This window comes from Cydia fagiglandana, chromosome 10 (assembly GCF_963556715.1).
Source record: "Cydia fagiglandana chromosome 10, ilCydFagi1.1, whole genome shotgun sequence".
Taxonomy (NCBI): Eukaryota; Metazoa; Arthropoda; class Insecta; order Lepidoptera; family Tortricidae; genus Cydia; species Cydia fagiglandana.
This window is the reverse complement of record NC_085941.1, coordinates 19,700,510-19,818,151: the sequence shown is the minus strand read 5'-3', so window position 1 is coordinate 19,818,151 and position 117,642 is coordinate 19,700,510. Positions and strand designations below refer to the sequence as shown.

Sequence of the window (117,642 nt, the reverse complement as noted above, 5' to 3'; positions counted from 1 at the left end):
CTTACTGTGGGACTTAGTCAATCTGTGTAAGAATGTCCTATAATATTTATTTATTTATTTTATGTTACATTTTCAAGATAGTAGCAATACGACTTAATGGCACTATGACAATGTTCAAATTTCATTTCAATAAAAGTGAAACATAGAACCCTGTAATATTGGGCCAGCGAAATGTTCTCCCATATAAGAGTTTTCTCGTTACCTCTACCCTCCACAGACATTTCATTTGTCACATTCCAGACGGGAACTATTTTTCGCCAATCTGATTAAATGGTCCGATTAAATCACGCCGTGCGGACGCATACGCCAATTTGGCTCGCCGATTATGACTGATATATATGCCAATTTCTTCAGCTACCAAACTCGGGGCATGATTTTTTCGTAGATAATTTTCTCTTTAATCAAGAACTTTTTGCAGGTAGTTAATTTAGAAAACTTTCTGGGCGAAAATAATTATTTTTTTTAATCAAACGGCGGTGTGTGAAAGCCTATACATTCAACATATACAATCCTTAGTATTACTTCATAGTGAATTTGTTATCTATCTATCTACATCTATATTAAATACAGGCATAATCCAAACCTATGTTATTGATATTTGGAGGTAAGATAACTGTTGAATATGAAAAAAAAAAATGGGGTTACAAAAATATAAATTGTAGAATAGCCAAGCGGACACCATATTAAGTAGTTTTAATATCTAAAATACTAAAAATGTCAGATGGATCTGGCAAATTTGAGCAGTCGAACTGTCATTTAAGTATCTTGGATATAAAACAGTCTATTTATAAAATAGTAGACGAATAGCATTCTTGCGTCGTTTACATAGAGTTCAAATTGATGTTAAAAATGTACATCAATGGAATCTTAGCATTTGCTCACATCTTATTTCAAATGAGTACCGAATGAAATAAACATAAGGTTTATGTATGAAAAACCACATGTTTAAAAGGAGTGGTTATAAAACTCAAATTTATAATGATAGTATAATTAGACGACCGGTCTGGCCTAGTGGGTAGTGACCCTGCCTGCGAAGCCGATGGTCCTGGGTTCGAATCCCAGTAAGGGCATTTATTTGTATGATGATACAGATATTTGTTCCTGAGTCATGGGTGTTTTCTATGTATTTAAGTATTTGTATATTATATATACCGTTGTCTGAGTACCCACAACACAAGCCTTCTTGAGCTTACTGTGGGACTTAGTCAATCTGTGTAAGAATGTACAATAATATTTATTTATTAATTTATAATTAAAGGATTTGAGGCGGAACGCTTGGCTATATTCATTTAGCACCATGCAATATTCTCTATAATCAATCATAGACAAATAAATACTAACCCCTTTATTCATAAACGTTTATTAAAGTTGACAAGCCGATAATAATCGTTTGTCCCTTTCCATCATACCGATATGTCGGAAAGGGACAAACGATTATTATCGGCTTGTCGGCTTTAGTAATCGTTTATGAATAAGGGGGTAGGAAGCCTAATATATGCTTAAAGCAGCAAATATTAATTAGATGGTCTTATTCAACACCATACGTACTTACTTGTTGTGATAACTTGATTGTCAAACGCATAACAAAATATAAGGGCGTACAGCGCCATCTACTTTAGCTGTTAAACTTGCTGCTACAATATTATTTTACTCGCCTTAGTATGCATTTGTCCATGATATGACAATAAGACCATGAAGCTATGTCGAATCTGTCCAGATTTATTATTGCATATCTAAACTATGAGTTTAAGGTACGGATTTAAAGTAAAGTACATATGTAAAGTCAACGTTAACATACGTATATACATAGAAACTGCATAAGCAGTTTGGCGAGTAACTTTAAATTGATTATGTTATGTGCCGTTGAAATAAAAGAAAAAAAATACATATGTGAATGAGTTACTGGTAACGAAACATGGCGGAATTCAACAATATTAAATGCCACTATTCACTGTCACTAATAAAAAAGGTGTATTGGGGTAACTTCAGAAAAGTCATAACCCAATCCCAATATAGATTAAATTAACAATTTAGTCAACAGCATTTCTGAATCCATATCAATACTTTAATTGAGTAGCATATGCAGGTTTTGAAAAATATAACCCAAAAAAATGCTATACTTATTGGCCCCTCCATAGGAAATTGGCCACTCCAAAGTAAGGCAGTAGAAAAAACCGGGCAAGTGCGAGTCGGACTCGCGCACGAAGGGTTCCGTACCATAATGCAAAAAAAAAAAACAAAAAAAAGCAAAAAAAAAAACGGTCACCCATCCAAGTACTGACCCCGCCCGACGTTGCTTAACTTCGGTCAAAAATCACGTTTGTTGTATGGGAGCCCCATTTAAATCTTTATTTTATTCTGTTTTTAGTATTTGTTGTTATAGCGGCAACAGAAATGCATCATCTGTGAAAATTTCAACTGTCTAGCTATCACGGTTCGTGAGATACAGCCTGGTGACAGACGGACGGACGGACGGACGGACGGACGGACAGCGAAGTCTTAGTAATAGGGTCCCGTTTTACCCTTTGGGTACGGAACCCTAAAAATGCTATACTTATTGGCCCCTCCATAGGAAATTGGCCACTCCAAAGTAAGGCAGTAGAAAAAAGAGTGGCTATTTACTATGAAGGGGCAAATAACTTTGCCAGTCACTTAAACCTACATGAAAGCAATAAAATTATTAAAATTGAATGGGTATTACTGCAAAGTTTATTCAATGGTTTTTCAAGACAGTAAATAATATATTACTCCGATATTTATATCATAAAATGCCCAATGTATTTTGTTCGCATGTCAATGAATAGTGACATAATTATAATCTTATCATAAAATCTTATATATTGTTATTCTGTATTAAGCCTCTTCCCTTTCTCTGTTATCATATAGTCGTATGAATACAAATTTAATCTAACATTTTACAGCTACATAATTAAATTTCACTTACTATAATTTTACATAACCTAGACCGTCAACTTAAAATTTACAATATTGTTTAATAATATAATAATTAATATTATGTAATTTTAGCATGTTAAGTTTACCGAAAATCATCTCTACTCATATCAGGGATAAGTAGTTCTTAGAAAGGTCAACTATAAAATAATGTCATGCTCACGATTTTCGGTGACAATAAATTAAATATGAAACAGGGGTCCATATTTTTAAAAGAAAATATCAGTAGGGTACATCGCCAATTATTAGCCAGTTTTCAATTACTGGCCACCTATACTAAAATGAATTCTGTGTATAGGTGAATAGAACTCATTTTTGTAAGAGGCGGCCAGTTATTCAACGAGTGGGTTGTGGATAAATTTCAGTTACTGGCCATTTTCCTTATACTGAAAATGAGTTTTATTTATCTGTAAATAGAATTCATTTTTGGAATAGGTGGCCAGTAATTGAAAACTGGCTAATAATTGGATTTTCGTACCTTATATACTAAAATGAACTTTGTTCACCTATAAATAGAAATCAAATTAAGTGGCCAGTAATTGGGGGGTGGCTAGTAATTGGCGATGTACCCTATATAAACGTTATTCTGGACACCAATATTTGAAAGAAAAAAAATTGATGTGCAGTCTAGCATTACGCCATAGCACCTTAGAAGTGGAGAGTCATATTCGGTAAAGTTATCATACTAATTTTAATTAAAATTTGGACGTGTATAATATGGCTACGGAGCATGCAATGCAACATGAATTGAAAAACGAAATGTCTCTAAAATATTGACTATCATTGTTAATGGCCAGGTTCTGGTATAATGTAGTAGAGTAACATATGAAATGAGTAAAGTAAGGGTGTTGTCACACCAAACGATTTGTCGGTCAATCATCGATCACTTGACAATCTTGACATCTAGAAGTCATCGATATCAAGAATCGACGATCTATAGATCTTAGATAAGATTGCGGTAAACTAAGTAAACTAACATATAAAACCATATTTTGCACCAGTATTTTATTGTTAGTTAGGTATGTTATCTATACTCCGTTCTTAGATGTCAAAAACTGAAATATGATTTGTACTAATATTGAATATTTATAATATGTGAGGCATAGAGTTAAATATCTAAATACGACACTATACTACTAAGTATAGCCTCGTGCCGCCCAATGTACATTAGGATATACACTCAGTTTCGATGGAATGTCAACCTTAATTAAAAAGAAAGTAGGTAGCATTTCATTTGTCTCGTAAAATTTTCGAACAAATGAAAATGAACCCAATTGGAAATACAACAAGATTCTAATTTCCTTGGCTATAATTTTGTATGGTGGGCGGCACGAGGATAGAGTCCTTTAGTTATATCATGTTTTTATAATTTCTATGTCCCGACTTAATCAAAAATAAACCCTATTGTGGCAAAATTTAGAAATTTAAATAAATACTTAGTTGAATTTCTATTGTCACTGGCCAGTTAAAAAGGAAACAAAAAATAATATCATTGGGTGATTTAAAAGCTTTAAAATGTCCATTTGTACAGGATAACACTTGAGTCCGCTAACGCACACTAGAAATATAAATAAATATACAAATATTTGTAATTTTGTACGAATCACAACAGTACCTACACAAACGGATCTATTATAGATGACCTATTGTTATTGGTCATTTAGGCGCTATTTTTCTTAAGTTACCAGTAAAAGCGCCTTACGCGGTTATCACACTGATGCAGCGCTCCGCTCCGGTGTGCAAACGAGACAGGGCTATAGACGTCCCACTTGCACTGCACACCAGAGCGGCGTGCGTGTCGGATCCAATGTGAAGACTGCCTTAAGTTAGAGATCGTTGCTCATTGCCGGTAAATTAAAATAATTTAATGAAAAAATATAAGTTTTCTAAATAAGTAAAAGTTACAATTTAAATAATTAGGAAATTTCCGAAAGCTATAACTTGCATTGGGGGTAACTTCAAAAGCTGGATAATATTGAAAATGCCAAATATCTATAAAACCAGAAGCACTACACATTTACTTTAGCAATTCTTACGCTACTGCAACACTTACCTAGGCATCTTGCTTACTGTTGCCACACTACAGTAGAAAGTGCTTCTAATAGTTAAGTAGATATTCGCCATTTTCGAACGTACCCCGATTTTGAACTCACCCCAACGCACCTCTCTTATTTTCTAGTCCCATTGCAACGACCTTTATCATATATTTATTTTCCATATTTACAACCACTAAGTTAATAAATTAATATAGATAATATACAATATGATTATTTCACAGTATTAAAATTTATTAAGTCTATTATATTTAGAATTGCTGCAATTTATAGTGGCAGTACATATAATTTACAATTCATTATTAAACTTTGTTACATCTCAAATACTAAAATTCATATTGACATTGCGATCCCGATCATCGAACTGAACCTGAACTGTCTTTAGCCCCCCCCCCCCCCCCCCACACACATCTAGCGTCTTTCGAGCGTCGGCGTCTACAACTCTATGGCCGCTGCTCGCAACGTCGACGCAACTGCGCAGCGACGTCATTTTCCATAGCGCTGACCAAACGCCGACGCTCAAAAGACGCTAGATGTGGGCCCCCCCCCCCCCACATTGTTAACACCCATGAATATAGGATCACTGGATAGGACCCCACGTGGGGGGGGGGAAATGCCAAAAATGTGGGAGGTCGTGCCGCTCACGCATCGGCCACCACAGTCACCAAACCCATTGTCTAAACAGCAATGCATAAATCGTCTGCAATAGACGGAAAGGCCTGTGATGGGGGGGAAATTACCGAACGTGAAAGTCTTAAGGTGGCCACTGACGAGCCTTCCAACAGTCCAAATTGCGTGGCTGCAATCCAAAATCGGTCCGTGAATGTCAAAAACGCACAATGTTTAATATTAGGATGCCGTCCATTTGGATGAATCCATTGTAACTGCATCCATTTGGAAGGCTCGTCAGTGGCCTGCTTTATTGAGCTTTCAATAGGAGTCTAGGAATTAGGAGTAGCAGAGAAATCGCTGTTATTCTTCGAGTAGCACCGGCTTCCGACACGTCGGAAAGGAGAGGAGCCCAAGCGATATCTTACCGTACAAATAGTTCTACCATTTCTTGCGGGGGGAAACGTACACACAGTCGCAGTTTCACTCACTACATACAAAATCCAATCTGTAATGATGACACATATACATAGAAAATGACACACGTCAAAGACAAATCTTGCACACCTCGGTCTCTTTATTGTGTACGGATTAGTCACAACACGCGCTAGTTGTGTGCATGCCCGGTCGGGCATGTGCTTCGGCAGAGGGGAAATAGTGCGAATGTACACTCTCTTCCGTGTTGCTCAAATCTGGTATTGTGTATCCTCGCCTTGTCATAGTCTCCTAGGTACTTCTAAGTGCCACGTCAACGGTAGACATATTGTTGTTGCCCACCGGTTCCTGGTGGGTAACAAATACCGGGTGTGGCCTGTAATACGAACAAAAAATTAAACTGTAGGCTGTACTCTTCATACTGACTGACCAACATTGGTCCAGCAATTTTTACAAATAACTTGGAGTTTGATTTTTAATACACTTTAAAGTTTATTCTAAGACGCAATGTATAGCGAATTTTGTTATGTTAAAGGCTTGACAAGGAACGTCAATCACAAATGATATGGCATGACGATGGCGTCCATTGAAAATAATATTTATTTTGTATGAAAAATAGGAATTCTAAATACTTTATAATTTTTAAAAGTTGTTGAACAGAAGTGTCACCGTTTGAGGAGTACAATCTATGTTTTAATTATTTGCTCGTGTTACAGGCCGCACCCGGTATAACAATAACCCGACTAAATACCGTAGGTTGTTTTTGGTATGTTAATTGTCAGGAAAGTTAAAACGTGTTTTTAACTTCTTCGCTTTGCGTATGCGTATATTCTGTCCCTCACGGGCGCACCATGCCATATCAATGCCAAAGCCAGACAGATTGGTGGGTAACAGATCGTGCAATGAAATTAACATTTTAACATTTGAGATATAAAAACATTGTTTTACAATATTGGGGCTTTAGCGTTACTAATATGCGACAGAGAAAAAACAGAATGGTACCTCAACAGAGTCCTAATAATATGTACACAATATGTATATTCAAGATTGAATTAAATTGTGTGAAATATACGTTTGTTGAATTGAAATATAAGTTTGCTGTTATGTAAATTAGTTTTAATGTAACTAGCTCATTTAGATTTTTTTTAAATAAACCTTTATTAAATTCTATTTGCGTCGAAATCTCTCACAATAACCACTCATCTTCTCAAGTTTGCTATCGTAATAATTTGAAAAAAAAAAAGAAACAAACGAAACGCAACATCGAAAATAATCGTTAATTTTAAAGACTTGAGGGTGGTACTAGGGCGGTTTGATAAGCAACTTGGTTCGACCTGAAAACAAATGTGATGAGGAATGTGTTGTATACTTTATGAAACCATGCATTATGAAAAAAGTCGAACTCACTCAGTAGAGATGCAGGCTTAATCTAATTCGCGTACTTTTATTCTTTTGTCAGCTAAAACCATATCCTGAATTTCTATCGAACCAAGTTACTTCTCAAACCGTTCGTATTCCATCTGTCCAATATATCGGTCCACTGTGTATTTACGTCTCACATTTTGGTTAGTGAGACAGTGAGCCGCAGTGCATATTGGACAAATAAATTGGACAGATGGAATACCACCCTATAGTTCGTTTTTTTTAGCATTAGAAAGAACTTGAGAGAAGGTAAGCGATCTTGACATGTCTTTTAATTGAAAAACGCTTTTTAAAAATCAGGAACTATCACTTTTGAAAGCAGAAGAATATAAATGATCGTATTAGATTCATAATTGTTACATATGTGCCGTAACTTATTTTTAAAATGTGTTTTTCAATTAAAAGACACATCAAGATTGTTTACCTTATTTCTAATGCTAAAAAAAACGAACTATAGTAAATAATCGTACTAAACTCTAAACACAATTCATTCAGGCTTCTGGTGACATTCATCCAAAAGACATACATTATTATCAACATACTTCTAACGTTCCAATGCAAAAGAATCCAAGGGGACCTTTTGCTTTGGACAGCCACATTTTGTATTTACATACATACGTAATAATCCCTTTTCGTCAAAGGTATTTACAGAATTATGAAATACTAGCCATTTTGATGAAAAAAACCAAATCAGTCAAATGTAGAATGCTTTCAAATGCTAAAAATTATACAGGTTGATTTAAATATCTAGCCATACTTTGTGTGGTAACAATGTAGGTCATACTAAACAACTTTTGCTATGGGGCTAATCCAGAAAACACGAAAAAATCAGCTGTTTCCTACATTTCGGCGAAAATCGATATTTTGTACGAGATTGCAGTTTTTTGTATCACGGTTTCGGAGTTGGTCGCATAGTAAAAGTAAATAGGTACCTACATATATACCTCTTAGAGAATGGTTATACATATCGATAATAACGAAATACCCTGTAAGCATAATAGTCTTTGTACAAGCCTTCAAATAGTACTTAAAATTGTTGGTTATCACAATAGTCTAGTATCCCAACTGTATTGCCAAGAAAATTTACCCCATACCATTCCAAAGTTTGTCGATCGACAATAGCTCATAACACTTTGAAATAGAGTGAAAAATAACCATCTGGGACCGTAGCCAAGATGACAATCGTTCGACAAACACCAATGAAGAAAAATGTATCAATATGACAGAACGAAGAGTCACGTGATCATTTCCACGCATTTAAGTTTCAATTAGCGTTTTCTATAATTGATTGTCACATGGTTAGGCCCATAAATAAATATATTTTGAGCTCCAAAATATTTTTTTCATAAAGTCTAATAATCACAATATTTGCCTTAACAATTGCCACGATAAATTACAAATATATACTGTCAACATACTATTTATTTACAATGATTATGACAAATTGTATAGGCAAAGTGTTGTGACATATACAGTACCGTGAATATCGTGATTTTTCGTATTCCATACAAAACTTTGTTCACGGAACACTCGTTTATATAAGCTTTTTAGTCTAGCCTAATTTATTAGCTCAGAAAATAGGCAGAAATCATGCCTGTACGAATCAGTACATCTATCCATACAATATTTTGTGCAAAAATTAAAAGTGTATTGCACTTCGGTTTTACACACTGCCAAATTTAAGACGTCTTCGTGATGATGAAAAAATTGATCAGAAAAAAAAATGGTAACATTAGTAAGATGGCTCAAAATAGGACAGTGAAACCGTTTCAATAGCGCCCTAGAGTTGAAAGTTAACGCAGGGCTTACAAACAGTGAAGTCACAGTCAACCATTGAACATTTAGGGCCAGCCAATTTTAAATTATTCGTTTCACTAATATTACATATTTAAAATAAAAAAATTACACGGTTGGCGCATACGTTTAAAAACCACTATTTTCTAAAGCATCTATGTCCATCTCCATGACTTATGCTTTCTTTTTTAAATGCTAAATTTCACGATAATCCGGTAAACGATACATAACAATAACCATGAAAAAGGTAGTAAAAGACACAACTTCCGCATTTGTAATATCAGTGTCGGTTTTCAAATCGAATTCAAAACTTCATCATAATTATTGGTTAATAAATACGCATTCATTTGCAATGATTTTTAAACGCATATCTACCTAAATTAGCTTGTAATATCAACATTATAAAGTTATAAATCCTGGGCACGGGCACCAAATTGTAACAACCATTGTGCATTGTACTTTCGAAAAGCCATCAACAATGAACTCTAGGATTTGTATTGTTCGCAGTTCGATTATGTAAGCTCTTTTGATAATCTTATACATATAACATACGATTTGAGATATTTTATTTTAACATCTTATTCTGTAGATGGCGGTACGTGTTATGAAAATATTAAGCATATTAAGCTTTCTTAGTTGCTTAAAATCATGCTAGATATTTTCGTAAACTATACAATAACTTCGATAACATTTACCAATTTCAACACTCCAAACCGACCATTCGTAACATAAGGTCTATAATATATTGATATCCTAGTTCACAATCGTACGGAGAAAAATGTTATAATTAGTACCATAGTGCACAAACATAAAGTTGTTATTACAACCAAATTTTCCGCGTAATTACATAGTTCTTAAGTTAAGAGTTACTAACCATATTATGGAACCTGTTTTCTGAAATAAATGATTTTTATTTATTTATTTAATTAAAGATCGTTAACTAGGGTATCGATGTATACTACCGTTGGTAAAAAGTTATTGCGGCCAGCTATGGATAGGTGGAAGGCTTGGCTGCATGAAGCTGTAATTTGTACTAAGATGTAATTTGACACTAAAACTGGTTTTAGGTTCAAAATTCAGCTATTTCTACTAAACAAGTCAATCAAATTTTAGCAAACGCCTGAGGTAAATGTATCCATAGTTTAGTGTGTTTCTGTTATACTTGGGTGATTTTGAAATCGATAAATATAATTTCAGTCTCCCTACATTTACCGGAACTGTTCGAGCCCTACCTTAACTTGAGAACTTGACCCAGGAGACCTAGGGCATCTGTCTAGACCTAGCTCGGCGGCTGCGGCTCGGTGCTGACGATGACCTGGACGACGTAGCCGGGCGTGATCTTGGCTTCCTCGATGAGGAGTCGGTCTCCGAGTAGCTTCCCGCCGTAGAACCAGCGCTGGCGCCAAGGCTCTATGTCTTCTTGAGCCTGGGAACAAAATAAATTGATGTTAAATCAGGCGTGGCTCACTCCGCGATTTCGTCGCTTTGCTACAGGTAGCTAAAATTACATCCGTTCCACACTAATTTTGGTGGCTAGCCATAAGCCGCGCGTGGCGCTGTCGCCACCTAGCGGCCATCTGTCCTGATCGTAACAAACACGCTTTGTTAGAAAGCGAGTCTTCTGTACCTATTACTATTATTTATTCTGTGGTAAAACTACATATTTGTCATAAACATAATTTTTGATATTTTTGATTTTTTTTATTTCGGATTATTTATATTTTTTGTGCTCTAATCTATACTAAGCTATCGACACGCGCTGATTATATTTTGCTGACCGCCATACAAGCTTTTATCGCTGACTGTGCTTTCCTTTCAATAGGCAACTAATACTTATCGAGACAATTCTAACAAACCCTATACACAGATCGCTTTTTAACGATAAGACCGCCTGTTGTTACCGGGTTCTATTGTTCCACTAAAATTTCTTTGTAATTTTACATGTATGTAAGATGTATGATTATTGGTGCAATAAAGAATATTTACTTACTTACTTACTTACACAATAATGTTGCGTTGTTTTATAACAGAGTTCCTGTGGCCACCTCCTGTATCCATCATCAGATCAGCTCGATATTGCATTGTCACCCAACTTACATGTTTTTTTTTTAAAACCCTTCTCACGCTTGACTTTCTTGTGTGCGAGGATCGAGAATCGACGAGATTAGTGAACGTTATTGTATTTCATATTGTCTGCCAGAGAAGTCGATATCCAGCAGGTACAGTCAGCAGCAGAAGTTGCTAAGCGGGCGAGGTGCTCTAAATTACCTTGACACGCTCTTATTCTCTTAACAATAAAGTCGCGTCAAGATCATATTGAACACCTGGCCCGCTTAGCAACTTCTGCTGCTGACTGTACTGCTTTACTCACCTGATTAAAAAAATATGGTTGATTAAACCATGTGAACGAAGTGTCAGTTCTGTGGTAGATCTAAAATCAAGAAATAGTGTCGTCAGTGTACTTACGTGTAGTTTGTTCTTGCATTGCGCTATGCTGTGCCTGGCGGTGGCTGCAAGCGTCACGTCGCGACATGTGTGAGAGAGACGCAAGCGCAGAGCCACCTCCGCGCCGCCCTGCAAATACAAAATGGTTTCACGTTATTTTATCATTATTGGACTTGGGAATTAGGACCTGCAGGTGCAGACTCAGGTTTTTTGAGAAGTGAAAGTTATTGATTGTAAAAAATCTAAGAAAAAGCCGTACCTCCTAGTTTGGCAGCCGAACCTAAATACTAAATTGTCAAACGTCATTTTGACAACCAGAGTTAGTATAGCGGCATCTCTTGTCAATTTCCAGACACGAATGCGTCTAAGACTAAACTCCTTTCATAATTTATAGATCTTTATAGATTTCGCGTACCGGTTAGCCGGGAGGACAGTAGGTAGGGATCGTGTTCCGCCAAATATGTTTACGTAAATAGTAGATGTTACTTCAAAGGCCAGAAAGTGATTTCCAGCCGAGTATGATTAAACAAGCGAGTAATGCGAGTCCGTTAGCAACACGAGGCTGGCACTAATGTTTTTCTCCCAAAAAAAAACAAAATTTTAACAGTAATATCCAGAAATTTTATATTCAGTCTAGTATAATTTAGGGTAAATGCTGTAAATACTGACCTCCACTGGCTCCGACCATTCTGCGGGTGAGTCACGTCCACTCGCCTCCTTCACCATGTTTATGGGGGGCGACAGACAGTAGATAGGGACCTGGAACATACACAGAATTTGTTTTCAAAAGGTGCATGAAGTCTCCAACCTGCTTTGGGTCAACGTGGGTGCGCTCTCGGTATTGTATTTCAACTACTTATCTCAAGCGGTCGAAACAGTACCGTCTTTACCATAAGGGCACACGGGGCCCGTGCCCAGGGCCCCCGAAATACAGTAACAGTATATTTGATAAATAGAAGATCATAGTAGAGAAATGTTAGTTTAATTAGCTTTCTTTACTTTCCAAAAGGGCCCCAAATTCTTATGCGCCCCAGGGCCCCAGCATAGTTTAAGACGGCCCTGGGTCGAAAAAAGTAGAAATGGTATATATGTATTATAAGTAACTTCTTACCAACCGCCTTAGTTAAACTGTAGACAATAATGTAAAAACCCCCTACCTATAGAAGTATGTATGTGCCTATGTGGGCGTAAAAACATTGGAGATTAATTAAACGTTAAAACTCTTTCGTAAACATTTGTCAAATCTAACAAGCTGTTGATAATTGTCCGTCCTTTAGTCTTTTGTGTCAGTTAGACAACATTTAACAAACGCTTGCTAAGTTTTATGAATAAGGGAGTATAAGTCATCCATTTCAATTTACCAGAATAGAATCAATAACACCTACGACTAAATTATTTGTACGATTGACCTGGAAATGGAAATAATGGAATATACTATAAAAGAGATTGAATTATAAATAATAAGAATGGGGGTCACCCACACACTGTTGTAATGGCGAGTTGGCGACATACACTGTAGGTACCCAACGAGGTTGGTCGATTTTTAAAAATAGAAGAGAAAGTATCTTCTGTGTAAATAGTTTCCCCTAAATATCAACACATCTATATATTTTATAAGCTATTTCATTGACAAATTAAATCCAAAGGTTTCCTGTAATTATTACGAGCACGTACGAGTGTGAACTAGGGTATCGAAACTATTTCACTGCGGTTCGGCTCGTTAGATTAGAATAATCGTGGTCATGTCCAAGCTAGCAGTGGCTAGGCTAGGAAAGCCGGGGCTAATTCGGCTTACATATTTCCTTTACAACTCTGCTCAAATGTCCAAACACAGGCAAGCCGGTGGGAATCGGCTTTTATGGACGCGCCGCCACTGCAAGCTAGACAATCTATTTACATAGTGGGCTGGTAAAAACCGACAGATTTTAAAGGTATATTCTTGACCGCATTTATAGACTAACATGGAATACAAAGTTTTCTGAAATCGGTCTTGTATTAGGTTGGTATTCCATCTGTCTAATGTGTACGCGTCACATTTTTGCTCAATGAGAGAGTAGAGATAATGACAACGTTTGTGAAAATTTGTTCCTGTAATAACTTAGTACGCCTCTTTGACTGCGACGCTGCCACCATGTGACTTAGTTTAGACATAGGTACCTACTTATCATCTTCCTCGCCTTATCATGGGAGCCCGGAGTCAGCTTGGCAACTAATCCCGAAAATTGGCGTAGGCACTAGTTTTTACGGAAGCGACTGCCATCGGACTTTCCAACCCAGAGGGTAAACTAGACCTTATTGGGATTAGTCCGGTTTCCTCACGATATTTTCCTTCAGCGAAAAGCGACTTGTAAATATCAAATGATATTTCGTTACAGCATGAGTTCCGAAAACTCATTGGTACCGGGATTACGTAAGGTACCAAGTACCAACAAACATTAAGGGGCCCACTGATTAACAGTCCGCCGGGCGGTATCGGCCTGTCAGAACAAAATTTTGACAGTTCCGAACAACTGACAGGCCGATACCGTCCGTCGGGCTGTTAATCAGTGGGCCTCTTTAGTTTTAAAGGAAACTCGCAATGTTTATCTGTGAATGTTAGCTGACGACCGGTGTAGCCTAGTGGGTGTAATATTATTAAAGTCAGGATGGCAATAGTAAGCGATCTACGCGACATTCACAACAATGAGTCACCGCCGTCACACAAATTATCTCAAATAGATACCCGATCACATTCATTCAGTCTGCTCATTTATATCACTCGGTTATTATACGTAATCGAGTAAAATACTTAGCTCTACAATAACGTCGGTTATAGCAAAGAGAATAGTGTATAGAGGCGGATTGTCAAAGTAAATTATGTATCCTCTGTAAATTTACTGCCATCTGTCGACAGAAAATTATAACTTTTAGAACGCCATTTGACTTTGATCCTTATTCTTTTACTGATATGTGTCAATTTGTTAAATATGAATATTAACGCCATCTACTCGACTGTAGGGAGACTGTAGGCTAAAGGTATGGTGTAATTTTTTTGAAACGATGCAGCCATAACCTTCACCCTACTCTCGAGTTTTATTAGGTACATGCCTATTATATACAGGAGGTAGTAATTAATTATTACAAAGAATTACAAAAAAACATTGAAATAATGAACTATTTTCGCTTCTGCCATTTTTCAAATTTGTGTCAAAAAGGAAAATATAGTATACAAAATCTGAGTTCAACCAAAATCCAGTGGTTCCAATTTAGCCTAGGCTGCCTTCCCACTGATGCGGAGAGGAGAGCATGCGGGAATCAAATTAGTTCTCTTCTCCAATTTCAGGAATACAAATTTACAACCAATGCTATTGGTTGATTCACACAGGTCTCCATCTCCACTGATCCGCTCATCTCTTCCTCAGTGGAAAAGCAGCCTTAGATTCTTAGTAAGTAGATTAGATACACGCGTCTTAAATAAGATAAGAAACGCGATATGTACATTCATATCGATAAATACAGATATTGATGGGTAGTATGGGTACAAAGATTAAGATATTTAATATATTATAGATGTTATTCAATTTTATTTAGCATTTTGAGCGTATTGTCGCGCATAAGGTAAAATACCCAAGCATGTTCATTTTCGTATTACAAACCTTTACAGCTGTGAGTCAAGGTTTTTTTAACACTACATTGGTGGCAAACAAGCATACAGCCCGCCTGATAGTACGCGTTTAACATGGTCTACGGACACTTGCAATGCAAACTATGGATGTCACATGCGAGTTGCTAGTTGCTGCCATTTAAAAATCAGTTAAACCTCACTAACTCTCAAACCCTTGAGAAAACCTAAGCATTAATATCCATCTCAAAATGACTAGTGACGAAATGTTTATAGTACATTATTGTCGAGGCTCGGAAGTAGCTACTTGCAGGCTGAGGATTCGTTTTAAACGGACGACCTTGGGAGTCCGTTTAATTGAATCCGAAGCCAGCAAGTAGCCTTCCAGCCGAGTCATATATAGTGCTTTTCTCAAAAATGGTGCAAGAAATATAAATATCATATACATATTTTACAAAACCAACGTTCTTACGTATATATTTTCAGAGAAAAAAGCCCTGGCCGCCTTTTTATTTTTTTAATAAAAAAAATAGAAGTGTATTTTTCTGCCGAAAATACGCCAACCTATAGATGGTCAAGCAAATCTTGTCAGTAGAAAAAGGCGCGAAATTCAAATTTTCTATGGGACGATATCCTTTCGCGCCTACATTTTTCAAATTTGCCGCCTTTTTCTACTGACAAGATCTGCTTGACCCAGTATATTTGAGACAGCTAAATAGTCGCGGTACTAATCATCTGTTTGGCTGTTTAATGGGCCTGTGCCTTCATTTGATATGGTCATTTCAACTTTTAAAAAGTTTGGAACTCGACAAATAATGGAATTTGTATGCAACATTGCAGTCCCAAAATCGAGACTGCAATGTTTTTAACTTTTTAATGTTTGTCTGACCATAAACTACGCGCTTCGCGACCAATTTTTTAGACGGCAAAGTCGACTTTGCCGTCCATTTTTGAGAAAAATATTTATTTGATTGTATCATGAGTCAAGTGTCAATGACTTTATAAAGCTCGATTCCACTTTCCCTTTGAGCCCTCTATGTCACAACAATGGCGACATACCGCTCTAAAAGGACACAGGATGTGATACTCATGGAACACCAATGATGGATTAAAATACCTACCAAACGCAATAAGCGGTGTTCACTTTTTTTACCCGACTACGGCAACGCAAAAGGAGGGTTATGATTTTGACCGGTATGTATGTGGGTATGTATGTATGTATGTATGTTCATCTGTTCCCTCATAACTTCTAAAGTACTTATTATATTTTAACAAACGATGTGTCATTCGAATCGTCTTAATCGTCCGCTGGTTATAGGCTATATGGCGTCACAAAAAAATGAACAATGCGCCCTCTAGAGGTCATAAAGTCACGAACCAAAAAACTAAAATTAAGTAATGATGATGTGTTATACATCGTTGGAAAGAGCTCAATTAGCACATTTCAAATATATAAATATTGTTAGCTTTTGCACCCGGCTTTGCTTGCATGCGCCAGATAAAACATTAATTTATCGGTTAGGTGATTCGAACTATGAATCTAACAAGCGCTCTGGATTCTATCCGCGTGTTACGCGACTACGGCGATACAAGAAGGTTTTTGTAAAAGAAATTTGTTTGGCCGCTATTATACATGGTGTTTTTTTAATGTCCTGCAACATTTTATAACGTGAATAGGTATAGAAGTCCTGATCAGCCAAAATGTACGAGTATGAAACGGTCAATTTTTTTACAAGATACGTACGCGTTCCGAAGCCGGGCGCCTTCGGCGCCCTCATACTAAAAGAGTCGGGCGGAGCCCGACGTACGCGTTGCAAAGCCGGGCGCCTTGGGCGCCCTCATACTAAAAGTGTCGGGCGTAGCCTGACGTACGCGTACGAAAGCCGGGCGCCTTCGGCGCCCTCATACTAAAAGTGTCGGGCGTAGCCCGACGTACGCGTTCGAAAGCCGGGCGCCTTCGGTGCCCTCATACTAAAAGTGTCGAGCGTAACCCGACGTAGGCGTTCCAAAGCCGGGCGCCGAAGGCGCCCTCATACTAAAAGAGTCGGGCGTAGCCCGACGTACGCGTTCCAAATCCGGGCACCTTCGGCGCCGTCATACTAAAAGAGTCGGGCGTAGCCCGACGTACGCGTTCCAAAACCGGGCGCCTTCGGCGCCCTCATAGGCACTAAAGGGCGTAGCCCGATATAGGCGGCGCTCTGCGTGCATTTCTGTACTGAGGACGCCCTCGCAAAAGTAATATAAAGTGACTTCAAAAAGTTAGTAACGAAATCATGACTTCAAAATTAATTAAATAAAAAATAAGTTCAAAAACTAAAACCCGACTACTGCAAATCGCGCTCTAAAAAGTATGAAACAAGATAGAATTCTTATCTAAAATTATCAAGCAGGAAATATTATAAATGTTACCATTTTTTTTATAAATAAATACAACGTAATATAATTTACTGATTTTTTTATATATTTACAGAGATTCAGAGGATAGCCGTGGTCGTATGCCACATTACTTTTAAGTTTATAATCGTGGCATACGACCACGGCGATCCTCTGAATCTCTGTAAATATATAAAAAAATCAGTAAATTATATTACGTTGTATTTATTTATAAAAAAAATGGTAACATTTATAATATTTCCTGCTTGATAATTTTAGATAAGAATTCTATCTTGTTTCATACTTTTTAGAGCGCGATTTGCAGTAGTCGGGTTTTAGTTTTTGAACTTATTAATTATATAAGAGGCAAACAAGCAGACGAAAAGTGATGGTAAGCATTCACCGTCGCTTGGACACTTGCAACTGCAATTAACCTCTTGTCTGCGTATGATAAGATTCCTGACCGAGTTTTTGAGTAAATTTTGCATTTTTTAGAAAGATTTTTGCTCTATCCTACGATTTCTGATCTACGATTAACCATTACACGCATATGAAAATTTAAAGGTTTAATATACATATTTATTTTGTTTGTAGGAGTCCCCCTTAAATATAAATAAAAAACCGGACAAGTGCGACTCGGACTCGCCCACCGAGGGTTCCGTACTTTTTAGTATTTGTTGTTATAGCGGCAAAATTATATAATATAGCGGCATCTGTGAAAATTTCTAACTGTCTGTTTTAACTGTCTAGCTATCACGGTTCATGAGATACAGCTTGGTGACAGACAGACGGACAGTGGAGTCTTAGTAATAGGGTCCCGTTTTTACCCTTTGGGTATGGAACCCTAAAAAGCGACTTAAAAACTCCACCCGAAAATGCCCTTTAGCTTGGTATTTTTCAGTATAATTTTCCTTTAATTATCAAAGCAACTGAGAGATAACACAGGGTAAATTGCAACTAATTGCTAATTAAATATGTTATTTAAGTATTATTTTCTAACATTGTTAGTAAACATGCATATCTACATCTCCATTTGTTATTTTAAGATGGATATAATGCTTAGTCTTTTCAAAAGATTACAGTTAGGGAATGCAATCCCGATCCCGCGGGATCCCGATCTCGCGAGATCCCGTGTAATTTTTCGGGATCAATCCCGACGCATTATATGACGGGATCCCGTTCGGGATTGACGGGATTGGGCGGCAGTCGTCAGCGAGCGTCAGATTTGAATTTACGTGCTACTGCTGTGTACAAACTAATATATCACTTAAAGAGGAATTAGAACAAACTCTGCGAGCATCTAAAAGTCCCTTTACACGTGTATCCACGAGCTTAGACAGATTAGAGTCTGTCATAAAAAAGGAAATGGATTTATTTGAGTGTGGAGGAACAAGGGGGAGATTTTTGCAGTTTGCATATAATTGCTTCGCCACGCTGTTGCCAACCAGTGTTGAGTCGGAGAGGGCATTCTCAGCAGCTGGGTTAGCATATTGCAACGGATGTAAGATGCCGTTTAGCAGATAACACTCTTAATACCCTTTGTTTTTTTAAGAAGTCACTTTCAAAATCACCTCTCTAATTCCTTATTGTTTTGATTCTTATTAGTTATACTTATTGTTTTCATTACCTTTGTTAATTTCCAAGGAAAACTGATGATGATTTAGTTATTACATAATATTAAAGAATAAAGGTTTTTGTTTTCTGTCTTTTAATATATTATTTAAATTAACGTCACCATCACAAACATGCCGTTATTATCGATTTAATTCAATCGAATTTTACTTTTTTTTTAATCTAGTCGGGATCCCGAAAATTCCGGGATCCCGCGGGATTGATATTTCTAATCCCGCGGGATCTCGAATTTGCAATCCCGAGTCGGGATTGCATTCACTAATTAAAGTTCTCTTCAGGTCACAGGTTTTTTGTGCTGGGGTCTCAACAGGATGGCCAAAAAATAAGTGCATTCCCGTTGCCAGGGAGGTTTTGGGATTATACTGAGCAACTTTGACTACGGGACCAACCCCGAAATTGCCACCGTGTATATAACCCATTCCTGAGAGAAGACCTCAGCAGTGAGGTGCTAGGCTGGTAATGATGATGATTGTTTTCAATTACCAATTAATCTGCACTATGTGAAAGGGGGAGGGAGGGCAATGTGATTTGTGAATATTCTGCCAAACATTGTTCTTAGGGTTCCGTACCCAAAGGGTAAAACGGGACCCTATTACTAAGACTTCGCTTTCCGTCCGTCCGTCCGTCCGTCCGTCTGTCACCAGGCTGTATCTCACGAACCGTGATAGCTAGACAGTTGAAATTTTCACAGATGATGTATTTCTGTTGCCGCTATAACAACAAAAGCTTTATATAATATAGATACTAAAAACAGAATAAAATAAAGATTTAAATGGGGCTCCCATACAACAAACTTTTTTTTTTGCTTTTTTTTGTTTTTTGGTACGGAACCCTTTTTTATGGTACGGAACCCTTCGTGCGCGAGTCCGACTCGCACTTGCCCGGTTTTTTATTAGACAGTCAGAGTTCTGCATGTAGTATAGTTTACAAATATCATTTGCACCAAAGTCGACGTACAGTCACCTGCAATAACATGTTACTCTTCGAAGGCCGCAAAAATATCTGACACGATCTTATTTGTAGAGCCACAAGAGCGTGTCACATATTTTTGCGGCCTTCGAAGAGTAACATATTATTGCAGGTGACTGTACAGGTTGTTCAAGAGATCAGTGCAAACTATTTAATCTTTGGTTTAGAATTCAATCTTGCCTTTAGACCTTGATAATGTGTATCGGTTATGCAACACCTACATGATATTAAAGGTGGGTTGCACTATCGATCCTCTTAAGGCCCCGCCATACAAATGAAAAATGTAAAATTTGAACCTTTAGTGTTGGAAATAGAGTTGATATTGCGTTGTTTAAAAACTAAAAGAAACAAAGCAAAAGCAACTCTGTTCCGATCGAATATGATTCTGTTTCTAATTTCTGTTTGGCCCAGTGGTTGACTGGTAGAGAATGCCTCAACCTCAAGGCATTAAGTCCGCCATTTGTACTTATACTTGTTTTTAGGGTTCCATACCCAAAGGGTAAAACGGGACCCTATTACTAAGACTCCGCTGTCCGTCCGTCAGTTTGCCGTCCGTCCATCTGTCACCAGGCTGTATCTCACGAACTGTGATAGCTGGACAGTTGAAATTTTCACAGATGATGTATTTCTGTTGCCGCTATAACAACAAATACTAAAAAGTACGGAACCCTCGGTGAGCGAGTCCGACTCGCACTTGTCCGATTTTTTGGGCAATAAAGTGTAAAATAAATAAATATGATTTAAATTTCACTGATCTGAATAAGTACTATAGGTAGGACATTGGGCCTTAAGATTTACGTTACATGCCCGTCTTGGGGTCACAGACTTACATATGTGTGCCAAATTTAAACTTAACACATTCAACACCAAGAACCCGACTGTCGGGTACACTGTTCGTAGCGACTACGCGCTACATACGGCGAACCCGTGGCTACGCGCTACGAGCGTAACCCGTAGCACTTAGTGGTAATGAATGTGTTAATTGGTTCAGTTGTTTCAGAGAAAATAGGCTGTGACAGACGGACAGCCAGACACACAAGTGATCCTATAAGGGTTCTGTTTTTTCCTTTTGAGGTATGGAAGCCTAGAAAGAGTTTTCTATCAAGCCTAGAAAGAGTTTTCTATCAAGCCTAGAAAGGTATCATTTTTGCTAATGAATAAAGATCACTACTTGCCGAAAACAGTAAAAATATTGCCATATTATAAGTTGGGCAAGTTTTTGACCTTAAAAAGAGAATGTCAATATTAATTGCATATTACTTGAAATTATATGTTTTCAAGGTTATCATCACCATTATCATCATTTAACATTAATTAAGATGTTATCCTTGAGTAGTTTTCATAGCAAGTTCAACCTGTATTATTTACATGATCAATTTCATTCAATACATTAGATAATATCTCTGGATTAAGCATAGTAAAAGAAACAAAGAGAGAAATTGATTTGCACTCCCAAAATAGTAATAATTTGTGGCTTTCCATCACAAAAGGGTCCTTAACAATCAAGTGCAATAAGGACTTTTTTATCTGAAATCCGAATAGGAGTATGGTCCTCATTGAACATGAAGTATAAGGACCCATCTCTAATGGAAAGCCACATATGATGCACAACAGATATACTGGCAAGGTTATAAGTTTATCATAAATTTCTAATCATAACTGACCTAAGTCATAGTCATACACAATTCAGTTCCCATCTGTCCTGTAGAGAGAGCAAAACTTAAGGGGTACTCATTTTCTATTAACTTTATAATAAAATCTTTACTTATATGTACACAAGTTGTTTATTGTCCATATAAGTGACAACTGTTTTAAAGTCCGCCAGATACACTATCACTGGTCGAAATGGGATAAAAATATTAGACTCACCTGATATCTAGTACCCCACTCATCATAGCACTCTGTGAGATACCCATTAGGCACGGACACACTAGCGCCGTCCAGGATCGCCTGCGCCAGCTGGAAGTCCATCGCCTCAGCCGCCACGGCCGCAGCTCGCAGCGCATCCCAGATTTCTTTCCGACCCTCGAACGCGGGCGCCGTGTCCCAAAACTCGTCCCGCTTACTCCGCAATTGGCCCTCCGTTAGCGGCACGTCCGATTTCCACCTGATCGTCTCATGGCACAGCGACTGGTTCTTCCTTAAACCACCTAAAAGAAGGCATCCGTTTAGTCACAGTTCAGACCACGCATTAGCCGTCACCACGGCGACAGAGCTACTACCGACCGGAATTAGGCCGAGACACAGTCCCCGAAGACTCCTCGCCCACGGGCCCGCTTCTGCTCCTAGTTATTCCGATGCAGCCGCCCATTTTGATCACATTCTACAATTGCCCATTTAACAAATATTTACAAAAAAATATTAACAAATAACATTTTATCTTCTAATGTCAAAGGATTATAGCTGTATTGGTTTTGTTATTGCATCGGATATTGGTCTTACAAATTAAGGAATATGAACAATATCATTATTCAACAATATTTTTAAAATTACACTTTATCTCCTTTTTATTAAATTTTGTCATGTAGAATGTCATTCTGCACTTTATTTTATTGATTTTTTTCTCAATTTTTGATAAATCGAAACGCATCGTCCACGAAATATCAAGCAAAGGTTTTTACCGTTGTGCTAAGTTTATTTATTTTCGATAGCAGCGTTTTTACCCATATCTCAAATAAAAAGAAACCAAAATTGCTGCCAGTTACTAGAATAAACCTCTAATTTAAATATTATAAAAAAATAAATAAGTAATTTTAAAAAGGATAAAAAACTTAATTCTATTTCGTAAGATTGTAAATATTAATACGAATCCAATTCGTTAATAACGATAAAAGTTAAAGATGAATCCTACTGGGGAAACATCCATTGCTGTAGATATTAGCATCACATAGTCACATTTTTATTTTATTCCAATTTCAAGCAGAATTGACACGTATCTAATGGCAACTCAAAATTTGACATGAATGTGTATGACATTGACATTTTAAACTTGTCGATTGTGGCTTGTGGATTGTTTTCAAACTTAATATATTTTTGGGATGGTTTTAGTAGTATAAAATAAAATATACACCTCAATTTAATTGCGAAATATGCATGTTATGGAACAGCACAGGATTAAATCGGTAATTCATCCTAGTTTTACATATCCATGCGATAACACGATGTAGAGAAAACAAAAAAGTTATAAAAACTTATCTTATTCCAGGCTCCTCCTAACGCTTACTATATATCCGAATTCATATCAGAGGATGAAGAAAAGTCTATACTGTCAAACATCTACGCGTCTCCGAAACCGAAATGGACGCAGCTTAGTAACAGAAGACTTCAAAACTGGGGCGGGATCCCGCACAGTAAAGGCATGATCGCGGAGACAATTCCAACGTGGCTGGATTCCTGCTTACAGACCATTCATAATTTGAACGTCATGGGAGGACACAGACCTAACCACGTTTTAGTAAATGAATATTTAGCTGGGCAAGGAATAATGCCGCATTTAGATGGTTCTTTATTCTATCCAACTATAACAACTATTTCTGTAGGTTCTCACACTGTTTTGAAGTTCTTGGAACCCAGTGAAGCTGAAACGGTTCCTAAACCCGTGTTCTCATTCCTATTGGAACCTAGAAGCTTATTGGTTCTCCAAGACAAGCTTTTCAGCCATTATTTACACTGTATTGAGGAGGTGTATGAGGATAGTTTGGATGATTCAGTCGTAAATTTAGGGCTTTGCTCCGATAAATATGTGAAAGGATCTGCTGTCAAAAGGGAGACAAGGATATCGCTGACAATTAGACATGTGCCTAAAACTAGTGCTTTTAAAATTAATATTGGAAATAAAAGATAACATTTTGATATCTCATTTTATTAAGTATGCACACATTTGTAATCTTACTTGTTGAACTTGGTTAAGCTATTTTAACTCAGCACACTTTAACCCTAAAAACTTATTTAGGTAAGTTCATTTTCAAAACATGCATAATTTTATTTTTAATAGTTATTTAAATACAGATAAATTACTTATTTTAACTATTTAATTGTAATGAAAAAGACTTAAGCTGTTAAAACAAATGTTAGTATTTTCTAAATGTTTGAATAATTAATACCACAAATTGCACTATATTATCACTCAAATATGAAAAAGATTGTAATCCTTAATATTATTTATTTAATATTCAATCATCCTCCATGATCCCCTTCCAGATTCAAAATAACAAAAACATAAATCACCATTTCCCAAAATCTAGTTGGCTTAATTTTCTTACCATACACAATGTGTATTTAACTTATATTTTACATTATTTTTGTATATTTTTTTGTCATGGGTTTGTCAAAATTATTGTTTAGTTCTAGATATCTGCAGAATGGGGCGGGGTACTTGAGCCGAAGGCTGTTGGCCTCCGAAGCTGGTCACTCACCGTGTGAGAGTGGTGGTCAAAAGGAATCAGCAAAAAGTGCCATAAATGCGGTAAGGAATCTTGGCATATTAACAATACCTATATTATGGGCAGTATGCATATTATACCAGGCGTACGCGCAATTACGTCGCGACGCTACAAGTACATGCGGCCCACGCAAATCTTGGTGTCTAGCAGTAGTAGTTGCCGCACACCTCTACAGAACGGACGTCTGCTCGTGCTTGGGTTTATACCTATCTCTCGTAATACACGCGTTTTATTAGATAGTGAACCTTCTATACCTAATCTGTGATATGGGCACTATGAAGGCACAACACAGCGGATGTCATTCCGATGTAGAGCAGAGCCACAATTGTCGACATCACTGCTACTGACGTCACAGGCCTCCATCGGCTACGGTAACCGCTTACCATCGGACGGGCGGTGTGCTTGTTTGCCACCAAAATTTTAATTAAAAAAAATTATATGGCCAATAAATAAGTATTTATTTTGCGAAGCTAATGACAATTGACATTGTCACGAAATTCCGAAACAGAACTCATCTCCTGTCAAGAATTACCGACAGTTCTTTTAAATCTTGTGACAATTGTCATCATCATCATCATAAACTTCGCAAGTCAAATACCTGTTTATTGCCAATATAATAAAGTTTTTTAAAATAATACAATGATGGTGGCAAACAGGAATATGGCCCGCCCGATGGTAAGCGGTAACTGTGGTCCAGGGATGCCTGTGACGTCAGCAATAGCGACATTTGTCGAATTGTCGCACCTGTCACCGTGGTGAATTAGGGGCCAGTTGGCTGTCAAAGCTATAAGAACATTTATAAATGCATATATTTGAAATAATCGTAGAATATTGTCACATGTGGTGAAACAGCGGCCCAAGATATGTGTGTAATCAATGTCAATCATCATCATCTGATGAGATATCCATGTTTAGCCGTATTGACATTGCTTTGTTTTTCATTTTTTTTATTTGACATTGTTAAAAATTTAGTTAATGGATCGATTGCTTATAATGGTTATAAATTGTGTATTGATTGACATTTGTATAACTATAATTGTATTTTTCTACCCTACTTGACGATCATAATATAAATTCGTATAGATTAGTGCAAAATAATGTACATTGTAATTTCATATTATAAAATGCGCTGCCCTCTGTATTCATATTCTGGACCACCGGAAGACCTCCTTCATCCATTAACGTATATATCTATGGACTGGCCTTACGGGCACTAAAAATGGTACTAGTTTAGCGGTGTGCCTCACGAATTCCCTCCAATCGTGCAGTCTAACGCAACTAGTTGCGACCAATAGCGCGCGTGATGCGAACTCATCAACCAATCGCGTTGTACCGGTGTCACACCGCTGTACTGGCCCCTGAAGGCCTACCGCGAACCACGTTCGACGTGTTGCCTCTCTGTCGCACTTGTTCATTTGTACGTAAGTGTGACAGGGAGGCAACACATCGGACGTGGTTCGCGGTAGGCCCTCTGTTATGCCTCATTATTATTGTCTGTTAAGCCAGTCCCTAGATATCTATGTCAATGCCTTCATCTCACAACGCATGCAGCCGCATGGCTGAACACACTGAATGTTGACAACTGACTTAATACATGTTTTGTTGTAATTTTAATTGTCAATTTATTGCCTATATTATGTACTTGTGCCATACGACTAAATAAAATAAATATTATAAAATAAATAAATCTAATCGTATCTTCTGTTTTGGTTTCAGAAAGCGGCAGTATGCGGCGTGTATGTTGCAGACGGCCGGTTTGAGCTGACTTCGTTCGGTCAGGAAGTTGAGGCGGGCAGTAATAAGCTCACCCAGCATCTCAACGTGTAAGGACTGACATGCTTATTTTAACTCGTACAGCTTGTTCTATTACAGTAATAGGTACTTAGGGCCACCGCACATTAGCTTCTGCCTCGCGTCGTCCCCTACGCAGAGTTTCGCGTAATATGCCCTATTTTCTAGGACACATAGACAATTTACATATGACCGAATTTTGACAATACCAAAATTGCATTCTTGTAAAAAGATAAGTTTCTAAGATAGTTTCCCTGTAGCGCGTTTACCTATTGTTTATGAATAACGCCATAAATAAAACTTACTTACTTCTCTGGGTTTTGACAACCTTTCTGAAAATGGTCGGACAGACAGACAGACGCACGAGTGATCCTATAACGGTTCCGTTTTTTCCTTTTGAGGTACGGAACCCTAAAAAACATATATGTACAGTCGACGTCAAAGAGATCTTTACGACTAACGTTACAAAAAATTATTTACACGACTTTATTGTCATAGCATTTAGGTCGTGTAAACATTTTTTTGTTACTTTGGCTGTAAATTTCTCTTTGACGTCGACTGTACATGAAATCATACAAATACGTAGCTCTTTCAGAAAACATATCAATTCTTACAAAAGTAAAAGAAAATAAAGTCAATAAAAGAAATGAGAATACATATTATATGTATCTGACTGATCGTCATGAGATGCCTTCATAAAATTTGATGTGTTTTCTTATCTGAGCTGAGTCACCTATAACTCTACACATAATACAATGCTTTTAATTGCTACTTGTTTTTATTACAGTTTTATCCTTTCTTTCTCGGGTATCAGTTTCCTCATTCTCCTAAGATCTTCTTCCACCCAGGCTAGCTACCTTTTCTTAGGCTTACCACTAGGCCTTTTCTGTATACGCCATATAAAAACGCGGCAGCGTGACAAGCCAAGTTCAAAAGAAAAAAGAACTGGCGACGCAGCAGCCGTGTGTTATATAATATATTACACGAACCATTTGGAGCCACTTTTAACCCCTGCGTAACTCAAAATCCATTAAACATAAACATATGAAACTTGGTTTATTCATTAAGAGTATTAAGAGGCTAACTAGAGTATCAAATTTCATGAATATAGGTCAACCGGTTATTAATATACAAACATCTAAAAATCGGGATTTTTCTGACTGACTCATCACGTACGTACTGACTGACTGACCTATCATCAAAAACCTAATTTAACCCATTTTCACGTGTAGTTAAAGTTCAGGATTTGTCTTGGCTAGTTTTTATACCAAAAAACTTACTTACTTACTTGGTTGGCGCGGTGACCCAAAATTAGTCTTGGCCTCCAACACAAGAGCACGCCACTTTAATCGGTCCAGAGCGGTATCCCGCCAGTTTTCGCCGACGCCGAGCTCACGGAGATCTGCCTCCACTCTCTCTGCCCAACGGTATTTAGGACGACCAACAGGACGGCGCCTAGTTGGTCGACCCAAGTAGGCCCTTTTGGCTGCCCGATCTTCACCCATCCTTTTGAGATGGCCAAGCCAGCGGAGACGAAGCGCTTTGGTCTCACCTATTATATTCGGCTCGGCTATCAGATGTTCTATTCCGGCATTCTTTCGGATCCTCCAACTGCCATCGTCATTTTTGACGGGTCCCAGAATCTTCCTTAACACCTTACGTTCTGTGACTAAAAGGCTGTTCTCCTCCTTGAGTATTAGTGTCCAAGCCTCACACCCATACATCAGAATGGGGCGGATCACGGTCTTGTAGATCCGTACCTTAGTACGTCAACTAAGAAGCTTGGACACCGAAACCTTATGGAGCGCAGCACTGTAGCGTAAGGCGTTTTGAGTCCGGATGTTGATTTCGTCCTCCCTTGTATGTGGATCCGAGACAGTGCACCCAAGGTATTTTAACTTGGACACTCCTTTGTAAGTGCCAAAAAACTAAATTTTAAAAATAAAAGTTAACATGGGAGAAATAATAAAGCGTGTAGGTATGTAAAAACTGAACAAGCCAAATCCTGAACTTTATTACACCCCAAGCAAACTAGAACTTGGCACCCATATACCTAGATCTCAATTCTTTTTCCGGCGAAGTCAACAACGACGAATATTCTTTTCATCACACTCGCTCAGTAAATGTGGAATTGCACGCAGGTTTAGCGGGAGTTATAGAAAAAACGTTCTCCCTAGGGAGTTATGAAGTTTCTAGTGCCATAATTAACAGTTTGTTTGTCTTTATACTTAATTTTTGTATCGCAAGTGTAATGAAAAACATTGTGTGTAACTGGGGGCGTAATAATATTGCAAACTCGAGTCTATAAATCGCTCCGGCAAGCCTTCGCGATTTAACTTACTCTCGTTTGCAATATTCAACTTACGCCCCATGTTGCACAGTGTACTATAATATTGTACTTGGCTCTCATTTCACATTTATGATGGGATATTATATTGTCTTGTTTCGTCATATAGGCTGGGCCCTGAATTTAAAGTGGGCCAAGCGGTCGTGGTGACTGACGTGGGCGAGTACGAGGCGGTGGCTCTCGCCAGCTTCGGTCCCAAGGACGCCGGCGAGGATGAACTGGAAGGCCTCCATGAGGGGAGGGTAAGGATTTGTCTGTTGGTTCATTTGCCTAACTTAAAGCTTTGTCACACAGGCGCCTTTTCCGGGCGGGACGTGAGCGGGGCGCGCCGCTTTTACATATCACGCTTACACTCACGGCCCGCCCGGAAAGCGCGCCTGTGTGACGGAACCTTAAAATTTTACCGAAATGGTTTTTACGCGTAGGTTTTTATTACGATGAAGTAATCATCTTTTAAAAATAAGCTTTTATTACATATAAATATTATAGACATCTCTGCCTTATGGTTGACTAGTAGAGAATGCCATTTGGCATTAAGTCCGCCATTTGTACATTGTTGTACAGTGGAATCCGCTTATAATGACATCGAAGGGAACTGACTAACACGTCATACTAAGCGGATGTCATATAAAGCATAGTTGTACAACTTCTTATTTTTGTTATGTTTTCCAAATTAATCTCAAATTCCTTTGTGAGAGATGAGCTTTCTTAAATTTGTAACAAATATCAACTTGTCACTGAGAATCAAAACTAAAATACCTTACACGTCACGAACGCACCAAACGTCCTCGCAGGGAAAGACGTGGTGACGGCCACGAAAACCAGCGAATGTGTCAGTATAACCGGACATAATTTCATGGAAATAGGATTTTTAGGTTATAGTAAGCGGTTTGTCACTATATGCGAAGTCATCTTATCCGAATTTGTCACAAAGAGTTTTATATGAAAACCAAACTTCGCACAGTAATTACGTCATAGTAAGCGGTTGGTAAGTATTATAAGCGGAGTCATAATAAACGGATTCTACTGTATATATGAAATGAAAATGAAAAATGAAAAATTATTTATTTAGGTATCAAAAATGCAGCTTATTACATTGTAGAAGGGTATTACATTTTTAAAAGTATTCTATTGTTAGACAGCCTAGGAATAGTATCCTGAGCCCTAAACTAGGTAAACCTGTCTTATAGGGATCAGGGATTAAACCACTGCTAGTTCTAGCAATGCAGCAAACGTTGGTTGGGAAGTATACACAAGTTAAAAATTTATACCGAAGGTCTGATCACTTACATATAGAACTAAACATATACAATGCAACATTTATGGCAACATTTTTTTATAATTTAACACGGATGATAGAAATATGACATTGCCCTTAGACTAGTATCAACTGTATATATACTCATCTGTTTATACATTTATATTTACCGTTAGACTATTACTATTGTTTATTATACCTACTGCTAAGATAATTACGCAAGTGTGTGTGTGTGTGTGTGTGTGTGTGTGTGTGTGTGTGTGTGTGTGTGTGTGTGTGTGTGTGTGTGTGTGTGTGTTGTGTGTGTGTATTGGAGTGTGAGTGTGAGTGTGTGTGTGTGTGTGTGTGTGCGTGTGTGTGTGTGTGTGTGTGTGTGTGTGTGTGCGTGTGTGTGTGAGTGAGTGTGTGCGTGTGAGTGAGTGTGTGCGTGTGAGTGTGTGTGTGTGTGTGTGTGTGTGTGATATATTGCGCAATAATTTCATATGATGTCATGTAGATTTATTTAAACAACAAACTTACAATATAAAGTAACCTAAAATTAAAACTAGGTACCTACAAAACTAAAAATTTCATTTTTGGTACAAGCTTTTATCGCTGACCGTACTTTTCTTCCCACAGGCAACTAATACTCATCGAGACAATTCTAAAAACCCCAAACCCAATTAGGTTTTGTTGTTTTATCACAGAGTTCCTATGGCCACCTCCGATCTCCATCATGAGATCAGCTCGATGACACCATAATATTGCATTGTCATTGTCACCCGACTTACGTATGTATACCAAATTTCAGCTCAATCGGAAACCGGGAACTGGATCAAATTTAACTTGCAAGATTTGATTACAGACAGACAGACAACGGTCAGGTGAAAGTAAATAAAAGTTTGTAAAAACTATATCTAATACGGCCCCGACACTATCATGGATACTGACATTACTTTGACGGAATGACGGTTTTAGTGATAGTGTAGGGAGTGTCATGAAGGAATGACGGCAAGTAATGAAGTTTATTTTATACGGCCCCGACACTATCATAAATACTGACATTACTTTGACGGAATGACGTTTTTAGTGATAGTGTAGGGAGTGTCATGAAGGAATGACGGCAAGTAATGAAGTTTATTTTAATAATTTCCGTCAGTATTGGAGTTATGTCAAAGTAATGATACTAGAAATGACATTATACTGACAGTGAATTGATTAGAATGATGGAATCAGAAATGACAGAAAGAATGATGGACGATAATGAAGTTATTAAACATTTATAATATTTTTGAAGAAATGTCAAAATAATGACATTATACTGATAGTGAGTGGAGCGCATCACTCTAATCCCTCATTCCGTCATTTAAAGTACTTTGAAGAAGGTTTTATACTAACAAGAGTCATTACTGGCATTTAAATCAATAAGTGAAGTATACCTACTCTATTATCATTACTCTAAAGTTTATTTTCACTTGACTCTTAAGAAAAAAGGAAAACATGCAGAATACAACGCACAAAGAAAATCTCTGTCCCTTTCTAAAAGTTTCCATACATGAAATAAAAACCTTTTATTTTATGTTGTTTACAACAATTTAATTATATTTTTACCGGGAAACGCAAAATTCGAAATTTAGTTATCTGCCTCTTTATCGTTCGAATATGCAAAAGTGAGGATTATGATGATGAAAAGTGATAGAGAGGTTAGATAACGAAATTTCGTGTTTCGCGGTAGACCCCCAGATTGTGATGGATTGTGGTAGTGGCGCCCCCGGCGCAGAGTTTCGAGTAATATTCCCTATTCAGGGAAATATAATAATATTACGCAATACTCTGCGTAGGGGGCGCCTCTAGCACATATTGAGGGCTTAACGCGAAATTTCGTTTTCTGCCTCTTTATCACTCTTGCGTATTCGAGCGTTAGAGACTGCTAACGAAATTTCGATTTTATTCATAATTCTCTTCGACGTGATGAGGAAAGTGATCGAAACACCAAGAGGCATTAACTGGGGTACTAAGGAACTGGATGATCTTGATTACGCCGATGACATCGTGCTGATTTCGCCATCGTTAGCCCATCTTAAAGCGAAACTTGAGAGCCTTCAAGAGGAAGCTGAAGCCATGGGCCTGCGAATCAACCGAGGGAAGACTGTCAACATGCGAGTAAAATCAGATTGTACGGATCCTTTATTGTTCAAAAACGATCGCCTTGAATCAGTCTCCAAGTTTGTATATCTCGGCAGTACACTAACATGTCGGGGAGGTGCAGACGAAGACGTCGAGAGCAGAATCAAGAAGGCAAAAGCTGAATTTGCTCGACTCAAGCCTGTCTGGGACTCAAACGTTCGCACTCGCCGCGTAAAAATTTCCCTCTTCGAATCCATCGTCAAGTCCGTGCTGCTCTTCGGCTGTGAGACGTGGAGAGTGACAAAAGGGCTGACACACAAGTGTTTGTCAATAAGTCCCTCCGGTCGATCCTCCGCATATTCTGGCCGAAGACTATAAGAAATGAGGATTTGTGGAGTATGTGCCGACAACCTCCGATCGCCCAAGAAGTAGCGCTGCGGAAGTGGAGATGGATCGGTCATACTCTGCGAAGAGGAGATACGAACAACGCCAGTATCGCGTTCGAGTGGCGGCCTCAGGGCGGGAAGCGAGCCCGCAAACGCCCTGTACACACCTGGAGGCGCAGCGTAGAGAACGAGCTGACAGCCGTAGGACTGAGCTGGAACGAGGCCAAGACGGTTGCTGAAGACAGGAAGGCGTGGAAGGATCTTGTGGAGGCCCTATGCACCTCCGGGGTGCCCTAGGACAGACAACAACAACAAACCGCAGAAACCCCGATTAGTTTTAATCAGCAAAATCCTAACCACTTTTTTAATAATTATGTACAAGTATTAGTATTTCGGATACCCCAAAAACCTGTGTCTTAAAGGTCCTTCCCTCAGCATAATATATAGAATGCGACAGAAAAATGCGGTACTAAAGACTTTTTCATAAGGAGCTGAAACGAAAAGAGATACTTGCCACAGCCGTATTTATTTTACTAACCAAATAAAAACAAAGTATTTTTATTACAGGTAGGTTAACTAGGTTGCATATCAGGTTCCGTTTTTCTTAACCAAATACATATAAATTCTTACATAAAAGAAGAATCCAGTAGGTACAGTCAGCGTCATATAGTAGGTAGCATCCAAAGTATTCAAATAGTTCGGTACACCATATAATAGGTATGTATGGCGTACCGAACTATTTAAATAGGTACTTTGGATGCTATATGATGCTGATTGAACTTTAAGAATAGTTTGATTCCCGGTTCGTGGTAAGAATTAAAAAAAAATATTTGTATACATTTTTTAACTACGAGTACCAATCTTTCACACAGTCATGACGCATGCACGCACGATAAGGTTGATACTAAATTAATATTCTTTTTAATTACCTATTTCTTTTTCTGCATTTTTCTGGCTCGTCGGGCATAGAGTTGCCACAGTACATAGTATAGTTACGACAGGTTAGAAAAATTTGCATCGATGATTGAATAATGTTTTGGTTTTGTGTTCTTCAAAACGTACACTACAATTTAACTAAGAACGGTTAGGAAAATAATAACTTAAAATTCCCCGTGAAAAGAAATGATGAAAATACTGATAGAAATACTGATAAGTGTGTGGGGTGATTTAAGAATGTCATGACCTGACTGGACCAAACGCTGGAGCGTCATGAAATTTCATGTGATGACTTGATAGTGTCGGGGCCGTATAAAGAGCCCCTCCGCCAACAGTTTGGCAGAAGAAAAAACTGTACAAATAGGGCTTCTTTCGCCTGAATAAATGTTTTATTTATTTATTTATTTTAGTGCCAAGGATGCTGGCAGCATTTCCTCGCTGAACCGCAACGCTTATTCGAGGAAGCTGCCAGCTCTTTGGTCCCCAGTGACTTCAACCAGCCGTTTGGCCAAATCGTTTAAAAGTAATGTGTATTTTTGCAGGAGAACATACGCTGGGGCATAGGCGCTGGATATAAAGTCCTGAATCCATACGGTTTTGCAGAAAAGCAGATGTATTACGACGTTGGCCAGTACAGAGACGCCACGGGTGAGGCCTTCACGCTCGCCGAGTGGAAGTGAGTGCATATACAACTTGCCTCATAAAAAAAACTATATTATTATATTTTTAACTAGCTGTGCCCGGCGCCGAGCCCGCGTGGATTTCGGTCTGTGTCAGTAAGCGGCTAATTTCTAATCCTAATTTCTCTCCCTCTCCCCTGGAGGCGGAACTTGAAGTAACGTTGACAGATGGATGATGGATATGCTAGAGGACTGTAGTCCAAGTATATATATTTTACAATTAGGTACCACTAAATAAAACTACACTCCAAAGGTAGGTAATAGCTTTTTTGCCCTTATTCAAATTTTACACGTGATTTAAACGACAGAGTAGTAGGATTATATCGGACGATACAGTAAGGTATACGCGCGCGAGCGAAATCGAAGCGGCCTGCCTGGCTAGAGCGCCACTCATCGTGGTCTTCTTCAGACTCCTGGTGGAAGACCACGTGCTCCTTGTAATCTCAATGCGGTGCGAGACTTTCGCGAATGATTCGATTTTTTTCTGGAAGGCATGGTAATGCGTATAAAATGCGAATCCCAAATCGTTTGACTCCGCAAACGACCATTACCGGATTAAGATATTTTGATGCCCTAAGCATTTTTAGACCATGGTGCTCCTTCTCCCTAGGGTCATGAAGATTACATTGAATTTTTTTGGTAAATTTAGTGACGTTCATTGCCGCATTACAGCTGAGAATTAAAATAGAGTAATGCTGCTGCAGTCGCCACCCGAATTTCACCTTTATCACATCTTAGAATGTTAATGAAAACGCGAGCGAAGCGAGCGCGAAAATTTTCCATATAAAAACGCAATTTGATAGACAGTTGTACATTTTTACTTTTAGTATGGAAATCAGTCACGTCATTTTATCACGAAGATTGACAGTGCTGTAGCAGTAGTCATTTTAGTCATTTATTCAATATTGCAATGTCATGTACAGTCACCTGCAATAACATGTTACTCTTCCAAGGCCGCAAAAATATGTGACACGCTCTTATGGCTCTACAAATAAGATCGTGTCAAATATTTTTGCGGCCTTCAAGGAGTAACATGTTTTTGCAGGTGACTGTACATAATAAGGTGTTTCAATTTAAAAGGCCAGTTCATGACACCCTGTAAGGGCACACAATAGTAAGATACATGCATATTTGCAGTTTTATACCATTAAACAGGTCTCTAAGGCGATATAATAATAATTTAAACTTATCGATTAATCAATAAAATGTCAGCTATTAACATAAATTAATTCAGGATTGTAACGTCAATAAATACATTGAAATAGTTAGTTAAATTATTTTATTTTGTCAGCATATTTATAGTATATTTTAGGAATGTCTTTTATAATCTTATAGGTAATAGTTTTATTTGTGGTACTAATAGGTCAAGTTATGATAAAAAAAAATCCTAAATTAACAGTAACTTTGCAACAGAGTAATACTGCTGCAGTTGCCACCCGAATGTGATCTTTATCATATCTTAGAAAATTATTGAAAACGCGAGCGAAGCGAGCGCGTAAATTTTTCGATATAAAAAACGCAATGTGATAGACAGTTGTACATTTAGTATGGAAATCAGTCACATCATTTTATCACGAAAATTGACAGCGCTGTAACAGTAATGTTGCAACAGAGTAATGCTGCTGCAGTTGCCACCCGAATGTCACCTATACCATATCTTAGAAAATTATTGAAAACGCGAGCGAAGCGAGCGCGAAAATTTTTCGATATAAAAAACGCAATTTGATAGACAGTTGTACATTTAGTATGGAAATCAGTCACATCATTTTATCACGAAAATTGACAATGCCGCAGTAGTAACTTGCCACAGAGTAATGCTGCTGCTGTTGCCACCCGAATGTCACATTATCATGAAGTATCTTAGAAAGTTATTGAAAACGCGAGCGAAACGAGCGCGAAAATTTTTCGATATAAAAACGCAATTTGATAGACAGCTGTACATTTTTACTTTTAGTCCCAACCAGGCGCGAACCCAAGATTTCATACAGAGAAGGGATGGTAAAGTTTTCTATCAGCCTAGCTTCGCATAGGGCTCGATATTTAAGGGTCTCAGCGAGGTTGTTTTCATATAGAAAAGATGCCAGAAAGCAGAGCTTGGAATTGACCAAGTGAATTGAATTGGCGAAGGGTGAGCAAGGCAGCTGCTGTGAAAGAGGAAAGCTTGGATTTGGATCCACGCCCAAGTGTAATTAAGGCAGAAGGCCTCGCATAAGACCTAACGCCGAACTGCAAAAGAGTGGCTTGAAATTGAATCTATGCATGTAATCACGACTCTTCTAATTTTCGCTCTTTGGCTTCACTCGAAAGCGCTACTTGATAGGATGCTTTTAGTTTTCGGCTTTCACAAATTCATAAGGGGCCCCCCCTTATACTTTGACAGTTAGGTCTCAGAAGTGCGGCTAAGGAGCAACTCGACTTGGCCGACAAATCTGGCGTGCAAGAGAGCAAAGCATTAGCTATAAAATCGGTAACCTATGTCGAAAACATCGGCTGGCTTAGGTCGAATGAAAATAATTCAAAAAAATACACGTGAGGTTGTGTGGGGGGAGGGCGGTAGCGAAAAACCTCACCAAATATCACCAGGGGGGAAGAGGGGGTAAAAAAGTAGCCAAAAACACCTCGCGTGATTTGTGCCCAACCCCATAGCAAATTTCATCGACATCGTTAGAGCCGTTTCCGAGATCCCGATATATATATATAAATAAATAATTATACAAGAATTGCTCGTTTAAAGGTATATTTAAATTTATACACACAGACAGGCGTGGCTCACTCCGCGATTTCGTCGCTTTGCTACAGGTAGCTAAAATTACATCCGTTCGGCCCCAATTTTGGGGTTTGCCATAAGCCGCGCGTGGCGCTGTCGCCACCTAGCGGCCATATTTGTGCTGATCGTAACAGACGCGTTTTGTTATGGAGTGAGTCTTCTGTACCTAGTACTATTATTTATTCTGTGACACAGACAGATGCCTATATATGTGGCGCGCTGTTGCCCTACTTGTCGTGCGAAGTTTGGAAACGTCGCACCACTTCACCCAACGTCGCTGCCGACACGTGTCGCCATCATTAACGTATCTATGGACTGGCCTTACGGTCACTAAAAATGGTACTATAGTGTATACAACATTATTTGCGGTATTTGACGTCTGTCACTCACAACAGCAATACTACGTAAAATGTCTTGCACATCGAAATCACAAAGGAAAACAACTGCACTGCAAACGTTTACGTTCTACGTCTTTTTTTTTTTTAATTTTAGGGTTGGCCGGTCACCATCGTTATGAATCGATAGTAGTCTAAGTAAATCGATATGAATTTTTCATTTTTCTTTTAATAAAAGTAAGGAAAAGGTGGATAATTAACTGTAAATATGGATATATTTATCGTCACCTAACAGACAACAAATTTGACACAGAAATAACATAAATAAATTTTAAAATAGATCCCCAGTTAGTTTAGATTTTGACGATGGGTGCGACCTACTCGGTCGGTGTATTAAATGCATTTACCTTGCGGGAAAACCATATAATTCTAGCTTTATTTAAATCTCAAATAAAAATTCATTATACGTCACAATTCGATACCTCAGTCTACGTGCCATCCAATCGTAATCGCTTGCTGTGATAATCGATTTGGGTTAGTTACATCTCTATATACGTCAGTCACAATGTGTCAAATAACGCAAATAATATTGCATACAGTATAGTTTAGTGGTGTGACTCACGAATTCCAGCCAATCGTGCAGTCTAACGCAACTAGTTGCGACCAATAGCGCGCGTGATGCGAACTCGTCAACCAATCGCGTTGTAGCGGTGTCACACCGCTGTACTGGCCCCTGTCATGCCTCATTATTATTGCCCGTAAGGCCAGTCCTGAGATATCTATGTCAATGGTCGCCATAGATTTGTCCCCTAGTGTATTCCTGACTTTATTAGTTTTGTTGCCTTATTAGAGTTCTGTACCCAAAGGGTAAAAACGGGACCCTATTACTAAGACTCCGCTGTCCGTCCGTCTGTCTGTCACCAGGCTGTATCTCATGAACCGTGATAGACAGTTAAAATTTTCACAGATGTATGTATTTCTGTTGCCGCTATAATAACAAATACTAGTACGGAACCCTCGGTGGGCGAGTCCGACTCGCACTTGTCCGGTTTTCTTATGATTTTGAGAACCCTTGCGGAAACCCCCATAAGAATAATCCGTCAACCTACACTACTACTACTAGCTTTTTCGACCATCTCCATGTGCCGGATGATGGAGCTCAGGTTACAAATCATCATCATCATCATCATCCTGTGATGGGTATAGCGTTTTGAATTCCTTTGGTTCCAGATAGCCTGCTCCAAAGGCTCCAAAGCACGGATGTTGTGAATATTCGTATCCGCATCCGCGGAACTTCCGCATTATTTTTAAAATAAGGCGACTTAAGTGCTAGGTTCGTTATTACCTACCCATAACGAAATCTTCTAGATCCAGAAAAGTCGGCCAAGTTACTGTTTATTAAATGTAACGCCCTTATATTCTTGCTCAAATACTAAACGATTCGTTTTTATAAAATAAAAATTATAAAATGTAATATTTGACGTTTTTTAAGTACCTAATCTTGACATCCGCATCCGCGGATGTGAGCCTTTAAATATCCGCAACCGCATCCGCGGATGTCTAAAAATCTGCATCCGCAACATTCCTGCTCCAAAGTCCTTCTCATTATGTAATTTGGAGTTGGCTTTTGCTATGTTTCCATAGCTTTTTACTCTATGCATAAACAGCTTTGAGTGCTTTCATGACTGATATATATTATCTTATCTTCAGATTCGACAAGTTCCGACACCATCCGCCTCTTCCGCCGGCGGGTCACCTCTCGATCGACAGCGATGAAGGGCAGAAGGGAATTATTCGGGGCCAGGCTCAAAACTGGGCGCGATACCTGTCAGACATGCCTGCCAATAAAATGACTCCTACCGACGTAGCACAGGTAATGTACATACAGTCACTACACAGGATTGTGATGCCATTTAGGGTTCTTGCTAAAGTTAACAAGATACTTGTTTGAATTATTTATTTATTTAAACTTTATTGCACAGTAACAATTGTACAAATGGCGAACTTAATGCCAGAAGGCATTCTCTACCAGTTAACCCTCGGGCCAAACAAAGAACTGAACCCAAATAAACTTAAAATTATCACAGTCATTAAAAAAACATAATTATGTAAAAAAATAACTGGTATAGGTGCAAGAAAAAAATTTAAAGTACGAAAAATTTAATATTAAGCATGGGAGGAGGAGTCACAAACTTTGTGACGTCACTTTAACTTCATCAGTAACCGAAAATGTATTTAAATTATTTTATACGCTAATATAAATTTAAATAACAAGTTTTTTAAAACGATAACAGTTTTTATTCGATTAATTTTATTTCTTAATCAGTTTTGGATTATAAAATAACTAATATTTCTTTTGTCAAAAATATGTTGATAAAATATTAAATAAACATTTGCCGATTTCGTTGAAGAAATGTGACGTCACTCCAGGGGGGAGGGGTTTGCCAAATGTGACCAAGTGTGACAAGGAGGGAAGGGAAGGGTAGAAAAACCTAGAAATTCGTGTGACGTAATTAATGGATGACCCCTAAGTATTGAACAACCAATTTAGGTAGGACCCTAAATGGCGCAGCAATCGCGGAGCGTGATGGTATTAGCGAAACGAAATATGTGTCGCTTAACATCGAACTCAGGTAAATCCATTCGACCCTCTCAGCAAATATCTACCCTATTACCTTTTCATAATACCAAAAAGCGCTGGTGGCCTAGCGGTAAGAGCGTGCGACTTGCAATCCGGAGGTCGCGGGTTCAAACCCCGGCTCGTACCAATGAGTTTTTCGGAACTTATGTACGAAATATCATTTGATATTTACTAGTCGCTTTTCGGTGAAGGAAAACATCGTGAGGAAACCGGACTAATCCCAATAAGGCCTAGTTTCCCCTCTGGGTTGGAAGGTCAGATGGCAGTCGCTTTCGTAAAAACTAGTGCCTACGTCAAATCATGGGATTAGTTGTCAAGCGGACCCCAGGCTCCTATGTGAGCCGTGGCAAAATGCCAGGATAACGCGAGGAAGAAGACCTTTTCATAATACCAAAATCGAATGATCTGACATATGGATTTACCCGAGTTTGAAGTTAAGCGACTCATATGTACTTCAAAGAATTATAATTATTTTTTTAAATAGATAAACACCCGATATACTTAAAAATATTGCACATGCACAATACACACTGTCATTGCGTTGCTCATCATACTGATTCGGTCAGTATGCACTATGCAGTCAGGCTGGAATGTGGCCATTATAATTCAAATTCAAAATGTATTTATTTCAAGAAATACGGAAATTTCAATAAAACAGTACAGTGATCCCCACACTAGGCTCAGCCTGTATCGTAGGACTCTTAGAGAAAAATACCGAATACTGATGTTGCGGCTATTACTTTAACAGAATATAATTAATATCAAAGCTACTACTACATTGACGACCAGTCTGGCCTAGTGGGTAGTGACCCTGCCTGTGAAGCTGATGGTCCTGGGTTCGAATCCCAGTAAGGGCATTTATTTGTGCGATGACACAGATATTTGTTCCTGAGTCATGGTTGTTTTTTATGAATTTAAGTATTTATATATTATATATATCGTTGTCTGAGTACCCACACCACAAGCCTTCTTGAGCTTACTGTGGGACTTAGTCAATCTGTGTAAGAATGTCCTATAATATATTTTTTTATTATAATTATAAATAAGAATTTTTTATTACTAACGTAAGTTAAAAAGGTAAAGTAAATTTTTACTACTTAATACTACTTAATACTTGTTTATTTTTAATACTTAATACCCATTCAATGTATAATTTGTAATATTGTTTTCAGGAAGCGATAGACGTACTTTGCCCACTGGGCGTCAAAGTAACCGCCCACGACAAGCACTGGATCGAGGCCAACAACATGCAGGCGTTCCTCACCGTAGCCAGGGGTTCCTGCGAACCCCCCATCTTTCTCGAGTGCGAGTATAAAGGCCTGGATAGCGGCAATGTTATACTAATGGCGGCTAAAGGTGTTACCTTCGATAGGTAAGCTAACATTGTATGCTAATTTTACAAAAAAAAGCTCTTCGTATCGTAGCGGGTGTTCCCAGAAATACGTCTTGCCGAGATTTGTTTAAATCAAAAAGAATATTAACTGTATGCTCGATGTATATACACGATACAGTGATGAATGTGAAGCGAAACTTGAAAACATTCAAACGAGTCGATGAAGTCCACAATTATAACACACGAAACGCTCATCGCCTCACGAATATTCGTAAAAGGCTGGCGCTATGTACAAAAGATCCAAGGGTGATGGGACCATCTCTTTATGAAAAGTTACCTAAACGTGTGAAAGACATAGCCAGTGTGTCGGAATTTCAGTCCCAACTAAAGCAAATACTGCTAGGAAATACAATATATTATATGGATGAATTCATGAGACCTTAAACTATGTATTGTTTGTTAGAATATCCCGTATTTAATAATGTACTTTTGACGATCATAATATTAATTCTTATATATTAACATATTAATTTATAATGCAATGTAATATTATGAAATAAATAAATATCATATCATAATATCATATGCTTTGCTCACCGTAGCCAGGGGTTCCTGCGAACCCCCATTTATTTATTTATTATTTTATTAATATCACAAGAACGGTTACAGTAATACTTATACCAATTACACTTGCTACTACAAATACAAGTTATACAATTATAACAATAAATTCTCACATTACAAGTTTTCCATTCATCATCTATCATTCACTCTCACAATAAGCGAGGCACCTGGACATTACTTTAGGCCACTTATCCATGAAAATAAGTATACAGTATATAGTATACAGGCCCATATAGTATACAGGCTTGGACAGTGACAATGTTATTCTCATGGCGGCTAAAGGAGTAACATTTGATAGGTAAGCTAACGTTAGGGGTTTCCTGCGAACCCCCACATGTCTAGTACAAGGATTGTATAGCGGCAATGTTATTCTTATGGCAGCTGAAGGCTAAAATAACATGTACTTTCATTTTAGTAAAGGGTTCCTGAGAACCCCTCATGTTTCTGGAGTGCGAGAAGATGATAAAAAAAAGCCAAGGCGGCAATAATATGTTATTTTCATGGCGGCCAGGTGTGTGATTTTCGAAGCATGTACCTACCTATTTATTTATGTTAGATAATATCTAATAGATATTGGTTTGCCAGACTTTTGATTTGTAAATAAAGCAGCCTCTACGTGTTTGTTGCAGCGGCGGCCTGTGCCTCAAGAAGCCCTCGGATATGATCGAGAACAGAGGAAGTATGGCGGGCGCCGCTTGTGCGCTCGGTGCGATACGGGCTTTAGCTGAGCTCAAGGTACAGTACAAAACAGCAACACTCTTAACTGCCCGTCGGTGGACCTGTGGCGTCTCCTCTAGCTGTCACTGCCAACGTCGTGCCATAATAATCTAACAGATGGCGTTAGGAAGCTAGAACGCACAAACTGCTAAGAAGATACTACGTCTAGAACGCAATTAGTATGTGAGACCTACATCGCGCTTACGGAGTTATAATGTCAGTTTCTATATATATAACTTCCGACCAACTCTCAACGGACTTCGGTCCCCAGGCATATAAACACCCGCCTGGAGAGAGTACTTGCCTTTCTACCTTCTACAGACCTTATGCCTTGTGTAATAAGGTTTATGAACTGTCAGTTACCAGTGTGGGGGATGGTAAAGGACACCATTAATAAAAATTTACTACTTATAGATGGTCAAGCAAATTTTGTCAGTAGAATAAGTTTTTGGCAAAAATTTCATTTTTGGTACAAGCTTTTATCGCCTACTGTACTTTTCTTAAAACAGACAACTAATATAACTAATACTGCCCTGCTAAGCCGAAAAGCGCTATCTCAAAAACAAATTATTTTGAAAATGGAATTCTCAGTTATAGAAACTAAAGTATAAATTAGCAATGGATTTTCTTTTGAGATAGCGCCACTTGGCTTAGCAGGGCAGAATACTCGTCGAGACAATTCTAAAAACCCCTAACACAATTAGGTTGCGTTGTTTAATCACAGAGTTCCTATGACCACATCCTGTCTCCATCGTCAGATCAGCTCGATGGTACCATAATATTGCATTGTCATCCGATTTATACATGCATGCAAAATTTTAGCTCAATCGGAAACCGGGAACTGGAATTTAACTTGCAAGATTTGATTACAGACATACAACGGTCAGGTGAAAGTAAATAAAAGCTTGTAATAAGTTTTTGGCAAAAATTTCATTTTTGGTACAAGCTTTTATCGCCGACTGTACTTTTTTTTCCACAGGCAACTAATACTCATCGAGACATTTTCTAAAAACCCCATACACAATTAGGTTTCGTTGTTTTATCACAGAGTTCCTATGGCCACCTCCGATCTCCATCATCAGATCAGCTCGATGACATCATAATATTGCATTGTCACCCGACTTACGTATGTATGCAAAATTTCAGCTCAATCGGAAATCGGGAAGTGGATCAAATTTAACTTGCAAGATTTGATTACACACAGACAGACAGACAGACAGACAGACAGACAACGGTCAGGTGAAACTAAATAAAAGCTTGTAAAAAGGCGCGAAATTCAAATTTTCTATGAGACGATCCCTTCGCGCCTACATTTTTCAAATTTGCCGCCTTTCTCTACTGACAAGATCTGCTTGACCAAGTATACTAACAAAATTGATTGTGACCTTTGTTTGAAGTTTGTATGAAGCTTTGATCCTCGATAGACATTGAATCGTTTGTCATAGGAGATTATGTCACAAGGGAGCAAAATTAAATATTTACGGCGAGGGCGTTCATTGAATCCTGAACGAAGCGAAGGATTCTAAAATAGAATCCCGAGCGTAGTGAGGGATTCAAGTGTTAACGCCCAAGGTGGAAATAATTAATTTTGCTACCATGTGACACAATACTGCTCTTCACATCACCTGTAAGGAAATCATGTTCATGTTTATTCTCATTTTCATCGTGCAAATAAATAGTGTCCTAGAACAGAAAAATTGAACTTTGATCCCTCCTAGCAGGGAAGAAAAGTGCCACTGTGGTCCCTCCTAGTAAGGAAGAAAAAGCCCTTTTCATCACACTCGCTCTGTAAATGTGGAATTGCACGCAGGTTTAGCGGGAGTTATAGAAAAAGCGTTCTCACTAGGGAGTTACGAAGTTTCTAGTGCTATAATTAACAGTTTTTTGTCTTTATACTTAATTTTTGTAGCGCAAGTGTGATGGAAAACATTGTATGTAACTCGGGGCGTAATAATATTGCAAACTCGAGTGTATAAATCGCTCCGGCAAGCCGTCGCGATTTAACTTACTCTCGTTTGCAATATTCAACTTACGCCCCATGTTGCACAATGTACTATTTACGAATAGGTGATGTGTAAAAAAATATTTCACCACACCAACGCAAGGAAAATACTAACTATCAAACAAAATCAAACCAAATCCATTAGAAATAAATGTTATTAAATCGGGGGGCACGGCAGTGCCCCTGCCAAGTCGAGCGCGAAGCAAACACTGCCGTACCATCCTTTACTGGAACCATTGCGCCGCATTTTCAGGCCCCTATTTGAGAACCTTTGGATAAGACCAGAACGCAGAAATTTTGGTCATCCAGTAAGCTATAATCACATACTTAAAATTCAAAATTTCAAGTCTGTAGGTCATTTAGTTCCGAAGTTAAGCGAAAGCAAAGTTTCGCATTTATGAAACTCACTCATGATCATCAGAATAGAACTAGTACTTCCCGTAAACTCAGAGAGCTGAAATTTGGTACAGAGTTAGGGTTTAATGGCCACATAAAGGGAAAACCTAAAAATATTGCAATATCAGTCACGTTTTAAAGATCTAAGAACTGCATAAGTAAGTTTGTAATCCCATATAAATATATGATATTACAAAGTTACTGTTGCAGTTCCTACAAATAGTAGGTAAAGTAAAGGTACACTACGATGTACGATGTGAGTATGAATGAAGATATGTTTAGTTATGATATGTGTATACATAGTATGGGTATGAGTACCCGAAAAGAAGGACTGCCTACAAAAACCGGAAAAAAAGAAAAGAAAGATTTGTAATAATAAAAAAACTACTCCTAAAAAGAAAAAAATGTGTTAAATAAGAAAATCTAATAAAATAAATCAATATGCCCACGTTTCTACAAAAAGAAGTGAAATCCCACCAAAAACATTCTGTAAAAAACTAGCCAAGTCTCGATGGAGCTGCTTGTAGTAATGAAATCTAGACAAAGTCGTGCCAAGTCTAAGGTTCCTTACTGCGATTTCTTTATTATTATAGTTAATGTTGTGTGACTTGGCCGTTGAAGGGTACACAAGGGTACAAAACCAGGTGCTCCATGACACCATTGCACCAATCTGCCATTGCACCAAAAAGAAGTGTTTGTTTCAGGCTCGCCCATACATAAGTATTATTGAAATACGCAGCTTTATCAAGCCTACAATTGACTGGTTATTGAATCAACGTTTTCCAAGTGGCAATTTTCCATCGTCAATGGGTAGCGGTTCTGGCGACAGATTGGTGCAATGGTGTCATGGAGCACCTGGTTTTGTACCCTTGTGTACCCTTCAACGGCCAAGTCACACAACATTAACTATAATAATAAAGAAATCGCAGTAAGGAACCTTAGACTTGGCACGACTTTGTCTAGATTTCATTACTACAAGCAGCTCCATCGAGACTTGGCTAGTTTTTTACAGAATGTTTTTGGTGGGATATTTATTACTCAAAATCATCATTAGACAAGTCAATTCTACCAGCCCACATAAGGAAACTACTTACTCAAAATTTGCATTTGATTACTTTGCCTCACATGTAGATAAAATGTAATTTTCTTATGAGTTTTTGAACAATCAAGAGAGCCTTTGCCAGCTGGTATGGTGAAAAAATTATTACTTAATACTTAAGTACCAAAAAATTTAAATGCTATTAATGTACACTGGTAAATATTTAAATGTTAAACATTTTCGCTTAGCAGCGTGGGATCAAGTAACTACGTTGTATGATGTCCCCTTATATTTATTTATTTAATATTTTATTTATGTGGGTATTATGTTACAGGAAAAAGTGAACGTGACTTTAGTGGTGCCGCTGTGCGAGAACATGATCTCAGGGCAGTGTATGAAGGTCGGCGACATAGTGCCCGCGCTCAACGGGGTCAACATACAGGTACACCCTTATCTTATCTTATCTTTAGTGGTGCCGCTCTGCGAGAACATGATCTCAGGGCAGTGTATGAAGGTCGGCGACGTAGTGCCCGCGCTCAACGGAGTCAACATTCAGGTACACCCTTATCTTATCTTATCTTTAGTGGTGCCGCTCTGCGAGAACATGATCTCAGGCCAGTGTATGAAAGTCGGCGACGTTGTGCCCGCTCAACGGGGTCAACATACAGGTACACCCTTATCTTATCTTATCTTTAGTGGTGCCGCTCTGCGAGAACATGATCTCAGGGCAGTGTATGAAAGTCGGCGACGTTGTGCCCGCTCAACGGGGTCAACATACAGGTACACCCTTATCTTATCTTATCTTTAGTGGTGCCGCTCTGCGAGAACATGATCTCAGGGCAGTGTATGAAAGTCGGCGACGTTGTGCCCGCTCAACGGGGTCAACATACAGGTACACCCTTATCTTATCTTATCTTTAGTGGTGCCGCTCTGCGAGAACATGATCTCAGGGCAGTGTATGAAAGTCGGCGACATAGTGCCCGCACTCAACGGGGTCAACATTCAGGTACACCCTTATCTTATCTTATCTTTAGTGGTGCCGCTCTGCGAAAACATGATCTCAGGGCAGTGTATGAAGGTCGGCGACATAGTGCCCGCGCTCAACGGGGTCAACATTCAGGTACACCCTTATCTTATCTTATCTTTAGTGGTGCCGCTCTGCGAAAACATGATCTCAGGCCAGTGTATGAAGGTCGGCGACATAGTGCCCGCGCTCAACGGGGTCAACATTCAGGTACACCCTTATCTTATCTTATCTTTAGTGGTGCCGCTCTGCGAGAACATGATCTCAGGCCAGTGTATGAAAGTCTGCGACGTTGTGCCCGCGCTCAACGGGGTCAACATACAGGTACACACTTATCAAAGAGAATTTGAAATAGAGGCGTATTGTCAATAAATACTCGGCGCTGAGCAGGTATTTAAATATTCGTCCCCCTCGCTGTCGAAACTTCAGGCTGCTGGGGCGCTGAGGGTAAGTGCTTCCTCCGGGTTTTTCCTGATGCAAAGATGTTTATCGCAATCCAACGCGGCAACGCAGCTAGCGTGATGGGCACCTTTACGTCAGGGCCAGCCCGGGACGGGCTTCAGTAGGTAATTTATTTTATACATATGTAGTTTAGTTTTATGTTTAGATTATGTGTTATTTTTGTTATGAGATAACCGTTATCCATTTTGGCAACTTGATGAAAACAAAAATTGTAGTCACAGTAAATTTACAGCCATCTTTCGACGCAGAACCAAAACTTTTAGAACGCCATTTGACTTTGATCCTTGTTCTTTCACTGATATGTGTGTCGCTTAACTTCAAACTCGGGTAAATCCATTCGACCCTCTAAGCGAATATCTACCGTACCTCTTCTTAATGCCAAAATCGCATAAGCTGACAGATGGATTTACCCGAGTTTGAAGTTAAGGGACTCACGTGTTAAGTGCAAAGGTGTCACCATCTGCACGAGTATAGGCCAAAGGTATGCCGCCTTCTTTCGTACGCCTCTGTACTAAATTATCTTTGCCCTTATGTTATCTTATTTGTAACTTTTCACTACGACATGGGGTTCTTCAAGAAGCGGGTATTTAGGGTTCTCAAGGGTTCGCAACGGATAAGGGCCCCCCCACATCTGGCGTCTTTCGAGCGTCGGCGTCTACAATTCTATGGCCGACGTCGACGCAGCGTCGACGCAACTGCGCAGCGACGTCATTTTCCATAGCGCTGGACCGACGCCGACAGACGCCGACGCTCGAAAGACGCCAGATGTGGGGGGACCCTAAGTGGCACCTCCGATGTCCATGGGTGACGGCGACCGTTTTCCATCAGGTGGTACGTCTGCTAGTTTATATAAATTTATTTTGACTGTGATTGTGCAGATTGAAGACACCGACATGGAAGGCCGGCTGATGATGGCAGACGCGCTGGTGTACGGACAGGCCAGGTACAGGCCCTACATCGTCGTCGACGTCGCCACGCTCACACGTAAGTTGGACATTTGTGCCAATAAACAGGGGGCATTTCTGCGACCGGCCAACCCCGCAAACTCTGACGAACAGAGAAAAAAATTCATAGTGCGATCCAAACATACTAGACTAGGAATCCTCTAGACCGTGTTTAGAGCAATTATTTCATGCAGAGCGAAGTCCCGTGCCGTGATTGGTTCGTTCAAAGACACGGACGTCACACAAAGACACTTTTGACTCGATTATGGAGTAAAATTACCGTATGCGTGGCAGAGGGGGTAGCGCGACTATGCTCAGCCTGGAGGATGTTTTGTTTGTGGATCCAGCATTACTTACACTATTATTTGATTACAGATGTCCATAATTGTTTTCCATCGTATTTTCACGGAAACGTACGAACGTGTCTTGCTATTTCAGTCAGTCTCGGTACAAAAATTAGACGGCCATATAGCCTGGAAAGGCTCATTATTACTGGCCGCATGGCAAGGAAGCGTAGGGGCGGACGTATGGCCACGCGTTGGGCGAGCAGAATAACGTCAGAGACAAACGCCACACTGCAGGCTAGCATGCACCGGCCAAGACAGAGCGGCTCGGAGAGCACCGGTGAAAAGTGTCCATATTCGTCATATCCCTCAGCCATGAGGATACGACAAGGAAGACAAAAAGTAGTGAGGCCGACTGAGGTAGCATGACAAATATGAACATTGCCGAGAAAATACAATGGAAACAATTATGCACTACATCTGTATTGAATTAGATTGTAATTGTTCAGACGGAATCAAGATGGCGACGGGCGGCGGGTGCTACGGCTGCTTCGCCAACAAGGAGTGGCTGTGGGACTGCGCCAAGCGCGCCGGCGCCCTATCGGGAGACCGGCCCTGGCGGTTCCCGCTCTGGGAGTATTACAAGAGGCAGATTGTCGGTATGTAGCTAACTAGATTCCGTCTAAGCGGTCTATTTATTTAACAAACATTTTTCAACATCATAAAACATAAATAAAAAAATTGCCCTAAGTTGTAGTCCGTAGGTAGGGTGCCCAGAAGGCTGGCCGCGTTGCCCCTCGGGATGGCAATGCTGATTCGTTGGGCAAAATATTGGCCAGCCTTCTGGTCACCAGAACACCGCCTAAGCTATCTCTAAACTTTGAAATTAGACGTTTACAATTAAACCAGGGGGAGTAAACTAAAGCGGTCGGGTATTCTCGGCTTCGTTCGTGAGCAATTATTGACTTAACCTTTTCGACGCCGTGTCAAACACAAAATCTGTCACTCGGACGCCACGTCAGTGGGGAGACACTCCTGATTTCGGTCGAACTCGACTCCGTTCGGCTCAGCATTGCTCCGAGCAATCATTAGGGTTGGGACCACTTGACTTCCTTGTGCGTGCACGACTACAGATAAGATAATCACATGAATTTTGACAACCCTAAATAGCCGAAAGGGATACCGTGATTCGACCCTAAATCACTGTCAAACTTCGGGTTTGTAGGAAGTGTCCTTTCTGTACGGTAGTACTATTATTTCTTCTGTGGCCACGTCACCGAAGTATCAAAAGTAAAATTGAACTCTATGCATATGCACGTAGTCTGTGTTGCTCTGTGGTTTGTGACGGATTAATCGGTCTTTGGCGTTGGACCTACGGTGCGGATATATCGGTCATTGGCGTCCAAAAGGTTAACGATAACATCCAGTTGCGTGCACAACAACAGATAAGATAATTACTTGAATTTTGACAACCCTAAATAGCCGATAGGGATTGTCCAAGACATTAGAGAGGGATAGCATGATTCGTCCCTGAACCGCTGGCAAACATCGGTCTTGTAGGAAGTTTATTTTCTGTACGGTAGTACTATTACTAAGTTTGTAGAGTTAGCTTGGTCCAAATCTAGACCTCAGGGCCTACCGCGAACTACGTTCGAAGTGTTGCCTCCATATCACACTTACGTACAAATTTACAAGTGCGACAGAGAGGCAACACGTCGAACTTGGTTCGCGGTAGGCCCGCTATATCGTAGGAGACACCCTTCAATATTGTACCTACCTAGTATAAACACTTGAATTGCCCCAATTTTGTTCTCTGAATGATCTCTTATTTTAGACCAAGTCGGTCCTATTGCTTACCTATAATGTACGTTACCTTTTCAAATAATTCGCGCATATTTCAGACGATCCATCAGTGGACTTGAGGAACCGGGGTTCGGGAAAAGCTACTCCTTGCATTGGTGCGGCTTTCCTACAGGTACATAATTATAGATTCATAACACGTATAAAAATAGTAGATTGTACAACAAGGGCATAGTGACCCATCATTACCCGAGGCAATTTTTTGGTCTGAGCGAAGCGAAGACCAAAATAGTAGACGAAGGTAAAAATGGACATTTATGCCCTTGTTGTACACTCTGCTTTTCACTTCGATTGCGAGGAAAATAAAACACATTTTCACGGCAATTTATACCACGAAATTGTCGTAAAGCGAAATAACATAATACATAACCAATTCACACTCAAAAGCTCAGCAGCGCTTGTGTTGGATGTCACATAGAACACGTATGTGTCAATAACCTAAGCTACGCTGATGACATGGTGCTGCTGAGCCCCTCGATGGGTGGTCTCATAAAAATGTTAGGTATTTGCGAAAGGTATGCTGAGGCCCATGGGCTCAGGTACAATGCGTCTAAAAGCGAGCTCTTGCAATTTAAATCAGGCAATAAAAGTTACCGAATGCAGGAGGTTAAGCTTTGCGGAACTCCGTTAAAGAGAGTGGACAAATTTAAGTACCTGGGCCACTGGGTCACGGACACACTGTCTGACAACGAGGACATCGAGCGGGAGCGCCGAGCGCTGTGTGTCCGCTGTAACATGTTATCCCGCAGGTTCGCACGTGGCAGTAAAGAAGTAAAGCTAATTTTGTTCAAAGCTTTTTGTCAAACTTTCTACACGTGCGGTCTGTGGGCTAATTTTACGCAGCGGGCGTATAGCGCTCTGAGAGTCCAGTACAATGATGCATTTAGGATGCTGTTTAGGTTGCCGCGGTACTGTAGCGCCTCAGCAATGTTTGCTGAGGCTAGAACAGACTGTTTTTTCGCCATCATGAGGAAGCGATGCGCGTCACTCCTCAATCGCAGCCGAAGCAGCACGAACAGCATCCTAAGTACGCTGGCGCAGCGTTGGGACTCGCCCCTGGTCAAGCGGTGTGTACAGCTACACTCACCTGTTGCTGCTCCGCCGCGAAAGCTATGAATGTTTTGTTTTGTTTGTTTGTTTGTTTCGTCTTCATTATAATACTAACTATAGATATAAGTTACTGTAATGACTAACCCTATATATGGACCATATGTTCGAAATAAAAATATTTCATTTCATTTCATTTTTCATTTCATTTCAATTCCCGCCAACTAACTTTTTAATTTTTTTTTTTAATTTTCAACATGTGATCAGAGTTTCAGACGCTTGGTTTTCTGCCAAGTCAAACATTTCGGAGCATTTTTGAACAATAATCGACTCCTATTTTATGTGATTTACTAAATTTAATGACAGAAAATACGGATTTCTAATAAATTGTAGCAAAAATAAAATAATATAACAAGTTTAGTCATCTAGTCATCTACACACTCTACACAATTTTATTGCTCAGTAAAATTGTGCATTGTGCAATATGTTTTAACTGTTTGGCTGTTGAGACCGATTACACTACACTACACACACACTACACTACACTAGTTGCCTGAAATAAAGATTTCATTCATTCATTCATTACCTTAGTCTTAGAAGAAAATTTTACTTTTATGCTCTAGAGCATAAAATGCGATTTTATGTCGTCTACGCACGACATAAAGGTGCACTTTTTGAGCATGAGAAGTGAAAAACTATTTATTATTGTCAAAGTAAATGCAGCCACTGTAAATTTACTGCCATCTTTCGATAGAAGATAAAAATGTTAGAACGCCATTTGACTTTGAACCTTATTCTTTATTATATTATATTATATATATGTTAACTTATCAAATATTAACGCCATCTACTCGACTGTAGGCCAAAGGTATGGACGGTATGGTGCAATCTTTTCGAGCGATGGCGCCATAACCTTCAGCCTAGGTACTCTCGAATAGATGGCGTTAATGTCAAATGGCGTTCTAACAGTTTTAATCTTCTGTCGAAAGATGGCAGTAAAGGTAGATACTGTAGCTACATAATTTACCATGACAGTAACTCTCTTTTCTCAAAAATGGACGTCAAAGTCGACTTTGCCGTATAAAAAATAGGTCGCGAAGCGCGGAGTTTATGGTCAGTCAAAAATTAAAAGGTTAAAAACATTGCAGTCTCGATTTTAGGACTGCAATGTTGCATACAAATTCCATTATTTGTCGAGTCCCAAACTTTTTAAAAGTTGAAATGGCCATATCAAATGAAGGCACAGGCCCATTAAACAGCCAAACAGATGATTAGTACCGCGACTATTTAGCTGTCTCAAATAGGTTGGCGTATTTTCGGCAGAAAAATACACTTCTATTTATTTATTAAAAAAAATAAAAAGACGGCAAGGGCTTTGTTCTGTGAAAATATATACGTAAGAATGTTGCTTTTGTAAAATATTTCTATGATATTTATATTCCTTGCACCATTTTTGAGAAAAGCACTATATATGACTCGGCTGGAAGTCTACTTGCTGGCTTCGGATTAAATTAAACGGACTCCCAAGGTCGTCCGTTTAAAACGAATCCTCAGCCTGCAAGTAGCTACTTCCGAGCCTCGACAATAATGTACTATTGCTAAAGCCAATTTTATCGTTAGAAATTGGCGTCAAAATGGAGTGAAGGTTCGATATATATGCATGTGCTGGGACCCGTTTATCAAAAGCTTGTAACTTGTAATAGGTAGGTACAAGTAGAAGTCCCTTTCTAACAAAAGCTGTCAAAAAGTGACATCCGCTTGTATTATAAGCTTTTGATAAACAGGGCACTGGTCTTATTTTGTATTGTAAACGTATTGCCACTTGGCTAGACTGATTCTTAGGTTAAAACTATATCCTTTTATTACAAGCTTTTATTTAGTTTCACCTGTCCCGTTGTCGATCTGTAATTAAATCTTGCAAGTTAATTTTGCCACTTCCCGGTTTCCGATGGAGCTGAAATTTTGCATACATAAGTCGGGTGACAATGCAATATTATGGTACCATCGAGCTGATCTGATGATGGAGACAGGAGGTGGCCATAGGAACTCTGTGATGAAACAACGCAACCTAATTGTTAGGGGGTTTTAGGATTGTCTCGATGAGTATTAGCTGTCTTTCGTAAGAAAAGTACAGTCAGCGATAAAAGCTTGTAACAAAAATGAAATTTTTGCATAAAACTTTTTCAGCAATTCGTGTGTACCGACTGGCTGCACTTCGACATCACCGGCGTGGGTAAACTGGCGCACGACCCGCCGCCATACTTGTGCTCGAAGCGCATGAGCGGGCGGCCCACACGAGCGCTGACGCACACTCTTATCAACATAGCCACGCATGAAGAGTGCAGGGCCAAGAGTCACTAGGTGTGTAGACCACTCTTGCTGTTTCTGTCTCTTTATAAACCTGCCTAGCCAAGGTAATTAATAATAATTATAATTTCTTCTTCTTCCTCACGTTATCCCGGCATTCTGCCACGGCTCATGGGAGCCTGGGGTCCGCTTGACAACTAATCCCATGATTTGACGTAGGCACTAGTTTTACGAAAGCGACTGCCATCTGACCTTCCAACCCAGAGGGTAAACTAGGCCTTATTGGGATTAGTCCGGTTTCCTCACGATGTTTGCCTTCACCGAAAAGCGACTGGCAAATATCAAATGATATTTCGTACATAAGTTCCGAAAAACTCATTGGTACGAGCCGGGGTTTGAACCCGCGACCTCCAGATTGCAAGTCGCACGCTCTTACCGCTAGGCCACCAGCGCTTCTCTCTATTATAATTATAATAATTTAAGTAATTTTCATAGGACATTTTTACACAAATTGACTAAGCCCCACGGTAAGCTCAAGAAGGCTTGTGTTGTGGGTACTCAGACAACGATAAATATAATATATAAATACTTAAATACGTAGAAAAACAACCATGACTCAGGAACAAATATCTGTATCATCATACAAATAAATGCCCTTACCGGGATTCGAACCCGGGACCATCGGCTTCATAGGCAGGGTCACTACCCACTAGGCCAGACCGGTCGTCAAAAATGTGGTCAAGGTGACAATCGCTATCGACAAAGAGAATTTAGACTAGAGGAATATTGTCAAAGTAAATTAGTAGTCAGTACATTTACTGCCATCTCTCGACACGAGTGATTAACACTTTTAGAACGCCACTCGACGATAGGCCAAAGGTATGGTGCCGTTTTCGAGCAATGGCGCCATACCTTAGGCCTACTCTCGACTAGATGGCGATACTTTTTGACATTTAATAAATTTAACACTTATCAATGAAAAAATAAGGATCAAAGTCAAATGGCGTTCTAAAAGTGTTAATCAGTGTCGAAAGATGGCAGTACATGTGCTGACTACATAATTTACTTTGACAATATTCCTCCATTTCAAATTATCTTTGCTATAGCTACATCAACGAAACGCTTTGTGTCTCTATCACAGTGACTGTTGCGTTTCGCTAGCGAAGAGATTGGCATGTCGGCTACGCGGCCTGGTTTGTCAAACATCAACTTTTAACAGATTACCTACCGCATAATGTCCCGTACAGCGCCATCTACGCCAGCTGACAAAGCAAAACACCAATTTTTGTTATGCTGTCATTTCACTTTGTGGTTTGTAATCGAGATTTGTCTAAACAATTGTGTTACTTACTGTACAGTAATATCTTTTTTGTGTTATTTTGTACGTTTGTATGCCAAACTCACTACGTAAACCCAAACCACGAAATGAATTGCGCTTTTATTTTACAAGTTTTTAGTTTTTTTTTGTCCTATAGCTCCGATTAAATTTAACCCTTTGGAACCCAGGCATTTATAATATAATTTTCTTATCATAATTATGTCACCGGGCATTAAGCGGTTAACAAGCCTCCCACTTGGAACAATAATTTCAAGAGCAATTCTCAAACATTTCCATCACATCTTAGATTTCTATAATAATTGGTATGCTGGTAAAGTACATGAAGCTGAACAACTTCCACCAGCATACCAGTTTTTAACAAGCTTTTATTAGGTCGACCTGTATGTAACTATGTAATGGAATCTAAGGTAACTAATTTAACCATCTTCCAAGGATCGTAGCGTCATGAAAATTGGCAGCTGTATGTAGTTCTAATGACAATACAATAATATGGTACTGTCGAACTTATCTGATGATGGAGACAGGAGGTGGCCATAGGAACTCCGTGATGAAACAACGCAACCTAATTGTGTTAGGGGTTTTTAGAATTGTCTCGATGAGTATTAGTTGTCTGTCGTAAGAAAAGTAGTCAGCGATAAAAGCTTGTACCAAAATAGTTATTTGTTTTACAAGGGGGCAAAGTTGTTGTTTAACCGCTCGTGTTAATATTGATACCCGAGCAGACGAAAGATTCCATAATTGAACCACGAGCGTAGCGAGTGGTTCGAGAAATGGAATCTTGAGCGTTGCGAGGGTTTCAAAGCACGAGGGTTAAACAAAATTTGCCCCCGAGTGAAACACAAAATTTTTCACCACACCAACCCAAAGCAAATATTAAATGTAAAATATCAAACACAATCAAACCAAATCAAATCCAAATGAATGATATTAAATATTTATCATCCCAAATCATCATTTAAAAGTTAATTTAACCAGGAAACATAAGATAACAACTCAAAATTTGAATTTGATTTCTTTGCCTCACATGTGAATAAAATGCAACTTTGCTATCAGTTTTTGAAGCGCAAAGTAAGCCTTTCCGAGCTGGTGTGGTGAAAATTAAATTTTTGCCAAAAACTTATTATAAGATGTGATCGAAAAGTATAAACTTTTTGAGAACTGCTCTCAAAGTAACTGATAAGTACACACGAATGATAGCTTAGTATTTGATTGCTCCTCTACACGATGGGCCAACGCCGGCCACTCCAAGGGACGCATTTATGCGTTAGAGGGAGCAAGTGATATTGCTATCTCATTCTACCGCATGGCTGCGTCCCTTGGAGTGGCCGGTGTCGGCCCATCGTGTAGAGGAGCCATGAGGCATGTGAACGTTTAAATTACCTACATTCAGATGGCGACAACACTGTCAATTTGCTTGACAAAATGACTTGAATGGGGAAGAGCGTTTATTCCGATTTTATTGTTTTTTTCCAGAATACAACTTAAAAACATGGTTTAAAAAAAAACGCGAATATTTCCGGGTTTTTTCAACCCTACACTGGGGTGGGGGTTACTGTCAATTTCCTTGGCAAAACGAGTGACGAGTTGAAATTTCCAATGTCGACAGCAATGTGGCAACAGCAACGTAATTTATCAAGAAAATTGACTGTGATATCTCTGCTGCAGTTAAGCCTCGTTTCCATATCGCGCGGCAAACCATCGAACATTGGGCTCGATATGGAGACGGGGCTTTACGAGTACAATCCGAATGTAGCCTTTAGTTTCCCGCAACAGAAAAAATGTATTTATTTGGAGGAATAGTGTTTTGCTAACGGTACATTGTTTTACAGGATTCGGGCACACACAAGCAAGCTTCGTTTGTCAACACATCTACCTCTTACAGGATGGATAAATTGTAGTTGTAACTTGGCCCCGTGATGTGTGAAAAATTGTCTTGATAGCTGGCTAGTTTTGAAGTAACGATATCATAACTTGTCTTATGCTACTTCTCCAAGAGAAATATATCATTGTTAAACATCTATAAATATTTTGAGCACGATTCAAGAAGTCAACGTACCATCGCCCACACCGTTAACTGTACATCGGTGAACCTTATGCCTTTTGTAGAAGCGTTGCTGTTTGTACTAGTTTGCTGAATTTCGCGCAACAAGTGCGTGGAAACTTGTTATTTTTAAAATGACATAGACTTTCTATATTTTAGCTTCAGAGAACTTTACTGGTTTGGTTTTTAACAGCCTAAGGCCCACTTGCACCATTCCACTAACACGGGGTTAACCGGTTAACCCTTTACCAGGCTGCCATTTCAAAAATGACAATTGAATGTCAGTCAAAATACATCACATGTTTGAAGTTCCGTATGTGGGAAATATATATCCCTTGGCCTGGTAAAGGGTTAAACCTGGAGTTGCCAGGGTTACCAGTACAATTTGACACTAGGTTAACGGTTTAGCCGCTTAACCCCCGGGTTAGTGGGATGGTGCAAGTGGGCCCAAGTGAACTGTTAAGTCAAGGATAAGTCTACATTGAACTTGCATCTTGAAACGAGAAATACCTTTCTAGAACACTGGTACGTAAACTGATAATAGACGCTGCTTATAAGAACAGTGGCACAAAACAAAATTGAATGCCATGTTTTATAATGTTAATACATTTAATAATGTAAAAAAGTAATGTTTAAGGTTTACAGCAATAAAGATTTTATTTTTATTAAAGATTTTATTTCAAATCTTACCAGTAGAACATATAGCAGATAGCATTTCATTTGAGTTGTACCACTGTTCTCGATAAGCAACAAGTCTAGCTCAAAATTCTGCTCGCTCTAAGATAATTATCAACATTGGCAGCGAAAAAGTTTGGCTTCTAAAAACTTCTTCTATAAGAATTTATCGTTTTTAGGTTACATAATTAGCTTAGGTTCTAACATTTCTCTTGTCAAGTAGCATAATATATAACCATATAAACATTTTCACACACCACAAGTGTACCAGTTTGCTGAATTTACCACAACTACTAATTGTACTCTCAGGGATCGGACAATGACAACACACGTTACAGCCATTCAGAATGTATTGTTTTATGCAATAAATATAATTTGGAAATACTAACAGAGTGTTTACTTCATTACATAGATTTGAGAAATGTACACATGACAGTCTACAATAAGTACAGTTTTGTGTTCTATTAGAGGTATATAGAAAAAGGTCTAGTGATCGGGAGGCGACTAGTGTTTCTAAATTTCAGATACTAAAGTGACAGATAAATGTCAAATTTACAATGATCTTAAGCCAAATAGTGCTTTTTTATGATATTTACGGTTACTACGAAATGAAATAATATTTTCTATTTCGCAGAACCTTTAACTGGTAATTAGGTACGTGTATATTTTCGATTAAGATCTAAAGACACCTTTTGATATTACTCTCGATTATGCCACATCACTATTTAGGTAAGCAATGCAAAACAGGCAACACTGAATAGTCATTTCAGTATCTGAAAATTATAAACAAGGTTATCTGTATAGGTAATAGGCGAAATCATTCGTACCCGGTTGGAAATGAAACACCGATGCTTATTGACCTAAAAATGAAGAAACATTTATTTTCAGTATGTCTTTTGTATAATTTAATAACAGAATGAATCAAGTGTGTCGATAGGATAACAGAGCGGAGTTTCCATTTCGATAGAATAAGTTTCACCAACAATAGAAATATAATATTTATCAAGTCATTTACAGTTACAAATGCAGTACCAATAAATCTAATTTCGTTTACCGAGTTAGTTAAATTTAAACATTTATTATGATCGCGAACGCACAGGGAGCCGAGCGCTCGCCGCTACGGACTTACGGGCACAGTATAGTATATTTTTTTGGGATTTTTTAAAAGTTTTTATTCATCACGTACTTTATAAATATCTCATACTTGAAAAAAAAATGACATTAAAATGTATCGGGTGCGGCGACACAGCCGGCCGCAACAAGCACGCAGCAGGCACGCACGCGGCGGCCGGCGTGCACGCGAGCCGCACGCCGCTGGCACGCGACACGCACGCCGCACGCACGCGACAGGCACGCCGCACGCACGCCACATGCGCGCCACACGCTGCACGCAGCCGCCGCTACCATCACATTGCGACGTTTCACACCTATTCGTTTCCCTTTGTACCGCTACAGTTAAAATTGTTTCTTACATAGTAAAATTAACGGAATAGTTTAAAATCTAAATAAAGAGGAGGCGGAGGCGCCGGCGCGCCGCGCCTGCGTTAAATAACATTCGACTGAAACGATGTCAATTATTAAATTTATCGCAAACACTAGAGAAATGCAGGTCCGATACGATGGTAATATTGTGTGTCATGAAACAAAATGTATATTTGAATTCTCTGCTTTTTACACACACACTAGCCGGCGGCTCACTTCGACGTCATCATGGTGACGAATTCTGAAAATAAACAAACAAACATTGCATCAGTGGGGGCGGACTTGGAGGCCGAGCGGCGTGGCGACGCATGTTAGTACGAATAATTAAACACGACAGATAAATTAACCGATACGATGCACTAGAAGGGCCGCTAAGGACAGTCCGATAGATAGATAAATCGATAGTTTCAAACCCTTCGGATGGACAGTGACGACAGGTGTGCTGATGTACGAAACGAACAACATACAGACCGGTAACATTCGCCTGGTCATGCCACTACGGGGTCGGGAGAAATACCACCCTCCGTGGTATTTCCACAACTAAACGCTATACAGATATTAGACACATGCACCAGTATTAACAGAAAAACGTCCTAAATTTCCCAACGTAGAATTTCGATTGTATCTTTGTCGATACATAACTTGTTGTTAGGGGTATTTCACTTAACAGTGTATTAGCAATTGTCACAACACACAATTTAAGTCGCGCTTTAACCTTTTGAACGCCAAACGGCGAATCCATTTGCCGTGCCACTGACGCCACGGGGGTAAAATTTAGTTTTGTGAATAAATGATGCCAACCTAAAAGTGGGTGGTTTTTCAGTAGATTATCATCAAAAAACGATCGACGTCAAATGCCGTCTTTGGCGTCGTTGTCACGATTTTGCGTTGACGTCATTTGCCGTCTGTGGCGTTCAAAAGGTTAAAGTACACGTTAAAATGAAAATGCCCTATAACGTCTTTGCACTAGTTTAATAATTGATCAGAACATGATGGAAAGTTTATTTTTATCCCCAAACATAAAAGCGACCATCATTATCCGAGCTTGAACTTTTGACGGGCAAAGACGTCAACTGACGCGAAAGGCTCAATATCAAAGATTTCACGATAACGCACCGCGCGCGATAGACGTGGCGTTCAAGGGATATATATAAATTAATTGACAAAGTTACAATCGACAATTCTACTAAAATCCAGAGCCAGCAACAGATGTGGTTGCCGGATCGTAATGTGAGGACCCAAGAGTGAGATGCGGGTGGGCGGGGCAGCTAACAGGGTGAAGGCACAGTAAGATCAAACCATTCAGAACAGGTACCTATTGTCGTAGGCCGTACTACAAGGTATATCACAGCGTTATTGGCGGTTAGTTACGAGGGGGTTTGGTCGGCGGCTCGCGAGAATACGAGTTTGGCGAGGGCATGGAAGTCTGCAAGAGAGAAACCAGCTGTAGCTTGGCCCGCCCGAATACTACAGGCAACATCAACTAGCGGAATACCACGGAACTACGCATTCTTAAGGGGTTTCTACAGAATTTGAAATAATTTTGTACACAACGAAACTCCTAAACATATATGATACGTTCTTATGGCTCAGCAATGGACAGTGTTAAATATTTTCTGGGTTTCGTCGTGTAGAATATTATTGCATGATACTAAGCTCTCTTGCAAGATGCTTGTTCGGTTTTCGTTGGTCTTGATTTCACGCCTCAATTAACAAAAGACCGCGAATAAAAAGCGGAAAACAAAAAAACTACTAATCAGCGCTTGTTTACCTAACCACGAATCTAGATTTAGAGAAGACGAATATGAATTTGTAAGGTCAAGACCTTGACCTGACAGCGTTTTTTACTCTGTGGCACGGTCAATTATTGGGTTTGAAAACTGCGTCAAATTTTGCTCAGAATACGGCGTTATTCGCCTCGACTCGACTCGACATTTTACTCCCGTACGCGTTGTTGACAACCGGCGCATCGCCTCGTGACGTTGGCGCGCGCCCAAACGCAACGCTTTTTTATAATCGCAGAAACATTACACTGTATCCATGCAGCGGTCGTCTTACCCGTATACATGTCATTTTCTTTGTTACATGATGTCTGCGCTTACTTGTTTTTGTGACGATCTAGAGGTTTCAACCGGGACCATAATAATACGCAATATCGCGCAACCCACGGAGGATCATGACATTCATGGCTGCCGTATTTACAGCATCAACGTTCTTTCCTCTGAACTTAATGACGGTATGTAAGCGCTCCGGTAATTTACGAGTGTCAAACGGATTCGGATTATTTAAAATTTTGGAGGTTCGTAAATCACGAGTATCATAAACGTTGGAAGCGAGTAAACTTTTCGCGGGGAGAAGTTTATCGAGTCTGGAGTGGAAATAGCTCCACCACAGGGTTAGTGCGCGGCATGCGGGGAGCCTAGAGGGTGGTATTCTCCTAGCTTACACATACTATGACCATTTATACATGTTGCTGAGCCAAAACTACCTCTATGGTCTTCATTGTACCAACATTTTCCAGTCATTTTGGCTTAGCATCGAGACAATCAATGCTTGTCGCCAGAGACATTCCACAGTTTGGGAGGAGCTTCAACAGCCATAACATTGTTTTTGAATCGCATATATAGGGAGGGCTGTAATATTTTTACAGTACTATTTAAATGAAGGTTCTGGACATCTTTCGTACAAACATTTAGGACATTGACAAACAAAGACAATACATTCTTTGACGTAACAAATGGCTATATAGTTTTAAATCAAGCTAGAACATTATCATAGATTTCGGCATGGTATGAATGTGGCATGTTGTGACGCGTTGTCAATGAAGTGCCAGAATATTAGACGCTATTATATTATGTATTGTGTTTACGAAGCCATTTCTACGATATTTTCATTCACTTGTAGGTCAAGTGCCTACTATGGCATCAGTTTTAATATCCGCATCTTTTCTGTTTGTAAACGTTGCGCGAAAGATATGGGACACTTTATTTAAAAATACCATGACGTGATTTAAGTCTGTTTAAGATGACCAGAGCTCTTCTTTCAGTGGCGCGGTTTAAATTTTATTCAAAGTGTTAATACAAAAAAACCAACCGCCACTGAACCCACCAGATCCGAAGGGTGTTGATTTCACTTGCCGTAATATCGTGCTGTATCTCCCCTCGCTTTATCTAGTTTTTTTTCACTTGTATGACTATCGCACAATAGCACACCAGCCGGCCTAGCCAAGGTCACAATCGCTATCGCTTCGACAACGCAAAGCATTATGTCTCTCTATCACTCTTCCATATTAGCGCGACAGTGACAGTTGCGTTTCGATCGCTACGGAGCGTAAGCGATTGGCATTTTGGCTACGCGGCCTGTTACAACAGCCAATATTAAACTAATTCTTAAAATTCAAGCAGAAGGTACAGCACGATCTTTCAGAGCTCAAGTGCTTGACACAAGCTTTCCTTGAATGCCTTGTTGTTTCAACTCGCTCTCAATCGACAGTAGAGTTTATTATTAGTTTATGGTTTTACAATTTCAACGTTTAATTTCAGATTAAGTGTTTCCAGTGAGACCAAATAGGAACAGCGGAAAGCTTGTGCCTGTTCTGTCGCAGGGTGTACTCCCAGTAGGATTTGTATACAGAACCAGGTATTATCAGTTCTCGCCACACATCAGTAACCGGGAGCATTCCCTATTCCAGGGATCTCCAAACTTTTTGCACCGAGAGCCATTCCTTAATTCCTTTTCGTGGACCGGATTGCATGGAATTCCGCTCATTTTCGGAAAGTTTGGAGTTCACTGCACTATTCGGTTATGTCGGCTGTACACACTCGTCGAGAGCCTCTCGCCGAGTCTCGGCACCGCTCCGATCCAATCGGAGAAGCGTGAGACGAAACAAGGAAGAGCGAGACGAGAAGGGAGCAGCATTTATAGTTTGTAGCTTTCTTATAGAGCCCGACGGCTAATCCCATTGTCTATGTTAAGTAAAACCGCACGTGCTATTAACCTGAAAAAAAGGGTCTTAATTATTCTATTTGGCACCTGAGCGCGGGCTAGTCCAACGCTCAAAAAACCAGTGTAGGTGCGCTCTCCGATAACGCGCCTTTGTCGCATCTCGATGACACATTTTAAACTGGTTCTGTAGCGTTCGACTCGCCGGCACTCAGTGACCGAAGTATCGAGTGCCGGCGAGTTGAACCGACCACACACATCCTAACAAAATATTTATCGATTAGTTCATTTTGAATCTTATTGCAATAGGAGTTGTAATTCAATTACCTGGGTAAAGTGAACGAACGATTTTTTTATGCAGGTGGTTGTGGCACGTGGCACGAGCGGTTTTACTTAACAACAGACAAAGGATTAGCCGTCGGGGTCTATTAGAAAGCTACAAACTATACACACTAGTCTCGGGGTCTCTCCACGAGCGTGTATACACTATACAGCCGGCATTACATATTGTGAGCCACAGTATCTAGTGTTGTATGTACGTACCCTCGTAATTGACCTGTCCGTCGCCGTCGATGTCGGCCTCGCGGATCATCTCGTCCACCTCCTCGTCCGTGAGCTTCTCGCCGAGGTTGGTCATGACGTGGCGCAGCTCGGCCGCGGATATGAACCCGTTGCCGTCCTTGTCGAACACGCGGAACGCCTCGCGGATCTCCTCCTCGCTGTCCGTGTCTTTCATCTTGCGAGCCATCATTGTGAGGAACTCGGGGAAGTCTATCGTGCCGTTGCCTGGAAACGATAAGAGTAAGAGTTAGTTATCTAGTTTAAATGTACAATATCAATCGTCTTTGTTTTATTATCTAACAGTTTTAATGAGCACTTAGCAAAGCTTAGAAGCTTAGCAAATCTTGGTTTTTATTTTCACTTTAAAGATGCAGTCTTTAAAGATTTACTAAGAAACCCAACGCACAACTGACTTGATGTACGTCCTAGTAAAAACCATCTCAAAAAGTGAAAAATATTTAAGGTAGTATCGGAGCAATATTCATAAAACACAATCGATCAAGTCCTGTTTTTTGGTTATATTTATAAAAAAATCTTCCTTTTTTTTTAAATAAACTGCGATAAAGTCATACCGTAGTTTCGCAATTAGTTGGGTATTGTTTGGTATATTAAACACATTTCCTGGCATAGATAGTGAATTTGCATATGCAAGTAAATCAAATGGTTCGAATCCCAGTAAGTGTTTTGAGTGATGAACACAAATATTTGGTTGTTACCTAAATATCAAAAACACAATCTATTGAGTTTACTACAGGGCAATTCAATTACTGTTTTAACTATAAAAGTTAATTGTATTGTAAGAAATGTTAGTAAGAAATTCACGCGTTTATCCAAGTCTCGCCAAGTTCGTAATAAGTGTAATAACAAGTTTTGGTTCTAGCGTGACTCACGTCAACTTATTTATTATCAATTGTTTCCATTGAAATAATAATAAAGCAATTTTCATTTAGGCAGCCTTGAAGTTTCACTTGTAACGATCGATTTAATCATATATGTCCACCGGAAGTCTTACCTAAAGAAGGGGCCTTTATGACTAAGACAAAGTGTTGACTGACATCATCTAATATGCTTCCGTCTATTATTGCATACTTAAAGCCTAAACTCATTCATAAAATTTAGCATACCTCTGTTACTTAGAGGATATAACCAATGGAGACGCCATGTCTAAAATTTTCGGTACAAAATAGTCTGCCGTTTTTTGCGGGGGAGGGGCACATCAAATGTATAGGTACGTCATGTCAGATAAACGTCAGTCCATACATATAGTTGACATGTGGTTGACCATTGACCGCCTATTTTCGACAGAGGGGAACGCCTGTTAATGGCGGCTCCAAACAAAAATGTCACAATGACAGATAGGGACGAAATATTATCATTATTATCAACGATGTGTTAAATTTCACAGGCCTTTATGATTAAAGCCAAAATTGTATGTCACCCTATATTCTGACTTTGTAAAATATAAACTACATTTTAAATATTCAGTCCAGAACACCCAAGGAGAGCGTTTCTCGTAAACGATGAGGTAACGCTAATTAGTACTCATTAATCAATCCGCATGTTAATATCATCAGCAGCATCGAAGTTCACGGAGCCAGCCTTGGCACCTGGCATAATGGAATATTTTCTCATACGGTAAATATTATTCCTAGAGCAAGTTTTGTTTACGCCAACGAAGGATATGAGATCTTAATTGACGATCCAGAAATAAATTCTAATAAAATTGGAAACATAGAAGGGAAGTAGTTACTCATAATAAAGTTGAAAGAAAGGAAATGAGATGACATACGAGGGGGTTATTCAATCAGGCGAGACGGAGACAAACGATAGATTAGTGTCTCAATAGCTCTCGAAGCTATTCGACCGGATAGACCATTTCAATTGGGACAGGCTCATTGTTTCATAAATACCGATAGCATTTATATCTTTAATGAAACCGGGAAACAATAATACTCTGAAATGTCGACATTTCTGCAGCAAATCGCTTTAATGCCGACGATTCCGGGAAACAATATGGATGCCCCGATGGTCATCAAGGAAACAATAGGTTTCTGGAACGTCACGAGTTATATTTACGGCGCAATAAAGACTTATGAAGGCGTATGATTCGAATTGCCCATAAATGCGCCATGAAAATATATACAGGCGACTATGTAAGCTTTAGTGTTGGGCTAAAATTACTAAAAGGAGTAATTTTGGCAAGTGACGAGCGTTTTGCACAATGAAGCGTGTTGCTATGGCAGTGACATCATTGCCGGCCGTTGATTAAATCATCCTCACAGTAACGGCCGAATTTTGGGCGAACATGGCGCGTTTGCTGTGTCAGTGTTATCAGCGTTAATACATCCATAAAGCTTGTCGAGGGCGCAGCCATTAAATTTTCCGCGCTGAAATGTTTGGACAACACATGGTGGACAAACAATCTGCGACGCGCGTTGCATTTTTAACATGCTAACATAGGGGAAAATTTCCACATTGGGAGCGTATTTTTACGGTTACAGTCTCGACAAGGACGGAATTCAGATTCCGTCTCGGATAAGCCCGCGGATTTGCATCCGGTGTAAGGCGTATGTTTGAATAATTCACAGCCGTAACAATACGGCGGGGAGCGTGATCCGCACGGCCGCATCTCGGCGAAACCGCGAAATAGAATAATTTACGAGCAAGATCGTGAGGGATTTAGGTGCTCATTAAAATTCTAAAATGCTTTTAGTAAGTTTGTAACAAATAGATACGAGGATTTAATTAAACATACTGCCTATTCCAATATATTTTTGATCCTGCCTATAATATCTCGCAATATTCCTCTTCGCAATTCAATCCGTTCACTTCAATCGTCACTTTTTACATTATATTTATTCCCGTAAGTGAATTTCTGCAGTTTTCTATTCTACAAAACCAGTTTCTCGTTTATATCCATGGTACATTCTTGCATAAGACCGGATCGTACCTGGCGTTGATATCAGGGTGAACGCTCCAATCAATGTGCAAAAATAAGTTGGGGTTAAGTTTGGCGCGTCTAATTGTGGGTTAACCTTTGCGAGGTGGACCGCGGGCTATTTATACCGACCGCGCGATACGAACTTTCGAGAATGCAGCCGCATTCCGGTCACTTGTTCTAGCACCTGGGCCCAGATCATTTGTCAACGCGCTCTTTTAGCCAGATGGTAGGCAATGGTCATTATCATTCGTAAACAAACAATGCATTGCGTACAATATTAGAAGGGGACACCTACGGATGACACGTGGGCCGGAATATCCATCACCAAGCCGAGTTTGACGCCTTTAGACATTTCCAGAAGACGTCATAGTACAGGGATACCTGTAATACCTGTATGGATGGTAGGGACGCAGTAGTGGGTTAATAAATAACACCATTTCTTTGAAACTTCTGAAGATCAATATCAATTGCGTTTAGGAAGCTCAATGCATACGCGGAAGCAGAGAACGTGATACTCGATTGTTTTTGCCAAGTTCGTCGCGTCGTCTGTATTAACTGACAATCACGATTTCGGCCTGAGGCTATCATAATTACGGGATATTACCGGACGGAGGGACGGCATTGGCGGGAGATTTGTGGCAATTCACGTTCAGTTTATGGAAGTCTATAGTAGGGATGAACCTGAACCGATCCCAGTCAAGACACTTTATTATTCCGCGCGCAGAAAGAACTATCAATTGAGCTATCGTGTCTGGGGGAAGTTCATTAGCATTTGCGCTGAACACAATAGGCGATTCCGAGGATATGGCGTTGCCATTTAAGGGTGGTGGGCGGTGGCACAGAATGAGTAATTTCATACAAAATGGTGACGCTCCACTTCGTCTTTATGATAAAAGAAGGTATACGAGCAGATGAGTCGCCTGATGTTAAGCAATTACCGTAGCCCATGGACACCTGCAACACCAGAGGGGTCACAATAGTGCGGTGTATGCTATTTTCTTGAAGGTTTAAAGATCGTATCGGTCCGGAAACATCGAGGTTCACATGCCCTAAGGAACTTTAACACACAAATCGACGCGTTTGCAGACATGTCGTGCGCACTAAAACGATTTCCTTACTATGGCGTCTCTGCCCTGTAATTAACTAGCGACCCGCCCCGGCTTCGCACGGGTTATCAAATTATACACCTAAACCTTCCTCAAGAATCACTATTGATGGGTGAAAACCGCTTCAAAATCCGTTCAGTTTATTTAGTTTATCGCGAACAAACACACAAACAGACAGACGCGGGGACTATGGTATGGTATTATAAGGTGTAGTGATATGGTGCTCTTAAGGGAGGTGGGCGAAGGACCATTCCTCCACCGAACCACCGGACCGACTCCATAGTCGCCTTGAAGTGAGAACGTTTGTTTCTGCAGTTTCCCACACCTTGGAAACTCCGGGTAGTTATTAAGAGCGCTCTTACAAGAAAAGTCGAAATAATGCAAAATTGATGATACTAGTCGACGAAATTCAGGACTTTGTGCTCATTATTAGAAACAATGAGTACTTGTTCCAGTAAAAGCGTCTTCTTATCTTTTTAAATATCGTTGTAAATATTAGAAAAAGGACTTATTAAATTAGTAATGAATTTTTTTCTGATGGTCGTTTCCGAAAAACCCCGTGAAGCACTGAACGGCAAGCTCTTATTTGGAAATGTTGAGAAGTTTACTCTGCTCAACCTGGCTATTTTGTATTACTAATACCCTGTACTTTAGGCATATCAAACGATATTTTTCCTACACACCTTTGAGAAAGAGAAAATCAAAGTAAAACGAACTCAATTTTCTCTCCGAAACAAGTGTCAATTTCTACGAAAATCTACTTAATATCGAAGTCATTTTCATACTCATGCAATCTGCAACGTTTGCTTATACTGTTGGTATACATTAGTGTTTATGAAATTCTACTATAATTTTTTGGCAATTTTTTGAAAACTACTCTATATTACCGATGACGCGCGCTCGCCAGCTCAGTGCCGCGGCAGAGCTTGTACAGGTAGGACGTGTGTCGGTCGGCTCCGCACATTTTCAACGGCGACGACGAGGTTTTTTATCATTGTGTGCGGCGGGCGCCGTGTAAAACGCTATACTGTGTGCGTGTAAACCGCAACGAGAGACTTTGATCCTAGCACTGTTTTTATAGTATTATAATTTATAATGGTACAGTTTAATAAACTACCGGACAGGATTAAAAATATTTGAAACGACCTGACATTCTATATGTATTTATTTGACTCAAGATAGTACTCAGGGTCTGATGATGGAGCCGGAAGGTGGTCACCGGTACCAATCAACCATGCAACTAAACCACTTTGTGTTTAGGCTCGTTTTATTCATCTCAACAAGATCTTTGACACAAGATAGTACTCAGGGTCTGATGATGGAGCCGGAAGGTGGTCACTGGTACCAATCAACCATGCAACTAAACCACTTCGTGTTTGGGCACGTTTGATTCGGCTCAACAAGATCTTTGACTTAAGATAGTACTCAGGGTCTGATGATGGAGCCGGAAGGTGGTCACCAGTACCAGTCAACCATGCAACTAAACCACTTCGTGTTTAGGCTCGTTTTATTCGTCTCAACAAGATCTTTGACACAAGATTATTTGTAGATTTATTTGTATGATGATACAGATATTTGTTCCTGAGTCATGGTTGTTTTCTATGTATTTAAGTATTTAAATATAATATATATCGTTGTCTGAGTACCCACAACACAAGCCTTCTGGAGCTTACCGTGGGGCTTAGTCAATTTGTGTAAAAAAAAAAGGAACCTATAATATTTATTTATTTATTTATTTAGATAGTACTCAGGGTCTGATGATGGAGCCGGAAGGTGGTCACCGGTACCAATCAACCATGCAACTAAACTACTTCGTGTTTGGGCTCGTTTGATTCGTCTCAACAAGATCTTTGACACAAGATAGTACTCAGGGTCTGATGATGGAGCCGGAAGGTGGTCACCGGTACCAATCAAACCATGCAACTAAACCACTTCGTGTTTAGGCTCGTTTTATTCGTCTCAACAAGACCTTTGACACAAGATAGTACTCAGGGTCTGATGATGGAGCCGGAATGTGGTCACCGGTACTAATCAACCATGCAACTAAACCATTTCGTGTTTGGGCTCGTTTGATTCGTCTCAACAAGATCTTTGACACAAGATAGTATTCAGAGTCTGATGATGGAGCTAGAAGGTGGTCACCGGTACCAATCAACCATGCAACTAAACCACTTCGTGTTTAGGCTCGTTTTATTCGTCTCAACAAGATCTTTGACACAAGATAGTACTCTGGGTCTGATGATGGAGCTGGACTGTGTCCACGGGTACCAGTCTACCATGTAACTGAACCACTTCGTGTTTGGGCTCGTTTGATTCGTCGCAACAAGATCTTTGACACAAGATACTACTCAGGGTCTGATGATGATGACCCTGAGTAGTATCTTGTGTCAAAGATCTTGTTGCGACGAATCAAACGAGCCTAAACACGAAGTGGTTTAGTTGCATGGTTGATTGGTACCGGTGACCACCTTCCAGCTCCATCATCAGACTCTGAGTATCACCTAGTGTCAAAGATCTTGTTGAGACTAATCAAACGAGCCTAAACATGAAGTGGTTTAGTTGCATGGTTGATTGGTACCGGTGACCACCTTCCGGCTCCATCATCAGACTCTGAGTATCACCTAGTGTCAAAGATCTTGTTGAGACTAGTCAAACGAGCCTAAACATGAAGTGGTTTAGTTGCATGGTTGATTGGTACCGGTAACCAACTTCCAGCTCCATCATCAGCCTCTGAGTATCACCTAGTGTCAAAGATCTAGTTGAGATGAATAAAACGAGCCTAAACACGATGTGGTTTAGTTGTATGGTTGATTGGTAATGGTGACCACCTTCCAGCTCCATCATCAGACCCTGAGTACTGTCTTGTGTCAAAGATCTTGTTGAGACGAATCAAACGAGCCCAAACACGAAATTGTTTAGTTACATGAGAGACTGGTACCCGTGGCCTCCTTCCAGCTCCATGATCAGACCCTGTGTATCTTCAGTGTCAAAGATCTTGTTGAGACGAATCAAACGAGCCCAAACACGAAGTGGTTTAGTTACATGATAGACTGGTACCCGTGGCCACCTTCCAGCTCCATCATCAGACCCTGTGTATCTTCAGTTTCTTGTAACTTGTTTCTTGTAAATAAGCGAGTACCTATAATTTTTTCGAGTAATATACGTTCATAAGTACGAGTATGGGGCTATTCATAAATTACGTCGTTTCAAATGGGAGGAGGGGGGGTCTGGACATCGGATGATGGTAGCATGACGTAGGAGGAAACAGAGTCATCCGAAGCATGATTTTTGGATGATTTGAGGGATGGGGGGGTCAAAAATAGATGACGTAATTTATGAACAGCCCCTATGTACATTTGCACTGCATTTAGTATTTTCGTACTTACCAAATAACGGTTTTAGGACTTTATAAGTTAAGTACAGTTAGTGTTGTTATGGTTGATTTCAATATGCTTCGCGAAGGATCAAGAATGTTTAATCCATCATTGTAGTGCGAGTGTAGTAGAAGGGATCGGAATACTGAGCTCGCACGGCCTGCCGCAGCGCGTAAAATACCTAAACTAGCTCAACCCCGAAATGTAATAGCACTCTTAATAACAAACACCACATTGTATTGTTAAGCAGAATGTTTATGAAAAACCCGTTTAGTCAAGGACAAGTGCGGTTTTAAGGATACTTGTTTAAGGAATTCCCGCCGGGTGTAGAGAGGATAATGGGATCATAGGCGAGTGAACAAACAGGACAAATAAACAGTTAACACAAATTATTACATGCTGTGAGTAATATGTTGTTTCATAATAAGTATTAGATTTTCATGTAGTCGAACACGTTGTGACTCTTTGTAAGGGTATATAATATTGCAAATTTAGTGTAATGTTTCGGAAAAATTTCAGAATTTATTTTAAAATATTCAGAATCTCTCTACGATTCCTAATGTTGGGCTTAAGCACCTATACTCGCACTTCGAAAACTGATGGCGCTGACCTTAATTTTAAGTTGTACGTTTAAGTCATCTGAATTATAAATGTAATAACTAAACCGTGTGTCATTTTGGTACAGTCGAATTCATAACCATATTTACAGGTCACCGTTCCAAGAATATATACCAAATTACAAGTCCATTTTGTCAGTACAACTCTCGCGTTTTATACACATATTTAGTGATACTATTTGTCAGTGTCTTAGAGGCGTTTAAATATATTTTTGGGACGTTGGCTTCCGCCCCCTAAACATGAAAATGCACTTTATTAAAGTGCGTACAGAAAATACTAGAATAATCGATTCGATTGATATCGTAGCAGTCTCCACGTCTGTTCATACTAACACGTAACTGATAATAGACCTTATTACAACGACAAAAGGATCATAAGTGGTCAGTGATCGCTGTACGTACGTAGGTCGAAGTGTGTTTGTAGGCCGCGGACTCGCTTGGCTTCCCCTGGTCGATACTAGGCCGGGTGAGGCTTCAATTCTGTACAATCTCATTATTGTACCTTATTTAGATGATGACCGTCTTACTTTCTCTTCTGTTACTAATCTGTGTGATGTCTTCTTTAGAATGTATTGATAGTCATGGTTTAATTAGTGTGTCAAATGTCTTATACCACGCGATATGCCGGTGCAACCTGTTTTCATATATTTTTTTCTCTTTTTACCGCTTAAAACGCGTTTTTGGCGTGGGCCCTTCAGAATCTTAAGCAGGTTTTAAGTACAGTCAACATCAAACATAATGATAGGCGAAAAGGTGTGTCACGATATATTTGGCCACTTTGGCTGTGTGTAGGTTATAAATAGTTTTCAATCCCACAGATATATCTAATCTAAATATTTTGCTGTCGAATCAATCTCGATCATGATATCGTCATAAATCTGGCGAGAGTCAATTAAAATGGCAACGAAGCGGTCCGCCGCAATCAAACCGACAATCTAAAAGCAACTCTGTAAACACACGATTTCAGGGGAAAGTCGGTTTCGCTCCTGGACTATTCCCGCCGCATACTAAACATTAGACTCGAAAGTCGAAACTATAACACCTCTCTTTTTGCGTCGGGGGTTAAAAAAACAGTGAACCAGAAGTGAGACCCCACACTGCATTGGCACTACTCGATGATTATGTGTATACTGGCTTGAAAGCGGCTATCGCTTGCCTGCGTCCAAAACGATTAGAATATTTCGTACACAGGTATAGAACGTTTATATCCAAAATGACGTAAGACCCTGTGTAATCAGTTTGATCATACACCGTTACGCCTACGCGCACGTTATCACAGCTATAAGGAGATATGAACTCACTCTCATTGTCTTGAAAAATACATTATTCAGCAGAGTTTATGCCATGAGCCAAGTTCTATAAAGCGTTAAGATTTATTGTTAATTACTCAAAGATTAACGTTAATGAAAGGAATTTTTTTAAATTGTAATTGTAAAAAGCTTTTAAATTCTATTTACGCGAGTGTTTTTTTAAGGAGCATCTTAGCTCCTCGGGTTTAAATTGTGTTTTGTATATCGGCAGGTAACGTCCAAAATGACTTAACCTTTCACATGTGTGTGGTGGTCAAAATTGCTCTCAAAAAAAATGCAAAAAGACGACTCCAAATTCGGTCAGGAAGACAGACAAGAGAGGCTGTTTAGCTGGATGTTTGGTTTAAAACCAAGCCCAAGAAGTATACTGATAGTACAACGTTTTATGCTATATATTCAGGGCAACATGAAACAATAGTCTCCGCTTCAGCAAGCACGTAATGTAAACGGCTATGGTATACATAAGCTACGTGTATTTTGCACATAATGCGGTACTGGTATACAAGGCCGCAATGACTCAACATAACGTCAGCGCACACTCCTTATAAGACTGGCAATTAGATGAGCGAATACCAGATTAAAACGCCACCTATATAACCATTAATTGTTGTAAGACACCAGACTAATGAATCTTAATTATTGATTTAAAAATATAACAATAGATTTGGCTAGAGCGAACGGTTGATCACTTCTAAAGGTGATCGTTCGCGTTATGCGCCGAATTTACGACTGAAGAACATCAAAGCAAGCTCCAGCAATGGAGATAAGACCGCTCAAGTCTCCATGTTGTAAGAATAAACACATCAAATTAAGTAGACGGTGCTCCGACAAGCGATTACGAGTACACGAGTCTGGTCCACGCGATCGCGACTGGCGCTAAGCCAAAAGGAATATGCAAATTCATTTGCAATCTGCGATTCCAGACGCTGCGCTTTGCTCGGTGTCAACAATGTTTATCGCGGATTATCACCAAACTTCCATGCAAATCATGCCAACTTGGAGAATGTTCCCTTTATTTAGCGGTACATTCGCTTCAATTAGAATGAATTCCGTCCGAACGCTCCCTCGAATTACGAATCAATGCGATTAGTATGCGTCGGTTGTCGCCAAAGCCCCGGTCCAAATAGTCTGTTGGAGTAATTTGGTCCGTGATTCAGTTTCTCAAAGGGCACTCTGGGAGCAATTAGGACAAACAATGGGTCAGCTATCTAGGCGAGCTCACGGGGGGCGATGCGACAATCCGATGGCCCGATAAATAGCTTGGCGGCCGGCCAAATCCTAACCATTAACACTACAGTTTGCCCGCTGACGGCTACACTTGGTGCAACTGATGTTAATGTGTTATATGAAATTACTGCGGACGCTTCAATGGGTTCGAAGGCTTCGTTTCAGTGTGCTAGTTCATTACCGCATTGCGGTTTTGCGTCGCCACAACGTCTATTTTAATGATCGCTTCTGGTTACTTTGAACACGAGCGAGGAATGTTACTCCAAGTTTCACGTTGTCGCTTTTATTTTATCCGTTCATTCGCCCGCCATCTTGACTGATTTATACCATCGTAGTCGACATGAACCAGAAACGCTTACAAAATTCCTCAGCCCTACACAATTAGCGAATAAATACGTATTTTTTTATTTCATTTTCTTTCATCAGGCAAATAATACTCATCGAGACAATTCTAACAAACCAAACATTAGGTTGCGTTGTTCTGATCCTGTGTCCATCATAGATCAGCCAAATTACATATGTATGTCAAGTTTCAGCTTAATCGAATAATGGGAAGTAGGTCTAAATTTAGCTTACAAGATTTAACCCGAACATACTTACATAAGATATGTATAAGCATTGTAAGTTAAAAGCTTGTGTAAAATAGTTAAAGTCGACTACAAAGAGGATAGAGTAACTTACAGTATAACAAATAAGGTAAATGATTGTAGAAGGAAACTAATAGCCTGTTGACTAGCTGGCACTAATTGGACCTGAAAAATAGCGGAGGCATAAAGCCACCAGGAAAACGAATGGCCAGAGCAAATGACGGCATCGGGGCGCGAATAACAATGCCGATGAGAGGTCAACCCTTGACGCATTGCCTCTATAAAGCCGGAGCAAATTGACTGAGGTTCTTTATGAGAGGCGAAAGGCTATAACTCTGGAAGCACAAGGTGGAGATAGTATAGCACGGAAATCGTTTTAGTGTCCGGATATGCATCAATGTTAAAAGTTTCTTAGGACAGACTGTTACACGCGCCCTGTAGCCCGGGCGTAAGAATACGGCTACGGTATCCCCTGACTGTTGTAAAAGGCGACTACAAAGGGTTCTCGGGGTCGGAGACAGTCGCAGCTAGGGACTGCGGCTGAAAAAAGAGGGGACCCACAAAGGGGCATAGCGCTAGGACGGCACTGGCGCGTTCATTGGAGATCCCAGAGCCGTCCGAAATGCGCCGAGGAGGACAACTGGGAGGTTTTTAGGTGAAAGTCCGACATAAGGTATCCATAACGGATTTTACTCGCAAAAAAAAGGACAGACTGTTAAACACGACAATACATTGGCATTTTGAACATTGCGTTACTGCGATTATAATATTATTATAATAGAACTGTTGCGTGGCCAAACTTTATGACTTATAGGTACTCTTTTATGATGGCTGTTCCTTTAACCTTTCATATGCGTGTGATGGTCAAAAATCGTCAGTTCAAATCTCGATTGTGCCGTACAGAGCAGTACCAATTTGTTCCAGAAAAAAAGAAAGATGACTAAAAAATCTTTCCAGGATCCTTATCATACACAGACAATGAGGTTGACCTTGAAAGTTGGATAGAAATGTCAACGGAAATCGTTCAGGTTTTAAAAAAGCGTGGCCTGGCGTGAGTGAGCGCCGCGCGGTTAGAGTCGACGGCGATCGATCGCGAGTTGCTTGACCGACAACCTATTTCCATTGTGATCCCGGATTAGAAGCATAAACACTATAAACAGGCGCATGCGTTGCTGTTCGCGTCACACGAGTCTGTCAGACTGATCTACGGCAGTCGGCCTATAGTATGAAAGGAATTGAAAGTTGAAAGGTATCCAAGCAGGTTATATGTCAATATCTTCAAACATTTAGCGTCTTCTTATGTGAATCAATTTCAGACATCAACAAGCAAATCGTCTAAATTGTAGTCTTCAACATGTTGCAAGGCCGAATATGCTTATTTTATAGTGTTTGGCTAAATATTCGCATTTTATTTCTTGCTTCAGTAAAGGAATACGTCCACAAATAAAAACCTAGCTAGTCCGATGCGCCCTAGATCGATAACAGTTTCTATTATAACGAACCCGTTAACTTTCTAAGTGAAAAGGTAGAAAATTGTAAACTCGGTCAACCTGCTATGAGTGTCGATCGATATGTTCCCGACTTGAGTAATGGGGGGTCGATTCAGGTCAATCAAGTCAGAGTAGATCGCGCCGACTCGGCGCAGTCAGCCTAATTGGCGTAGGTACTGGTGCACAGCACACCTGCGGGCTATTTGCATTTTTATGCAGGCGATTGAGCTATGAATGGATCTGTGTGTCGTATTAGCATGGTTAATCGGAGTAGATTTAAATAGGGTTTAGAGTGTTGTTCAGGTTATAGCAAAACCGCGATGGTTGTGCAAATCGGTTTACTGAAGTTGGCGTTAATGAAGTAAACATTACGTTTATCATTGACTGAGTGATGTCTTGATATATTGGCATATAAATTAGCCGTTTGACAGATTTCGACGAGCACAGATATGCCACTCGACTCTAATTGGATAACTTTACGTTGGCATTGGTGGACTGACCTCTAGCAATATAAAATAGGTAATATTTACGCTGGAATATATTTGCATAGCAAGTTTGACAACCTTTAGGACGACAGTTGCGTGAAATGTGAAATTAACAAAATCTAACGTGGTGGTACTAGTGCTCGACATGCTAATGCCCAATAGATGACTGCTGTCACCTCTATTGACAATGCTGACATGTACTGGGACCGCGTCGAGCACCAGTAAGTACCACCACCACCTTATACTATGTATATTATATTATTTATTTATTTTATTTACTTTTGGACATATTGGTTAGGTTAAGTATTATTGTGCATTCCGTAATGTCTTGTCTATCTAATTTGAAGTCTCCCCTCATCTACTCGAATGTTAGCTGGAAGAGATCCCTTGCAGGGATAAGTTCGCCTTTGTACCTTTATTTCTGTAAACATTATGTAACCCTGTGTTGTGTACAAGAAAGTGATTACTACTACTGCTACAAATACATTCAGTTGAAGAAGGTTTTAAAAGCTAATACCTACTTTGCCTTAAAGTCAATCAACTTATGAACGTACTAGACGTAGCGAGCTCAGGTGAACGTAGAAAAATCGAAACGGATTTCAGAATTCTCCCTAACGTCAACCCCACGTTTAAAGTTTACATTCCCGCTCAGAAATACAATGCTTGGCGAGAGGATTACCTAGAGCACGGCTGCAGGTGTATATTCCCATTTGTTCCACTAGTCTCTAAAGACCAGTGTAACTTGACCTTGAAAAACCTATGCTGAAACGAACCTTTATACTGGTTTGTAACTCGGTAAGCCTCTGGAAGCGCCTCACGCTCGAGAGGGCTCAAGCCACGTGCCAGTATTGATCGCCTGCCCCTCCCTGCTATCCACGAATCCTTGTTTCCCGAGTCGCGGTCTCGTGCTTTATCACCTCGTTAAGAGTTATCTTCGTTGAGACAGCTCTTTACTGAGCTCATAATTACGTCAAGCGTTTTTATTTTAGCTACGTTTTATTACACGTCTCCAGTGATAAGAGTTGAGCTGTTCAATCAACAGATTCGTAGGTGTCGTTTAAGCGTTATTTGTGTTTGACATTATGGACAGCAGATTCTTTGTGTCATTAGCGGCGAAGGTCATGGGATTTATTAGGCGTTTAAGCCGAAGAGCCCGGTCAGCTGTCGGAGCCGGTTTAACGTCCCGCGGGATCCACAAATAGCGCCGGGCCGCGCATCGCGAGTGAACGACTTCTTATCGCGCGCAGTGACATCACCGCAAGAACCTTGCCAACTAGGGAGCAGGGACTTGTAGAAAAAAGAAACATTCGCGGTAGCGCTGTCGCAGTAAATCTCGGATAAAGTCAACACGTCGGATCTGGCCCCATTCCGCAGCTAACATCCAGGATTCTCAGCTGCGCAGAGCGGTTCAGCGTTCGCGTAAAACTGCACTCGAAACGCCATAAAACGCTGCAGGGGTCAATGAAACTTGCCTGCAACTGGGCCTCTGCGGAAATCGGTCAGTGGGAGTCGGACGCCAACGCGAAACGCCGGGCGAAATTCGAAAAATCATTGGTTGTTAACGCGACCAAAATAAATAGTGTGACGTCGACGGTTGTGTGAAAGTCAAACTGACTTTGTCGACATTGCACAGGCGCTTTCTAGACGAGATCATTTGTCACGTTCCGACGACAGAAGACGCCCGCCTGATGGTCATCTGAGAACCTACCGCAAGAATCTAAAATCTAAACATCATTATCTGCATCTCATTCACTCTTACATTTCCGAATGATACCTAGAGGCAAACAGCTGAATTCTACAAAAGTTTACAAATCCGATAACGTGGCGGCAATGTTTTATTAAATAAATTGTGGGCGCGAGTTGAGTAATCTCCGGGAACATTAAATAATTACAAGACGTTGATTACCAGTGGGAGTTTGCCCGGGGTAATATTTATCGTTCAATATTAACTCATCGAAGCGTTACCGTAAGTATTCGTCGGAACGAAGTTGCAGCGAGAAAGCAATTTGTCAGCTTGAACGAATCTCCGCAATTGCAATTTAGATTTACCTGTTTAATTAAACTCTATTCGTAGACGCTTTACGACTCGACAGAAAGAACTATAGTCGAGTTAAAACCCGCTGCAAGAAAAAAAGAGACAGGACGTCGCCCGCCGCAGGTATGTGTGACAGAGAGCACACTACGTATTCGCGTGCAGCGAGTGTTTGACTCAACTATAGACGCAATTACCGCGGTTTTCGCTGAATCTACGGATACAGGACTAGAGTAATTGAGCGTTTGGTCTTGGAATTGGATCTAGCTCGGTGTTGGAGTCGGTGAGGTGAAACTGGTATTCTTCCTACATTTATCAAGGCCGATGTTCTAGGTCAATTAGTCTGAACCGCTTTAGTACGGCATCCTGTGAAGGTTTGTCTTCTTTTTCTTAACTCTTTAGTCCGTAGCGGCAACATACGGCGGTTATTTTGTCCGTCAGGCAGGAGACAATTGTAGCAGTTTCTTAGAAGAGCTGCTGTACAGTCAGCAGCAAAAGTTGCTAAGCGATCGAGGTGTTCCAAATAACCTCGACACGCTCTTATTCTCTTAAAAATAAAGTCGCGTCAAGAGCATTTTGAAGACCTCGCCCGCTTAGCAACTTCTGCTGCTGACTGTACTACAAACGTGCTTAGTAGATGACCCATTATGGAAAGGCCTTAAAAATTCAAGTTTGGTTCATTTAAATACGAAATAACTATTATTTTAAGAGTGACCCAAGAGACCGTAACCATGGCAACTAGTGACAAGAAAAAGTTGGTTCACCTAGGTAATACTCATGTTTTTCAGTGTAGCAGAAGTGAACTTCGACATTTAAAGGTATAATAATGTATCCAGCCAGCTAAACATTGATAAGGCGGATAGGAAAGTGTTATCGCGGCCACGAATTAATTTACTGCAATCCACAGGAAACGGCTTTACGGACCAACGGACCTACGAGACCTTTTTACAATCGTATTTTCACTGATTTTTAGAGATATCGAATACCTAGCTGAAGTCGTCACACCACCACGCCAGTTTCTTCACGATGTATTCACCGTACATTGCTGGTTAAACAAGTAAACATTGTAAGTACTGTCGCTACTTACAGACCCAGAAATGTACAGGAAATTGTCAGTGGAAGATGACAATTGAATGGTGAAAAACGAAGATGTCTGTTATCACTGGAAGATGACAATTGAATGGAGAAAATACCCTCATTTAAAGCAGTTATTCACGCAATTGTTCGGGCGCGTTTGACTCGCGATTGGTTTAAGCGGCAATAAACACGGCGAAAACGAGAACGCATCATTGGCGCCATGCGTTCAGGTTGACGTCGGTTTTATTAGACAATTTATTCCATGCCTAGGTCAACGTTTGGAGGGCTTCATGCAAATGTCAAAGGCGAGGGCCATCCCACCCTTGTCAAGGCATAGGCGATTTAGCGGCCGCATGATGCGGCACTTCAAACGTGTTTTATATTCAATGAGTTCGATTGTCATTTTTGAACTGTCAGACCGGATTAACCTCTTGTATGTAAATGACAAGGATCCTAAGGCCCGGGTCTCCTATAAACGCCATCGGCCGCTTACAGCGTCTGCGTCACGATGCTTACTATAGAGATGTACTGTTGTGGTCTGTTTTAGACGTCGACGTCAGCGTCTTTTTTGTTCAAAAACGTTGACGCTGACGCCAGACGCCGCGTACAGCATAAAATAGGAGACCCGGGCCTAACTGAATTTTAAGTCATTTTTTGTACTTTTATTGTTGCTTTATACAGCAAAACCGATTTTTTGCTGCCACAAACATGAAAGGTAAAGGAAATTCTTACTAATACAAAAGCGAAAGTAAAGTTCCACGTACTCCTAAACATCTCTTCACGCTTACACGCTTCGCGACTGCACGCCAACTGCAACGTCAGCGTGCAAGTCCCATACAAGTTGCAGTCGGGTTGCAGTCCGTCTGTGTCGGCCATTAAATGATTTGATGAATGAAAATGAAAAGTCTGGGCGCAAACTTTTTATTACGGAAAACATTATTCTACGAAGGCTAAGTCTCGGGCAAAACCTAAATAAAAGATAATTTAATAAGTTTTATTGTGTATGTCTCAAATAAAGAAGACATGTAATGTTTGGGTTGGAAAAATAGATTAAACATTGCTGATAATTTATCCTAAACGATTTATTACAAGCACTTAACAACACTCATCAGTTGCGTAGGCGTCCGTTGCAGTTGGCAACCGGCTGTATCCTCCAGACAATGTCTACGAGAATGAATAAACACAGCAGAATAAATAAATAGCAAATCAGCAATGTTTTGACAACCCTTTCACAGCAACAAGTATGACATTTAGCTTAACTACGGTCTACTGCATGTGTAACTTAGGCGGTTGGTAAGAAGTTATATGCAGCTACAGATCGGACCGGCTGTAGTACATATTCGTACAGTGTGTGAATTCGCATAAAGACCTTCTAAGGCTGCCTGATGAGATGAGGCGTAGATGAGAGGAGCCATGAGGGAGTCTTATCTTATTGTTTTCGGAGGCCCTTGCATACACTTCGACCCATAGGGATCTTTTGTGCAATTACCCCCTAAAAAGATCCGTCAACTACTCAAGAGCTTTTCCCACCATATCCATGTGCCGGATGATGGAGCTCATGGGTAGCGTTTTGAAGTCCTTTGGTACCAGATATCCTGCTCCAAAGTCCTTCATTCTTTGTCTGGCGAGGGAGCGGAGCCAATGGCTTGGTAGTAATGTAATGCTACTGGTCGATTTCCGCACGTCTCTCATCTCTGCCTTCGTGAAAAGGCAGCCTAACAATACGGGCACATACGAAGCATGTTAATGCTCGAAAGCTTTCTACTTATTATTCATTGCTTCCCCGTCAAGCCGTATTTGTTCATCCTTTCTGCAACTGACGCTTTGCAGTTTGCAAGCTATTTTGAACCTTATTCTCTGGACAATAAGATTCAAAACTATAATATCTTGCAACTGTAGCAGAAATGTATACCTTATTTCAAAGCAATAAGGTGTTTTTAAACCAGAGTTTCGTGGAATAACACGCTACTGTGTAATGTGGTTGACATTAACGAGTTAATATTATATTATTATGTAAAGCGGGCTTGTTCTGAATACCTACACACAAGATATGGACGTGATTAGGCTCTAGAAACGAAAATTACCATGAAAAATTGGCTTCTAAGAGGTTACGTCTAGAACGAATCTTTTGAACGAACTTTTGAATGTTTTTGCATTTGAACTACAGACTAAAATTACGGTCAATTATTTTTGTATTTTATTTTACATGGGTCCGTCTAGTTCTAGACTATTTCGTGTGTTTATTTTATTATACGAAAGATATTTTCCCAAGTTGAAACGCTCCGGCCACAATATAGCATTGTTTCCACTGCATTTTACACGTCGTGCGTAGCATTGTGAGGGTGTTAACACCGTCCCAGTTGCCAACTTGCCACATAGTAAATATTAACGCAGACCCAACTGCGACCAAGATAATGGATTTGTAGTGCTTAGGCAAAATGTTTTACAGAGGACATGAAATAAAAACAAACGGGCATACACCGCTGAAAATCTTGAACGATTGGAATTACATGAAAGCTTCAAAAAAATAATGAAATATTATGGGTCAGTCTCGCTAGTAGACATCGATCTAGCCCCACAGTAAGCTCAATAAGGCTTGTGATGTGGGTACTAGGCAACGATATCATACATGTAGATCAAATACTTAATAACATTCACAATTCAGAAATAAATATCTGTGTTCTGTGATGATTGATAAACTGAACACAGTCGGGACCTCCTGCTTTGTAGGCAGGGTCACTACCAACTAGGGTACAAAAGCTAAATAAAAATAAAAGTTTGATATGGCATGATCTGTTAGGTACTAATATCATAACACATCACGTCAGGAACATAGGTATGGGTTGAAACCTAACCGTAATAAGCCGTGACATGTGTCAACTGCGTACCTACGCCAGTTAATAACTTGTCACAATTAATTACGTCCGCTGGTGTTATGTGCATCGACAGTTGTAATTGTCTTTTTAATTAGTAACACGTCACACCAACGTCTATATTTAGATGTGATGTGCATACAGAAAGTACAGAAACGATCATGGTTAAGAGCATACGATCCTAGGATCATGGTTAAGAACACACGATCCTAGCCGCCGCCGTACAATCGATGTTACGCTTTAATTTTAAACTGACATTCTGAAATAACATGAAATTTTCCATGGACGTTCATATCATCTGTGTCTATTTTCTTTGTCTGTCTGTCACAGTGGCAGTTTATATGAGTAAAAATGGGCCACCAAACGCGGAGCGTGAAGGTATAGTCACCTGCAATATGTTACTCTTCGAAGGCCGGCACATAATTTGTTTATCGTGTGCTTTATTGTATTATATTTTATTCCTAAATGTCAAGGGCAAAGGACGAACAACATTTTCAGACAGGCGATAAATAACATGTGCAGTAGGTACCATCGCCCACACTGTTAACTGACAATTCGTAAACCTTATTACAAAAGGCACAAGGTCCACCGTTCAGTTAAGAGTGTAGTTGTTTGTGTCAGTTATCCTGGTAAGCCTAATGGGCTATTAGTCCAAATAATGTCAATGTCACTAATGAGTTTTAAATTGCAGCTACACAGTTTTGTTTACTACCGAATCTAACGCATGCATACGAGTAACACACTGTAGGAAAATTTTCTATAGCAAAGAAACTGGCTCACTCATGGCGTTGAGACCGCTACTGCAGGGACCGGCAAATTTGAGAAGAGCCAACTGCATAAGAAAACACCAGTTCTAGGAAAGGAATATCAAAGAGCTGCATTCGTATCTCCAAAAAGCCGGTGTGCCAACCCCTGCTACTGGTATTGCTCAAAGCCCGCCAAAAAGCCGGTGTGACAACCCCTGCAGCCCTGCTACAACAGGCTATACCAGACTTATAGGTATGCGGCAAGGCAGTAGACGCCGCACGTGGATATGATATGATATTTATTTATTTCATAATATTACATTGCATTATAAATTAATATGTTAATATATAAGAATTAATATTATGATCGTCCAAAGTACATTATTAAATACGGGATATTCTAACAAACAATACATAGTTTAAGGTCTCATGAATTCATCCATATAATATATTGTATTTCCTAGCAGTATTTGCTTTAGTTGGGACTGAAATTCCGACACACTGGCTATGTCTTTCACACGTTTAGGTAACTTTTCATAAAGAGATGGTCCCATCACCCTTGGATCTTTTGTACATAGCGCCAGCCTTTTACGAATATTCGTGAGGCGATGAGCGTTTCGTGTGTTATAATTGTGGACTTCATCGACTCGTTTGAATGTTTTCAAGTTTCGCTTCACATTCATCACTGTATCGTGTATATACATCGAGCATACAGTTAATATTCTTTTTGATTTAAACAAATCTCGGCAAGACGTATTTCTGGGAACACCCGCTACGATACGAAGAGCTTTTTTTTGTAAAATTAGCACTCTTTTACTATCCGATGAGTTACCCCAAAGGATAACGCCGTAGGATATGATGGAATGTATATAGACATAATACACCTGCAGGAGTGTTTTTGGCGACACCAGTCTGCTAAGCTCACGCAGTGCATATATAGAGGTAGCCAACTTGTTGCATACTAGCTCGACGTGAGGCTTCCATGAAAGCGTGTTATCAAGTTGGAAACCCAAGAACCTTACGAGCCTAACAACCTGGATGTCTCCACACAAAGTCAGTTGTGGGTAGTTGACGGTGCGACCACTGAAGAGGATGCATTTTGTTTTCTCAGTGTTCAATTTGAGACCGTTTGAGTTAAACCAAGCTTGCAACTGTTCAATGACTAGATTTAGCTTAAACTCAAGTTCAATGTATGTCTTGCCAGTCACCACGACACTTGTGTCATCGGCAAATTGTATTATTTGGCCTTCTGTGACAGCTCTAGGCAAGTCGTTGACAAAAATTAGGAAGAGAACATTTCCCAGGGCTGAGCCTTGGGGCACTCCTACGGTGACACAAGCCGGTGAAGACCTAAATTTTTCATTTGGACTTTGTACCTCTACGACTTGCGACCTACCCTCTAAAAATGTAGATAGCAGATTGTATGCTTTGTTTTTTATGCCCAGCATGTCTAGTTTAATTTTAAGTAGGCTATGGTTAACTGAATCGAAAGCTTTCGATAGATCACACAGTAATCCGGCCACTTTTAATCCCTCATTCATAGACGCCACCACCTTATTGACTAGCTGCAGAGAGGCCGAGGTTGTAGATTGCTCCTTCCTGTAGGCGTATTGTTGGGGCGAAAGAATGGAATTATTCTCAAGATAGCGAGTTATAGAAGATGCTAATATCGACTCGATAATTTTAGAAATTGTCGGCACTATCGTAATTGGGCGGTAGTTATTAGGCAAACGCGCATCACCTGAACCTTTATATATAGGACATACCCTTGATCTTTTTAGTATTTCGGGATAGTGGCCAGACGAAAACATTTCTTGTATTAGGCAACATATAACTGGTAACAAAGGTTCCCAGTATTCTGCGATCAGACTCCCGGTAATCCCAAACAGGTCAGGGCTATTTTTATTGGATAGTTTTGTTCTGATCGTATTAATAATCAATGGAGACAGCCGGCGTCTACTGCCTTGGCGTGAGTTTTTGTGACATATGGAGTTATATGTAAGGTGTCACATACCGTCGTGTCCTATGCTTTGCGACGGTTCTGCTATTAATAAGTAGGTATACCTCATTACTCGATTTAAAAATGTAATGTATAAAAAACACGACAAAACTGCCGTCTTTCCGGGTCAACATTTACCTACAGAAGATAGTAAATAAGGAAATAGTTATTTAATGTCGTTTTCAATTTTCATAATCTTTACAGGCATGTAGGGTAAGCACGTACTAATTAGGGTACATAATTAGCATAGAATGATGTTTTTTTACTTATGACGAAAAGGAATCGAGATAGTATATCGTTAGGTATAGCCTTTTAAGGTAGACATAGTAAACTTTTTCTAATGTGTTATAATCAGTCATGCTAGCTAGTCTGGCCAACTATGTTTTCATGCCAACAATGTACATATGGCAAAATATTTACAGCAGTGCCGAGCCGCCTGATAAGGCGTATCACGGTGCCGGCTTACTACGGCAAACTGCGATATCAGTTCCTGCATTAATAATATTTGCTGTGGCGAGGTTTGTTGATGGCGGATTTTTTCCTGATTATGACCGCGACTAACACAAAAATTTTGTGTTAGTCACGGTCATTTTATTCTTTTTATTTAATAATAAGTTTAGAAAAATGCGAAGAAACAGCACTAAGAATGTAACCAAATGTAAGAATGGTTTTAATGTTTAATGACATTTTGTAAAATTTAAATTTTGAAATTGAAATTATTTATTTCAGGCATTGAACCCATAGTGTTAGTACAAAATGTAAAATAATAAATACCTAAAACTACTTAATACTATTTATTTTGATGATGCGTTGGGTTCGTGCAATTGATTCCATACGCCTCATCAGTGGGCAGTCTACTCTGTCGACAAATGCGTTTAGGAGACTGTTGGCGCTGCCCTGCGCTCTATGCAATAGGGATGCCGCTCTTTTACGCATTATAGCGTAAAAGTCACCAAATCATGTATTAACTGTCACCTAACTGTTACCTGTGATGACGAAATAAATTATAATTATAATTATTAATGAGAATGTAAGAATGTATCTGGGTACATATTTCTAGTCAAGCTTTTTATTGTACCAAAACCACATCAGTGTGGTTTTATTTACTACTTAATAGTTTTATTAATTAGATTAGTCTAATTAATAAAAGTAAGTAGTCATAAAGGTTACTTTTTCGTGTCGTGTGTCCATATTGTACCCAAAAACTAGAGAAACTATCAAAAACGAGTGAATCGAATTGATAAAGCTGCGTAATTATAAAATACTGTAATAAAATTGACGAATTGGAAAAAAATACAAAACTTGACGACCGAATCCTGACTTTGTGACAATTTTGTAATGAAATATTTGACAAATTGGGGCAACCGAATTGGGTACTCTCCTCTACTTAAAATAAATTATTTCACACCGTGCACGAAATAAAGCACCAGATGATTATTAGAAAAACATAGATAGCAGTTATTTTTAAACACAATTTCTATTTAATAAATTGGATGGAAGTATAAAAAGTAGGTGAGTTGACTGTGACGTCACTACACACGTTATCATATAAATTCCATATTAGCAAATCGATTTGACAGTTCTAAAAAAGAAGCTGATTTGACTAGTAGGAAAGTAGCCAATTGTAATTTTATCTGGGAATATGGTTCGTATGTTCGTTTGCTACTGTCTAGACATATAAATATAGCAGTGCCATGTCAAGCAATATGATATCTCTCGTGACAATAATACCTACCTAACTAAGTAGTAAAACTAGTGCGTAGTATATTTTATTACATTGTGTTTCAAACATTAAGTACGAGTATCACGTAGGTTCAACAGCACGGTTTAATTCTTGTTTGTTTAGCCGCCGAATCAATATTTGTATAGTGTCACGTGATTATAGTCACATGAAAGTGTCACCTACACTACACGCGTGTTGATATTATTTTAACACATTCAGGGCCAAGAGCCAGACTGTCGGGTACGCTGTTCGTAGCGACTACGCGCTCCATACGGCGAAACCGTGGTTACGCGCTACAAGCGTAGCCCGTAGTACTTGGTGGCAATGAATGTATTAAGTAGCGACCCGCCCCGGCTTCGAACGGGTAAACCAAAACAAATTATACACCTGAACCTTCCTCAAGGATCACTCTATTCATAGGTGAAAACCGCATGAAAATCCGTTTAGTAATTTTTGAGTGTATCGCAAACATACAAACAGAGGGACTTTGTTTTATAAGGTGTAGTGATATAACAAAATGTAAATATGTAACAATAAAATTACAATTTTCGTAACAATAAAGAAACATATTTTCCGACTATGCGTAGTCGTTTTCCTTCTCTTAAGCGATGTGACATCCGACTTACAATTGCGAACTTTGCAAACTGCTTGTGCAGTCTGGTGTAATCGGCCGTTATTGAAAACTAGTTTAGCGTTATTCTTCAAAATGTTTGCTCCCTAACAAATGGGAATAATAAGACAACGACAAAACACGATTTCCAAAGCAAAAAAGCTCTTAATGCTTAAGAAAAAGGTCTATTATTCTCTGGCCTATATTATTCTCATGGTTTAAGAAACGCAGATGCAAAATCGTTAGACCGTTGAGGAGAACATTCGATATTTGCAGGGAACTAAACAAAGGAACAGCTCTTTAGGGACCCAAGACGGCTTACCGCCATTTTTGACGTTCAAAATAATTGTTTGGGTCAGAAGTGTAATAGTAATTACAAGAAATTTATTCATGACGTCCACCTTCGTAATTCAAAGTTTGAAATTATCAAGAAAATTATACTGCTTAAGATAATTATCGGATAGTTATCACAGTTTTTATAAAGATATAATGACGGTTTGATTGGCCAATTTACTACCCAATCATCCAACTTCAAATGCCAATGTTTTGGGGGCTACACTAGTGTCTTATTTCTTTATCAACCTGGTGGCAAGTGGCAGACCTATAATTGTCAAGTTTCTATTCGCAATTATCGTGTTGATATGATTAAGCAATCTTGCGATCGAGGACGTCTACTGACCACTTTAGTCACGGGTATTAACACCTCTAATAGCTAATATTAACAGAAAACTGCCCGTAAAAACTAATAAGGCAGTGTTTTTACGTTCAAAGCCATAAAAATAAGTTTACATTCCTACGAGTTGTAACCATGACTAAAATTCAATGGCAAAACCAATGTGACGCGTCCTTTGATTTTCATAATCCATAACATCCGCTCAATTTTAACTATTTGACACATATTTGATAGGTGTTTGTGGTATATATTGTAAAGACATCAAAAAATCATTTTGCAACATGATAGGAATTTTTATTTTACATTAAATCGATTAAGCACTTATCGTATTTGACTCATTCATAAGTGGGTAACACCACGTACGTTGAAGTACGTACCTACTGAGAATCGTATCGGTTTCGCTATCTTAATACGCGATAGTGGTCGGAATATAAAATAAAGTATGTAACTAGGTAAGGTAGGTAATAAATTGTTATTAAGTAGTTAGGTAGGAAAGCTGTCGAAGGTTAAAAACGCTGCATTAACTATCGGTAGTGTTTTGAGTGGTTCGTTCTACTAGAACAGAACATATTAATCTACTCGGAAAATGCATGTTTAATGACTCTTTCTTAAAAACGATATATTCGTAAGCGCATCACCGCGCCTAGCTGTGGTCGTGACAGTTGTACCTACCATCTGCGTCAATGCTGATCATATCTTTTTCGGACTCTGTGGGGTTCTGTTGTAGTAAGCTTATTACTGTGCAGCGCTCAGATCATGATAAATGTACTCACCGTCGGTGTCGAGTCGACCCATTGATTGTCTTGACTCGGCCTCTGTGGGGTTCTGTCCCCAAGAATGGATCACCATGCCGAGCTGTGTTTGTAATAGTTATACCTACTCACGGTCCGCGTCAACCTCGTTTCGACCAAATTTTGTAACTCGGCCTCTGTGGGGTTCTGTCCTAGGGAGCCGGTTGCCGAGCTCTTTGGTTGTTGTCCTACCGAGCTGTACTCGTGATATCACAGAATAGCTAATAGAACTACCGTAATGATATTTAAACTTACCGTCCGCGTCGATCTCGTTGATCATGTCTTGTAACTCGGCTTCTGTGGGGTTCTGTCCTCCTAGGGAGCGCATGACCGTGCCGAGCTCTTTGGCCGTTGTCCTACCAAGCTGTACTCGTGATATTTAAGACTTACTGTTCGCGTCGACCTCGTTGATCATGTCTTGTAACTCGGCTTCTGTGGGGTTCTGTCCTAGGGAGCGCATGACCGTGCCGAGCTCTTTGGCCGTTGTCCTACCGAGCTGTACTCGTGATATTTAAGACTTACCGTCCGCGTCGACCTCGTTGATCATGTCTTGTAACTCGGCTTCTGTGGGGTTCTGTCCTAGGGAGCGCATGACCGTGCCGAGCTCTTTGGTCGTGATGGTGCCGTCGCCATCCTTGTCGAACAGTGAGAACGCCTCCTTGAACTCGGCGATCTGTTCTTCTGTTAGCTGGTCAGCCTGGAAAATTTAGATAATATTAGTTATTCAACTGTTCACGTGGGTATTTGTGACGTCCCACGGCAAAAGGTACCTTATGGCGGCTGGCGCTTACGTCGCATAGCGCCGCAATAATATTGGAGCGGCATTAATAATAGCGTAAGTGCCAACCGCCTTAAGGTACCTTTACCCGTGGGACGTCACATTTATTATTCTATTCAAAAAGGAGCATTTAATGTCAGATTGTCCCACCCTCAGCCTCACCCTTACCTGATTGCCACCCTCAGACTAGGTTTGATGAAAATCCACGCAAGTGATCAATCGAATTGCCTGCCTAAAATAATATAGGCATATGAAGTAAACTGGAATAAGCTGATGATGTAATTAATCTTAGTTTCTTTACTCGCATAATTAATCAGCATAGTATTAATCTAGAGAAACAACTAAGTAGATCCCTAAGTCTTAGTATGCAATTTAATGTTTACCCCCCTTTATTCATATCTGAGTCTGACCGTACTTAACATACCACTGTTTGCGTCTCTTTCTAACAAAATACATATGTCAAAATGACAGGTACACACAACTATCAACGGCTTGTTAGACAAATCAATAATTGCAATTAAACAAGTCAGAAATTAGACAACCATATTACTGAAACATGACCTTAAAAGTACAAGTTGGAAAGGTACCTACAGTCAGCTACAGAGATACTGACCCCCCCCTCCCCTCCCGCATCAACTCTCAATTCAACTATCTCTGCAGCGGACTGTACATAAGAAAAACTGAGCGCAACAGACATAAACAAATAACTTCCCAGATCATTCAATAACAAATTTCACACTTCAACAAAGATTCCTTCACAGTTTTTCTTATCAAGAATTACCACGTCAACAATAATGGGTAATTAACACTGCAGATGAACATTCCAAGAAAAAGCAATTAATATCAAGATAATGACATTTTTCAAGGTGATCACAGATAACAAAAACACTTGAGGATTTTAATCGAATTTCAGATTAAAAATTGATGACGATCTACTGAATATGACAAAAGGAAAAGAAATGTCCCAGTCTCGGACACTCCCGGTAATTGCCACCTTAATTTCAAGCAATAGAAGTAACAAACTATTTGGATTATCCTGTCATGTACTTGAATATTTACAATTATAATAATCAAAGATTGATTGTTCTATATGAGTAAAATTCAACTCTTGATTTGACAGCTAATGTAGATAGCGCTTTACGCTGTTCTTACACCGGCAGTACAGCGCCATTCTTAGCTTTCAAACTATATTTCTTAGACAACGCATCTAATACAATGGCCTTAACCTTTCGTATGTGTTGGTGGTCAAAAACTGCGAGTCCAAACCTCCGAGTATAGGTAAGAGAAGTATGGGCACTGTGAATGTGACACCTCTGGGAGTTGCAGGCGTCTATTGGCTACGGTAACTGCTTATCATTAGACGGGCCGTATGCTTGTTTGCCTCTGACGTAGTGTAAAAAAGATTAGCAGATAAATTTCGATATCGACAAAAATACAAAAAGATCACTAAAAATTCGACCAGAACCCTTATCACACAGAGGTTAACAAAATACAATAAAATAATGAAAAATACATACAACCATGACGACCATCCCTAGTACCGGAGTATTCGAAACAGACCGCACAGCCGACGGCTAGCTATCTGATAAGAACCAGATAACAGGGGTAATTACAACACGTCACACTGCGGCGTTTTGATAGCGGGCACTGCATCGTTATTAACATTATCGTATTTTATAATATATTTGATAATTCTGATATGAACAGGATTAGGTTGCGAATTATGGAAGAATAAGTAGTAGGATGATATTTAACAATTTCTTGACAAGAATTCTGATACCTACAAGCTTCTCATCTACTAATCATCAAGACTTATTGTAAAACACTCTTATTATTTTATCTTTTGTATTGACTTTTTTAATGATTTAGGAGGCAAACGAGCAGGCATGTCGCCTAATGGTCAGTGTTGGCCGAAACGTTAATGCAATTGAAAATGTTGGCCATTAACCATTATAAATTGAATCGTAAACTCTAATCGTCCGTTACGGTTTAAGGTTCAGTTTATAATGGTTAATGGCCAACATTTTCAATTGCATTAACGTTTCGGCCAAAACTGCTAATGGTAAACAATTACCGTCGCCCATGGACCCCTGCAACACCAGATGGGCTGCAAGTGCGTTGCCGCCTTTATTGATGGAGGAATATCAATTCAAAAGTTGTCATAAAATTAATTATTTTAAGAGCAGGTACAGACGGAGTGCACCTTGTATGGGAACTGCACGCCGACGTTGCAGTTGGCGTGCAGTTCCCATACAAATTGCAGTCGGGTTGCTTTCCGTCTGTATCGGCCCTAAGAACTGAAACTATGAGGTTGCATTGTTTTATCAAGAGTTTCAATGGCCACAGTCGGCCTACATCGTCGTATCAGGTATGATATTGTCACCGATTTTACATAAAGATGCCAAATTTCAGCTGAATTCAACCAACATAAATTGTGGTTGAAAATTGGGGTAGAGGTGCAAAATTTAAAGACAACTTACATACATTATGAACATGGAAAAAAGCTTGGAAAAATATTAGTTAACCAACCATATTAAATAGAATAGGTAATGTTTATTCTTGCCTCATTGTGTTACAAACTAGGTAGGTATACCTATTTATTATTATAGTTGAACTAACAATTATTTTAATTTAGTTGGCAAAAAATAATTATGTACCAAATAATTGGGTATATTTTTGCAGGTAATTGTGATAGGGAAGTAGGTAACACATGAAAATATTAACCAGAATGTTTGATTAGATTAATTTTAAGGAAACAATTATGTACCTAGTCATAAATAATAAGTTCTATGACTTCATTTTAATAGTAAGTAGGAAATTTATTCTGAATAATATGATATTATTAAGCATATTTTTTATTTTATTTTAAGGCCTGGTTACAAGACCTTAAAGCCATTATTAAGCTAAAGCTACATTACATTATTTGCCTGTCTAAGGCATAGGTACTCAAGAAAATACAGTATGGGATTCTATAAAAAGAAAAGGTTTAAAACCTATAATAAGGTCTCCTGAATGGGAGAATTCCAGTTATAAATTTTATGATGGATCAAAATTGCGATGGTGTTGACAAGTTTTGATGTCTGGGCGTTTTCGGAAAAAAATATTTGGGTAAAATATCACTGTCCTACGACTTTGGTATACTTTTTTACCGTCAAATACTGTTTTAAACTATACTACATGTATACAAAAATTGTAAAGTGATTTATTATGTGAGTATTTATGGTTAAAAAACTGATTAAATGGTACTTTAAAGTAAAGAAAATGTACAAAAACTGAAGAAAGGGAGATGATTTTTGAGTGTCCCATGCACACTTTGCATACTTTGGATCCAAATATTATATATCTGCCTCCTTCTAGGCCCGAACCTGGTTGTTGTGTGATAAGATCGTACCAGCCAAAATCTATTAAAAACCTTATTTTTTAGCACCTAAAGTAAAAATATGCATTAAAGTTTAATTTATTGTTGTCCTTCAATATCGACGTAGTGGAAATTTCCACCAACGTCACGGAGTTTTTACCAACTTAGTAGCAAAAATCTACTAATATCATACGGATTTTTACATGATCGTAACATTATGTTCCTATAATTACCCGGTGTTTAGGTTTTACAAGACAATTGGGCTCGAAAAAAGCTAGTGTAGGTTGTGCGTCACGATGTGCAGAAATTTGTTTTCCACAACGAACTGAATTAAACTGAAGATAAGGAGTTAATTATTGACTAAATATTTATGAATTACGTTAGATTATTATGTGTTGTATGATATCAAATAATTATAATTAAGAAAATTCAGACGATCAGACCGCTATTTCGCTTTATTAACCAACCGGCATACCTACGTCACATCCAAAACGTTACGTGATGTATTAGTGGAACAAAAAAACGTGACGTATGGAATGAAAATGCACGGTTTACATGCCGTCAGTTTAAGTTGCCAAAATATAGTAGGTAGAGTGATATTAAAAACACACAAATAATTTTATTCTAGCTATATTCTTCTAACTACTCGACCTACTAGTAATTACTTAGCACCAGTGGCGGCTCGACCTAAAAAACGCTGGCAGGCGCAGGTTATGCTTTCGACTGCAGCAGTATTGCAGTACGACAATACTGCTAACTGCAAATGTCAAAAAATTGGGCAGCAACATCTATTTTGATTTTGTAGCAGTAATGCAGTCGGCAGTATTATCGTGCTGCAATACTGCTGCAGTCGAAAGCATAATTACTGCAGGAAATTTCAAAATCTGTTAACTTAAACTATAATATTAGGTATTAATTACTAAATTATTTAATTTAGTACAACATTAAGTAGGTATTAAATTAAGTAGCTATTTTCCGCACATGTAAACCCTTCATGTAGTTCCTAAACGCGATATTATGGTCCATAACGTCACTTTGTCCTACTGTGGCTGTGATTGATTTTATTAGAATTTATATAAATTTTTAGGATAATTGATACTGATTTCGATCTCATTTGCAAGAGTAATATATGATAATTATTAAAAACAACTTTTTATAATACCTTTACCTTACGTTTTTTATAACAAAATGATTGCAAAGCAACAATTAAAACGAAAAATGTGACGTATTGGAAAGACTTCTTTAAATAACTTTATTGTAATACTTAGTATTGCAGTTGTTATTCGTTTTTAGAAAATTAATATTGTTTTGTATTTCAATAAGTAAAAACTGGTTCACTTAAAACACTCCGATCTTCACTTAAAACCTGCCTAAAACTTGTAACGTAATGGATCGTCACCTTCGCTGTCATTCAGTTTAAAGTGATTTATTAGGAATATAAATAATTTATATAGAAAGAAAGTAACATTTTCATAAAATATATAAATAGTAGATTTAATTCAACCCATTTTTAGGCAAACAAAATTTTTTTTTGGTGTGTGGAATTCCATTACGTGACGGACTCTAATTCTAAAAACGCCCGTCTGTGCAGCTAGACTAGCTAGAGGGACAAGCCTGGAATTGCAAGCATCCACACACTACAGGTATTGCAAGGGGTATGGTGTTTGCTATGATGACTAGCAACATGGTTATGAACGCATCATTATTTCAAGATGTGTTAACGGAGAAGGCGGGACGACCTGGACAGCTTCCTGAACAACTGGCCGGAGGAAACACCAAATCGGGAGTCGTAGAAATCAAGGGAGGAGGCCTTTGCCCAGCAGTGGGACACTCAATAGGCTAGGAAAAAGTGTAAGCAACAACAAACCCTTTGAAAGTTCAAGGCACAAAGAGTTTCATAAAAGGAGCCCACAGTCAAGATAACACACTGACAAAACTCAACAGTTGATCATTGTATGACAAAACTTCTGACAAACCTCAACTGTTGGTCATAGTATAACAAAACTTACTGGACAAATAGACTGAAAAGTCATTAAACTATGAATATGTGTTAGGGAAACCTATATTCTCATGAACTCTTGCCTGTTCACTGCTGACATATTATGGACAGCTTTAACCACCACTTTTTAACACCATGGGATTGAAACTGATGGACACTGTTTTATCAAGCAGTCATATAAACAAGAACAACCATCATATATATAGCAGTGGTGGCCGAGTGGATATGACGTCTGACTTTCAATCCGAAGGTCGAGGGTTCAAATGCTGGCTCGTACCAATGAGTTTTTCGGAACTTATGTACGAAATATCATTTGATATTTACCACTAGCTTTTCGGTGAAGGAAAAACATCGTGAGGAAACCTGCATACATCTGTGAAGAAATTCAAAGGTGTATGTGAAGTCCCCAATCCGCATTGGGCTAGCGTGGGCACTATAGCCCAAGCCCTCTCGCGCATGAGAGGAGGCCTGTGCTCAGCAGTGGGACGTATATAGGCCGAAATGATGATGATGATGAACCATCATATTCGTATTCATACTGGGCAGATTGTTGTACGAGAATGGTAAGTGAAGTAAGGTTGAATGGTATTTGTACCATAAATCAAGACAAGACAGAAACATACAGATAACTATGCAAGTTTTCTAAACAGATAAAACCACTCTATAGATTGCACTTTGTCCTTTGCAACTAACAGGGCTCTTGTCAAGTAGCTGTTACTATGCTTAGGTGGATTAGTGTTTTAATCCATAAGACAGACGGTTACACACTTGGTTACATCAGAATGGGGCATTTAACCCTTTATGGGGCACACTTAGATATTATATGGCAAAAATGACCACCGTATAACATAATTTTTTTGTTTTTACTTATGCCAAATTTTTAGGACTTCCAAATGGCAATGAGGCTTGAATTGAGAATTTTCTTCAACCTGGACCATTAAAGGGTTAATTAGTCTCTTGCAATTCTACTTAACAGCATCCGAAAAATTTGGTGTTCCCAAAATTGGGCGCTAATGGGTGAATAGGTATAATATTATTCTCATAACTCCATTACAACAAACCGTTATCTGGCACTGATAAAGTAAATTGATTAAACATTCCAAAAAGATGATTAACAATGTAACAAATTAGGATGATGTCATATTTTCATTTAACATGATAAATACATTAGGAAAATTTTTGTAATTTAAAACTACAATCAACTATTAAAATTTATAATTATTTTACTCTTGACATGTTTTCATCCGCTTTTGAGAATCAGCTACTGCAGAAATGTGTTGAGCGTTTATTTGACTGGATAATATGTCAGTAAGGGTGATATTCCATCCGTCCAATATCTTGGTCCAATGTCTCTCTCTCATTGAGCAAAATGTCAGACAATTTACATTGGACAGGTATACCGACAGGAATACCACCCTAACACATTAGTTTTAATATAATGCGTCTTATGGGAGTTTTTAAAAACCACTGCTAAGTGTGTTTTTAATGATAAGATTCTTAAAAAAAAATTACAGTAGAAATGGACAATGATTCACTGTGTATATGTGTGTAAATATGAAAATATCCTGGAATGTCACACATACAAATTTCATGTGGTTGAATCATGCATGATATCACTGTGATTACAAGCATGTTTGTTAGCCGTTATAAACCAGACAAAAAGTATAATAACTACAGACATATTAGGGTAAATCTACAATTACTGGCCACTGGTTAATAACTGACCTCCCTAAACTAAAAACGAATTACCTATAAACAGAATTCATTTTAGTACAAGGTATTAATAACTGGATATGATAAGGTTCCTGACCAAATTTTTAGTCATCTTTTAGCATTTATTTCTAGAACAGTTTTTGTGCTCTATACAACACAACCAAGTTTCCAAGTTTTGACCACACACATATGAAAGGTTAAAAATATAGCCTGTGCCACTAGAGGTGTAATAAATACTTAAATGAGGCCTTTTTCATCTAAACCAGCTTGGTAGGCTTCACTCTACAGTGATTTAAGCATGAAAGGGATATCAATCCTTCAATTTTGGTGTTGATGAGTAAAATGACAATAGAAATATCGAAGACTCCCAATACAATACAAAAACCCCATCAACAAATCTGTAACCAGTACAATTATCAGCCCAACAATTACAACCATCTAGAATCATTGTTACCTCAACAAAAACTAGCTTTATCCGACTCTCACGACCGCCATGAATGCACAACAATCCTCTGTGACCTTCCTACAACAATGCACTGATATCCTTTGAATATATTTACTTGTAAATAAGTATATGACAACAAGAGCCTAGCAGAGTAAGTTGTAAGTAGGAAACTTCAACCAATTCTACATATCAACTTGTAATATGAATCATGTTTCCAAATAAGCAGACTATATACTGACAATACCAGTTTACCTTGGATTGCAAGTTAAATGACCATGATTTAGGGATTGTTATGGGTTTTTTAAAGAGCAAATTATAGACGAGGAGCTGCCAACGACTTTCCATGACAGAGAAAGCTCCAAACAATACGTTAACGGTTTGGTGTAGTGGCAGGAAACCGGCCGCCTCGCGTGACAACCAAACGTCAACGCAATTAACCACAAAACAACATTTCCATTGTTCAGAGCCGCGGTTCGCTCGGACGACGAAGATACACAGCAGAACTAGTTTTAATAACGAATTGCGTATGAAAATATCGGTTGGAACAGTGCGAGCGATGAGTCAACGGGCGTTTGACAGTTGGGCCGTCCGATCGATCCGCCGCTAGGGCGCGACGCAGCCTCGTAGATTCTTGCACGGAACCACTTGTTTCACACTGCGAACGCCATATTAGAGCTTCTGTTGACCAGTTTTGACAGAGTGCGACGTCACGACACCGGCACCACCTACGGAACTATGGCGACGGTTCTCGAGACAGTAACGGTCGTTAGCGGACCAACGTCCCGGATTCCTGACCGGGCCAGGCCTCCCGTTCGCTCCAGACCGGCTCCCGAACCGGCCGCCAGCCCGGCGAAATCAGCGATCCGCAATGCGGTAAAAAACGGCCGTCACAATAATGGAGGCCGTCATCACTATAAACACCGATACACCACAACCCCGAAATATACCCTGATCCTGGTGCGGAAAGATCTCCCGAATTCACTTTATACACCTCCGAGCGAAAATAACACTCACCATTGTAGATTAACTTGGATTATCTGGAGCTACACTAAAAAAATCACAGACTACGCCGCAAAAGCGACCGCACGGACCGACGGTTGAAACGATACTGCCGCCCCCTTTCGCGCGAGCGGCTGCGCCGAGAAACTCCCGACGGCGCGCTCCGAACTCGGCCGCGAATCGTTCCGAATATCGTATTCGATTCACCGTATTTTCATATCCGATTTCCTAGGAATCGTTCGCACTGCACTATCACTATAGTAGTTTCCTTTCAGATGCGGATCTCGCGAACGTGGAAGTCCATGTCTCGGGACGCACGGCACGGGATTAGTTTTGATCCGCAAAGGATAGTCGGTTTTATATCGGGCGGGTGCGGGTCGGACGGGCGAGCGGCGCGCGCCGATCGGCCGGGGCGCACCTGCAATGCGTCACTGCGGGCTCGAGCGGGACGTGCGGCACCGAGCGAGTGTCGAGCGCCAGCGCGGGACCTCCGCCACTCCGCCACTCCGCCGGCAGCGGCGGCGCCCGGCCCGAGCTGCCCTACTTCCGCGGCCCGAGGGCGCGCCGAGCGCCGCAGTGAGCTAACGAGATAACGCACCGCCACCCGCCGCCGAGGCCTGCACCCTGCACCCTGCAGCCGGCCCATCCCCATTAATGCCGCGCCGTATGTTACGACTGTTATGACGCCGCGTCTCCACTCAATCAATTACTCGTAAAGCTTTTGTCGCGCGACGGCATAAATGGGATAATATATTCTTATACCCTCATCTTATGAATAATATTGTACGCCGACGCAATTCATTAAATGTTTACTTGCTGAAATCAATGATTTTCAATATTACAAAATCAAAAGATTAAGGATTCAGCTTATAAAATATATCTTTGCTGTACGTCACGTTTTATTCAACGTGAAACAGGAACCTAACGTGTGGGTCGTAAACTTGAAAAACTTTTCCCTACATACGTGAATAAATACGTCGCACCTACCTACCACCCACACCCACGCACTTTGCTCAGAGCCCGCATCTTCGAGTCGGTCAGCAGAGACGATCACAGAAGTTCGCGAATTTCCGGCATCTTTCTCTTTTACTCCAATTAAGGCGTAATTATAGTGACAGAGATAGTGGCTCGAAAACGATACATTTTTGAAATGGCTGTACGAAAGTTTAAAAGTAACGAAAGCCATAGTATGCAAACGTTAGCTCAGCGCACATGACATGTTTTATAAAGCTATAAACGTATTTTATGCGTTGAAGAGATTAGAGTCAGACCAAGTCAAGCTAGACGTTTAAGTATGTCCGGATCCGGAATGAATGCTTGATGAATGCCTATCGATCAAGATCTATCTATTGGTTGATATGATGATGATGTATAGTTCGTTTTTTTTAGCATTAGAAAGAACTCCACAGAAGCAAGCATACAGTTTTTATCAGGCTCTTTAATTGTTAATAATTATTGAATTATCTTATGTAGCATGGTCAATACATATAATTTACTTCAAATTATTACCGCTAAAAGTGCCGGATTTGGAACCACAAGCTTACTTCTGCGAAGTTCTTTCTAATGCTAAAAAAAACGAACTATAGTATATAGGTAATAAGAGCCTTAAGTCAGCTATTTATTAATTAAAACAGTTTCGAAATTTTACGTTATTACCTAAAAAAAATATGTATTTGTAAATGTGATTATATTATTTATTTTATTTGAAATCGATTTGAACGGACTACTAAAAATAATCGATAAGTCAATAAATCAGGTTTAACTCAATCGATATTTACAACTCTATTGACATTGACACTTGATGATGTTATTTTTTTATGATATTTATTTAAACCGCCATATTTGTTTTGTTTAGTGGTGTTACTGCTAGCGCACTCTTTCGGCGAGTAGAAACAACTTGCATTGACAGATGCAGATTAACTTTACTATTCACCAATAGATGACTCTTGAAACAAAAATTGTTTTATGTTTTTAAATCGTAAACTTTTTAACAATTCGTTTCGCTGTCGTGTCGCTGTTACACCTAAAATACATATTTTTATATATTTTAATACTTTACCTAATACACTTAGATAAGTACTTACGAATTACGTTTAGGCCTGAGTTACACTTGTAAGTTTTACTTACGTAAGTAGGGACACGGCTATACTACAGAATGAGAGATGAATATCGTTATCTCATTCTAACAAATAGCTTTGTCCCTACTTACGTAAGTAAAACTTACAAGTGTAACTCAGGCCTAACTTACGTCAATTACAAAATGTTTATAGGTACTTACTGTGCCCAATAGTTAGTAATTGTGGAAAAAGTAACAAAATAAAAAGATAACAACATTTTCGAATTCGAGCAACATTTTTTTTACTGTACTAATATATAGGTACCTCTACCTCTTCTCCTCTAAGCAATTAGGTACCTACCTACAAAACAAGGCAGACAATTTTATTAACCAAAGGGTGACATTTATGTAAGGTGTAATCGGGTAATTCCCAAAAAAAAAACACTAAATAAGTAGTGATAAATCCGAAACGGGACTCTAACAGCGGATTATGAGTCATTTTAAAGTTATTTGTGGGTATATCTAATTAAATATTATTATTATCCAGAGCCCACTGTGTCCCACTGCTGGGCGAATACCTCCCCCCTTTTCCCATTCGTCTCTGTTTAGAGCTATAACTTATAAAGTATAACGATTTCGCAGATCTGCGAACTAGATTCCACACCCGCCGCGATTCGCGGACGAGTGTGGAGCGGGCTACATAACTACTCGTACCGTTCAATATTTGAAACACGGTATCGCAATAGTGGTGTTTGTAGGCCGCAGCCGAACAATTTAGCGTTGCACGAAAGGCATTCCACCATATTGGAATTCCTAGCTTTTATACACAGACATAATGTATTATGTAGGACAGAGACAAGTTAGTGTAGGAACGTTCAATTGACAAAATTGGCATGTTGGGTACGCACCCAGTTACAGTTATTGCATGGGTACCTATAATTTTGTATAACTTTTGATTTCCTCACACCGTAATCATTTACAGTGGGAACTTTACTGAGGTATCAATATTTAATTTACCTACCGACTGCTCATTTTGACTGAAAAACTCAGTTAAAATTATAATATTTAACCAAGGCATTTAGGAAAACTAGTTTATACATAGGGAAAACTTATAACCTAAAATTGTATGTAGGTACAGTCACCACACGGGATTGTTATGCCATTTATGGTTCTTGCTAAATTATAAATTCTATAGGTAGCGTAAGTATTGAGCAACCAATTTAGCTAGGATAGGACCCTAAATAGCGCAACAATCGCGGAGCGTGATGGTAGGTACATACAAGGGATTGCAGATTTCACACGCACACATTTATACCTATTTCTTCATTTGGGCGAGCTCGCTCCATCGTAGGCCACGTCTACGCCTCGGCTAGTCTGTGGCCATGAGTAAGCCCATTCATAATAATAATAAAAAAAAAATACCTATATATTATGCAGGTTTCCTCATGATGTTTTATATCATCATCATCATTGGCCTGTCACATCAATAAGATGATGGTTTAAACAGCGTCTATATTAAGAGAGCGGCACTTCCGCAAATATATATTTGATCGAAAAATACAAAAACATGTGAAATATAGTCTGGCACGCCGTTTCCTTTAGTAGGAAAAGGCGGTTTAAAGAATGTAGACGCCAAGGATTTTTTCTCTTTTACAATTTTTTGGCTCCCTGACACTGCGGGGTTGCGAACTTGCGAATGCATCGCAAGTGTAATGTGATTTGTAGTGTTTAATAAATAATTTACAATATATTTTTATAATATGTATTCTAGTTTTAAAGTACTTATGTATGGGCCACTAGTTGCCTTAAATAAAAAAAATTATCAGACCAAAATTTTAGAACCTACGGCCTCCGCTTTAAGAGGCCGCCTCGAGCTACCAGTCTTCATTATTATTTATTACCTAGTCTCTGACGTAGACATTCCTCTAAGACGTGAGGCTGGGTGATATGCACGATACATTGAGAGCTATGTATGGAAAGTTTAGAAAAGCGTCCAGGCCTGCAGTGATGTATTAAATAAAATTTATTCGTGTATGTAATTTTATTTACCCCTGACGCACGTGACACGCCTTCAAATGCGGCATTGGATATAATAGAAACACAGACCACTTTGCATTGGTGCCTGCAATTCGGCCGCATCTGAAAAATTTTTTAAAGGGTAGGTACTTTTTTTTAAATACTCTATAATCTCAATAACCATAAATTTAGATTGCTTTTTGAGGTGATCTTAAATATAGGTATCAAGAAATTAAAGTCTACAAGAATTTAAAGTAAGTTCCTTGGTCATTGGACTCATTGGTCTTCGCAGGATAAGTTACAATTAGGGAATGCAATCTCGCACCAAGATTGGCGATTCGAGATCTCGCACGAAAAATCTGAATCGAGACAGGGTGTTTCGAAATCTCGACCGTCACACTTTCGAGAGCGAGATTAATCTCGACGATATCGAGATTTGACAAAGTAATTAAAATTGTGTTGTTTTGAGCAAAAATCTCTAAGAATTCCGTATATAAGTACTACTTATTTAGAGTACCTACGTCATGTTTTATTTTGAAGATCTTCAAATTAATCAACATTTAATAAAAAAACTACTTTTATTAAAAAAAAAAACTAATAATGTATGTAGCTCTAATTTGCATGTAATTATGAAAAAGTGGTATTAATTATTTTTAATTTTACAAAATTGTAAGCAGAGACAGTAACGTGATCAGTTGATATGTTTGACAAGCACTCAACTTACAAAAAAATGTAAGGTAAGCGAGCAAAAATCATAAATAATTGTGACTTAAGTTCGTCCGATTTTTCCACACAGAGCGCGCCACAGTGCTTTTATCGTCAGCTAAAGCCGGCCGCATACAATAGCACTGCCTGAACCTAAGGTCAAAAAGATTACTCAAAACAAAGTATTCACACGGATCAATCGTTCAATCTCGTTCGAGATCTCGAAAAAATTGCTAAAATCGAGATTTCCTGTCAACGAGTTTGAAGTTCGAAAATTCGTGCGAGGTCTCGCGAGATCTTGAATTTCACAACACATTCCCTTCTTCCAATTTTACACATGAACATGGTATAATAATATACTCCGCCTGGTACTCTCTTCCCGTCTTTTCTAGGTCACCTGACTGACACAAGCCTACGTCATCATGCGACAGCGCTATATGATAATATGCGATAGCGCTATATATAGCGGCCATGTTAGTGTGACGTAGGCCTGTGTCACTCTGGGAAGAGAAGACCATGTTTTATTAGACTATACACATGAAGTAGTTTAAAAAAGTTAGTCAAATAAAACATCGCGTTGTAGGTATTGAAATAGTATTAATATATCGTAATCGATACAAGTGCGAAAAATAGGAAATTCGCAACGAGTAGGTAGGACAGTGGGGAGCAAAGTGTTCATGTAACGCATGTGATTTAGTGATTCTTCAAGATACGGAGTCTATGGAAGTGAATACAAATAAAAGAGAGTATTTGAATAAACGTAATGAATGTTCCAGACGACGAAGTTTTTCAGCACTAGATATCCGACGGGGTCGGCCAAGTTTGATATTGAATCAGATGAATGTTCGCGAAGATTTGGTCTTATGTGGCCTTCTATTGGGAGTTCTGTTTTAGTTTTTATTCAGGTTAAATTAAATAGATTTCAAATGAAATTTATTTTACGAAATAACAAGACAAATTATGCCTATTGTTTTTGAAAAGCTATATTCATATCCGATGTTTACTACCTTTAAACATGCATACCTACTTATAAGATGTGTTGGGGTTACTTCGAAAGCGGGGTAATTTTAAAAATGGCAAATATCTATAAAACCAGGAGCACTACACATTTTAGCAACACTTTACGCCACTGTAACACTTACCAAGGCATCTTGCTTACTGTTGCTACTGTTTAGTAGGATATTAGCCATTTTCAAATATAATCCAATCTCGAAGTTAACCCAATGTACTAAGTACCTGCTATAGCCGGTCAAACAACTTTGTCAGTAGAAAAAGGCGTAAAATTTAAATTTTCTATGGGACTATTACGGGTCCATATTGGGTCGCATAATAATTGATTGTCCTAATGTAATGTTACGCATAAAACTCATTTCGCATAATTGTTATTGTGCTGGAAATATTAACATTTCTGAAAAATTATAACACAATCCTAACCTAACCTACCCTACTCTACACAACCTATGCAAAATATTTTCGAAAATACTTTCTGTTTCAGCTGGAGAAAAAATATGCGAAAAGAGATTTATGCGTAACATTACATTATGACAATCAATTATTATGCGATGAGATAGGATCCCGACTATTACCGTTCACCTACCTTTTTAAATTTGACGCTTTTTTCTACTGACGGAAATGGCTTGACTTTTTGTCAATTCCATAGTTCTGGTGGCCAAGTCTGGTAGGGAAGGCTCGCGGCCAAATGGTAGCTGGCAGCGCGGTCGGGAGCCTCGCCAGAAAAGCGATCAAACGCGTTTTAGACTACTACACTGTTTTTCAGGCCCTATTTCTTTAACAGGGCCACACCTCGGACACTGGCGATCAAATGTATGAAACAAACGCGTTCCTACGCACACAGTCTAAGCTCGTGTAGGTGAACGCGTACCATGCTTGTGTGAGTGAGATAAGCAGAGCTCGGATAGGGTGAGCTATTTGCCTTATATATGACATAAGACATGTCAAATTATAAGGCAAATAGCTCACCCTATCCGAGCTCTGGAGATAAGACGTGCAGGGTTCCCGCCATTTTGCTGTCAAGTTCGATGACCTCAATGACTCAAAACTCATTGCGCGAATTAGAAGAAATAAGAATCGTATCTAAAAAGGTCACCAAGTAGGTGCTGTATTCTATACCTATGCCTCACAAACGGCCACGTACGGGTACGTACAAATTAAAATACATAATTACATGTACTGGAGGGTGTGTCGACCTTCGTTCCATAAGGCGGTTCACACACTTTCCAATTTAAATAGTTAGAACAGTAACATTAGATTAGACATAGACAGGTGTCAGGAAGGAGGAGTGACTCTATATCGATTTGGCAACGGCAAAATATTGAAGCGGCAATTTAAGAATGTATTAAGAATGGGGTTGGCAACTGTCAAAGGTTTTTTTCTATTCGTCGACTTTAATTCTTGAATTAAGATTTCGTATAGGTACTAAACTGCAATTGGGTAGCTACTTTTAATGTATGGGCTTAGGGCTAGCTCAACTATAATATTCATTTAGATAATATCCATTAATCTTCGTGGTCTTAACACGTAGGTACTCTAAAGCATTGTATCACGATTTTATAAAATATCAGTGTGTACTTAGTATTTTATTGCGGTGTGACACCTCTATGGAACGACACACAGTTGATAAACGAAACGCAAATAAAACAATCACAGGAAACCAGTAAATTGATTGGTAGAAACTTGGCTGCTAAGCTTCAAGACAGCTAGCTGTCCCCGGACTTGGCGGTAACTTTACCAACTTGTTTTTGTTATTTCGCTCCTTTATGGCTGATAGACGGCGCGTGAACTCGCATGCGATTCGCGAACCACGTTCGAGGTGTTGCCTCTCTGTCGCACTTGTAAATTTGTATAAAAGTGTGACAGGGAGGCAACACATCGAACGTGGTTCGCGGTAGGCCTTCAAGTTAGTCATGTAATATTCGGGCACGCATGTCTCGCGATCGTTTGAGTGATTGGCGTCACACGGCCGCGCCTGCAATTACGCTAATTCCAGCTTTCTGCCTAATTGGTGCATGTTATATTTACTTCACATGGGCAAATTACGAAATATATTCTGGCAAACTGACTTTGTCATCAGGAAAAGAAACGAAAACAAATCGCGCCTAGATTTTATCAATTTATCACTTTTTTTTACTGACGAATATGGCTTGCCATCTTGCCAAACTACATACAAGTGTGTCTAATTATTAGCCACCGTGTATAATGGAATGGAACTAGCAACAACATTGAACTGATCGTTTTTGGCGACAAAACATCAGTTTTTTGCTGCGTCACCTGTTCTGGTGTAGGATTCGGGAGATTCCCACGGAACCGCCGAAATACCACACCAAAAGCCAGAAGTCCCCGTTCGCAATGGTTTCCAGCTGCGGCCACGGCACGCGCACCTTCGATTATTGGGCTTATGATGATAGGAACTTCTATAAGACTGGGAAAAAGTGCCAGACAGAGACAGGGCGAACATAATATGGCAATACTCTGGCAAGCCAGCTTTGTCAGTAGAATAAGGCGGCAAATTTAAAGAATGTAGGCGATAAGATTCGATCGTCCATATATACAAATTTTGAATTTCGTTTCTTTTTCTACTGACAAAGTTGCCTTGCCACACTATAGTTTCTCACATATATATTGCGATGTCACGGTCAAAAAATTGTATTACCATTAGCGACGGTTGTATGTATATGTATACACAAACATTTCAGCATACTTACGCATCTGCAAATCGAGCATCGAGCTAATCCTTGTTAACATTAGAGCTTTTTAATTCCGGGCCTGACATAAAAAAACCCTTAATTATAACAAAGGAAAAACCAAATTAGAATCCACCTTAATCCCGTCACGGTGTTTTTAAATCCCTTACTTTCATAAGGGTTACTTTTTTACCGGTACAATAAATTTTACCACATCATTGGTATCGATAATAGATCACATTGCACAAATAAAAAAAATTTTTTTATTATTTCGCATCAATTAATTTATTCTTCACCAATTTAGTAACTTCTGGTTGCACTAATTACAAGGTGTCAACGGTATGAAATCGCGCGCGATGACGTAAACAAACAGTTGCCAGTTCGTGCGTTTGCTAATTGATGCGTAAGGCATCCACATTTTCTAGTACTTTAGCGGATAAGTTCGGGCATTGGTATTTTTGTTTTTTTGTTCCCAAATAGTAGAAACAAAGAATGCTGGTATTTCTTATTTTTGGCAACAATTACGTATGTTGATTTATTGTACTGGTAAAAAAGTAACCCTGTATTAACCATATTTTTCCTTAACAGCATATTTCATTCCATGCTATCCCGGTAGGAGCAGGATCTAGAACTTGGCCCATAAATCCGCTGCTCTACACGGTTCCCCCATTAGCTACTGGGGCGTTAGTTTTAACAGAGATGCATTGATTGCAAAAGTAGTGTAAAGTTGTAAACTCTAAGAAATAGTGTCTCTGTGAATTGTAAGATCCGCCATTTTGAAAAAAAAAAACATTCTGAACCGACAAAAACAAGTTTATAGAAACTAATTTTGTACTTAAGGATCTGCGAGTGATTGAATGTTTTTCAAATTAAGGAGAAATATAAAAATCGAGCAAGATTCGAACTGAGGCCCGACGAGGCCCTAGCCAAGATATTGTCATCTTGGCTAGGGCCTCGTCATCGTTGAAAGGTAGAAAATGCCAATACAAACTTAAATAATATATGGATTTGTATGGATTTTTCGTAGCATCTGTCATCACGATAATTTTTTCTTTTCGTTTTGGCGTTTGTCGATGTACAGTCAGCAATACTATTCATTAAGGACCTTTGCATAATACAAACTTCTATGCAGTTACCAGTTTTCGATTATGCATAATTCGGCCACAAGTATTTCGACCCAGCGAACATTCGATCCAGCGACAGTCGAATCAACGAACATTCGACAGCAGGATACTCCAAGAGTACGTGTCCGAAACTATGATTTACACTCCTTTTCTCTGCAGCTGACTGTACGATTATCACCTTGGCTAGGCCCCCATAAAGTAGATGTCGAGTTCGAAGCACGAACAGTTACACACCTTAAAGAATCAATGAATCTTTGGTTTTAAGAAGAAATAACCGTTTAAGTGACGCAGTTAAGCTCGCTAAGCTAAGTGGGGGTTAGTGTAGAATTTATTTTCTTAATATAATTTTATTTGCCGGACGTTTATTACAAACCGTATATTAGTTTTTCCGTGACAATCTACTTAAGCTGTTTTTTTATTCTATGCGGTTTGAACTGCGTCATGCGTGCATCAAACGACTTGAGAAAAAAAACAAAAATGCACACGATATTAAAACTGTTTGCATTTAAAGGATGATGTAATGTATTAAAATGCATAGCTTCTCAAAGTTTGCTCAGGGGGGAAGTGGCTTATTTTATTAGCACCTTCCGCCCCCCCCCCCCACGCATGCGCTCTGAAATATGACAACTCACTCGACTTACAGGTCAATTCGAACATTCATTGATACCACTCTGACATCTTACTGAAGTCATTCAAATATCGTGTATTTCACTCGTACAGTCGCCATCAGATATATCGGAGCGGCCAAGGTGTGCACAATATGTGAACACGCACTCTATCGCCTTGACAATAGAGTGCGTGTTCAGATATTAATGACCACCTTGGCCGCTCCGATATATCTGATGGTGACTGTACATGTCCGTATAATTAGTACATTGTACCTACCATGGCGTGGGCGAAACGCACGATAACTAAATAATATGATTAAAACTAGCGACCCGCCCCGACTTCGTAAGGGTTAACAAATGATGCACCTACCTCAAGAATCACTCTATTGATAGGTGAAAACTGCATGTAAATCCGTTCAGTCGTTTTTGAGTTTATCGCGAACATACACACAAACAGACAGACGCGGCAGAGGACTTGTTTTATAAGTAATACAGTAAAATTATACATTTTGCGTTTGCGTCAAATCCGGTAGTTCTGATTTTTTGCAGGCGTGTTTATGATGTTGGCCCAATGAATAATCCAAGTTTGTGACCTCGAGCGCCGAGCACAACTTTGTCAAAAATTGAAGAAACCGCAATTTTTTTTAGATTTGGGCGATTATAACCCTAAAGTACTAGTTTTTGGTAGTAACTTCCTAGGGCGTTTTTAAAGTAGACTAAATTTGCTACAATAAGACACTAGAATGGTCTCTGTACATCTAATATTTTCCGAGATAAAGCCTTTCAAAATGTCATAATTTTACGTCAGTTCTTAGCTATAATATAAGGGTTAGGTTGGTAATTTATATGGAACTCATCACCGGCACGTTCTACAATATATTTACTATCCATAAAAAAAATATATGAGTGCCTATTTTGAAAATATATTTTTTTTATGGAAAATAAATATTTTGTAGAACGTGGCGGTGATGAATTCCCTAAAAATTACCTACCTAACCCTTATATTATACCTAAGAACTGATGTAAAATTATAAAATTTTGAAAGGCTTTACTCGGAAAATATTAGATGTACAGAGACAATTCTAGTGTCTTATTGTAGCAAATTTAGTCTACCTTAAAAACGCCCTAGGAAGTTACTACCAAAAACTAGTACTTTAGGGTTATAATCGCCCAAATCTAAAAAAAAATGCGGTTTATTCAATTTTTTACAAGGTTGCGTTCGGCGCTCGAAGTCACAAACTTGGATTATTCATTGGGCCAACATCATAAACAAGTCTGCAAAAAATCAGAACTACCGGATTTGACGCAAAAGAGCCAGGTTACAAAATTCGGCAAATTTACTGGATTAAAGGTATAGTGCAGATGTCATTCGAATGTAAGCAGTGAGTGTATAGTCGAATTGGCCTGTTTGTCAGATGAAATGAAGACAATTTTCAGCGTAATTACCTATGGTGTTATGGCGGCAATTACACTGCGCAGTATCCGGGTCGTTTGCATCAAACAATAACATCAAAATAAAGCCAACGTTTTGATTCGATCGCATTAGGTTAACGTCCCCACTTGATTGTAATTGTGCCTTGGAATTTGATCACCGGGCTTTATTCATATTTATATTCATTTTCATTTTATTGGTAGTATTCAATTATAATTACATACATTTACTTTATACGCCTCACCTACCTTATATAGCTTTGAACCTATACTATACTATACGACCTAACCTTAAGGATGACTCACGTTAGACCGGGCCGTGTCCGGGCCGAAGCTTCCGGAGCTTACTTTTCTATGACATGACAGGCGATCACGTGATGCTTTCCATAGAAAACGATGCGCCGGAAGCTCCGGCCCGGACACGGCCCGGGGCCAAATTCGACATGTACAACTGTCAGATTTCGCATCCACGTCAAATCAACAGTTGATTTTATTGCATACTGAGTGTGGATTCCATCAACGGTGGATAATATCATTTGGTACAACCAAAACTCAACTCTAAACTAAGGGTGGTTCGGTTTGGTTTGCTTGTCACCCTAAATGTGGATTGTTAATGTCAAATTTTGACATTGTACGTATTCGAGAACATGATTTTTCCCACATCAACGGGAGATCAACACGATACGTCAAACGTCGCTTGTCGAATAGGGGTCCCGGTCTATCCTTTACTCCTCAAACTTTGCAGAAGAGCGCGATCGATGCAGCGGCAACTTTAAAACGGACGTTTGAAATTCAATAATATTCGCTTTCATAGTCCTTTACTAGAGGCCTCGAGTATTGAGCGACAAGCGTATTAAATACAATAAACTTTCATTTAGGTATTAAAAATAGATTAAACGGGGCTAAAATTAAAATAATCTACCATTACGGTAGTAATTAATATACCTAATATTAGCCAGATAAGTCGGTGTTTATCATTAAGTACCATCGCCCACACTGTTAACAGTGTTAACTGATAATTCGTAAATTTTCGCTCGTTTCTTCCCAGAACGTGCAGAATGTGGAATGACTTGCCTCCTGAGGTATTTCCGTTACGCTACGACATGGGGTTCTTTAAGAAGAGGGTATTCAGGGTTCCCAACGGTCGGCAACGCATAAGTAGCTCCTCCGTCCATGGGTGATGGTGTCCGCTTCCCACCAGGCTCGTCTTCTTGTTGGTTGACTTACATAAAAAAACGATGCTTGTGCTTTGCACCGCACGACTCTATTTGCCATCGAAAGCTTTCCCACACGCCTCCCCTGGGCTGAGACCCACCCAATTGATCCAACCCAAATTTCACCTTACACTGCTTCTTGAAAACTTATCCCTGCCTCGTAGGCAAACGCAGCGAGCAATGGACGGGGTAATTAGAAGAGTGATCGCTAAACGAATCATGAAAATAAAATGACTTAATGCTGCGGGGAGTTTGAAACTTTGTACAGATATAAGTGTATTTACATACATATTAAGTACCTACTGTTAAATATCGGGACCGTTAAATATAAGGAAATCGATTCTAATTTACCAATTTAAATTACTATAGAATTCATGCAATTATACTCAGTGAGTACATAACTTTATAGAATTTGATATAAAAAATAAACATATATGCACATGAAATCACAAATACGTAGCTCTTTCAGAAAACAAATCAAATCTTACAAAAGGAAAAGAAAATAAAATCAATAAAAGAAATGAGAATACATATTATATGAATCTAACTGATTGTTATGAGATGCTTTCATACAATTTGATGTGCTTTCTTACCTGAGCTGAGTCACCTTTAACTCTACACATAATACAATGTTTTTAATTGCTACTTGTCGTTATTACAGTTTCTGGTTTGGACCATGCATGTTTGTCTGTCAAGTAGTCCTCGACTCTGTAATAAGCCTTCAACATCAATGACTTTTTTAAGTAATTCTTAAGAGCTGGAAAGGGTAATCTTAAAGCATCCTCAGGTAACTTGTTATAAAAATGAATGCATTGCCCAACGAATGACTTCTGTACTTTACGAACACGAAACTTTCTGATAGCAAGCTTATTTTTATTTCTAGTATTATAGTTATGGACATCAGAATTCTTAGTGAAGGAGTCTAGATTCTTAACAACATAAATAATACTATCATACTATGTATTGGGAAGCTACAGTTAAAATATTAATTTCTTTAAAAAGTTCTCTTAATGATTCACGCACCCTTAAATTATATATAGAACGAATGGCTCTCTTTTGTAAGACAAATATAGTCTGTATGTCAGCTGCTTTGCCCCAAACCAGAATACCATATGACATTACACTATGAAAATAACTATAATAAACAAGGCGAGCTGTCTCAACATTAGTCAATTGTCTAATTCTCCTCACAGCGTAAGCGGCCGAACTTAATTTGTTTGCTAGTGTTCTTATATGAGGACTCCATTGTAGATTTTTGTCCAATGTTAAACCAAGAAACAGTGCTTTATCTACCATCTCTAAGCATTCATTATTCAAAAGTATCTTAGTATCGACTGGTTTAACATTCGGCAAAGAAAATCGAATGCATTTAGTTTTCTTAGCATTAAGAAGCAAATTGTTCATAGTAAACCAGTTTAGTACATGAAACACAAAGTTAATGAAATATCAATTAACAGAGTGGATGGAAGACCTTTAGCAGTTATAAAGCTGTTGGTTCTCCTAACATAAATATGTATTTTTGTACAATAAAGAGTTTACTATGCTACTACTTTCACTACGTTTCGCCTGCACTGATTATTGTGATCGATATTCAAGGTCGTATCAAAATAAGATCAAACCCGTAGCAAATTGTTGCATCTGAATAGGACTCCGAGAGTAGTTTGCGTAGGATTCGCCTGGGGATCGGACATTTTGGTTTTGTCTTAGATCAAAATGTAATTTGGGGCCTGTATTCGATATGATCAAGGTAAAAAGGTTCATTAATAATTCGCAATAGAAACGGGGTAATTTCGGATCAATTATTGTAACAAAAATACCTTTTCACTGCTTTTGAGTGGACAATTAAATAGTGGTATCATCTGAGTTGAGAAGTAGCTTAAGGAAAGTAGGTTCAGCCAGCAGAGTTTTTGAAAAATCGTAGCTCTTTTTAAACGGTTTTATTTAGATCACAATAAGGTTGACAATTTTTTAATTAAAAATCTTGAGACTAACTTCATCGATTCGAATCTTGATTTTTGACGTGATAACGTCTTGTAAATCGATGAATACCGGTAGCATGCACGAATAAGTGTCACGTTGTGGACCGATCTCCATGGTAAGGTTGTGGACAGATCTCCATGGTAAGGTTGTGGACAGATCTCCGTGGTAACATTACGCAATGTTTTCTTATGACATCACGCAAAATTATCGTCCGTAAACCGGATTTACAGACAACCATATTTTTTGTCATCTTTTAGTTAATTCCCTGCGACTGGGAAGGGTAGGTACCCGCAGTTATGGGTTAAGTTGGCAATTTCGCCCGAAACCCTTATATTTTACAGGCTTTTCACTAACTTCACCTCCGGGGGTATGAAATATGTATGTAAATTAGTAACTTTGTGCCTTGTTTACTCACAGTGAATTGTTTAATCATCCCCCTTTGAGTGTAATTTCTTAGCTAAGGCGGTGGTCATATTGTCAGCGATAAGCGAAGCGGCTGTTGCTCGTTTACTATAAAGTAAAATGGATATCGATTTAAACCTTCACGATTTTTACTCATTATTATTCACAACGATGGGACTTCTCTTCTTCGACCTAGCGTTTTCCCGGCCTAGCGCCAGGGTCCGCTTTCCTGCTCAGTCTTCTCCACTTTGCCCGGTCGTCGGCATCCTCGGGTGTGAGATTGTTCTCTCCCATGTCACGACGTCCAGCCAGCGCTTCTTAGGCCTACCGCGTGATCTAGGGCTTTGGACAGTGAGATTGAGGCATCTATTGACGTACGGCCTTATTCGAACTTTAACATAAGTTAGCTAATAGATCTTGAAACGATATGGATTAGATATGTCCACGGAAGAAAGAATGAGCGCGCCGCGCTCTGACGGGAAACGGCATGTGCCTGGATTAGTATGAGAACCTATGTCGCCAAAACGCTGTCACAAAAATTGGCCATATTTTCTTATTTCGAAAGGAATTATGAGCCCTTACCCATCACAGTAATTTGAACTTTACAGTCAAGAAAATTATGTCAAAATTGCACTACGATTTTTATTTTTTGTAAAAATACACGAATCATTGACAAATTGTCATTTATGCTCTATCCCTTTTACACTTGAATGGTTTTTCCAAGAGTGAATGCGATAGGATAAAATATTCGACTATGAGGTTGACACATGCGATAGGGATGTGCATGATTCGGTGTGATATCGATAAACGCTTATTAATTATCAATGTACACGTAAACTATTCAGTTTTTTTATACATATGTATTACTTTATTTTCGACGATTAGGTACTTACCTACTTACTTTTTAATAACTTATTCAATTACACAAACGGGTCTACCGCGATATAAGACCGCGGTAGACCCGTTTGTGTAATTGAATATGTGTACAAAACGCGAGAGTTTAAAGTTTTTAATAACTTACCTACTTACTTTTTAAAAGTAATCACGCCACCAACCACGCATATAACTGTAAGCGAGTATGTATACAGGGTGATTCCGGGGTCGTGACCCCAACCCTTTTTTTCTGACTCAGTAAACGATTGCGATGTTACCTGTATATATTTAAATTGAAATGCTAATGATTCATTTTTTACTTATTTTAACTAAAAAAAGCATGATTTCTGAAAATGCGTGGTTACCCTACTTTTCATATTGCAACCTCTTTGAAAACAAAACGTCTGATAGAATACTTAATAATTTATGAGTAATTATTGTCACAGTACGTCAAAGTCAATACACGTGTCAATAAACATTGTAAACTGAAATTAATAAAATAATTAATTAATTATGCCTCCGGCGTACCCTTTTTCCAATATCGAGCGTTCAGATATGGTAAAATTTTACCATCAAACGAACAACACTGTGAGAGCACGAGAGATTTTTCACCATCATTATCCCAATTTGCCAATACCAACCAGGCGTTTGATTGATTCAATGGTGCGAAATCTTCGAGAACACGGGCAGTTCAGCGTTCCAGCCCATGCCCAAGCACGAGGTGGTGATAGGCCACGAAGGCGAAATTACGAAAACCTGGATCAACGCATACTGAGATATTTTTACCGAGATCCGCAACGCAGTACCCGACAAGCTGCTAGAAGGTACAATGTCAGCCAAAAGTTTGTCTGGAAACTGCTCAACGCTACTGGATTGCATGCATACCATTTTCTACCCGTTCAAGATATCTCCGCCCCTGATTTCCCCTTACGGATGAACCTGTGTCGATGGATTTTAGACAATGAAGAAACAAACGTCCTGTGGACTGATGAGAGTACATTTACACGTGTTGGTTTGTTCAATATCCACAACGAGCATTTTTGGAGTGAAGAAAATCCGCATTTAACTCGGAGAAACGCGTATCAAACACGATTTAGTTTGAATGTTTGGGCGGGAGTTATTAATAACGTTATTATTGGCCCTCATTTCATCGAAGGCAGATTGAATGGAATGAATTACCTTGATTTATTACGAGAAGTGGTCCCGGAATTATTGCGAGGCGTCCCGGAGCTTTACTTAGAAAACCTGTATTATCAACATGATGGTGCACCTGCTCATTTTTATAACCGTGTTCGTGATTATTTAAATGAACAATTTCCCCAACGATGGATCGGTCGCCTTGGACCCATTGCATGGCCACCTCGCAGCCCCGACCTCACACCGTTAGACTTTTTTCTCTGGGGAGAGGTGAAACGGTTGGTGTATGAGCAGGAATCTAACACCGTAGAAGAGCTACGCCAGCGAATCATTTTAGCCTTTGAAACGGTTAAGCAAAATCACTTTGCTCTGAACAGATTAAGGGGCAACCTAAGACGACGGGCGGAATTGTGCATACAGGAGGAAGGTTCACATTTTGAACAACTTTTGAAGTACATTTAGTGTTGTAAATTTTGTGTAAATAAAGTATTAATTTTTATTGTTATTTTCTTAGAACAAAAATACAAAATATCATAATTTTCGTAGGTATCGATGCAATTATTCCTATCTGATTATCAATTTAATCATAGCATAACAATTTCATTATCTGTGACGATTGCAGTCTTTTAGAGTACACGCACTTGACATAAGTTTTCCTGGGAAACAGTAGGGTGACTATGATCTGAAATCATTCCGGACATTTTGTTTTTTTTTTGTGATGACTAAAAAAAACCACAGGATTGTTGTTGGTCCTACTCTATCGTGATTCTCAGGAGAAACTAAATTAAATGCTCCTTGCTTGCTCCACGACCCCGGAATCACCCTGTATAATAAAAACTGTTACTCTTTAGCACACCCCAGAACAATATTGCTTTGTAATGACGCGAAATAATAACCTGCTAGCCAATTAGTGCTAACCCGTTGTGTACTTATAGTTTTTTTTAATTAAATCAAATTTCTTACCCACCCATCGCGATGCGTGTGTGCGTGCGTGAAAAATACGCGAGATGTGTATTTTTTACCTGCAATTAATATTCTCACTAGATGCGTGCGTAAAAACGCAAGTAAGTGTAAGTGTAGTTAATAAGTGTTCACAATACTTATTAACTAGCACGTTATTATTTTAAGGCAAAACAAAGCAATAATGTTGTGTCATACATCAATATGAATCTCCGATATAAGCTCGTATGCAAAATTATTAAAAAATGCTAATTATAAACAATGGAAATATTAACAATATTTTTTGCACTTAGACGGTTATCAACTTATCGCAATAATGCGGATAGAAATGCCACTCTGATGTACGAGCGAGATAGCACTATGCACGTTTTTACCGGAGCATGGTGTGTACTCGCATCCAATGTGAAGAACGCTTCAAGATTTGTGCA

The 117,642-nt window shown here is 39.3% G+C and overlaps 4 protein-coding genes across 6 annotated transcripts; 2 read left to right on the top strand and 2 right to left on the bottom strand.

Moving 5' to 3' along the window:
* Nucleotides 1-5,618: 5,618 nt before the first annotated feature.
* On the bottom strand, nt 5,619-22,675 carry LOC134668020 (ubiquitin domain-containing protein 2). Its single transcript, XM_063525460.1, has 5 exons — nt 22,513-22,675; nt 22,156-22,436; nt 12,381-12,470; nt 11,733-11,840; nt 5,619-10,692 (listed from the first exon to the last, which is right to left on the bottom strand). Exons 1-5 carry the CDS (start codon nt 22,595-22,597, stop codon nt 10,546-10,548), a joined length of 711 nt encoding a protein of 236 aa, XP_063381530.1. The 5' UTR covers nt 22,598-22,675; the 3' UTR covers nt 5,619-10,545.
* A 612-nt stretch (nt 22,676-23,287) lies between these two features.
* Nucleotides 23,288-24,138, top strand: LOC134668044 (alpha-ketoglutarate-dependent dioxygenase alkB homolog 6). The gene is made up of 2 exons (XM_063525492.1): nt 23,288-23,408; nt 23,492-24,138. The coding sequence occupies exons 1-2, from the start codon at nt 23,376-23,378 to the stop codon at nt 24,128-24,130; spliced, it is 672 nt and encodes a 223-aa protein (XP_063381562.1). The 5' UTR covers nt 23,288-23,375; the 3' UTR covers nt 24,131-24,138.
* Nucleotides 24,139-24,496: 358 nt separating this feature from the next.
* Nucleotides 24,497-64,853, top strand: LOC134668032 (cytosol aminopeptidase-like). 2 transcript variants are annotated; one of them, XR_010098712.1, is made up of 14 exons: nt 24,497-24,751; nt 26,445-26,551; nt 28,976-29,108; nt 34,095-34,228; nt 39,045-39,207; nt 41,148-41,347; nt 42,562-42,667; nt 46,421-46,528; nt 48,451-48,556; nt 49,310-49,459; nt 50,702-50,775; nt 53,895-54,068; nt 57,183-57,242; nt 64,839-64,853. XR_010098712.1 is itself a non-coding variant. In XM_063525476.1 (13 exons), exons 1-12 carry the CDS (start codon nt 24,605-24,607, stop codon nt 54,066-54,068), a joined length of 1,602 nt encoding a protein of 533 aa, XP_063381546.1. In that variant the 5' UTR covers nt 24,497-24,604; the 3' UTR covers nt 57,183-58,457. The 2 variants fall into 2 exon arrangements, 1 of the variants encoding a protein (XP_063381546.1); XM_063525476.1 differs by lacking the exon at nt 64,839-64,853 and having other exon boundaries at nt 57,183-58,457.
* Nucleotides 58,921-99,181, bottom strand: LOC134668045 (calmodulin). 2 transcript variants are annotated; one of them, XM_063525494.1, is made up of 4 exons: nt 99,023-99,181; nt 90,238-90,412; nt 64,037-64,279; nt 58,921-59,792 (listed from the first exon to the last, which is right to left on the bottom strand). In XM_063525494.1, the coding sequence occupies exons 1-4, from the start codon at nt 99,023-99,025 to the stop codon at nt 59,764-59,766; spliced, it is 450 nt and encodes a 149-aa protein (XP_063381564.1). In that variant the 5' UTR covers nt 99,026-99,181; the 3' UTR covers nt 58,921-59,763. The 2 variants fall into 2 exon arrangements, with proteins under 2 accessions (XP_063381564.1, XP_063381563.1); XM_063525493.1 differs by lacking the exon at nt 99,023-99,181 and adding an exon at nt 92,011-92,135.
* Between the last annotated feature and the right edge of the window lie 18,461 nt (nt 99,182-117,642).

Coding starts and splice junctions, on each gene's coding strand:
- LOC134668020 (XM_063525460.1), bottom strand. CDS start 22,597: ATGGGCGGCTGCATCGGAATAACTAGGAGCAGAAGCGGGCCCGTGGGC. Junction 12,471..22,155: donor AGTGGGGTACTAGATATCAG/GTGAGTCTAATA, acceptor TGTATGTTCCAG/GTCCCTATCTACTGTCTGTC. Junction 10,693..11,732: donor AATGCAAGAACAAACTACAC/GTAAGTACACTG, acceptor TTTTGTTCCCAG/GCTCAAGAAGACATAGAGCC.
- LOC134668044 (XM_063525492.1), top strand. CDS start 23,376: ATGCATGTTATGGAACAGCACAGGATTAAATCG. Junction 23,409..23,491: donor AACAGCACAGGATTAAATCG/GTAATTCATCCT, acceptor ATCTTATTCCAG/GCTCCTCCTAACGCTTACTA.
- LOC134668032 (XM_063525476.1), top strand. CDS start 24,605: ATGGGTTTGTCAAAATTATTGTTTAGTTCTAGATATCTGCAGAATGGG. Junction 34,229..39,044: donor TTCACGCTCGCCGAGTGGAA/GTGAGTGCATAT, acceptor TCTTATCTTCAG/ATTCGACAAGTTCCGACACC. Junction 49,460..50,701: donor TTACAAGAGGCAGATTGTCG/GTATGTAGCTAA, acceptor CGCATATTTCAG/ACGATCCATCAGTGGACTTG.
- LOC134668045 (XM_063525493.1), bottom strand. Junction 64,280..90,237: donor CAACGAGGTCGACGCGGACG/GTAAGTCTTAAA, acceptor TATCGTTTCCAG/GCAACGGCACGATAGACTTC. Junction 59,793..64,036: donor CGGACAGGTCAATTACGAGG/GTACGTACATAC, acceptor GTTTATTTTCAG/AATTCGTCACCATGATGACG.